Consider the following 144,179-nt stretch of genomic DNA (forward strand, 5'->3'; position numbering starts at 1 on the left):
ACAGGAATAAGGACCAGTACTGACCTGGTAGGAAAAGCTGAACAAAGATGAGAAGCGGGTGGGGTGACTGGCAGGTGACTGGCAGCAGAGGGTAGAAAGACTGGCGATCTAGTGAAGAGGTCACGAAAATGGTCCAGGCAGTGGAGAAGGAGTAAACATATGTGGCATTAAAAAGCTATTTAGGGAGTAGAATGGAAGGCAGGAGGGTTGGGAACAGACAAGGTGAGGAGAGAGGGAGTTGCCAAGGAAAAATACCTGGGTTCTTATTTTGGGAAAATGAGTGCCACAGTGTGAGAGGGGGATGTAAGAGAATGAGCAGAGTGGAATGAGAATAGAGAGAGTATTTTTGATTATTAGACTTTCTGAGTTTGAAGCACCAAGAAACATTCAAATCTTGCCTCTGTCACTCCAAACCTTGGGCAAGTTACCTATCATCTGTGTGCCGCAGTTTCTTCATCTGTAATAATTGCCCTTGCCTCAGAGATGTGATGATAACATGATGTAATAACTGTAAAGCACACGGAATAGTGTCTGGCATAGAGTAAGTGCTTAGGAAACATTCATTATAATGACTATTACCAAGGCATGTAGGCATGAGCAAGTCTGAGATGTTGAGGGGCTGGCAGGCGTCTATGATGCCTGGAATATAAAGTGCTGGGGGAAGACAGATGATGAAGAATAGTGGAAGATAAAACAAGTCAAATCATGTACATGAATGCTCTTTAGGCTAAAGAAGGAAGTTGAATGTCTCAACAGGCTTGGAGCCCTCTATTTTGGATCTAGAAAAAGATCTAGCAGTAGTGTGGCCTGTTTCCTTCAGATCTTAACTACAACCTTCAAAAAAAAACATCACCTGTGAACAGATATGTAAATGGTGGGGATGGAATTTTCCTTAGGAAGAGAATTGGCAGCGAAGCAGCTGAGACACTAAGGGTATCCCATGGTAGACTGTGTGTAGGTCTGGGACAGAGGCAGGAAATAGTTCAAGGCCCAGTCCTGACACTGTGACTGTGGACAAATACCTTAGATACTTGGGCCTCAGTTTTTTACTCTACAAAATGGGGAGAAAGGATTGGATCCAGGAATCTCTCTGGTTCCTTCCTGCTCAGGCTTTATAATTAAAGGATATAGGAAAGCAGGCAATGGAGCACTACTCCTGGATTGCAGAGAAGGCCTAACCCAGAGCTTGAAGGCCCACATAGAGTCGGAAAGCAAGTTCTAGGCCCGTATCTGCTTGACTGTTTCTGTGACCTTAGACAAGTCCCTTCCCTGAGACTCCATCTATACCAGGAAAGTGTTGGTCTACTCTAGACCCTAGAGCATCAGTTTTCCAAGTGTGGTCCCTGGAAGACCAGCAGCAGCACCCCCTGGGAACTCATTAGAAATGCAAATTCTCAGGCTCCACTTCAGGCCTAGAGAATCAGATACTATGGAGGTGGAGCCCAGTAATTTGTTTTAAGAAGATGACAAAGTGACTTTGATATACACTAAAAATTAAGAACTATTATTGTTCCAGATATTTTCAAACTTTTGCAGTGAGAGAGCCACCCTTCTTTTCTTTTTTATCCAGTTGTAATTTACATACAACTTGATAAGTTTTTTTACCTGTTTATACCTTGTAACCACTACCCAAAACAAGAATATTTCCATGACCCCAGGTTTACTTGTGTCCATTTCCAGGCAATTCCACCCATTTCAGCTCCAGACAACCATGTCTGCTCTACAACTTTATATCACTGGAATCATACAGTATATTCTTCTGTGTGTCCTTTTTTATACAACATAATCCCTTTGAGATTCATCTGTATAGTTGTTGTATGCATCAGTTTATTTCTATTGCTGAGCAATATACCATTGCATGAATATACTGTGGGTTTGTCCATTCTCTAGTTGATGGATATTTTGGTGGTTTCCAGATTGGAGCTATTGCAAATAATACTGCTATGCCTTTTGGTGGACAGAGGCACTCATTGCTCTTTGATAGACACCCAAGAATATCCTCCCCTTTTTAATTAAATTTTTTTTAAATTTTGAGATCAGTGTAGATTCACAAGTAGTTACAAGAAATAATAGAGATCTCATGTACCCTTTACTTAGCTTCCCCCAATGGTAACATCTTGCAAACTATAGTACAATATCACAACGAAGATACTGTCATTAATACAGTCAAGATAAAGAGTATCATAGCAAGGTTCCCTCATGCTACTACCTTTTAACCACACTTTCTTCTCACACCACACCCCTTCCTTAACTGCTGGCAACCTGCTCTGTTCTCTATTTCTGTAACATTGTTATTTCAAAAACTGAGAATTTTAAGAAGCAGGTAACAATGTTATATGGCTTAAAACAACACAAATTTATTACCTTGCAGTTCTAGAGATCAGACAGAAGTTCAAAATGGGTTTCTTTTGGGCTTAACAAAAGCACTGGCAGCACTGTGTTCCTTCTGGAGGTTCTAGGGGAGAATCTGTTTCCTTGCCTTTCCCATTTTGTAAAGGCCACCTGCATTCTTTGGCTTGTGGCCTCTTCTTCCATCTTCAAAGCCAGCAGCATAGCATCTTCAACTCTGACTCTGATCCTTTTCCATCTTTTAAGGACCCTCGTGAATACATTGGGCCCAGCTGGATAATCCAGCATCCTCTCCTTATCTTAAAATCCTTAATCACATCCCCAAGTCCCTTTTGCCACATAAGGTTCCATGAATTAGAACATGAACATCTTTGGGGAGCCATTATCCTGCATACCACACCCATCTTCCTGGAAGCAGAAAGTCCACCTGTTTTCCCCTTAAAAAAAAAAAATAATAATTCATTACATGTATACAGCCTAACATACAAAGCATACAAAAGAAGACATCCTTTGGCTGACGTTGGAAGGGACCTAGATCTCCTTCATTCCCTGAAGCAACAACAGTTGGGACTATCATTAGCAAAAGCTTCTAAGCCCCCTTCCTACACTGATGTTCTAGGGACCTAAAATTCTATTTGCTACCTTAGAATTGAAGCTGGACAAGTATATCCTCTTCCTAGTGCGTGCCTGCCTGCCCCATCCCCTGGGAGGAATGGTAGGGAGAAGGTATAGATAGTATAGTGGTTAAGAGCATAGGCTCATGATTGGTTGTGTTCATATCCTGGCTCTATTACAGTGGTACGTCGGTTTTCGAACATCTCCTTTGATGAACATTTTGGTTTACAAATGCCATAAATTTTATGGATCTATGGTATCAAAATTTAGTAAACTGCTAAATTTGCAGTTTCAGGGGTTGATTTTAAAGGTCTGGAACCGATTAATCCATTTTGCATTACTTTCTATGGGGAAACCGAGCCTCCGTTTTTGAACGTTTCAAAACTCAAACGGTCTCCCGGAATGGATTATGTTTGAAAACCGAGGTACCACTGTACTTCTAATCTCTGTGATCTTTAACAAATTAATTCATCTTATTGGGCCTCAGTTTCTCCATCTATCAAATGGGACAAAATAGTATGTCCTCATAGCAGTGGTTTCCAAGTTTGACTGTACATTGTAATCATCAAATACTATCCTGGACAAACGTCATAGGAATGGCAGCAACGGGGAGCACTTTTTGAGTTCTCCTCTGGATCTTATCAGAAACGGGACATTTATAACCCATCAAAGGACTCTCTGCTTATCACGCAGAACAGCTAAGAGACTCGTGCAAGGATTACTTGCAGGTGGGGAAAATTGGGCGAGCAGAGGAAGAGGGAAGGAAGCAGAGTGGAGACGTGGCCTGCATCTGCCATGGTGGAAACGTGGTCCGCATCTGTGGCTGTGGGGACGTGGCCCGCACCTTCAGCTGTGGAGACACGGCCCACATCTGTGGTGGTGGACATCCGGCTGACATCCACAGCTGCGGAGACATAGGGTATCCCAAGACGGAACAGAGAACACAAAAGCCAGGAGGTGGGCTCTTTCCCTGCATCCCACAGCTTATCTCTCCCAACGAGGGGGCAGCATATCTAGCATTTGAGGCTATAACCTCAGCTGATACCTCCATTTAAGCCCTAGGCCAGACAAAGGACACAAACTCCATACCTGGGCCCCTCCCCGCACTCTTCCAATCCTACCCCCGCCCTTCCAGAGACTTGAACTGGCCCCTGAACTGAGGAGTGGTGTCAGATTGCAGAGGAGCCTTGGTGCTCGTATTCTGGGAAGACTGGTGGGCGGCTCGGGCCCAGGGAGGAGGCTGGGAGGAGTGTGGTTTTTGCTGGGCTAGGAGAGAGGGGACTCCTCTGCCCTCAGCCACCACCTTTTCTGGCCTGCGGAAAGAGTGTGACCAGCTGGGCAGGGAAAGAGAAGACCCCTACATCCCCAGCCACCACCCTTTCTGGCCTGTCTGGGGGGGGCAATTACATCTGCGGAGGCACACCCAGGGATCAGCAGTAAAGGGCAGATGCAGCTCCCAGCTTTCAGCAGCTCAGAAATCTCCTGCCCGCCACACACACACACACACACACACACACACACACACACACACACACACACCACACACATACATGGAAAAAGTGCCCTAAGACTCAGGAGAACTGGACACAGAATTGGTGGTGCTACTCTCAGTGTGCCTATGTGCAGGCAAGGGCAGAAACTGCATTGGCTTTGTAAAAACTACCATCCAGACCCCTCAACCCCATGCATCTAAATCTGCAGTCCCAATGTCACTCTGGGGACCAGGTAAATGGCTCTGCCTGCACAATACGCAGGGGACTCTTTGGTACAGCAGAAGACAACCTGGAGATTTCTTGGTGGGCTTAAGCCAAGACTGGCGCTGCTTTTTGTTTTGTTTTGTTTTGTCTTTATATCTTTGATATCTTTGCCTGTGTTGAGGGGGGGTTGTCAGTTGTTTTTACATGGGAATGTATTTGATTTTTTCTTTGTTGTTGTTGTTGTTGTTGTTGTTGTGCTTGGTGATTTGCTTTGTTCTGAAATTTCCCTAACAGGGCCCAGCTTAAGAGGCACAAGATTCAACACACCCAGAGGCCAAATCCAGACCAAATCAGAGTACTACCGGGTTTGACCTACAAGTGACACACCCAGAGGGAATTCTTTACAGGCACAAGAGCCCATAGAGGCCAAATCACATTATAGTGGTCAATCCTCACGCAGCAGAACACCATGTGGTTGGCAGAGCCAAGTCTCACAACTAGTCAGCCTAGGAGTTAACCCCACCTACTCACAAGTGAAAAGCAATTACAGATCTTATTTAACAGGACAATATACACAACACAAGAGTCACTTTGGAGCACACGCAGAGGAGAAGAACGAAATAGTGCAAGTCAAATATAAAGGACACATACTACATAAGATAACCCAGCAAGAACTAAGAACTCTAGGGGATCTACGTAATACATCGAAGCAAACACAGAGAGTCAGCCTGAATGGGGAAACAAAGAAACATGTCCCAAATAAAAGAACAGAAGAAACCTCCAGAAATGGAACCAAATGAAACAGAGGTAACCAACCTATCAGAGACAGAGTTCAGAACACTGATGATAAGAATGTCTAAGGAGCTTAGAGACGATATAAAGAAGGATGTAGAAATCATAACGAACAACCAGTTAGAACTAAAGAACACAATTACCGAAATAAAGAACTCACCTGAAGGAATTAACAGCAGGTTAGATGAAGCAGAGGATCGAATCAGTGACTTAGAAGACAAGTTAGCAGAGATCACCCAAACAGAATAACAGAAAGAAAAAAGAATAAAAAACAATGAAGATGGTTTAAGAACCTATGGGATAACATCAAGCGCCAACAACATGCGCATCATAGGAATACCAGAAGGTGAAGAGAGGAAGCAAGGGATTGAGAACATATTTGAAGTAATACTGTCCGAAAACTTCCCTAACCTGATGAAGGAAACCAACATACAAGACCAGGAAGTGCAGAGAGGTCAACCAGGATAAACCCAAACAGGTCCACACCAAGACACATTATAGTTAAAATGGCAAAGGCTTAAAGAAAAAGAGAGAATCCTAAAAGCAGCAAGAGAAAGACAGCAGGTTACATACAAGGGAACTCCCATAAGACTATCAAATGACTTTTCTGCAGAAACATTAAAGGCCAGGAGGGAGTGGCAGGAGATACTCAAAGTGATGGAAAACAAAGGCCTACAACCTAGATTGCTTTATCCAGCAAGGCTATCATTTAAAGTTGATGGAGAGATAAAGAGCTTCCCAGAAAAGAATAAGCTAAAGGAATTTATTACCACCAAGCCAGCATTGCAAGAAATACTAAAAGGACTTCTGTAAATAGAAGAAAGATGAAAACAGTCTAACTACAAATTTTAAAATGGCAATAACTATGTACCTATCAATAATCACTTTATATGTAAACAGATTAAATGCTCCAATCAAGAGACATAGGGTGGCTGAGTGGATAAGAAAGCAAGACCCTTGTACATGCTGTATAGAAGAGACTCACCTCAGATCAAAAGACACACAGGCTGAAAGTGCAGGGTTGCAGTAAGATATTTCATGCAAATGGAAATGAGAAAAAAGCTGGAGTTGCAATACTTATTTCTGACAAAACAGATTTTAAAATGAAGAAAATATTAAAATACAAAGATGGGTAGTATATAATAATAAAGGGTTCAATCCGACAAGAGGACATAACCCTAGTAAACATCTATGCACCCAATATAGGAGCACCTAAATATATAAAACAGATATTGACTGACATAAAGACAGAGATCAACAGTAACACTATCATAGTAGGGGACTTCAACACTCCTCTGAGAACAATGGACAGGTCTTCCAGACAGAAAATCTATATGGAAACAACAGCCTTAAATGATACATTGGACCACTTGGATTTAATCGATATTTTCAGAGCATTTCACCCCAATGCTGCAGAATACACGTTTTTCTCAAGCGCACATGGAACATTTTCCAAGATAGACCATATGTTAGGCCACAAAACAAGTCTGGATAAATTTAAGAAAATTGAAATCATACCATTGTCCTCTCTGACCACAGTGCTATGAAATTAGAAATGAACTACTGGAAAAAAACTGGAAGAAACACAAATTCATGGAGGCTGAATAACATGTTACTAAATAATGAATTGGTCAAGCAGGAGATCAAGGCAGAAATCAAAAGATATCTCGAGACAAACAAAAATGAAAACACGACGACCCAAAATCTATGGGATGCCGTGAAAGCAGTCCTAAGACAGAAATTCATAGCATTGCAGGCCTACCTAAGGAAACAAGAAACATCACTAATCAACAGTTTATCTTCACACTTAAGGGATCTGGAAAAAGCACAACAAAACAAGCCCAAAGGGAGTACAATGAAGGAGATAATAAAGATCAGAGCAGAAATAAATGAAACAGAAACCAGAAAAACAATACAAAAGATCAATGAATCCAAGAGTTGGTTCTTAGAGAAGATAAACAAAATTGACAAACCTTTAGCCAGACTCATTTAAAAAAAGAGAGGACTCAAATTAATAAAATCAGAAAGAGAAGTGACAACAGATACTGCAGAAATATAAAAAAATTTAAGAAATTACTATGAGCAGCTATATGACAACAAATTTGACAATCTGGAAGAAATGGACAATTTTCTAGAGGCATACAACCCTCCAAAGCTAACTCAAGAAGAAACACAAAACCTGAATAGACTGAATACCACCAGGGAAATTGAATCAGTAATCAACAATCTCCCAACAAACAAAAGCCCTGGACCAGATGGCTTTACCAGTGAATTTTACAAAACGTTCAAAAAAGAATTAGCACCTATTCTCCTCAAGCTGTTCCAAAAAATCCAGAAGGAGGGAAGACTCCCAAACACTTTTTACGAAGCCACTATCACCCTGATCCCAAAATCAGACAAAGACACCACAGAAAAAAAAAAAGAAAACTACAGGCCCATTTCTTTAATAAACATAGATGCAAAAATCCTCAACAAAATATTAGCGAACAGAATTCGGCAATACATTAAAAAGATCATACGTGATCAAGTGGGATTCATCCCTCATATGCAAGGGTGGTTCAACATGCGCAAATCAATTAATGTGATACACCACATTAATAAAATGAAAAACAAAAATCACATGATCATATCAATAGACGCAGAAAAAGCATTTGACAAAATCCAGCAGCCATTTATGATAAAAACCCTTAAGAAAGTGGGAATACAGGGATCATATCTCAACATAATAAAGGCCATCTATAATAAACCTACAGCTAACATCACACTCAATGGGGAAAAGCTAAAACCATTCCCCTTAAGATCAGGAACAAGGCAAGGTTGCCCACTTTCTCCACTTCTATTCAACATAGTGCTGGAAGTTCTAGCCACAGCAATCAGACAAGAAAAAGAAATAAAAGGCATCCAAATCGGTAAGGAGGAAGTAAAATTGTCATTATATGCAGATGACATGATAATAGAGAACCCTAAAGACTCCACCAAGAAACTATTAGAGCTGATAGATGAACTTAGTAAAGTAGCAGGATACAAAATTAATATTCAGAAATCAGTTGCATTTGTATATACCAATAATATTGGTATATACCAATAATAAAACATCAGAAGGAGAAATTTAAGAAGCAAACCCATTTACAATTGCTCCAAAGACTATAAAATACCTGGGAATAAATTTAACCAAAGAAGTAAAAGATCTGTACTCAGAAAATTATAAGACACTGAAGAAAGAAATGAAAGAAGATACAAATAGACGGAAACACATACCATGTTCATGGATAGGAAGAATTAATATAGTTAAAATGTCCATACTGCCTAAGGCAATATACATATTCAACGCAATTTCTATCAAACTACCAACGACATTTTTCACAGCAATAGAATATATAATCCTAAAATTTATATGGGACCATAAAAGACCCCCGATAGCCTCAGCAATCTTGATAAATAAGAACAAAGTGGGAGGTATAACAACACCTGACATCAAATTATATTACAAGGCTACAGTAATCAAAACAGCATGGTACTGGCATAAAAACAGACACATAGATCAATGGAACAGAATAGAGAGTCCAGAAGTAAATCCATGCCTATATGGCCATTTAATCAACGACAATGGAAGCAAGATCGTACGGTGGGGTAAAGACAGTCTATTCAATAAATGGTGCTGGGAAACCTGGACAGACACATGCAAAAAAATGAAGCTGGACCACCTCCTTACACCATATACAAAAATAAATTCAAAATGGCTTAAAGACTTAAATGTAAGATCTGAAACCATAAAATTCCTAGAATATAGGAAGAAACTTCACAGACATTACCCGGAGTAAGATTTTTACTGATATATCCCCTCACGCGAGGGAAATAAGAGAAAAAATAAACATGTGGGATTACATCAAACTAAAAAGTTTTTTCACAGCAAAGGAAACCATCAATAAAACAAAAATGGATCCTACTGAATGGGAAAAGATATTTGCCAATGATATATCTGATAAGGGGTTAATATCACAAATTTATAAAAAACTCACTCAGCTCAACTCCAAAAAAACAAACAACCCAATAAAAAAATGGGCAGAGGACATGAAGAGACATTTTTCTAAAAAGGACATACAGATGGCAAACAGTCATATGAAGAAATGCTCAACCTCACTAACCATCGGAGAAATGCAAATAAAAAACCACAATGAGATACCACCTCACCCCAGTCAAAATGGCTATCATCAATAAATCAACAAGTGCTGGCGCAGATGTGGAGAAAAGGGAATGCTTGTGCACTGTTGGTGGGAATGCAGATTGGTGTAGCCACTTTGGAAAGCAGTTTGGGGGTATCTCAAAAATCTGAAAATGGAGCTACCTTATGATCCAGCAATCCCACTCCTAGGTATCTATCCAGAGAAATCCAAAACTCCAATTCAAAAATCTTTATGCACTCCTATGTTTATTGCAGAACTATACACAATAGCCAAGACATGGAAACAACCAAAATGCCCATCGGTAGATGACTGGATTAAGAAACTGTGGCACATTTATACAATGGAGTATTATGCAGCCATAAAGAAGAAAGAAATCTTACCATTTGCAACAACATGGATGGACCTAGAGAACATTATGTTAAGTGAAATAAGTCAGACAGAGAAAGACAAATACCATATGATCTCACTTATATGCGGAATCTAAAGAAAAGAATAAGTGAATGAACTAATCAGAAACGGTTTTGGAGACATAGAGGAAAAACTGAGGGTTGCTAGATGGGTGGGGGGGTGGGGATAAGGGGGAAGGTGAGGGGTTTAGAAAATAGTCGGTAACCACAAAATGGCCATAGGGTTTTGAAAATTAATTTGGGGAACGTAATCAATAAAGATTTTGTAGGGTATCTGATGGACACGTGTCCCATTTGGGAGACCACCTCAGGGATGATGTAGATGCCTGATCTCTGCACTGTACACCTGAAGCTGAACAATAATGAATGCCAACTAAAATGATATATATATATATATATATATACACGTATATATACGTATATATACGTATATATACGTATATATATGTATATATACGTATATGTTTACAGGAAGCGGAGTGCAGCATTAGGAATAGAGACAGTTGAAATGTAATGGCTCTGTGCGATGTCAGAGGGATAGTGGATGGGGAGAGGGGGGTTCACACAGTGTGAGGGATATAAATGATAAACGTCTAAGTATTGCTTTGTCTTGTGCACTTGAAACTAATAAAATTAAAAAAAAAATACTATCCTGATGCCTGTGTCCCAATACTAAATATTGTTAATTTGATCTTAAGATGTGATCTGGACTTTGAAATCTTAAAATTCTAATGTGAAGACATGTTTGGGAGCCTCAAATGGTTGTTGTAAGAATTTAATGCTCACGGAATACATATTGTGTTTCCCCAAAAATAAGACCTAGCTGGACCATCAGCTCTAATGAATCTTTTGGAGCAAAAATTAATATTAAGACCTGGTATATTATATTACATTATGTTAGTTATATTATATTATATTATATTATATTATATTATATTATATTATATTATATTGTTATATCATATTAAAGACCTGGACTTATATTATAGCAAAATAAGACCAAGTTTTATATTAATTTTTGGTCCAAAAGATGCATTAGAACTGATTGTCTGGCTAGGTCTTATTTTCGGGGAAACGCAGTAACTTACTTTACTTTGCAAATACTGGCTCACCAAGAAGGGAGGTAGTGAGAGGGTGTGCCAGGATCAAAATAGCCTGGAAAGCTTATCTGTTTCCTCATTTGTAAAATTGGGATAACTATATCTAGCCTACAAAATTGACATGTTTTATAACCCATAAATTCTGCCCAAAAGCTTTTGTACATACATACAATCTCCAGTCTCACTTTACAGTCCACTTTCCACTGCCTTTTTCAACGGGATTAAGATAATTTAGCTGACCTTCACTGGCACTACAGTAAATGACTGTAGTTAAGGAGGTGGGCAAGCCTGGAGGACTTCCTGACAAGGAGGCAGCACAGGGCCTGACCACCTCAGGAGAAGTCCAGAGATACAAATCACCCCTCGCAATGAGCTCCAAAGCCCCGATGTCATTCGACCCCAGGAGCATCACATGGTCAATGCAGGGCCCACCTACAGTAGAAAAGTTGGTCTGGAGCCATGGAAAGGGGATAGACTATTAAGTCAGACAGTCCCATGCCGTTGGACAGTTATTCTACTTTTGCGAGTCCATTCCCTCCTCTATAAAATGAGGATAATCATATCCACTCCCCAAAGGACTGAAGTGAGAATGAAATGAAACTAGGGATAGGAAGGTTGTCTATAGAGTGAAAATTACAGTGAAGTATCTTACAGCTACCCACTGATGCCACAAAGAAACATTGAGTCACAGTGAAGTTTTCCTAAATTTTATTGGCACTGAAATAGAACATAGAGCATGACTCCCTCCAAAAAAACAATTTTTAAACTCCAAAAAAATACACACAGAAAAAACCTGAATACAAAATCTAACATTTCTCCCCAGCCTCCCTGGGGATGGGTTACTGCTTTTAAGGCAGCTAGATTGTCCCAAAATTCCAGGTTTGAATTTAGCCAATATAGGGCATATCGCCAAGGGAGTGTCAATATAATTCACAGCAATGCACATAAAACTCCCCAAGGTCAGGTGGGGTGGGGGAGAGGATGGAGGGATCGAAGCCATGGGCTCTGGGCTAGGGGCACTGCATGCAGGGTCAGTATAGCCCCTTGGGGACTGAACTCTGGGGAGAAGGCGAAAAAGGAATAATAAAACCAAATGCCAAGTACTTTAAAAATGGATTGTATGACCTATAGTGACAAGTGACATCACTAATACTGAAAGCTTCTTACATTAATGTTTCTGGCAAAATACTCTTTTATAATATAGTATATGCTTCCCAGGTATAGGAGTAGTAAGGCAATTAGGCCGAAATGATTCTGCCCCAAGACTAATATTTTCTAAGGGTGCATTAGCAAGAACTGCAGAAATCAATATTGAGTTAGATGCCACTAGAATATATAATACTGGTAGGAAAAAAAAGAGCACACATGCAACAGAAAGGAAGAGGTTGCTCCTAGGTTGAGAGCAAGGGGTGGGGCTGTGGAAGGGACCAGGCCAGAGCCCCCAACAGTTCTCTGGTTTATAGCTCCAAGGGACCGCACAGCTAGTGGCAAGACCTGGGTTAGAGGCTTGTCAAACAGAGGCAAGGCCCAGTCACCACCTTGCAGGGGAACGATGGGAAGGGGCTATTAGGGAGTCAAGTAAACTGTGGGATTCAGGCCATGGGCTTTTCTCACTATACTCAGCTTCTTGTATTCATTCACCAATTGGCCAACTGGCATCCATCTCCAGGGTTCATCATACCAAGGCCTGGAAGGCCCTGAAGCAGGAGCTGTGGCCCAAGTATCTGTGATGGGAGAAATGACCTGTGACCCCTGACAAGGAAAATACTGAAACCAGGTGTGAACATTTCCTCCCTCTGGCAAGAGTCCTGGATGAGGCCGGGTGGAGTTTTGGGTAACCATACCTACTGTTGTAGCAGGAGGGTATTCCAGGATTGAAATGGGGAGGGGCAAATTCCAAGAAGTGAGGAGGAACCCAGAATAATCAGGGATACTTCTGCCCATAGAGTTCACTTGAAATAGCCCTAAGTTCCCATAAGGCATTGAGGGAAGGATCTACTATACACATCCTTGCCTGAATAGAAGGGAGAATGGCCTTCTAAGATGTTGGTGAAGCCTCTTGAAGGCACTGTCTCCCCATCTCCTGGGGAGAAACTGAGTCCCCGAAGTCGGGAACAAGGCTTATTGGGACTGAGTTGTTAACAGGCCCAATCTGGGAGGTAGAGAGAATGACTGAATATCTTTTTAGCCTCTAATCATTACAAAGCCTAAATAACTCTAGAAGGAATGGGCATTGGGAGGCCTAATCCTAGGTCAGTTGACATCCTAGAGCACGTAGCCAGGACCCTGCCTCTTTCCCTAAACCCTGTGATGCTCCAATTCTTCAAATCACAAGACCTTGAAGAGGAAGGCAGTGGTGGGGGCTGGTTTTCAACCTACTTCACACTTGACTCCTGCAGAACAACCGTAAATGTGGGGATGTTTCCCAAATCAAGTGAGAAGTGCCTCTGAGCTGGGAAGTGGTCTTTTCTAGCAAACTAGATTGAATGGGACAGAGAGGGAAGAGAGTCCCATTGGCACCAAAGTGAGCCATTTTTTGCCCAGGGAATTGAGTGAGGGCTGAGGGGCTAGGTTTGGTCCCACGGTTACACTGAACACTTGGCATGACTCCAGGGCTGCTCTAGTTAGTGGCTTCAGCACAGTGTGAGTTAGGCAAGAGTATAGGAGTATGGGGGCAAGGAAGAAGGGAGGAGGAGTCCCTAGAAGCTGGGTGCCCATTACATGGACTCAAACTCATCGATGCGCTGCTTGGTGTTGCCCTGCCGGATCTGGCGCAGGGTCTTGTATTTGTCTCGGCCCAGTCGCATGTTCTCAGCATGGATCATGTCATTGGCAGTCTTCTTGGACTCATCGCGGGCATTGGCTAGCTCTGAAGTAAGGGCCTGTGGGGGTGCAAGGGGATGAGGGGTTAATGGCTTCCTCTCATTTTACCTCCCCCTATTTAAACAGTTTTTCCCTTCTCTACTTCTCACTCCTTTCTCTCTCTCTCCCTCTTTGTACACACACACACACACACACACACACACACACACACACACACACATTTTGAGAGCCTTTTGCAGCCCTATTAGGACTGCAGTGGGGCAAGAATAAAACAAAACACAAACTTAGGGGACCAACTGATAACAAATACTCTCTGACAGTAGAACAATGTACCAAAGATTCAGGTAGGGATTGTGTCAGCTACATACTTCTGAATATAAGAGGTAAATGGAGTTATGGTGGAGGACGGGGCAAAAAAAAGGAAGAGGTGGCTCAGGGTCTGATTAGTAAGTAAAGGGTGTCCATTGTTAAAGTTCTCATTTGAAAGGCTCCCATACTGAGACAGGTTCCTCCAACCTATCTTCCCATGATGATCGAGGAAAGACCCTGGGCTACTAAGTCAATGCACATGGTCTCCCTGACCCTTTGGCCCTGCCTCAATACCTTCAGGTGCTTCTGCACACGCTCATTCTTCTCCGCTTCAGTGGTACGGTCCTCCTCACTGCGGTCCTTGGCCATGGCGTCAGCTCTCAGGTCAGCGCTGGCCTCTGCTCCATTCTCGTCCTGCTCATCCTGCTCATTTTCAGCAGGCTCTGCCACATGAGGAGTACTCATGGCAGTCTTCAGCTCGGCACGAGTCTTCTCCAAGTCTTCTTGTACCATCTGAGCCTATCCAGTAACAGAAGGAGACAAGGACCAGCAGTCAGAACAAACTAACTCGCAGCATCATGTGTGTGCCTAGAACAGCCCAGCAGGATGCAGGCACCAGGTAGGCCAAATCATTTTGTCTGCCTGATCCTAAGTTTCCTTAGCTATACAATAGGAACAATTCTACCAATTTCCCCGGAGTACTGGAGAATTCTTCAAAGTTATCTGACAAAGCCTTGAGCTCCTTCTCCCATGATGCTTTCTGTCAAGGGAGGATGGAAGGGGGAAGGAACCCAAGCTTAAGAAATATAAGGAACTGGAACCTATGCATGTGGTACCCTTTCCCTCAATGCTCTCCTCTGGGCACTGTGTCTTACCTTCTGCTGCCATTCTACAGCCTCACTCTCTTTCTTCTGTCGGGCCATCTCTAGCTGGGAGATCCGAGCTGTCAACTCTGCCATTTCGAAGGCCTATGGATAAATTGGAAGCTTGTGAGAGCTGGGCCTTCTGGTCTTCCGGACCCAGGTGTCTTCAACCTCAGTTCCCCTGGGGAACCAAGAGGGAACCGCTGCTCCACTTGCTTGCTGCCCTGGAGGGTGTTTTTACCACACCTCCTCCAGGAAGCCTGGAGGACCACTCCCATTCTCAGATCTACTATCATACCCTATTAACTCCAAACCATTTCCTTATAAGTCAGAGCTTGCCACCTAGACCACAGACATCCGGAAGACAAATAGCCATGTCCTCTGTCTCTTCCTCACCTCTCCCACCACCCTCCCTTTATTTCCCTTCCTTACCCACCCCCTCAGTATTACCCACTGAACAGTGTACAGTTAGGGCTTTAGAGATCACTGTGTCACTGCCTGAAGTAGCAGACACTTCCCTGTTATGCTAGAATGCTCATGGCTCCACTAAGACTCTTCCCAGGACAAGTATAGGAAAGACACTCAAGTGTCACAGGGTGATCTGAACAAGGAGAAAAAACTTGTGCACACCCTCACACCTGGGGCAAATCTCCCAGAGGAAGCTTTTCCCTGAGAATTAGGTCTTAGTTCTCTGCACTCCCACTGCAAGCAGTGTGGGGAGAGCATTATGTCAAGAATTTTGGGCCACAGATTCTTCACTTCTGAGTCACAGAACCCTTGGAAATTATGAGGAAAAGTATGGATGCTCAACCTCCTCCCCTGAAAAAGGATAGGCATGTAGTTTTATGTACGATTTTAGGGAGCAAACCCTTCAAAAAGAGGCACAATGGGTTCTCATCCTTACTCAGCCACAACTGTGTGACTTTTGGCAAGTCTTTAAACCTCTCTGAGTGCTAATTTCCTTATCTGGGTATATAACACCATATAAATTAATCCCACTGGGTTATTTGGGAGAGGAAATAAGAAAGTAAGGAAAAGGGAAAAGTTGCTAACATAGTTTGTAACACACAGTAGGCAGCCAATCAAGTGTGAATCCCTTCACTTCTTTCTTCCCTCCCTTTCCTTTGTAAGTCATCAGCTCATATCCTTAAAAGCTAAGAAAATAAAATAAAAGTAAGGGTTAGGGAAGACTGTATGCAAAGGTTTCTGGGCCAAAGCAGTGACTTCTCTGCTTGTTTCTGAATGAACTATCTGCTGGAGGCCTGTAGAGTGGTACCCTGCTGGAAAAAGCAAGCCCTGCAGGCAGAGGTAACTATGAATAGATAAGCAGAAAGGGGAGAAAACTCAGGTTCCACAACCCCAGTCCATTTTGTAGCTTTACCAGCTGTTCCTGGGTCTTTTTCTGGTCCTGAGAGGCCTGCAGCAGAGCTTCCTTGGCCTCTTCAGCTTCTTTACGCTCTTTGGCCAGTTTTTCAGCCTCACTTTGGGCACGCTTCCGCTCCTGTTCAAGTTCCAGAGCCCTACGGGTCTGTTCTTCCAGTTCTGGGAAAAGGAGGTAAGGAAAAGGAGATGAAGAGCACAGAGATGAAGAAGAGACACCTAGCTTCCTTCCTGGAAGTGTTTCACCACAGGACACAGCAGGCAGAAAGCTCTAGACTCTTCTTCTTGCCCCATCCTTCATCTATTCTGTAGCCACATCTGGATTATGCAGCCTGAGTCTGAAGCTCAGGCAGAAGGGTCTCCAGCTCAGAGTCAGGCTATGGAAAAACCTAGACTCCAAGTTGACTCCAAGCCTCACCTTGCTGAGCCTTCTTAGTCTGTTCCTCAATCTGCTTCAGCTTCTCCATTAGTTCCTCCTTCTCCCGTTCAATCTTCTCCTTCTCCTTTTCTGCCATCTCACGCTTCTTCTTCTCATTTTCCAGCAGAGCACTAGAAAAGGAGGGGGAGAAAGACAGATGAAGCAGGATAGCAAGGCCACATGGAAGGCTCCCTGGCCCTAGACCCTCAGCCCCCACCCATATAACACACCCAGGGCTTGTGAATTGGGACTATTCTACCTTATCTCAACACCGTTGTCCTCAAACCATAGCCCCACATGGGCTAGTGTGCTCAACGCCCTGCCAGTTTGTCCCAGTCAGGAGATCCAACGTGGACTTCCAGTTCTACGACTAACCAGTGGGTAACCAGTGGATGACCTTAGCTATGTCACTTCTTTGTGCTTGTTCTCAGTATTTCTTCTGTAAAATGGTCAATAAGTCCTGCTTTGGTAACCTCGTGGAGTTATAAGGAGACAAGTTTTGGCTCTGTGCTGGGATACTGTGCTTCAAATCTGGTGATCTCTATAGCTAGGGAATGGGTCCTCAGGTCTAACTCTGCTAGCCCTCTGAAGCCCAACTCTAGGCTCCTTTTCCCCAGAGTTTGTTGTTAATCTAGAATAAGTATTTTTTTCTTGCCCCAGCACCTCTTCCAGGAGACCTTTTCTCCCTCGATTAGATGTCTTTTCTCTCTCTGAGCCCTCAGAATTCTTGATCTATCCTTTTCCCCATCCTTCCTCCCTGTTATTTTTCTCCATAGCACTTCTTACTGTGAAAATTAATAAACAGAAATCTTATTTATAACAAACAAAAACTCATAGACACAGACAACAGTTTTAGTGGTTACTAGAGGGAAAGGGGGGAGGGAGGAGGTAGAAAAGGGTAAAGGAGGTCAAATATGTGGTAATGGAAGAACTGACATTGGGTGGTGAACACACACAGCAATATACAGATAATATATTATAGAATTGTACACTTGAAACCTGTAATTTTATTAACCAACGTAACCCCAATAAATTTAATTAAAAAAACTGAGTCGGGAGGCTAGAAGAGAACTCTCACTCATGTGTCATTCAACGCACACTACTGACCCCAACAGGAAGAGACATACCTTGCATCTCCAACAGGAAGTGATACTACTTTACTACCTCAGGGGAAAGAAGAAAAGATTCCTCCTTGCTCGGTAACAGCTCAGCCAATTGGAGACCACCATAACTCAGCCAATGAAAACTCATTATACTTCAAACTTTCAGTTTCCTCCAATGGACTCTTTGTTTACAACAGGCCCTCCCAAGTCCATAAAAGAGCATCACTCGTCTTTGTTTCTGGGGACTTGAGTGTGCTTCGCCACTAGACTATATTTCCCAAATTGCGATTTTTTCTTGTTCCCAAATAAACCTTTTGCTGGAGAAATATCTGGCTGTCTATTTAAGGTCAACTGTATGCTTTTCTTATTTGTTCTGTCTGTCTCTTCCCACTAAACGACAGCTTCATGAGAGTAGAGATTTTTGTCTGATTTTTCACTGCTCAATAAGCATTTATTGAGTGAATGAATGACACCACATTTTTACCTTGAACAATTAGATATATAGGGCTTTTCCTCTTTCTCCTATTAAACTGTGAGGTCCTTGAGGGCAGATTCCTACCAGATCCAGCTCTAGAAACTGACGCCAATCTCAGTATATTTTATTTTTTTTTGAATAAACGTGAATCTTGGTGTCTAACCTCTCAAACATGGTGTCATTTTCCACCCTACTAGATTAGAAGCCTCCTGAAGTTTCAAACTCTTTATGACATGCATGAAAATCACCTGGGATCTTATTTTCTAAATAACTTATTGAGGGGAAATTCACATAATATGAAATTAACCATTTTAAAGTAAACAATTCAGTGGAATTTAGCACATTCACAATGCTGTGTAACTACCACCTCTGTCTAGTTCTAAAATATTTTCATCACTTCAAAGTAAAACCCCATACCCATTAAGCAGTTTCTTCCCATCTCCTCTCCCCCAGCACCTGACAACCACCAAACTGCATTCTGTCTCTATAGATTTAACTATTCTGGATATTTCATATAAATGGAATCATACAATATGTGACCTCTTGTATCTGGTTTCTTTCACTTATCATAATGTTTTAGAGGTTCATCCACACTGTAATATGTATCAGTACTTCATGTCTTTATATGGTTGAATAATATTCCATTATATGGATACATAATTTATCCATTCATCCATTGATGGACATTTGGGCTGTTTCCACCTTTTGGCGATTGTAAATAACACTGCTATGAACACGAGTACATGTACTTGTTTGAACACCTGTTTTCAATTCTTTTGAGTATATACCAAGGAGTGAAATTGTAGGATCATATGGTAATTCTATGTTTAACTTATTGAGGAACCACCAATCTCCTTTTCACAGCAGCTGAACAATTTTACATTCCCACCAGCAATGTATGAGTTCCAATTTCTCCACATCCTGCCAACAGCTGTTATTTTGTTTTTATTTATAATGTACATATTAGTAAGTATGAAGTAATATCTCACTGTAGTTTTGATTTGTATTTCTCTAATGACTAAAGATGTTTTCATGTGCCTGCTGGCCATTTGCATATCTTCTTTGGAAAACTGATTGCCTAGGATTTTAAGATACAAATTATGAATCAATAGGTCTGGGATAGGGTCTTCGACCCTGCCTTTCTAACAAGTTCCCAAGTTGATGCTGATGCTGCTGAGTCTTGCAAGGGCCTCCAATGCATAAGGGCTTTGTAGGGAAAATTCTGGTGGTTCTGCTCAAAAAAAAACCCTCTAGTCCAGATTAAATGTGCATGGAACCTTCTGCTACTGCCACCATACTGGGCTGATAGCCTGGAGCAACCCAGAGTCTACCTAGAAGAGCAATGGCATAAGGGTCATGGACAATGGGGAACTATGAAATGCCCCTCCCTCCTATGAGCCTCTGAAATCCTAGGTTTCTGATGCCTGCTTCCTAGAGGGGGTGTAATTGCTGTACATCTCATTCATTCTCATTCTCTCTCTTTCTCTCTATCCTCCCCACCCCCAGCCAGTCCTGGGATGGCTTCATGACCTGCTTTTAGCAGGCTGGGCACATTTGAGAAGCTTCCTTGCCCTGGCCTTGGTCCTCACTCCAGCTCCACAGCACCTACCGCTCCATCTGCTTCTGGTGCTTCTCCTCCCGGGCCTGTGCCTTCATCTGCTGCACCTCGATGGTGTCGGGCTTGCGACGGCGCATGTATAGCTCATGATTCCCCATGCACAGGGCCAAGATCCGCTTGTTAATCCGCAGCCGTGGAGCATAGAAGACAAAGTCCTGGTGGGAAATCAGTAATCAGAAAAAGTTTGGAAGGACAGATGAAGGCGAGCTTTTGCCTTCTGAAAAGCTAAATCCAAAAGCACTGGAAATATTATTTAACCTAATTTTCTACCACAGATAGGAAGGCTAATTTTCAGAGTGGTGAAGTGACTTGCCCAGGGTCAAACAGCAGGCTAGTGGCAGACCCAGGACTAGAGCCCAGGTTTCTTGACTGAAACCAGTGTTCTTTATACCAAACCACAATTTCTTTCAACCTTTGCGTCCTAAAATACCCTAAATCCAGTTGAAAGACAGAAACTTATTTTATCTGCTAATTAGGGACCTTTCTGGGTCTCTTCAAGGCCCAATAATTCCTGAATAATATGCTGGTGAGTGCAGTATCAGTGGCTGGACTGTTTCTATAATCTTCTAAAAGCATATCTTAGACCCATGCTCTCAAATCCTTTTTGGAATAAATCAAGTTGTAAATACATACAAGAATATATAAATCTCCTGAACATCAATTGTCCTGGCTGTTTTTGCTTTTTAAATAAGCCCTTGATCTCAGCTGGCTTTGTTACTTATCTTTTTCTGATTAAAAGTTGAACACAACAGCAGTAAACACACATGTGTGCATGCACGCGCACATGCACACACAAAAATCCAGTGAATTTGAGTTTGTTACTACAGATACCACTGGACCAAGGTCACCAGCTGATGGGCTAACCACCAAGTCCTCTGCTACTGAACCCAGACTGCTACCATCTGATATAGTTTGGGGTAAAACGGAAGGAGCACAAGCTCTAGAGGTCCAATTACCTAGGTATAAATTGCAGCTCTACCACTTTTAGCTGTGTGATCTTAGGCAAATCACTCCATCTCTGTGAACCACAATTTCATCAGTCATAAAACAGGTATGCTACTACCTACTTGACAATGTTGCTGAGGGTTTAAGGAGACAACGTATATAAAGTACCTAGTGGGGAAAGTTCAGGCCTGGAGAAGGATGGTTGAGGCCTCATGAGAAGGGTCTGGCTCAGCATGGCCACTGGCCCTTGTTAAAGATGAGGTACATCAGAAGAGGAGACCCTTATCTCAGTTTTCTATCCTACTCCCAGTCACCAGCTTTCCAGTCCTGTCAGCCACAGGCAACTGACTAGGTGAGAAGTGTGGCAGGCATGTGAGAGGAATGACTGGATCTAAAGCACATTCTTGTTCTTGGGTTGCTCTGGAGAGAAGTCTTGAGAGGACAGCAGCAAAGTTATACCAAAAAGCAAGATTGGAGGATCTTCTTTGGATCTGGACTTCTGGCTCTGTCCTTTCTCCACAGTTAAAGATAACTCAAGCATATGAACAGTTTCCACTTTCTGGGAACTTAAAAAAGACAAGATAGGTGCACTCTCTGTTTCTACCCCAGAGCCTCAGGGGAGCAGAAGATAGTGGCTAAGGGGCAGCACTTAGACTGCCTGTGGCTCTCTCTCATCCATGCTTCTCCTGAGACGTAAGTAGCAGGGTGGCACCAGGCATGGGATGCCTCCTAGCCATTTCTTGGTATCGACATCCCCTTCCATCACCAATCTCCTTTTGTGCCTCCTGCTCCCCTCCACACACACACACACACACACAAAAGCCAGAAAAGGGAGAGGAAAATACAATGACCTGTTTGCCCCTAGCATTTTCCAGGCTGGGCAAGTACCTGTCTTAGCCAGGGGCAGGAATCACTTACCGGGGCTTTTTTGTCAATGGGCTTGATGACAAATTTCTTGTCATTGAAAGAGATGTTCCTGATTTCACTCCAAGGGAAACCTATCTTGGGAGTCAGTCTGTAGAAATGGAGACCAAGAACATCAGGACAAGGGTAAAAAAGAAAAACAAGAAGGACATAGACGGTTGGTGCCTTGCCCTACCCACCACCAACTTCTCCTTTAAGGAGGTAGATTCAGTGCCACTCAGCCAGTGTCATCACGTGCCACCAGGTTAGTGGCCAGCATTGAGGGTGCACAACGGACCTCCTGATACCACAACCAACACATTACTCCTTGCCCCAACCTCTGAGGTTCGTTTTATTATATTTTTTTGTTGTGGCATGGTCCTTATAATAATCTGTCACAGAATCCCCAGCCGTATTTAACTGGGCTCTTCCACCTACTAAGATTGTAAAAGTGGAGGAGAAGGTAAATGATAAGCCCAAGATTCAGAAGTTACATGGGACAATAATTTAATGATCTCCAGCCTCACCAAGAGCAGACCAAGGTGGGTGAAAATAAGCAAGTGAGATAAGGTAGCAAGAGGGATTGTAGGCCAAATGGCACTTAATCATCATATAGGAGAGGGATTAATTACAAATCCTGAAAAAGTAGGTTCTAGGCCAATGCTGTCCAACAGAAATATAATGAGAGCCACACATGTAATTTAAAATTTTCTAGTAGCCACATGAAAGTAAATAAAAGGAAATAGGTGGAATTAATTGTTATAACAGTTCATTTAACCCAGTATATCCAAATACTAGCATTTACACATGTAAATCAATATTTCAAAAAAATATTAACAAGATATTTTACATTGTTTTTCACACTAAGTCTTCAAAGTCTGATGTATAGTTCATACTTACAGCACATCTCAATTCAGAGTAGCCACATTTCGAGTGCTCAATAGCCACCTGTAGCCAGTGCTACCATAGTGAATAGGTGTAAGTCTAGTCAATGCAAGATTTAGAGGCCTGAGGGAGGTAGTACAATTACCTGGGCTGGTTTAAACTAGGTAGCAAAAGAACTACCCAGGTGGGACCGAGGAGGTACAGTCCTACTCTGTGGTGAGCCATAAGCGTAAGAGTGGTCCAAATAAACTAAGAGAGCTCTGAGCTATACCTGTCATTCTGCTCATAGATGTTGAGGCCCAGGGCATCCACCCCCAGCCACAGCTCTGAGCCTTTCTTGTTCTTGATGCTGAAGTAATTCACACCATACATCTCCAGGTCCTGAGCAATCTTCAGATACTCCAGGACAGCATCTTCCCTAAACAACAGAGTGGGAGTTGTGGTCGGTTATACAGGAGAGCCTGTGAATCAGACCTAGGGAGATTAAAAAGCCTATCTGCTCTGCACTTCTGAAAAGTATCTTGCCATTAGGGGTGGGAAAGGGGATGGAAGGTAAATGGATGATGGTGAACATAGTACAACATGGAGTCTGAGGTCTGAAGTTCCCAAGGGTAATAAGGGTGGTCTGACCCCTGTTGGCCTCTAGCATGTTAGCTACCATAGAAGCCTTATACAGACATGTTCTTAGCAGAGCCCAGACAGGGTGGTGATGGCAAAACAACAAGACTTGTTCCTCAACTAGACAGCCCCCAAATGGTATGCCATGTTTAGAGAGCTCATTCCCTGTTTCTTTCTTGGGGAGGAGTCCCTGGTAGCCCAGAAGCTCCCTAGGGATCCTGAGGGCCCCTCCATTTCTTTATGGTCAAAACTGCTTGGGCTATCAGTTGTCATTGTTCACAAAAATATAGCTTTTATAATGGTTCTGATTAGCCTCTATCTCGAAATTCTCCTCTACATTGCATTCCTGTCTCTCTCTCTCTCCTACATCCTCCAGTGTTCCTAGTCCTCTGTCTTTTATCTCCCTAGAACCAACTGCCCTGCAAGGGCAGTGGAGGTCCACAGTTCCTAGGACAGGCTTACCTGAGCATGCCCCGGTGCTCCTCATGCCACACCTGGATCCGCTCCTCCCACTGGTCCTTGTTGAGTTTGTGCTGCTCCAAGACCCTGAAAAGACAGTGGGTAGTAAGTAGCTTAAAGCACAAAGCCCAAATTGCAGGGGTTAAGGAATGCCCACTTAGCTCTCTAAGGGGTTGATTTAAAGACATTGTGGAATCAGCCCACTGAGGTCACACTGAAAGCAGACTGAAATTACAGCTAGAGGTATTACTTAGACATAGGGAACTGCCTGAGAGTTAGGAGAGATACAAGAATGAGTGACCAAGAAAAACAATGGAGACACCTTCCTTTGTACCTTTAACCAGAAAATTTAGTAATGTGCTGTGGTCCCCAAGCAAAACAGTAACATATCAAGAGTCTGTGCTGTCTTGTGGTACTAAAAGTAAAGATGGGCCTCACAGAGGCATGCACACTCTCCCCTAGACCCTTGTGAGACCAACAGTTTGTGTTTGTGAGAATATTGCTCAGGGATGAGATTACAGCCTGTGGCTATAAAACAGAGAACTGAGCCCAAATGGCTTTGGTAGAAACTAATAGGCTCAACTTCTCAGATCTGTTAGATCATAAATAAGACTTGTTTCACATATACCATCACAGACATCATGGCAGCAACTCAGGTGGAGTCCCAGGGCATAACCACTATCCCTAATACCTTTAGGGATGAGTTGTGTATATGCCACAGCTCCAATGGGACTGAGACTCCCAGGATGAAGGAAGCCTATGAAAATGGCCATTGGATGCAGTGAGAAAAAACCCTGGATTAAAAAATCAAGAGACAAAAGTTCCAGGTGTGGCTATGCCTCAAATGAACTGTGGGATATCGGGCCAAGTCAGAGAGAGCACCCCTGCACCTCTATTTCCTTAGCCAGGAGAAAAGGATAATGCCTGCCTTATTCATTTTGTGTGTTGTTGAGGTGCTAAAACAAAAAAAAATGAGTGTTTGAGAGTGTTCAAAGTTTACAAAAGCAGAAGTTCTGTATACTGGTGATCAATATTAAAAGACTGTTTGAGCTCCCCATGTCCCTGGCTTACATATTTCTCTCTCTCCTCTGTGAATCTCTGAAGTAAAAAGTCTAAATCAGTGAAAAGGATTGAGAAAATTGGAACCAGGGAGGAGGGGGAAAAAATCAATCCATCTGTGGTTTTCTATATAAGAACCTCTGTCTAGGGTAACGAAGTTCTACAATCAGGCAAAGGGGGGGGGGAGCTTTTTTATTTTGATAGCCCGGGAAACAACAGGGTGCCATATGCAAATGTGTCTCTCTGACTAGCATAACATCATGGTCTTTAGCTAGACCCCAGTGGGGAGGAACAGATCTGGCAGCCCCTTTGTAACAGGAATTGGACAGCCTTGGGCCACAGCCCCCTCTGGCCAGGGCAGACAGCCAGGCACCACCTCACCTCTGTGGAAGCAACTTGTCCCCCGCCAAGTAGCCAGACTTGTGGACTTCCTTATTGAAGTCGCCATACTTGGACTGGACAGCATAGGAGGCCAGCAGCACGGCAGTCTCAGGTGGGCAGTAAATATCATCATTGAGAATGCCCTCCTTCACTTGCAGGAAGAACAGGCGTTGTGTGATGTCCTGGATCAATTCCTCGGATACATCCTCAGGGTAGAACTTGGCCCGAAACTTGAAGAGCAGGGGGCTTTCCTTCCGCACATCCTGGGCAGTCACCTGGGAGCAGCAAGGGGTTATGAGCTCTCAAAACAAGACTCTGGGGTGGGGGAGTGGCTGTAGGGTGGGGAGAAGACACTGAAAAGTCATCAATTTGGATAACCCCAAAAAGCTGGGTGGCAACTCTCCTGGTAATTTAGAAAAGAGACACATTACTTTCATTGGGGACCCAATCCAAATTGCTTTCTGTTGGGGATTTCTACCTGAAATAAAGATTGTCATAAGCCCCCATGCCACCATTATCTGACAATATATACAACTGCCCGCAAATTCTAATGGGAGGCTTAAGAAATCTCTTCTTTTAAGGCTCCCCCAACTTCATAAATTAGCAAAGTAAAGACCAGGATGTGTGACTGGTGCCTGGGAATTGGTTAGGTAAGAGAACAAACTAGATTGTCTTTTAAAGCTTGAAATTGGCTCCTAATGGTTCCACATTTGTCCAGCAAAAGTCTCCACTCTTTGAGAAAACAAGACTCTGCCAGCAGGTGAGGCACCCATTCCCTGGACACAATCAGGGAAACAAGCCACAGGACAGTATGGAGACCTGCAAGGACAAATTCAGCCAGTTTGAGAATATTGAGATGAAGGACTGCCATGTACCTGCAGAGAAGCTACTTGAATGAACCTATACCCAGATCATCACATTTGGAGATCAATTGAGATAGAAAAATCAAGAAAGCACATCTGTATGGGATTCAGGCACCAGTTGACAAGTTGGGAAAGAGATCATGAGACCTTTGAGATTCCAGTTCAAGAGTCTGTAACTGTGTTTTTAACAAATTTCCTAAGGCCCTTGAGTTTGAAAAAGAAAGGTGGGGTGGGGGATAGCAATCTCCTCCTGAAGAACCACTAATGGCTGTGGTCTAAAACAAGTCAAAGTTTAAGACAAAGCTCCCAATGGGAAAGGAAAGGTCTCTTCCTCCTTGGTCCTGGGCCATTCATTCTGTGAGAAGTCAAAGTGGAGACAAACTAAGAGCTTTGCCTTAGCTGAGTCCTCTGCTCTTATTCTGATCCAGTGAGCAACAGATTGCCCAGTGAAAAACACAGCCCTGGGTGCCCTGAATTTGCCAGCTAGTACGTTACCCCTCTGAGCAAGAGCTGGCAGAGGAATAAATTCCAAACCTCAGAGTGAGGTAAGCAGTTACCTTCTTATTGAGTTTCAGCCAAGTGGAGAAACCCTTAGTGTCCTGGTATTGCAGACCAAAGAACCAAACTTCCCTCAGGCCAATAGTTTTCACCACCTGGAAGAGAAAACACAAAACAACCACTGATTGAAGGCCTACCCTGTGCCAGGCACAGAGGACACATGAGTGGAGCCAACTTGGTCGCTGACTTTAACGGACATAAGGTGCCCAGGGTCTGGCAAAAAAACACATTCGGGCAGCAGTCTACAAGTGACATTAGCATCTCTGTACAAAGTACTTCTGCTGAGGTAGGCAATGGATCTATTACTTATGAGCACTACCACACACCAATAACTTTAACCATTATCTCCTTTAATTTTCACAATAGCCCTATGATGTAAATACAATTAGGCCTGTTTTACAGATAGTAAAAATAAGGTTCAGAAAACTGAAGGTTCAGTTAGTGAGTGGTGGAGTCAAGTCTGTTTGACTTCAAACCTATTAAAATCCAGTGCTTTCTGCCACTTCCCTCCTTCTATTACTCCATGCAGTGTCCCACTCCAAGGACAGATTAAAGGTTGAAGGTAGAGATAGTTGGCTTAACTCCTGCATCTTGTTCTCCTGGGTTGCTCTTCTATCTTTACCAACTAGGAATCATGCCCACACCCTTCAGAATGAGTCCCATTTACAGTACCCCAAGAAAGAATGTTTGAGGACACAGAGCAGGGACGGTGACACCCAAAAGCTGTGTTCTGCCTGAGGGATGAGATGCTTCTTTCCAGCCCTGATTAGAGCCCAGTCATGATTTCTATCACCACTCACACAAGTTAAGAGTGGGAATGAGGGTGGAAACAGGGTGAGTACCTCCGTGTATTAACTGAGGGGCCCCCTGATGCTCTGCGCCTTTTGGCTGAGCAGTGGGAAGGAAAGGGAGGCCAGCCAGGAGAAGACAAATGGGATCTGTTTTCCATTCCCTGACATTAGCATGTTAATAGTTCTGGCTTGCAGCTCAACCCCAGCATGCCTGCCACTGGGGATGAAGGCAATGTAGCTGAGCCACATCTTAATGAGGTCATGCTGGCATCAGGCAGTCTTCTTTATCTTTTTTCTGGGGGGGGGGCAGGCAGTGGAATTGGGGAGGGTGAGGTGAAGACATTTACCTGGAGATAGAAACAGGGAACAAGAACACAGTGTTGTTGATGTCCTTCCCTGTAAATAAATCACTATCTCCCCTCAGTGCGTGTGCGCACGCGCACACACACACACACACACACACACACACACACCCCTCCATTGTATCAACAAAGTTTCTACTATGCATCCCAAGCCAAGTCCCACAGCCACTCTCAGAGTTTACAATCTAGAGCTTCAGAGACCCCAAGGAAAAAGGAGTTTATTTGTACTAAGTATCTATTATGTGCCAGGTACTGAACAACCCTGAGATACGTAGCTATTATCTCCGTTTTATAAATGAGGGAATTGAGGCTTACAGAGGCAATCTTTCTAAAACTGGAGAGCCTAGACTAGAATCCTGAGGTGTATGACTCCAAAACCTGTATCCTTTCTTCTCTAGCATGCTATCTCCTAATGCCAAGGGCTCATAAGAGCTTAGGAGCTCTAGGGTTCTCAAGTGACTAACTGCTTTTGTCTCTTTTATCCTGGATATCCCAGCCACATAATGAACCTTGACCACTTCTGCATCTAGATATGGTCTCTGGCTTTCCACTAGGTGCAGTCAACAACCACTTTGGAAAGAAGCCATATTCCCAAGTCACCAAAACTTTCACTGCTCACTGGGGCACGCTTGGTGGTCATCCTTCCCTTTCATATCTTAAGTCAGGTATCAGGAAACCTGAAAGTCTCAGTTTTCTCTCCAACTTGCTGTGTGACTTCAAGGAAGCACATTTCCTTCTCTGGACCTCAGCTTCCCCATCTATTACAAATGGTGTGGCTTAAGTGGCCTCTTTCTTCTCTCAAGTTCTATTATTCCATTAATTAGGTTATTTTTAAATGACTAAGAAATACAATCCCATTTCCCACCTACCTCTTGCTGACTTGGGTAACTAGGAACAGGTTTAGAAAAGATAAATGGGTGAGGGGATGAGGAAAGATCAAAAGACTTCCAGGATTCAATGGCAAGGTGAGTCCCTCAGTCTCAGTCAATAGGCAATAAGAATTGCCAGCAGGTTTTAGATGGAGAATACAAAATGCTCGTGCTGAAATGTGATATGGGCTTTTTTTTTGCAGAGGAGAGTGGAGGGTGTGGACAGGAAAGATTGTTTAAAGCACCTCTTATCTCATCCTAGATATAAAATGGGGCCCAATTAACAGCTCTAATGATTTTCTACAGGGTTGCAGAAGAATAGTGTGTCTAGATGCAATCAGTGGGAAGAAGGGAAGAAGTAAGTTCCAAGAAACAATTCAGCCCAGGAGAGAAAGAGACACACTAAAGATACTGGAGATGAACAATTAGGGCCAGAATGCTAGGTGGAGGGGGCTAGACTGGGAACAGAACTGGTAGAGCAGCAACTGGCTTTTGTCTGTACCAATAGCCCAACTGTAGAGGCTCAAAGACACCAGAACTAAAAGGGAGTGAGGCAGGCACAGACTACGTAACCAGTCCCAGAGGTCCCAGGAGTGAGCTCCTTAGCCTCTTTTTGCACCAAGTTGTCTGGTTCACTAGTGGGATGGGTAGAGATGTGATGAGAGATAGTTCCAGGATCAGGAGTATCTCTGAGAACAAGTTGGACAAAGTAATAGCTAATGCGCTATCAAAAAAAATATCAGGATCAGTAGGGGATTTTAATCTCTCTGAGCACTGCTCTTTCCCTTATGAACACAGAGAAATCAAATACATATAAATTTTCCACTTCCTTAGGCTCCAGCGCTTGGAGATGAGCAACGTCTCTCAGCCTCCACTTAAGCCCCAAAGTGAGGGAAGTAAGGGTGTGGGGGGGGAAGGAAATATGGTCTGAAGTCAGAATTGAGACTGAAAAAGAACAAAGGATAAAACAGATGACCCCTGGACCCTAAGCTATAAGGAAATCTCAAGACTTGGAAATGAAGCCACGCTTTGCTTGCTTCCTGCTTTGCTTCCAGGTGAGACCACTCCAGAGGAAAAAGAAACCTCATTTTCTAGTGGGAGAGAGTATCTAGATCCTGGTTCCAGGAACAACATTTGTGGCTCCAGTGACTAGGATCCTATCCTTCTACTCTGAGAAATGGTTCCATCCCTGAGGGAAGAAACGAAAAACTTTCTTGGCTTCCTTTGACCCCAGACAGCCAGCTCACCCGGCTGAACTGAGCTAGTAGTTTTCAAAGCTGCCATGAAAGAAATCCATAAGAAGCAGAAAATAATGAAGCCATATACCCAGAGAGCACAAGGAGGGAACAAGGATAGGGGGGCAGATACAAGCAGCGGGCTGCAAGCCAGAATTTCTTTGAAGCCTCAGGTTTAGTCTTAATCACTTGTGCAAATTTTACATTCTACTCTTTAAATCTCTATGTTTAATAATGAAATAGATAACATCTACAAGTAAAATTGATGCTCCAAGATACTAAATAATTCATCCCACAGCTCTGTATACCTCCTAGAACCTGCCACATATACCTAGAGGGAGTAAGACTTTGGTTTGTAAGACACTGGCTGTGGATTCTATTCAGCCACACAAGACAAACCCCTGAAACAGACTGTGGAGCACTATAGAATCCAAGTAGCATAAACTGGAAAACTGGAGTCCAGTGAGGGGAAGAGATCTGCCTCTGAGAAAATCCTCCCTAATTACCAAGAGCATCTGGATGTACGAAAGAACCCCCTTTTGCCTCTCTTTGCATGTGAAGGCTGTTTATGTCTTAAGTCTGTGGAGGGGAGGGGAAACAAGATAAATCCTGAAGCCCAGAGCACCCTCTCCCCACATACCCCATGCATCTGAGTAAACAAACTAGTGACATAATCACCCACTTCAGAAGCCCAGACCAGGATCAGGAAGCAAGGCTGGAGCCTCAAGAGGAAGACTGTGTGAGAAGTTATGTGCAAAACTGCGTCAGTGCCCAAACATCTGAGGCCCACTGAGATCCCATCAGCCACCCACCTAAAAGCAAATCAATGCACATTTGCAAAGTTCCAGGAGGGGCTGCCACCATCACTGCTTCTGCTATTCCACACTGGCTAAGCTCAACTGGCCACCTGCTCTATAGCACAGAACACACTCGGCTAGAGTTCTAAGTTTAGGGACCAAACTTTCCTCCACTCAGACTGGGAAAAGACAAAGAACGGGGAGCCCACAGAGGACAGAGCTGACAAAATGCACTGGGAAAACTGTGAAATGCTACATGGCTTGCTTCAGGACACTATACTACTTCCTAGCTATCTGATCTTAAGCAGGTTCTTTCCCCTCTCTCAGTCTCAGTTCCTCATCTACAAGATGGAGACACTTCTATTATAATAACAGATGTTAGTTATTTCATAAAATAAAAACTGGAAGGAAAAGAAGAAAGGGTTGCTGCCTTCGATATGGAGTCCACAAATCCTAAGGACTTTATTGAACCAGAAAAGCTTCCTGATTTCATGGCTCCCTTATCTGAACTTCCAGGGCAACTTCCACCTGTTTATTTAGCCCTTAAGAGAACAACAACCAACATTAGAATGCCTGCTATGTACCAGGTACTTTACTCATTTGAAGATTAAATAAGACCACAAAACCTCTGAGATTAGTGTGATTACCATTTTACTGAGGAAAGTCAAGTCCTAAGAGGTTAAATGAACCATCCAAGGTCACACAGTTAAATAGCGGAATATAATTTGAACCCAAAGCCAACACCAAATCCCGCGATCTATACACAACCTGAACCCCAAAGGTGTTTCTTTCATTCTATATGGGAGGAGAGTTGCATGTACTTTTCTATGCTTCCATAGGTAAGGAACTCCAGCTTCCTTAAGGGCAGAGATGGTGTTTGATGGGTCTGGAGATTCTCCCTAAGAAACAGGAGACCTTCAGTCAATGTTGAATCAGTCAGTGAATAGATGAATGAATGAATGCTCTGAGATTTTACCTCTTCCAGAGCTCAAAATCTTGAGAAGAGAGGGCAGGTAGAGTTAGACTAGAGATAGAGCTAGAGACCCTGGCTGGGGAAGAGCCAAGCAGAGGGTTCTCAACGTGGACGTCATGGTAGTGGCACTGACCCCTAGTGTCACCGAGGTAATCAAGAGCCCTCTGAAGGACCTTAGGCTTCAGAAGAGGAGGAAAGTAAGACAATGTTGCAATGTGTTTTCTCCTCAAATCCTTAGGATTTGTGGCCTCCTCAGGCTATAGCTTCCCATTGTTGCCTGATATTTACCGCTGGTACCAAGGAAGGTGCTTCCTCTCCAGGTGGCTTCCTTTCTGGTCACCAGCCAGACAACTGCTGGGTCCCTGGATTGCCCCAGAGCTTTTGTCAATTCCTCTCAAGGAGTCCAGCTCCTTCGTCCTAGGCCCCAGTTCCAGCAGGAGGGCCTCCTTGAATGATGGGTCTGAAAGGCCAGGCAGAATAAACTTCTTCCCTTATGCCTCATCAAGTCAGTGAAAAGAGATCATATCCCTCTATGGCCTGTGAACACATACCTCTGTAGATTCTTATTCAGACCTGCCCTTCCCCCAAGAGTGTCAGATGCTCAATTCCATGTCTGAGTTCAAATCTTTTTCCCTGTAGTTTTCACCTATGAGGTCCCAGCTCTGCCCCCTCATAGAACATGACTGCCCCTTCCTTCCTACAACCGCTCCTCAGAGATCTCAAGAAAAAGAACACATCTCCTCTTGAATCTTCTCCAAGCTAAACAGCCTCATTCACCCTAAGCTGATTAAGTAGTGCAGTTTGGGAAAGCATTGTTTTGCAGTCAAAGATGTATTTGGAATTCCATATAACAACTTACTAACTAAATAACCTAGAGTGTGTCCTTTCACCTTTCATAGGCAGGATCATTACGAGGATTAAAGCACTTAGCCAGAGTTAGTCCACAGTAGGTACTCAATATATGATATTTCTCAAAACAATGATCTTCCAGATAGGAATTTATAAACCTCCTGGTTTTCTCCCTTTCCTCCTCTCAACCAGTATGAAAGATTCAAGTCCCTCAGGGGCTTTGTTTGGGAAGCAGTAGCTTTCAGAACTAGCACATCAATCTGGCCAGGGCTCCCTACCAACTGGGCTTCCCTCATAACCATACTCATAGTACATAAACCAAACAAACACTAACAAACAATTACCAGGCCTTGTGGCTTTTCAGTTAATAAACTTCTTTGTTCCAGGATTTTTCTGCCCTGGGCTCTAAATTATGCCCTCCTCATCCTCCACAGCTATCCCCCTCCAACGCAAATGAATAAAGCCCCCAGTGTTGAGGGCAGGGGATGGCTTGAGAGAGGTGGGGTATAAAACCACGGCTCTAGGAAGGAGTCTGAGTAGAGTCCAGAAGGAGCTTCTGGTTCCTAACTGTACCATGAAATCCACACTGGCTGATACTCTCCCCTCTATAGCTGCTACCCAGAATGATATTGCTTTCTGAATCAGAGGGCCAATCAGCCTTTGTATCATATGGACACCTTCTCCTTTTTGTCCCAGAGACATTAAGAAGCCTGTCCAGGAGGAGATGTCCCCCAAGCCAGGTAGCTTCCCCCCACATATACCAACTGCTAATCATATTCAAGTGAGGCATTTCCCTCCTTTTTATATGAAAGGGTCATCTCAAATTTAGTGGGGTTAGAAATAGGAAAGAGATAATGGAATGCAGAAACAAATGCTGGAGCTAAATTTTTGAAAGATAAACAGATTGGAGAGATCAGATCATCATCGTATAGATGGGGAAACTGGGGCCCGTAGAGGGGAAAGGTTTGTGTAAGGTATCGGGAGAGTTAGCAATAGAGCCAGCCCTAGGGCCCAAGATTTCTAACTTTCCATCCAGTGTCCTTTCAACTTCACCAGGCTGTTCCTTTAAAAGCTCTCCAATCTCCAATATAAAACTTGCATGCAAAGGGAGAATGCAAAACCTTAATATAATCAAATGCATTCAGTCATTCCAGACTAACATTGTAATCACTTTTGAGTTATGTGAATGTCGGCACATTACTTTAAATGTAGTAAATGTCTGTTTAAATGTTCCTATGACAACTTCTATGTCGGCATCTTTCTTCTTAAATAAACTTATTTCCTTGCTCTCCTCAAAAAAAAAAAAAAAAAAAAAAAGTTCCTATGACTAGTTTGTGCTTTCACAAATTAAATATCAATGGTTACCCTTCATTATTCAAAACAAAAGGAACTCCAGAGAAGAAGCAAGTTCCAGCTAAATTAGAAGTTAGATATTCTGAGGATCTTCAAGCTCATCTCACAACTCTAGCTGATTAACAAGACAAGAAGTATCATGGCATTTGGGAGCTATCATTCATTGCATCTCTACTACATGCTGGATACATCACGTAACACTCAATTCCCTATTTCTATTTTCATGTTGTCTTTCTCACCTATTTCTAATTTATCCTTTTGAATTTTATGTATCCTTATAAACCACTGTAACAATTTTTGGGGGTTATAAGCAATATATAAATAATACACTCTTTCATAACCTCACAAAAAGCCTGTGAGGTAAGTATTAGACCCACTTTTGGGGGGAAGGAGGATAAAAACAGCAACCCAGAGACGTTCAATAATTTTCACAAGGCTTAACTAGGAAAATGAAGATTCTGTTTCCTCAACTACAAAATGGGGCCAGTTGTAATTCCTGAACTCAAAGGGCTTTGTGATAGTCAAGTGATATGGTACACAAAATGCCTGTCACGGTACCTGGCGTACAGTAAGCCCTGGACAAATATTAATTCTCATTGGTATTAGCCATAAACAACAATTTTCTTACTCTACCATGTGACATCAGGGACTCAAGAGGGGCATGCCCAACCAAGCTTTCCTCAGATTTCTAGCCATCCCTTCCTTTTACATGGAGATCTGAATGGAAAACAGCCTCTTACCACCCCATCTCCATTCTCTCCTTATTTTTCCCCTCACCAGTCAGGTGTATTCACAGGAATAGAATTATCTCATTTGAATACAACCTCTTTCTTCTTTCTTCCTTCCCATTCTCAACTCTGGGGAAGTTCTCAGACAGTAGAGGGACTCAGAGGGCAAATGAGAAAGGGAAGTAAGAGGGCCCAGAAAAATCTATCAAGGTGACATGTGGTCCTAACATCCTGGACAATGTCAGACCCCCATCTCACCAGAGGCTGGTGGGTAAATGAGGTAATGGCCCATCCGGAGGGATCCCAGCCACTGGAAAAGGGAAACATATTTTCACTCCTGAAAGTCTGGTTGCAGATGGCACATTCCCTTGGCCACTGGAGAGTTTTTGAATGCTGAAGGATTTCTGTGGCCCCCACCTGGCTGTTATACAGCACATCCCTTCTAATAATGGTGATTTGTAGCGAAGGGACACCCCTTAGGTTGGAGACAGGAATAAACATTTCAGTATCACCTCCCTGGCATGGCTTCAGAAGATGAAGTACCCTCCTATTGCATTCATCAGCCCCAGGGCTGTCCTAAGTCCCAATATTCTTTGGAGGGAAATGTACATAGAACACACTACCTTAGGGAGAGTAAGTCGGTTTTTATCTACTAGAAAAGAACAACAAAAATGTGACAGAAGCCATGTGATGCAGTAACAAGAATGTGGGGTTCAGCCAGATGCAATTATTTTTTTCTTGGAGTCTTGTTTACTTTTTTTATTATTAGTTTCAGGCATACAAAATAACATAGTGATTAGACATTTACACCCCTCACAAAGTGATAACCCTAACAAGTCTACTACCCATCTGACACCATACATAGCTATTATTAGGTTGGTGCAAAAGTAATTGCTGTTTTTGCAATTTTTAACCTTTAAACTGCAATTACTTTTGCACCAACCTAATACAATACCATTGACTACATTCCCTATGCTGTACTTTACATCCCGTAACCACAACCACACACACACACATACACACACACACACACACACACACACACACACACACACACATATTTAACTACAGTTGACATTCAATATTATTTTATATTAGTTTCAGGTGTACAATGGGGTATGATTCTGTGCTAGATGCTTTAAAAATGTTAGCACACAGAGCCTTCTAGCACAGAATCATACCCCATTCACTTCTCTTTTCTGTCATGTTCAGGACCAACGATAAGATTAACCAGAGCCATCCAAGATGCAGGCTTTCAAAGTTAAACTTTGCCTCCTTTGTTATTAAGGCCTTTATTTTGACCTATTTTTGGAGGAGCAAATAGGAAAAGAGATTGCCAAGAAGCAGACATCGTGGTGGGAGCTACTGGGAGAAGCGAAAGAGCTAAGGAGCAACAAGTTCCTCCCTTACCTGGTCAAAGAGCTGCTTGCCAGTGGTGTTGGGCTGGATGGCAAACTCCAGCTCTGCATCCATGGTGGTCACACGCACATTGATCTAGGATGAGATCAAAGGAAGCAAGTTAGTTGTCTGGCTCTGTGCTCAGTAGAGCCTAGGACAAGTATCTCTGTTCAACCTCAGAATAGGGAACTAGGATGCTAAGAACCTGAGTAACTTAGAAATTGGTGGCAAAGAAGGGAGAATATTGGAATAAACAAACAATAACCCAGCCCCTGTTCCCAAACAGCTCACTACTGAAGATAAAAACAAACAAACAAAAAACCCAGCAATAGAGCAGTGCTTACCAAGGGGCAAACAAGTGAATGCAAATCACCTTACTATCAAGAGGAAGCAAATCTTGACTGTAGTTCTTCCAGAAAGCCTTCTCTGCCTTCTCTACCTACACCGCCCAGCCCCAAGCCCACAGCATTCTCTCCCCACCTCTGATCTACAGCCTGGATTATCTACAGCACTGGTCTTTGCAGAGGCAAGTTAAATGCAGGATAAAGAACACTAAGTTCTAAGCCTAGCACTGTAACTAGCGCAATTTACAATCCTGATGTCTTATTCTCCTCATGAGCCTTAGTTCCCTTCATCTGTGCAAGGGCAGGAATGGGGGCTGGGGGCTGGTGTCGGTCAACTCCACTCGGTGATATCCAAGGTCCATTTTGGAACTGATGTTTATGGTTCTATATACCAACTTGCATTGTTAATGCTTCCTGTACTTATGTGTTATTGGTCTCCTTAGGCACAAGAGAGGAAAGGGGCCTCAGCAGAGGTAGGTGTGGGTGGCACAGAGTTGCTACCAAAGCCAAGTCAGCAGAGGGAAAATGGAATAGGGAGAGGCCCAGATTTAAAAGAGAAAACAAAACAAAACAAAAAACACGTAGCCACAAACAGGATTTCATAGGCACTAGCAAAAGTACTTTCCACCTTTACAAACAGATCCCCTAGCTCAAGTCAATGATAGCTGAAATTTCATCAGTAGAGATTTGTTCCTTTGGCTAAGAACTTAGTGGTGGTGATGGTAGTAATAGCAACAAAGCTTTCATGTATGGAGACTTACTACTCACTAGGCACTTCATGATACCCTGTTTCATATCAACAATCACCCTGTGAAGTACAGAGTATCATCTCCATGTTGAGGATGAAGAAGAAGATATTTGTCTAAAGTCACACCACTAGTAAGTAGGGAAGACAGGGTCTGAATTCAGATCTAAATCCAAACCTCACAATTTAAACCAATACACTAAATATCACTTATATCAAAGTGGAAAATGTCTCCCATTAAAAGAAATATATGTAACTTTACTAACAATTGTCACCCCAATAAATTTTACTTAAAAAAAAGAAATCAAGGATTTTTTTTTAATTGTTGGACATTTTGCTTAAGTATTCTATATGGTACAGCCAAAAGATGGCTTGTTATATGGTCATATAAAATATTTATAAAGACTATTTTATATGCAGGAAAAACTCCTCAGTAATATGAAGTGACGAAGAATAAGCAAAAAGATTGTATAAGCTCAATTTTGTCAAAACTATGTATAGAAAGATGATTGGAATCATGTCCAAGTATTAGGCTTGGTTTTGGGGTGGTAATCTTATGAGTGTGTTCTACATTTTCTAAGATGTTCATGTACTACTTACACTATTGAGGGGGGAGACTAAAAATAGAATTGTCAAGATGCAAATCCCCATGGAATGGGTAAAACATTAAGCCTTATCAGTCTTTGACACCTCTGGGCCTTTCCTGAGCACAGGGGTCACTTAGCGGGGAAGAGGAGGCCAGACAGCCATTTTGCTAGCTAAACAATTCTGATGAGGACCAGGCCTGGGGAACAACTTTGTAAATAAATCTCACCAGGGAGTCAGGGAGGAAATCTATTTCAGGATTGACAATGGGACAGGAAAGGCCCTGAAGGCAGGAACAAGTAAGGCAAGTACCCAAGTGGGAGGCAATGGGCAAGGTTAGCCATCTTGACTTGGTGTTACCCTAGGCTTCCTGCCAATCCAGTGACCTTCGTAGAATCAGCCCTCATAAGGTAGAGAGAATGAGGCCCAATGGGCTGCAATTTGGCCGCAACATCTAGCCTCAAACACTCGAACTGGGTCAGTGGAGACCTCAAAACACCAATGACTGAGGGATAGGAAAGAGCGGAAAAGAGATAGTGGGTCTTTTAGTACATGGGACTTCATTCCCATCTCAAGGTTTCTGTCTTACTGAGAGTTACGTCTCCAATATCCAAGACTCAGTGGATATATACAAGATGGTGACTAAATGAACAGTACTAAGCAAGGGAATTTAAGAGACAGACATATATAACATAGTATGCAGATTCAGAGGTGGGAACATTTTACATCTTGAACTTTTTTGTGCCATGGACCCTTCTGCGCAGTCTGTTTAAAATCTATGGGCCCCTTCTCAGAATATTTGTAAATGTATGACAGAGTAGATGAAAAGGAACCAATTATATTGAAATAGTTATCAAAAGTTAATCTGTGCTTCTTTATTATCATATTAAGTAATTACCTAACACAGGGTCTTATTAGTTATCACTACTGTAATTTCAACTTTGTGCTGAGCATAAATAATATTTTGAGAACTCTACAATACAATAACTAAATCGTGATATAAAAGCATCTTAAATTTCCATTGGTGACAAAGTCACAGATACTGCCATTACAACTTCCTTTTTCTGCCTACATTCATAATTGAAAGAGGGGCTAAATTTCAGTGAGAGGTTAGTGAAAACAAATACGTAATTTTCCTCCAGCCAGACGGATCCTTCACATTTCAAATTATACCAATGGACCCCATGGAGGCGAGGACTCCAGGTTAAGGAGCTTCCTATAAATTTGTTTCAGTTCACCCAATATAAATGGAACATTATGTTTAAGGAACTATGGTTAGAGGTGTAGGACCAGTCTCTGACCTCAAAGTACTTACTGAATAATAGAAAACTAATATACAAGAGAGACACCCTGAGAAGTGCCATAGCAGAACAAAAAACCTTTTGTGGAAATAAGGAACCACAGTTCAGTGGTTTGTACTGGTCTCTAAGGATAAGCTGGATTTTTTTAAAAAGGGAGACTATGGGAGTGGGGTAAGAGCACCCACATGTCCCAGGTAGAGAAATGTATGATGATCCAGGACACAGAGATGCAGATGGCCTGCTTAGAAGCAAGCATGTAGGCTTACTCCAGGGTGAATGAGGCCTGCAGAGTAAAGAGTAGACAGAGAAGCTGGGAAGGTAGGTAGGTAGAGAGACTTGAATGCTGTGCTCAAAAGCTGGGCCTTAATTCTGTCAGCAGTGCCAGCCAGCCTGGAAGTCCTAAGCAGGGTGGGGCAAAATCTGAACAGGGATTTTGGGAAGAAAGTGCCCAGGAAGGAAACTGAGAAAAGGGGTGGGACTCCAGGGCAACATTCCACAGCCTCAGAGTTCTCTTTAATTCACACTATTAGGAAGAATTTTCAAAGGAAATAAGCCAGTGTCTCTCGCTTATCATGTCAATCACAGGTTATGCGAATCTAGCATCTTCAGGGCCTGGCTCATAAGCCCAAATATTTAACTCAAATACTTGTTAATGAGAAAGGATTAAGAAGTACAAACTGGCAATTACAAAATAGACGTGGGGATGTAAAATACAGTTTACGGAATATAGTCAATATTGTAGTAACTGCATATGGTGTCAGGTGGGTGCAAGACATAGGTGGGATCACTTCGTAAGTTATATAAATGTCTAACCACTATGCTGTACACCTGACACTGATATAATATTGAGTGTCAACTATAATTGAAAAATTTTTTTAATTTAAAAAAATGCTTCTTAAATAAATCAATTGGTAGAAAAGGACCCAGCCTAGGTTAGGAATAAGCATGCCAGAGAGGCCAGTGTTGTCCAGCGCTCTCCCTCTTAGACAGAGCATCACACCAGAACAAGGACTCTCCTAAAGTTCTCAGCAGAGAAATAAATCTGAAGATGTCCAGCTGAAACCAAACTGGAACCTATTTCTCCAGAATCCCTGCTCAGGGTTTCTGCCATTTCACAGTGGCTGCTTCTCCAGGGAGAGCAGCCTGAGGTTTCCTGAATTTCACTGTAGAGACAAATAATCTTAGATTTTAAAAAATGGGGGGGGGGGAAGCAAACACAAAGGGACTTCTATTCCTGCTACCAGTTAACTCAGAAGAAAATGTGAGTCATGAGGACAGGGTCATGTGTCTGTGCTCTCTGGTTTTCTGTGTGTTGGAGGTAGGAGGGTAGTGAGGGTAGTAATATAACTGGGGCCTGAAAGTGATAGGTAGGGCAGAAGTCTTGATCAAAGAAGATCCCTTGTTCTCCCTTAGACTAATCTGGGACCCAAGTGTGTAAGATGAGCTGCAGGACCAGACCCACTGCCACACAGGGCCCACTGGATGCTCACCCTAGTGGGCACCGACTGCCCTCTCTTTTTGGGTCTGGACTCTGCAATCTCAATGAGAAAAAGAGGATGGTCCAGTTTGGGAGGCAAAAACCCAAAAGTCAAGCTTCCGAAGCCAGAAGCAAGTTCCCAGGCAGCCCCTCAGTTTGGAAAGAGTGGGGAAGCTAGCCTAGGTGGTGTAGCATTTTAAGATGTGGTCCCCAGCAGAGCTCTAAATCCCAGCCTAAGCCTATCCCTGAGGATCTAGGCACAGACTGAGGTTAAAGACTGTCTCTGGAGAACATTAAGAGTTTAAGGAAAAATAAATGTCTGGGTGTAGTAGTGGATGCTGTCACCCTCTCAAACACACTAGCCCTCCCACCCCCAGCCCAAGAACAATAAATCCACTGTTATTTATTGAACAATTAAACACAGACATTTCCCACACCAAGCCTGTCATTGGACACTAACAGGTCCATCTCAGTGAGCTGACAACCAAAGTCCTCAACAAACTGGGATCTCTCCTACATCCCCAGTTGGCTGGCCTGAGAAACAATAAACAGCCTGGGCAGATCCTAGCACTGCCTTGGCTGCAGCAGCTGGGGTACTTTGGTCGCTGGGCCTATACAGATTCAAATAATGGACCCTCTCTTTCCCTAGAGCTAGGAGCACCCAGGTTAGTAGCCATGTCAGAGTGAGGAGATCAGGGCAATGTTTCCCCTCACTTGCCCCATGTCACTGAACTATAAGAAGACTCTTTCCTGGAGAGAAGTTTGAGGGAGACAGAGGAGAAAGCAGAGAGTCAAATAATCACAAGTAATTTGCCTGAAGCACAAACCGGTAAGCCAGAGGAAATTGACATTACAGGTGCCACTTCATGGATGAGGAAAGTGAAGTACATAGAAGCAGGTGACAAAAGGATAGACACAAACACTTAACTGAATATCACCTATGTGCCAAGCCCCATCACCCACAGTTTCACTGATCATCACTGAAGCCACATTTACTCAACCAGCAAATGACGAAGACAGACAGGTCTTCTGGACATTCCTGGAGCTCCCTTCATGATTCCACCCACCTCTCTGGTCATGCTGATTTCACTGCTGTCTTCAGACACCACCTTAGCAGCTATTTTGACCAAGGTCCAAACACTCTGACATAGGAAGCCTGGGCACATCTTAAAAGCACTGCTTAGGAAGGCCCCATTGCCAGGGCAGAGCCTATGAGTCAGGCCAGTTGAGTCTGAGCTCAATGACCTCACCCCCCTCTGCCACCTCCCCCTTCTCCCTGAGGGCCCACCCACTCTGGGCTTTCAATGGAGCTGCTAGTATGGAGAAGGCAAAGGTAATGGGGGTGGGGGGGTGGGGAGCAGAGGCAGGATGAGCCCTACCAGGGAAACCCGAAACCTTCGGTCTCTTCCCTGGACAGACAGCAGTCACCACTGTTTCACCCAAACTGCCTATCCCAATTATTTAGGCTCCAGCATCCACCATTTCCTGCTACCAGTACTGGGGCGAGGACAGGGCAGGGCAAGGCCTGGTCTGTCTTGCCTCTTGGGATGACAGCACTGCCTCAAGCAGCTGTTTTCCATAAGGGGAAAAACAAGGGTTGCTTTGAATCTCTAGCCTAGGAGTTATTCTCCCCCTCCCCCTCCTCCACTGACTCACTCACTTTGCAGCAACTCAGCCTCTTCCTTTTTGACTTGGTAGTGGTACCTGGTACACCGGTTATCTGTTCTGATCTCTTCCTACCCACTTACAGGCCCTTATTGCTAGCAAGACCTGCCTAGGGTTAACCTTTCCTATACCTGTGCCTCTTTCTAGTAGTTTCTAGAAAAGAGAACCACACCCAACGCAATATACACCCATACCTTAATGGGTCAGCAGTAATTCTTCAACCACTCCAACTGCTGCAAAGGCCATGGGAGACAAGGGTCCCCTTTCATTTGCTTTAGCCCAGTTCTGCCCTCTAAAAGCTCTCTGAGAAGCATTTCAACTGGGAGACAAGGGTGTATTAGAGACTGAGTGTTACTTCTCCAGTCGCCATATATTTGGGGGAGTAACCCCAAACATAACTAACCCCTTAGCAATGAGAACATAACTACCTTGTCACTGTGGGAGGAGAGCTAAGAGCAGAGGCCAAAGCTAAATAGGTCAGAAACAGTGAGGTTACCTTAGCAAGCTGCAGCTTCCCCATTAATCCAGCCTTAATTACACAGCCTTCTGCTCAATCTCAGGCCATGAAGTTCCTCTCAACACATGAAGTTCCTCTCAACACATGAAGTTCAGGAAGGAAACTAGCTCTTCACCATTTGTATCTAACTCTAGAACTTACTTTCAAAATCAGCTCAGCCAAACCGTACCCCAAGAGCAAACAACATCCACTCCTATCCCTCAATTCCAGTTCATCTTTGCTTCCCAGGCACAGGGGCTGCCCCACCACCTCCTTGGCATGGCCATTCCTCCTCTTCACACTTCCTCAAGATTTTAACCCACTTATTCTAGAATCTCATCTGGCTCCTCTAGAATAACACCTTTCTGAACTTCTCATCCTTATTGTCCAAGAGAATAAACAGTCTAGAAACCCAAACCGTCAGACCTGAAAGGGACCTCATAGATTATTTGATTCAAACTCTGCAATATACGGCTGGGGCAACTGAGCTCCAGAGAAGGGGAGGCACTAGTCCAAGGTCACACAGTTGCTAGGCAATGTGACAGCAGGGATTAAAAACCTGGCTCTTTGTGCTCTGTATCTATGAGTCTGCTTTGGTTTTGTTTGTTCATTTATTTTGTTCTTTAGATTGTATATGTAAGTGAGATATGGTATTTATCTTTCTCACTCTGACTTATTTCACTTAGAATACCCTCTGAGTCTATCCATATTGTCTGTCTCAAATGGTAAGATTTCATTCTTTTTTATGGCACAGTAATAATAGATGGGAGAAGGGTTGGGGGGCTGACTGAGAAAGGTGAAGGGATTAATTAGGAAGTACAAATCAGTAGTTTCAAAAGAGTCATGGGGATGTAAAGTACAGTATAGGGAATATAGTTAATAATGTAAAAACTATGTATGTGTAGTGTCAGATGGGTATTAGACTTATTGGGGGGATCATTTCATAAATTACATAAATGTCTAACCATAACAATGTATACCTGAAACTAATATAAAATAATATTGAATGTCAACTATAATTTTTAAAAATAGTCACATGGATATAAAGTACAGCATAGGGAATATAGTCAATAATATTGTAATAACTATGTAAAGTGTCAGATGGGTAATAGACTTATTTAGGGTTATCACTTTGTGAGGTATATAAATGTCTAATCACTATGTTTTATACATCTGAAACTAATAAAAAATATTGAAAAAAAAAGCCTGGCTCTTGATAGACTAGCCTATTAATAAGTCATAGAATCATCTTGGCACTTAGAAAACAGTAGACACTTCAGGCTAACTACTATTAATCTTAAAGACTATGTGGAGGAGGCTGGATCAGCTTGCTTCCTTCCATGAAAAACTCCAAGGCAGACACTGCTTGGAAGTCTAGCTTTCTACAAAGAGCAGGCCTAACTTTCAGTCTCTGAGACATTCACCACCACCCATTCTCTAGAAACTAAACCTTTTGTAACAACATGGAAGGAACCTCCCTTGTTTCTAGGACAGCTTCTTTTGCCAAAACTTGGATAGCATCTGATTGGGAAGGTCTCCGGGAGCAGGGACAGCTCAGACCCAAGCCGGAGGTTGGGGAAGGGCAGGCAGAGGGCTGCATCAGGGAAAGGCAGGGAATTTGAGGACAGATTTACATCCAGGTAGTCAAATACAGATTCTTCAATTCCTATAAAAATTTGAAGCAGCTGAAATAAAAGGGAAGAGGACCCATCACTAATAATGTAAGTCTCCCAAATGAGCAAAACCTCTCGAGGGGCCACACCCAGTTGGGCTTCAGTCTCGCGCATATTTCCTGCTTGACCTAGCTTCCTGCCTGCAAGTTACACAGGAAGTATTTGTAGACTGGAAACAGACCATTTATAGATGCCTGAAGATGCCAGTTCTGCCCAGAGCACCAGAAGAGGGCTCTACTCTCTCTGCTCAGAAACACACCCCAGCAACCTCCAGCATCACAGCTCTGAAGAACACTGGAGCTGATTCAAGCCTCAGCTTCGGTTCCACCCACTGCTCATGGGATTTTTGCCCTGTACTGTGCTTCTGGGTGTTAAAATCTCTTGAAGTCATGATCAGTCAACTATGCAGGGGCAGGGGGAGGCTTCCAGACCAAGTCAAAAAGCTCTGTTTTCAACCCCAGAACTAGGGTAAGGTCAGCTTCTTGTCAACCTTGCTGGTAAGCCAACAGCCAAAGCTGGTATCTGAGGAATCCACAAAATTGGAGCCCTCGTCCTAGAAATAATGGTCTCATCTCTTTGAGGAGCAAAGTGCGATATAGTTGAAAGAGGCTTTGGAGCCTCTTTGACCTTCCTTTTTCTGAAACTCAGTTTCCTAATCTATAAAATGGGTCTAATAATATCAACCTCACAACAGGGTAATTGAGAGATTTAAATTAAAATAATAGACACGAAAGTACCTGGCACATCACAAGTAGAAGATTATGATGACTAACCCCTCCTTTTTTTGCTATATTATTACAAATATCCTACCTCTCGGGAATGATTTAAAACAAAATCTATTCAGCTGCAGAGGGCTAAGGGCTGCCCAAGAAAACCTCCAGAGCCCTTCTAGCATAAAGAACTCTCACTTGGAGGGCAAACTCTAAAATGTGATTAGAATTCTAGTTCGTTAGGCAATGTGAAGCCATGCACATCAGGTAGACACACATATCCTTGCATTATTTTAAATGTTTTCTCTCTTGGGCGGGATGGGGATTTCCCCCAAGAAGCAGAGCCCTGAGGGGAGGCGGAACACAACAGAGCACCTATGCTACCTTGTCCTTTTAAAGGGCTGCCTGATCTTTCCTTATTCTGGGCTCTGCCTTGCCACTTTCTCCAATCATGTCTCAACAATATACACATGACCCCACCCGCTCAACACAACCCACCAGGACCTCCAAACTCTTTCATCTAGTATCCAGAAAAATCACAAACTGGGTCTACAAATTGGCTCATCAGAATCACCTGGGGAGATTTTTAAGGTACAGCTTCCCTAGACTCACCCACAGAGATTCTCATTTATTATATAAGAAGCAGGGTTCAAGCCTCAGAAGTTAAGAGCTTCACATAATTCTAACACGCAGCCAGACTCGGGAACCACTGGCAAGAAATACAGCTCCCTGCACCAACCAGCCTCTCATGGGCTAGTGTTCATATGGCTAAAGGGATGCTTGATGGAAGGGAAACACGGAAAGAGCAACTGCAGAGACATCTGGGCCACTGGGCCTGGAAAATGGCTATCCAGAGTTGAACACAGTCTACCTCCACAAAAGATCAGAGATGCAATCAGTTCAGCTACTTCCCCCAAACCCCCCTGCAACCTGGTCTCCCCATTTGTACAGTAGGGCAGGGGTTATCCTTGCCCCTCCCCACCTCGTATCATCACCACGCCCACCACCACAGGCAGCTCTGTGCACTAAAGCAATGTCTCCATTGTAGGAGAAACATAGCTTTGCATACTGAAAACCCGAAGGCAAGATCCAGCTTCACCAACAATAAGCCATGAGTTCATGATTTTCCTGCCTGTAAAATGGGCATAATGATGCCAAACTGGCAGAGTACTGTGCAGTGCTAATGCAGTATTTCCCAAACTTAACTGATCATAAGAATCATTTGGGGCACTAGTTTAAAAGCCCAGGTTCCTGAACACAACTCCAAATTTACTGAAACAGGCTCTCCAGAGGACTCAGGAACTAATAGTTTTTCCTCAGGCAATTATTATCTTCCGGGAAGTTTAAAGAAACATCACCTGGCACAGATGCTCTTGATATGAGATGAGAGGTAGGACCAAAATGCTTCCTCATTACAGGGACTTTGAGATTAGGACCCAGCAGTGCTGGCTCTGCCAGCAGGAGAGGGAGAAGACTTTGGAATTCCAATCAGAAAGCTAAGTTCTTTCAGGAATGATCAAACCCTCCAGCCATTGTCCAAAGCTTTCCACCATCCTGCCATCTAGTTAAGAATCAGACAGTGGGAGGAAACAGTCATTGCAGATATAAATACCTCAGCAGCCAAAACATACTGATCAAAATGTTCTAATTAGGGCTCCAATCAAAGGCTTCTTGAGTTCTCTGCCCCTTAAACATTCCACATTCACTATTTCCCGGTAGAATTTTCAGGCAAGGAGCAGACTTTAAATGACACTACCTTTCCTGGATGCTCTGGGAATTTGGGAAAGAGAACAGACATGGTGAAAGGGTCCTGCATTTGCATACAGATGTGATCAGGTTGGGGGTGGGGTGAGTGTGGGAATCTAAGATAGGTATGATTAATAATGGTGCAGTGGAACCAGCTCACGCTAGAGCTGATCACGCACATCTCTTCACAACTCCTTCACGGATATGTTGGTAGCTTGAAATCGGCCATGGTGAGAGTATTTACACCATGGGCAATGATAAACAGTTCAAACTGAGGCTTCACAAGACAGTCTGTTGTTAAACATTTACCAGCATATGAAGACACATGTAGGGTAAGCATTCTTAGACCTATTTTATAAATTAGAAAACTGAGTCTCAATAAAGGGAAGCAATTGCCATCTTCTAGCTACATTACTTTGGCCAAGAGCCAGGTCTGTCTGACTAGAAACAAATCCCTGGCTCTCCCTACCAGCTCTCCAGGGGAATAGGAAGCCCCTCTTGTCAAGGAAAGGGTGGCTGACCCAAAGGGCTCCTCCATCAGCTAAAGGCCAAACAAGGGCACTTACATGCACCTGGTGTACCACCAAGGAAATCTAAGGGCAAAAAGCCCTGAACTGAGACATGAAGGTAAAGACATGAAGGCAACATCCCTACCACGGAAAGAGGCTGGAGTGGGGCAGGGGACAGTTTGGAAAGTCCCAGTAGAAACCACAGCATATTCTTAAGGTCTCTTCACAAATATCTGACAGAGCGTGCAGGCTCTGGAGGGAGGCCCTGGGGCACTCCATGTCTTAGATCTCTTGAACTCTCAGTTTCCCTAAAAGTAAAATGGAAGTAGTAATGCCTACCTCACAGGATTGTTGTGAAAACAACATTAGCTCCTTTACTTATAGGAAAGGACCTGGCTTAGCACCTAGCATGTGTTAGATGTTTGATAAATTTTCGTTCCTTTCTCCTGCAACCTCATTATCCAACCCAGATGCTTTCAGGGCCTCTGCCTCACCCTTACACAATAATAATCCTAGCCTCATGTGCACTATTCTTTACAGTTTAAAAGACACTTGTCCTCATGCATGCTCTCACTCAATTCAACTCTGTATGAAAGGCAAGGCAGGGACAAGCATTGTTATATAGAAGGGAGAAATGGAGGCTCAGTGAGGTAAACAGCTAATTGCTCAAGTGTGAAGGAGACAGGACTAGAACCCAGGTCTCCCCAACTACCAGTATACTGTTCTTTGCCCTTCCAAGTTTCTCTTACTAAATTTACAAGAGGGTCCTGCCAAAGGCCTATTATTTATTTCATCCAAGAAACCTAGTGGCCTCTGGCCTCTAGCTCTGTCTCAGGGTGCTACAAGAGAGGCTCTCCTTGGGATGGGAGATCAATGGGATGGCAGCACAGGGTGTGAATAGTCTTTCTTGTGGTAGAGGGAGTTACACCAATAGCTGGGAGCAACCAGCCAAGAAACAGTGGGCCAGAAATTTGTTCTGGGACTGGTCTGAAATTTGTTCTGGTAACCTAGGACTGAGTGTCCCCAACTATGCTAAATCTTGTTCAGTGGTTTTAAATTTTATTACATTTTCAGTAGCTACCTGCCTCTTCACTCTCCCAAACAGAAAATCACATGAAACTTCAAAATATGAAGTACATAAGAGTAGAATTGTTCTGGTTGAAGAGGGGGCTGCAGCTCCCCGGGTAGCTCGGCCAAATACAGTTTGCAAACCTCTGGACTAGCAGCTTACGGGAAGGGAGAAAGCTCCAGGTCTAACTTTCCAGAATTCTACTCATCTTAACTCTGCCACTGATTCCTTTTAGGACTTAAAGGACTCTCTGGGCTTCAGTTTCCCCATCTGTAATCTGAGGTGGTTGAACCAGTCAGCTTCTAAAGGCCTTTTCAGCATTGGGATTCCAGGAAAAGACCTCCTGGCAATCCCCATGGTGGAGAAATGTGAAGAGAGACCAACAGAAGCAAAGCCCCATCGCTACGCGCCAGAGAGCCCCTCAACCTCTGGTGACCGAACTCAACTCTTCAGGCACTTCCTCAAGCACTGGGTAAATGGCGTCTAGGAGGGTGGGTAGACAGGCAGGAAGGCGGGCGCCCCACCCTCCTTTGCACAGGAAGCTAGCTACATCCTCTTTTCCCCACCCCAGGCAGCACATCTCCAAAGTTCCCCAGCAGAAGTAGTGGGGGCAGGGAGAAGAAGATGGGCCTAAAAGGAAACTAAACATGCAAATCACTTCAGTGTGCTAGGAAGCCATCTCTGGGGCGGCCCTGGGAAAGAGCAACAAAGTAGCCCTATTCTCTACTGGGGCCCAGCTCTCTTGACAACACCTAGTCAAAATGGCCTATAGCTGCAGGAGTCACAAGGCATAGGTTGGTACAGAAGGCAACATGGGCCCACACACTCCTTGCACGGAGTTTCTCCAGCCTGAAGAGCTGGGCCTCATGCACAGGTCTTTACCATTCTTTCTTAGGGTAAGAACACAGACATTCTGTGGGTAGCTGTACACGAGTGAACACTAAAAAATACAGGGGCTCTTCATGCCTCTCAAAGCCAAGGAGGCAGGCACCAACTGGATTGGCCATACCGCCAACCCACTTTCCCGCACCCGCCCCCATACCCTGTGACTGGGGCCCAGCCCTCCCCACATCCTGTTCTCAGAGAACACGTGACTGCCTGGGGAAAGATATTGTCATTTACCACACTTGCCCTTCCTGGAGGAGGCTTTGGTTGACTGAGGAGGGAGCTGGTGTTCTCTGCCTGGTCAGGCTAAATAGTCTGCAGTAAATCTCCCAGTTTCACAGACAGGGACAGGAAAGGTAACCATTTAACTCTGGGAGTACTTTCCATAGGTGGAGGATCCATGCCTAGAGACAGATGGTGATGGTCCAAAGTACTTTCAGAAAAATGAATTTTCTGGAAAAACACAAATTGGCAACTTCTCCTACATTTGGAAAGTGGAAAACCACATGCCAATGCTCTTCCTTGATTAATGAACCAGGAGATGCAAAAATACAATACACTTATTTTTTTTTAAAAGGCTCCCAAACATCACTCAAGTCACACTACACATGGGTTTTAGATGCCAGTATCAGCATTTCTGCTAAAGCAGCATGATTTGCAGAGTCTTAATGGGCCTAGAGTGGCTTTGGCCATTCAGAAAAAGAGAATGACTTCAGACCCACAGGAACAGCTCCCCCAACAAACTCAGAGGAAGGGATGGTACCACAGCCTGAGCCCACTCATTATTCAATTTCCCTTCACTCCTCTCTGACCAGCTGACTCCATGGCTCCCCTTGTCTTCCCTTCCCAAACTATAAGCAGCAAAGAATGTGGCTGAACATACCATCTGAATATTCAAGGAAGGCCTCCTCAGTCATCCAGGGAAAGAAGTCAGAAGGCAGATGTCATTCCACAGCGCTGCCTCGCTAAGAGCAGACCTTCAGTGTGGCAACATCCTTGGCTAAGCTTACATGGAGGACCTTGCCTGACCATCCTGAAACAGGATGTCCCCAGTCCCACTCAGCCTGCTGCTCTCCTACACCTAATCTTGCAGCCCAATCTAACTCTTGCCCCCATCAAGGAACAAGGTTTATCACATAAGCCTTAAAATAATACTGACTCTTAGCACCTGCCTCCAGTGGATGGATGTGCTGAAGGCTGAAGAGTGGCCTTATACCTAGGTATCTCTGTTTGTAGCCACTAGCTCACAGTCTTCATATTTATCGTGGTCACTTTCCTGGAAACAGAGGTATAGAGAGCCCAAATAATGCTCTTGAACTCTGCAGATCTATGATTGTTTTGGAAAAGTCCTGGGATGGGGCAATAAAAGAAGGACATGACACCCAGGTTATTAGTTTTAATCCCTACATAGATTGCTATAACTTCTTTAAAAGATGGCTTTGTATTTTTTTGAGTTGATAAAGCCACATCTTGCCCTACAAGCCACAAGCTCAGCTTCCAATTTACTGAGACCAGTAAAAGTTGTTTCACCTATCCAGCCAATAATACTAGGGATTTTAGCACCCCTACCACCACAGACATATAATCTTCGCACCCCCTAATACTGAAGTGAGCATGCACGAAACCACTAACTCTCACACACACATACACATACATATCAGAGTTCTCTGAGTTGAGAAGCATCTCCACACACTCTGCCCTAACTGGGTCTAGTTTCTTCAGATATCAGAAGAAAAGAGGCCCACCAGAATCTGTACAGAAATTATGTAGCAGCCTCCCTAATGGCCCAGGCAATAGACATTGTTCCATAATGCAAAGCAAGCCCTAAAATTTTACCGACAATTCTAGTAAGACCTAGAAAAACAAATAAGGCCACCTCTCCCCATCTCAAGTGTTTTAGAAAGGACCTGCATACCTGACACAGTTACATATAAATATACACACATGCTGGTTCATATACTACTAAGTTATCAGACACCCAGTATGGAGCAGGCCTTGAGATGATTCTAATTATTACATATCTGCATGTGTAAAAACAAGTGAGCATGCGTGTGAGAGAACTTTTTGTTGGGAGGGGTGACAAGCAAACAAGTGAATGGGTAATTACCATTCTGTACAGCAAGAGCCGTGATAGAGGTAATCAGAGGGAACTGTGGAAACATCAAGGGGTACCCAGGCCATAATAGAGAAGGTGGAATGCAGAAGGTTTCTAGAGGAAGAGCTGACCTGTCCTAAAGGATAAATACCGTGTTTCCCCGAAAATAAGACCTAGCCGGACAATCAGCTCTAATGAGTCTTTTGGAGCAAAAATTAATATGAAACCCTGCCTTATTTTACTGTAAGACTCGGTCTTACAATATGGCATATGATATGATATATGATATATGATATGATATTGTATGATATAATATATGATACGATACCGGGTCTTATATTAGTTTTTGCTTCAAAAGACGCATTAGAGCTGATTGTCTGGCTAGGTCTTATTTTCAGGGAAACATGGTTAAGACTGTCACCAGAAAAAGGTGTTAAAGGGAAAGGGAGGCTTGTGTTGTTTGGGGGAGAAAAACAGCATATGCAAAGACACAGAGACAAGAAACACAATGTATGCCTTCCAAATGCCACAGGGAAATACACACTATGTGAAAAACCCTCCCAAAGGCCCAGAGTTAAGAATCAAGGCCTCCTTTCCCACCTCCCTGTCCCTCTTCCCAGAATCAATCAGAAGAGAATAAATTAGATACCTTTCTGTCACCACAGTGTTAGGCACTAGCTCATCAGATTTGGGGGAGAGGTGTGTCATAGACAGAGACAGAAATCCCTGAAGGCAAGGCCAGACAAGGTGGCCTAATATGCGAGATATAGGTAGGAAGTTGGCTCTGTTTCACAGAGCCCCATCAAGCCACCAGCTTAGTTTAATGAGCACTCCCTACCCTAGCTCCCACAAACCTTGGGGGAACCACTCTCTAGACCTCAAGGAAGTATACCACAACCTACTTTCAGTCCATACGGAAAAGCTGTCTACCTACAGATAGACCTAAAAGGGCAACCAAACTTAAGAGCCCTCCCCCCCCACACCCACACACCACCACCACACACAAAGAGGAAGTGAAAGCTACCAGCACAGCAAGGGCTTGGGGTGGGTCTCAGCCAAGGCTGCCTGGCTTCTGCAAAGGGGCAGGGACCCAATGATTTCACAAACTGTTTTGCTCTGTTGAGTAAAGGTTCCTCTAATTATGTTCTCCTCTGCACATCCTCTATTCTTCGCACCCCAGAACCATCCTGTGTAACCTGGATCTCATACAAATATACCTTTTCTCCTTTTCCCCATACCCTCATCCTGGGACTTTCAAGCTTCCCAGGGCTGGGGTTTCTCCCCACAAAGCAACAGACACACCCACACAGATTCTCAGACTGTTTCTCCCAGACTACAGCAGAAGGCACAGTGGGTTAGCCACAAACTAGGCCAGTCATTGGCACCATTGTTTCAAATATCAGTTTCCTCATCTATTAAAAAAATCATACAGAAATCAATGCAGTACAGGGAGTACACTTACAAATTAGAAGCAAAGCCTAACTAGGGTTCTAAAGTTCTTTGATCTCAAATACTTAAAGAGGGAAAAATATGATGAACGAAATTAAGAGAAATGGGACATTTATCAAGCACCTTCAATATGACAAGCACCCTTCTTGGTACACTTTCACAATCATGAGCTCTTTTCTCTCATAAATCCCAAGGAAGTATCATTGTTATCCCATTTTAAAGATGGAAAACTAAGATTCAGAAAGGTTAAATACCTTATCCAACATCATGCAGCTATAAATACTGGTCAACAATGACTCTACATAACTGCCCTACTTCATTTATCTTATGGCTACTACCCTCCTTTCTGTCAAGTCATCTTGAACAATGCTGACCAGACCCCCACCCAAAAATGTCACAGGAAAACCTAAGGCAACTCTATTTGGAATGCTCACCATTAATTGTCATCTTAAAACCATTAAGCTAACTTCACTCACTGACTATCCACAAATATGCTTCGGTCCTTAAGGGTCAGAAATATTTGTGCATATTCCACAAGTCTTCTACATTGTTGTAGGTACAGGTACAGGGGTTTGAGGACACTAGGAGAGAGGAGAAGAGCCCTAGAATGTACTGTTCACCCCCTTGTGCCTTGGTACCCCTGTCAGGAAGCTCAGTGCTTGAGTCTCTCAGGCCCAGTAGCCTGGAGTTGGGTGGCCATCTACAATCCTAGGTTTGTTTCGGGAATGGTAGGTGTAGCAGAAGGGAGAAGAGAAGGCATTCTAGAGTAGATCTAGTGCAAGTCCTCTTAGAACCCTGACCTTTCCAGGAGAATGACTCAGCCTTGGCACCACACTCTCTCCATTCCAGAATTCCCAATGACTTGGCATGAATGTGTATGGGTGCTCAAAAAGGCACATACCCACATAAACACACAACAGCTAAAATAGTACAATCGCCCTACCCTCGCCAGAATACTGGCTATAAGGGTTACAGATGTAGCTGAGAATGCCTCGTGGTCTGGGTAAGTCTATCACTAGAGCTAGGCTGTAGTATCACCCCCTCAACTCCAAACAATCTCAGTGTCTTGCTTCAAAAGCACCCAGAATTCCTTCTACTCAGGCATGGTCTCACAAAAACACAAAGGAGGCTCCTTCTCAAAAAGTCAAGTTTTAGTTTTGGAGGCTCAGCAAAGCCAGGAATGAAGTGTTGCGGGAGGAACAGGAAGAGCTAGCCTGATCTCCGGAATCCCCTGTTGAGTACAGCTTTGGACTATTGTGTTTGTTTTCAAATCTCCCTAATTACTATCAACAGCAGCTGTGTGCTTATCAGATTTTGGGCCATCTGGGATGAAAAGCTAAATCTTACATAGGAAGAATGAGCTGGAGGAAAGCATCATCTATCAAGTTCTTTCCACTCCAAGAAGGATAGTTTTAATTCTGACCCCAGTGACTATGACTCCAAGCATACGTGGAAGAGACAGAGTGGTTTGGTTAGTTAGTAACCAACATGGAAGGGGCTAGCTACAAGCAGCCTACTCATAAATCAGGATGTTCAAAGGCTTAACATGTGCCTGGCTTAGGACAGAGGTGACTATATAGGAGTTATAAGTTTATAAGAAATTGGGATAAAATAAATTGGGAATGTAAAGCATAGACTACCATGGGTTGAACGGTTTCTGTGGGCTACATATGACCCTTGCTGCATATTCTTCTTTAAAAAAAAAAATAGAGCAATGCTTTTTAAAATATGGCTTCTCTGAGAAATCACCAAATGAAGGATGACACTGATGCTGCAGGAGGGCCTGGAGGCCCTGGGTGCCCTGGGATGGGAGGCCTCAACGGCTTCCATGAGGATTCAGCAGCAGCGTCCCAGGCCGAGTTCATGGCCCAGGTTGGGGCCTGGCCAAGGCCACGGAGCTCGCAGAGGCAAGGCCAAGGACAAGGAGTGGCTCCCTGTCACCAAGCTGTGCCGTCTGGTCAAGGGCAAGAGAATCAAGTCCCTGGAAGAGATCTAGCTCTTCTTCCTGCCCATCTAGGAATCTGAGATCACTGTTTTTGTTTTTGTTTTATTCCCTGGGGGTGTCCCTTAAGCACGAGGTTTTGAAGATTATGCCAGTGTAAAAACAGACCTATGCTGGCCAGAGGATCCAGTTCAAGGCATTTTTTGCCATTGGGGACTACAATGGACATGTGGGTTTGGGTGTTGAGTCCTCTAAGGAGGTAGCCACTGCCATCCGCAGGGCCATCATCCTGGCCAAGTTCTCCATCGTCCCTGTGTGCCAAGGCTACTGGGGGAACAAGATCAGCAAGCCCCACACCATCCCTTGCAAGGTGACCAGCTGCTGTGGCTCTATGCTGGTGCATCTTATCCCTGCCCCCAGGGGCACTGACATTGTCTCAGCTCCTGTTCCCAAGAAACTGATGATGATGGCCAGTACAATGACTGCTACACCTCAGCCAGGAGCTGCACTGCCACCCTGGGCAACTTCGCCAAGGCCAACTTTGACGCAATCTCTAGGACCTACCCCGTTTCCCCGAAAATAAGACCTAGCCGGACCATCAGCTCTAATGTGTCTTTTGGAGCAAAAATTAATATAAGACCCGGTATTAGTATAGTATAGTATAGTATAGTATAGTATAGTATAGTATAGTATAGTATAGTATAGTATGGTATGTTATACGCGGTCTTACAGTAAAATAAGACCGGTCTTATATAAATTTTTGCTCCAAAAGATGCATTAGAGCTGATAGTCTGGCTAGGTCTTATTTCTGGGGAAACACGGTATACCTATCTCACACCTGACCTCTGGAAAGAGACCATATTTGCCAAGTCTTCCTATCAGGAACTCACTAACCATCTTGTAAAGACCCACACCAGAGTTTCTGTGCAGAGGACCCAAGCTCCAGCTGTGGCCACCACATAATTTTATGCAAGAAAAATAAAGTGAAGTAAGCCCGTTTAAAAAAAGTGAAACCTATTCTTACAATAGGTACAAAAGCAGGCCCAGCAGGCAAGTTTGCCAATTGCTAGGCTAGATCAAATACTGGCAAGCAAATAACTCCATACACTACCTGCAAGGCCTGAAACCTGGACTAATCGCTCTCTTCATACTCTACTTTCCATAGAGGATGGACAGCAAGGGTCCTATCTGAAAGTTAGCCAAAGATAACTGGCCCAGACAATCATACACAGTAGCCTACTCTCTTCCTAAGTAAAGGCATTGGGGAGGAATAGGTAATAAGCTTAGACCACTAGCCAACAAAGGCTCCTTCACATGCCAGAAAGGCCCTGGTCCAAGCTGATTCCCCTCAATAGCAGGCCCCAGGCCAGGGGCTGAGCCATGGAGTGCAGGGCCCTGAGCCCTCTGGCTCCAACCTCTGGCCTTGAAAAACAAGAGGCATGCATGAAGAAGAAAAAAGTAAAAAGGGGACCATCCCAGCTGGTCTATTAAGGGTTCAAAAAAATAAAGGGATATATGTGGCTTGTTTGCTTCCCTATCCCTTTAGAAAAGGTTTGGAGAATAAAAGGAAATCAATTTGGAAATGCCAAACTCAGTGGGAGGGAGAGCTAAGAATGAAACTAATGCCAATCACAAAGATCCCAGGTTAAAGCTCTCCATCAATAGCCAATACTGCAGTATTCTCTCCTCTGGACTAGGTCTATGATCCTAGTGTCCAGTTAGCACTTCTCCTCTGGACTAGGTCTATGATCCTAGTGTCCAGTTAGCACTTCTCTCACAGGAAGTGGTAAGGAGAAAAACACTCAGAAGTGCCCACCTTCTAACATCCCACACCATGCCCCTGCTCCTGCTCCTCACACTCGCCCCTCTTGGAGAGAGAGAAAAGGGGAGCGGAGGGGAGAAAAGGAATGAAGGAAGAAAAGAAAAACATGTACATGTGAAAGCATGTGTACCCTAAAAGTCAACTACTAAGAACAGTGGGCTGGATACAGGGGTGCCACAGATGGCCAATGCAGCTCAGATGCAGCTCTATCCTCCCCATTAGCTTCCAGATTCTTATCCCAGAAGATAGAGGGATTCTATGGAATCTAGTCTGACCCAAGGGAGGGAACAGAAGAAATGCTTTCAAACTAATTCAGCCAACTGACTACTTGCAAACTGTGGGGCAGGATACTGGTCTCTGAGAATACAGAGATATGACAAGTGCTTACTTCAAGGAGTTCCTCATCTAGTAGTAAAAATATGTAATCATTGGATCCCACAGAATACAGTGTGTGCTATATATCCACCCTAAAATTCCCAGTCACCTTTCTCCCCATAAAAAGTTCCTTTGGAGGCTGATGAGAGAAAAGAAACCAAGATGTCTTCCTGGTGCTGCCTGGTTCTCCACATTAAGCACTTTCTTGTGCCTCTGGGAGTACTTGGAACAAAGTCCCCTTTCCTACCATAGGAGTTTATTCTCTAATTTGGGTGCCACGTGTAGAACAGTGGAAACATAATTAAAGACAACACTGTGATATGGTGCCAGGGCTTATGGGAGAGTTTAGTGCACGCTGAAAGTATAGGAAGAGCAGGGCCTGGGGCCCAGTCTGGTGTATACGCCATTCAAGCTGAAGTAGGCAGCAGAGAACAAGCAGTCTTCAGTTTCCAAGCACCTTGTCTTGGACAGAAGGCAGGGTCCCAGCCCAGCACTTCATATGGAGCTGAGGAATGAAGTCACCAGGTCCATGGGCTCTTACTCACCAACTCCCTGTAATGTTCTCACTAACTGAATGCCTTGATGCCCAGAACATTACTCACTTCCCATCCTGTCCTATCCCCCACACCACCACCACCAGTCTACACATGCCCAGACAGTGAATTTATACTCTAAAGAGAGCTGTTTACCTCCCTTAGGTCCAGTTAGTTACTGTGAACCCCACCACTTCCTGTAGCACCTTTGGGGGATGGGGGGCACACATATCTCATCCAGGGCCAAAGGCCAAGTTTAAAGGCTGCTCAGTAGAGCTGTCAGGGCCACCTTTACCTCCAGCTATGAGAGTAGAATACGAAGACTCAGCTCAGCTCAGCTGTAACCATTCTATGTTGCCATGGGCATAGGCCTTCCCTTTCTCAGACTCAGTTTTCTCAGATGTAACATGGAGCAGCTTCAATTACCAATGTACTTATCAACCTTGGCCCAACATTAGACTATCCTAGGGGAGCTCTTAAAAACTACTGATGCCCAAAGCCCTAAAGCCATAATGATTAATCAGAGTCTACATATGCTTCCACAAGCTGGCCAAGACCAAGTGCATAGGCAAGCTGGACTTCCCCAGTGGATGAGAAGGCAAGGAGCCTATCTGGCCCCATGCAAAACTCATCCCCCTACTCTAACAGTTAAACTCGACCTTCATTCTGGCCCCTAGGGCCACTAGAGTCATAAGTTCAAATTTCCCCCTTTTTCCAACCTTGCTTCAAATCAACAAGAAAAAATAATAATAAAGTGTATCAGCACTAGTAAATTGCACTACACATGCTTTGACATCAAGCAAGCACTATGATTTTCCTTCTTCTAAAGGACCGGGCTTATCTGCCATTATGCCCTATGTTTATTCATTTGCCACATCTAGTTTCTATGGCCCAAATTTAAGGACCTCATATCCTACACAGAGAGGATGGTGACAAGGGAAAACTGTTCTTCCTGATTTCACAGCCTTTGGCTGCTCCAGTGACACATACCCATGTGACTGTCTCACATTCCTGAGGGCTTACCAACTACTTATGACCAGGGACTATCTGGCCAGGGACTACACTAAACTGTCTATCTCATGATGTCATTCTATCGCCTGTTTCTGGTGGGTTCCCTAAGAACTACCTTTCCAGAGCACCTCTTCCCTCCTTACCTACATCAGGCCTGGACTAACCCCTGCCACCCTCCTGCCTACCCCTCTACTCAGTTATGTTCCTGAACATTCCCAAGGCCCTTCTATGAAGGTCTCTTCTCCAAAAGCCAGACATAGCTGACAACTCCCAACCTCTCAGCGCTCGTAGAGTTGCCATTTGGCCCAGTTCCCCAGAGAATGAAAACATTTGTGAGATGTGTACCACCATCCCCTACCCAAGGTAGGGCAGACCAGCCTCCACTGTTGGGGAATGTGACATTTCTGAATAAACCACAAACGTTCAGAGAAGGAATGGCTCTCAGAGATTAGCCAAACCAATTCCTTGTAGAATAGACCATGGCCATAAAAGGGGAAAGGGCTTGGCCAAGATTGTCCTGGGAAATGAGCAGCAAAGTTCAGACTAAAAACCAGCTCTTCAACTGAAGAATAGAGCTCTTTCCACAATTCCCCAGTACCTCCTCCATTCAACAAGTTAGACGAATGCTCATGCTCCCACCAAGGTACAAACAAGACCCTACATTAGCTAGGCCTAATTAGTCCCCAAACAATTCTCACTTTCTAATGCGCAACATTTACATATCCAGGAACAAGGCAAAGCCAAGAAAGTTATTGGCTCAACCAGGTGGAAAGCTCCACTAGCCTTGAAGGCAGTGGTCTGACTCTAGCAAAAGGGGTGACACAAGAAGCCAGCTTCAAAACAAGAATTAGGCCAGGCCCCAAACAGACAGAACATAAACAACATGACAGGCGGGCATCCCCACACAGACTTTACTAGAATTCCCTCTAAACTTTATTCTTAACTCATTATATTTTAGAAGAAGAAACTAAAGGGAGGTTGGGCAACTATTGAACAGTTGAATGGCCTAATATTTAAAGCTCAAACTTCCTTTCTAGCCTCAGAACCCTGGCCTAACCATGACTAGAGCTTAAGTCCAGGCCTTTATGAAACAACACTTGTCTCCCCTTTCCACACTCTACCCTATGCAGAGTCTAAAACCAAAGTCATCTGTTTCTCACTCATGTCCTATCTCCCTTATTCACTAGCTGAGTAATTTTTGCAGTCACTTAACCTCTTTGAACCTCAGTTTCCCCATATGAAAAAGTGGGGATAATAATTCCTAACCTGCCAACTAGAGTTAATGAATATCAAATGACATAATAATAGTGGTAAAAAGGGTTGATAACTATGATGCATATCACAAATTGTAGAGAATTACCCGTATCTGTATATCTGTATTTGTGTTGGGATTTTTTTTTTTTTTTTTTTTTGGTCCAGACATAGGATGAGAAAAGCTAAGAACACTGGAAAAAAATTGCAAGGCAATGCCAGCCAACCTGTAAATGGATTCCTTCAATTCACATCTGGCAGGGATGTTTTAAACAGCGAACTACTTGGAAAGCAGGAAGTCACCCCCTAAATTTCTTTGCTATAGATAGTTGAAAGCTGATTATTGCAATACATCATTGATCCCAGACGGTCTATAAATGAGCTGTTCCGCAGAAGTGAACTTTTCCTGATAACTAAGTCTTACCCTTTTAAGAATCATAACCATTCTTAATGGTGAGGTATAAGTCTTTCATCCACTGATACAATCTACTGCCTTTGTCAACAGAGGCTGTTAAAACATGATTTAAGCTTCTCTGAGCATCTGAATCTTGTATGCTTGATTTTCTATTGAACTAACATTTGCGGGCTTTCCAATGTTCTCTTATATAAGTTTCCCATCAACTCTGAGGCTAGTATTATCCCCACTTTACCAAAGAAGAATGGGAGGCTCAGGGAGGTTAAGGGATTTGCCCAAGGTCACACCGCCTATCAGCACTGAAACACAGATCTTCCTACAAGCCTGGCCTATAATAAATGCCTTAGAGGTACTTTGGATCCAAGCCTTCTGAGGTAGCCCAAAAAATAATTTAAAATGTAATTCCCTTTTCTTTTTTGGAGTCTGATCTCAGAGCCTTGCTCTCCCTGCCCCACAAGGATTCAGAAAGCTCCAATAACTCGGAATTTGTTTGTATAAAGCTTCCTGTTTGTCTAAGGGTAAGGCAATAATGCCTGCAGTAGCCCATAGGCCTGGCCCAGTCAAGGTCAACCTCTGGTGTCAGAGGCTCCAGGATTACAGGCTGGGCAAGCAGAAGCTCTGCTCCACCCACTGTGAAAGTCTGGGGACTAAGAAGAGAAAGGCGGGGCATGCCAGTGAGCAGAAGAGAGCCTGCATTTCTGGTAATTCTGCTTCTCCATGCCTGGCCTGGCTTCTTCAACATGATCAATACCCTTAAGCCAGCAAGCTTCTAAGACCAGGAGCAGACACTGGGCTAATTTTTCTTCAAAAGATACTGTATGTGTATTTGTATTTCACAAGTCTCTACTCTCCTACTCTTCAACTGGATGGCTTAGCTACAGTTGAGTATTTACAATATTCTACTTTCTTGCCACCTGGACAAGATCCTTGGTAAGTATGGGGGTGAGGGTGGAACTTAATCCAGCTTCACTGCTCTTCTTTGGGGAAGACTGAAAAGGCATGTGCCCATCTCCAACACACACACACACACACAGCTTATTTCTCTAACCTCAGACAGCTATAACAGCCAGAGATATTCTGGGAAACAGGGTTCTCAGGTACTGTTTGGAATCAAACTACCCCAAACTGGCAAAAGCACAGAAAAATGGTATACCCTACTGCCAATCACTCTACTAAGATCATTTAGGCACAGGTGAAATCAGGACAATCTCTATATGTGGGGTCTACTGAGCTTAGAAGCAGCTTTCATCATCCTAGCCTTCATCCCAACAGAAGGGCCACAACTCCCACCATGTCCAGAAAGCCTTCTGTCTTAGGTAGGCAAGCCCCTACAATGTCCTCTTCCCTTTCCACTCCACTAAGATTATAGGCCCTTTTTCACTTGTATGGATTTTAAGTGTTTCACCCATTGGATAATTTGTTTATTGATGAGCCCATACAAACATTAAAATCTGATTTGACATGAAAAGATGGCCACCACATAGTAAGAAAAAAAAGTTGCAGAAGAGTGTGGTTTTGTGTTATATGTGTGTTTAAAGTTATATATGTATAAATGAATTTCAAAGGAGTCTCAGTTCACAAAACAATCTGGTTAATAATGGTGGTTCTCTCTGGAGAATAATAGAGTCAGGGCAAAAGACAGAGGATTTTATATTTTTCAGTGCTGTTTCATTTCTTACAGTAAATATGTATTAGTTCCATAATGAAAAAAAATCACAAATCAAAAATTACAAAATAAACAGTCTGTGTGTATTTAAGTCTGCCCTACAAAATACCACAGACTATTAACATTCATTGTACGGTGTCTAGCTCAGCACTGTAAGAACCAAAAAAAAATTCCTTTAATGACAAGATGACCATCACAGGGATATAAAGTACAGTATAGGGAATATATTGAATATATAATAATTATGTATGATGCCAGGTGGGCACTAAACTAATCAGGGGATCACTTTGTAAGGTATGTAAATGTCTAATCACTATGCTGTACACCTGAAATAATGTAATATTGAATGTCAACTATAATTGAAATTTTTTTAAATTTAAAAAATAAATTAAAAAAAACAAGATAAGATGACCTTCAGAGGTTCTTGTTATTTTAGGGCACCCAACCCTATCTAGTAGGCCTAAACCTATACCTCCCAAATGCTGGCCACCTCCTTCTCTTAGAAATGGGTGGGGGGAAGAGTACCTCCTATTGCTCTCCAAATTAGCCTACCTTGACTAAAACACGCCCAAATCTGCAGATACACAGCTGTGCCCTAAGGTGATAGTGGTAGCAACAGCAGCAACAGCAGAACACAGCTGCTGAGTGCATCAACCTGGTGATCTACAGGACTTCCCTGCTGTCCTCCCCCAATCTGTGCCTGGCTCTGCCCATCCCTGAATACAGTGGCTAACTCTGTCCCTAAACATCAGGAGCACAAACCTCTCAGGATTATGTATCATAGTGCTGCCCTGCCTGCTGGCCATGTCACAATGAGCAGCACACATACAAACAATTTTAAAACTGGGTAATGCTTCAAATATGTACTCTAGGGCCAAATTCTAGGTTGCTTCACAAAGGCAGACAGAAATGCTTGCACGGCTGCCTGTTAGAATCCACTAAAATGTTTCATTTGAATATTCCCCCTTGGCATGAATACTACTGTATTGTGTGAAGACATGGGAAAAGGGAGTGGAAATTGGCTGTGAACAAGCTGGCCACTCACAGGTAAACAGGCTCTCCAAGGTGCACAAGAAGGACAACTCCTCCCCATTCCTTGGCACTACTCAGCTCCATTCTGCCAGGGCTCAGCTCAACCCTCATTACATAATTTCTAGTGGACCACTAGGATTTTTGTTTGGCTTTCCAGTAGACCTAGCCAAAGGAGTCTGTGAAAGACTATTCCAACTTGACAATAGTAGCTATTAATTATCTATTCAACAAATATTTGTTGAGTACCTCTTCTATGCCAGGCTAGATACTGGGGATACAACGGGTAGTGGGAAACCATCCCCCTTCTCAAGAAGCTTATATTCTTAGTGAGTTAGCCTGCTAGAATGGAAAGATACACACCTGACAGTCTTGGCTTCAAGACTTGCTTCTGCCCCTGACTCACTAAGTGACCTTGAGCAAGACCCTCCCCCTTGTTGTATATTGTAGTTGACTAACAGATCTTCCATAGATTCAGGTAATTTGCTTCCTTTATAAAACATAAAATCCTGGGGTGGATTGTGGGTTTTCAAATTGCCAGGACAGCAGCAAGAAGCCATGGGTAGAATGTGGAGAAAACTAAAAGCACCTTAGATGGAGGAGAATTTCCATCCAAAGACTTTAAATCTGGCTTGGACGGTTCCCCATGAGTTGTTTGCCCAAGACTGGTGGGATGGGCAGGTCTTTGACGAGCATACGCGTATACGAGGAGTGATCAACAAATACGGTGAATGTTTAAATTTAAGCAGTAAGAAAAGATGGAATAGGACCATTTGTGACAACATGGATGGATCTTGAGATTAGAATGCTGAGCGAAACAAGTCAGACAGAAAAAGCAGAGAACCATATGATTTCATTTATATGTGGTATATGAACCAAAAACAACAAAAGAACGAGACAAACAAATGAGAAACAAAAACTCATAGACACAGACAACAGTTTAGTGGTTACCAGAGGGTAAGGGGGCTGGGGGGTGGGAAATGAGGGTAAGGGGGATCAGATATATGGTGATGGAAGGAGAACTGACTCTGGGTGGTGAACACACAATGGCATTTATAGATGATGTAATACAGAATTGTACACCTGAAATCTATGTAACTTTGCTAACAATTGTCACCCCAATAAACTTTAATTTAAAAAATTATTACAGTAAAAGACACATTGCCATCAATCCCCCTCAAAATACTCCCCCTCACTTCCAACAGACTCATCCCTTCATTCTTGCCACTTTCTGAAGCAGTTCTGGAAGTCCTCTTTCGTTGAGTGTCTTTAGTTGCACTCTCGTGCCTGCCTTGATGTTCTGAATCAATTCAAAACATTTACCATTCATGGTCATTTTGACTTTGGGGAAGAGCCAGAAGTTGCACGGTGCCAGATCCGGAGAGTAAGGTGGAAGAGGACACACCATAATGTTTTTATTTGACAGAAATTGCCGTACCAGAAGCGATGGGTGACATATAGCCTTTCTGTTGTGATCATGAAATATGGTGAATGCTGCTACCAAGTGCCATCCAATGGAAAGGCAGAGATCTTCAATATGGAAAGCGGCGTGTTGAACCTTATTAACAGTGTGTGACAAGTTTAAACTTGTTTGGTGAAGTCAGTCAGATGTGAGCTATGGTTGAAAGAAGGTGTTTTAAAGTATGTCGTAAATCATCCTCCATGATAACAATGCTCTGTGTCACACATCGCTTCTGGAATATAGCAATTTCTGTAAAATAAAAACATTACACTGTGTCCTCATCCACCTTATTCACTGGATCTGGCACTGTGCAACTTCTGGCTCTTCCCCAAAGTCAAAATGATCCAGGACATCGAGGCAGCTTCGACATTGCAACTAAAGACACTCACAAAAGAGGACTTCCAGAACTGCTTCAGAAAGTGGCAAGAACAATGGGATAAGTGTGTTTGACATGAGAGGGAATATTTTGAGGGGGAATAATGGCAATGTGTCTTTTACTGTAATACAGTTTTTTAAATTTAAACATTCACCATATTTTTTGATCACACCTTACAGTAAGTGACAGACACAGAGACATGTCCTTCTAACAGTGCATGGCAGGCTTGGGGACAGAAGGTCTGAAAAGGTGCCCAGTTTCACTGCAGTTTCTATAAATACTTCCACCTCCAGCTGAAGGGATGTTGGGAAACCCTCTACTCTAGTACCACTCATTTGATGCTAAAGAGCTGAGGAGAAGGTGGCACCTCCCTCCCCAGCCACTTGTGGCCATTCTTGAGTAGGGCTGTGATGGGGCCACTTGGAGCCATTCTGCGCAGGTGAGTGGGGAGATGGGACTCCCCTGCATACCTCCCACTAAAACCACCAGGCTGTGGGGCACCTGCAGGAATGTTTGCTCGAGGGAACCATAGCATCTGGCATTCTGGGCTCAGAGCCTTAATAAGAAACACACATAAAACAGAATTTTAAGAGGCCAACTGGAAGAAAAATTCTAGGGTATCCTGGGCCACCCTCCCGCCCCTGTTCCCCACACCTCACAGAGCACTTTCAGATGCATTAGCGCCTAAATCTTGACCAAAACCCTAAGAAGTAGGATGCTCTTTCTTTTTTCACAGATGGAAAACGGATATCCAAAATGGTTTGAAAAATTTGCACTGGTAGGTCAAGGCCAGCAAGACTCTTTCAGGCCTCTCCCCCCGCCCCACCCCCAGGTGCTAATGCACCCTTCCCTTCTCCAAGGTATATTTTCTTTTCTTTTTTTAAATTAAGTTTATTGGGGTGACAATGGTTAGTAAAATTACATAGGTTTCAAGTGTATAATTCTGTAATATATCATCTATATATCTCATTGTGTGCTCACCACCCAGAGTCAGTTCTCTTTCCATCACCTTATATTTGAACTCCTTTACCCTCTTCTACCACCCTCTTCCCCCACCCCTTACCCTCTGGTAACCACTAAATTGTTGTCTGTGTCTATGAGTTTTTGTTTATTTGTTTGTCTTGTTCCTTTGTTGCTTTCAGTTTTATATTTCACATATGAGTGAAATCACATGGTTCTCGACTTTTTCTGTCTGACTTATTTCGCTTAGCATAATAATCTCAAGATCCACCAATGTTGTTGCAAATGGCAGTATTTTATATGGATAGATCATCCAAACAAATAGGTATGTTTTCTCTGAGACTAGTGCCTAGTATGTTCTACCAGGGGTTCACCCAACACTGTTGGATCCCTTGCATATATTACTGCTGCTTCTCCCTCTCAATGTCTGTAACTGATTATATACTCTTCAAAGGCCTGACCATCCCTAACCACCTCCACCTGGACAACAACCCCTTCTTGAGGTAGAGGAGTTAGAAATTTTCAAATCCAAAAGTTTACTGAAGAAGAAATCCTGGGAGCCCAGATGGCTGCAATACCACATGTTAAGTATAATAACAGAAATTCCTACAAAGCACAGTGGGCACACAGAAGATGGTGTAACTAATACTACCTGGGAGTATTAAAGAAAGCTTCTAGTGGAGGTGACATGGAGTGGGGGGAAGTGAAGAAGAGACACTTGACACTTTAAGCTGAAAGAAAAAGCACGTGCTAAACCTAAAAGATATAAGAGGTGTGACTTACTTGGGGAAACTTGACCCCATAAAGCTACAGCATAGCGTACATGTGGGGAGAAGTGGGAGCCGAGTCTGGAGAGGCGCTAGGCTTGAGCCAGGGATCAAAATGTTCTCCCTGTATACCATACTAAGGGGTTTATATTTTGTCTTGTTCACATTCACTGCAGTGTTATAAAAACTGGCAAATGCTGGGGGCAATACAAATGCCCCCCTCCCCTTACAGGGGAATGATTAAGTAAATTACGACATAGCCATTGGATGGAATTTTGTAAAGCCATTGCAACAGTCATTTTTAAAAACTAAATAGCATTTACCTAAGTTTTTAGTGGTAAGTAAGGATAAAGAAGTAGGATGTTTTATGTACACCATGACTGCATCATGGAAAATTAAGGTACATATATGAGATGTGACAAGAAATACACATAAATAAAAATTGCTATGTTAAAATGGTGGGCTTATAGAACAGTTTGCCTCTATTTGCTAAACTTTGTCATATGCCATGTCGGGTTTTATAAACATGGGAAATATAAAAATAAAGAATCACTCTTTTCCCATTTGACTCTTCTTTCCTTCTACTTCTCCCCCCTCTACCTGCTTGCCTACTCTCCCTCAGCAACAGCCATTCTAATCTACCACCTGCAACTGGATTCCTTAACAACCCATGTGAGGCCCCTAAGAAGGAAAGGCTGCCAGCAAGGTGGCTGCTCCCAATAGCAAGCTCCTGCATGACCCAGAAGCCATTCCAGCTCAATGCTGGGGAAGAATCTTCCATGCAAAAGCATTACCCAGCTCTACCCACTAAGCTTTCTCTGAAAACTGCCCTAGGCACTTTTCCCTAAGGAAGGAAGACAGGTGCCAAGAAGATTTCTATCTTATTCTCCCTCCAGGGGGCTCAGGGGAAGTGAAGATCATGCTCATGGCCAACTCCTAGGTGGCTGAGATACAGCCTGGATCCTTGATTCACCTGCAAGCTCTATATAAAATGTCACTAAGGAAGAAGAATGAAAACAGATCTAGCCAAGGGTACACCATCTCCAGGAATTTGCTTATGCCCCATCAGCCCATCAGTCCCTCATGGGAAATTCAGAAATCCCTCTCCTTTGATCTACAGGTCTAACACCAAAGGAAGTCATATTCACAAAATGCAGGATCAGTTGAAGGCTGAAAGCCAGGCGTGGGGCAATCTCCCTCACTAGAAATCCCTCCGCTTCACTCCACCCAAACCCACATCACCTAGCGCTCCCCATCCAAGGGCAACATAGACATCAGTGACTCAGACAGGGGAAGGGGAAGGGGAGTTTGGCAAATTTAAGACTCAGCCAAAAGCAATGTCATAGACTTAAAGAGAGGGATGTTGTGGGGGGAGGTGGTAGAGGAAGTCAAATCACATTTGCATTCAGTTTTGGTTTGTTTCTTGGTCTTCCCCTTCTCTGCTAGAACAATGACCAATTCAAGGGTCTTCTATTTTTCCTGGAGTCACCAATGACCCAAAATAGCTAGCAACTGTGGTTTGCAGGCTGGATTCCAAGGCCCCACCCAAAACACTCAGTCAACAGTGTGTCTCTCTGAGCCAGGATGCCCACAGCGAGCTCTGTGTTTGGTGGATCCAATACCTCTACGCAGAGCTCACTGAAATAGAAAGGACTACTTTACACATTGATAGCTGGTTGGGGTGGGAGAGGAGGAGAACAATACTCCCAATGTCATTCTAAAGAGAAGAGTGCAACTTCTCCAGTCACTGCTCTCTGTTCTATTATGGTCTTTCCAAGAACTCCTTAGTATCTTCTTAAAGACTGGGCACAGGTAATCAGAAAGTCAGAAAAAGTCAATGTTTCATTTTCCAGATAAGAAAACTAAGGCCCATAAAAGTGACTTGCCCAAGGTCACACTGAGAGAGAATAAAAACCAGATATCCTGATTTGGTACACTATTCTATTCATTTCTATTCATTTCTTCTATTCATTTCTACCATTTCTACTAAAAAGCATTTGGAAAGAGAGAGAGAAGTTACCCAAGCTAAGTGTCAAAAGCTCAGCTCTTCTGACCTAGGGCTAGACAGCTCAGAACTGGGAATGAGAGGCAGAGGGACATTGGACCCAGCCCACTCAGGAAAGCCAAGTAAAAACCATAGGTATACAAAAGGCACACAAAGTACTTAGCAACTGGAAGGCTTTATCTACTCCAGAGGAATAGTTTCAGATGCTGAGAGCCCCTGCCCTACCCTGCCCCACCCCATCCCCATACTCTGAGCCTTTTCAGGCCAAGCAAGACTACTCCTAGGCTATCAGAGTTCTAGGTAAGAAGCTAGAAGGGGCTACCGGGCTGGGTCGAGAGAGCAAGGAGAAATAAGAAAGCAGGGTGGAGAAATCAGTCATTCCAGAGCTCTCCTATCTTCCTCTCTCCTCTCCCATTCCTCCTATCAGAGTCTCGACTCCTGCTTTAAACAGGCCCTAAACAAAGGGAAAAGTTTGCAAGTGAAACTATATAAACTTGAAGAAGGCGTTCCCTGTACCAGAGAACAGAGTACTAGTTGAGGTGGCGAAGGGCATTTGAGGGGGGAGAAAACAGCCAAATAAGGCATACTTGACTGGTAGAGAATCATCAGGAAAGGTTCCAGAAGGTGATGTCGCAGAGAGGAAGCCTTTAGTCATTGGTTTCCTCTGGCAACTGGCCTAAGGCCAGGAGGCAAACTCCCAACCTTAGGAAAATGCCCAGGCTATGGCAGAGAGAAAGGTAACTAGGCTTGATTTTCCCCAGGCCCACCTCAGGCCCTGCTGGAACAGCTCTCCAAGTACCAGCAGAGAGGTGTGATGTAACCCTGAAGCAAAATGGCAGACATTCTCACCAAGCATGTTAGATCCACCATGGCCCAGGTGCCCAGAGGAGTAAGGAATCTGGGGAAGGGGGATTTGCTGTACTATGGATACAGATTTCTGATCCTGCTGATATTTTCATGTTAGAGAAAAGAAAAAAATCAAAGGCAAAGAGGTAAGTGACCTTTGTTCTCAGCAAGAAAACTGCTATGGGTTAGTCAGTCTCCCAGGAGTATCTGCAAGGAGGTTTGGAGAGGAATTTAGCTCACTTAAAGCCCTTGAAGATAGCAAAGATTTGTACAACTTAACTACTGACAGCCAAATTGGCTGTTACCTTGACCCCCACCCTCCAACTCCATTCCACAGATTAGTCAACTCCAATTAAAGATTACAACAGGTAAGAGTCTCTGGTTGTACTTAATCTAACCTTCAGGCTGAGCTTTCTGAAAAAGGCGACGGGCAGATTAGACCAAGACAGTAAGGTCAGGAACCTTATCTAAACACACTTCACTGGAGAAAAACAAGCCTTGATCCTTCCCAGGTATTTGGGGGAGGCCGGGACTAAAGAGAGGAAAGGAAAAGCTGACCAAGCCTGATAGGCATGCCTTGTTACTCCTCCCAGGCTGTCCCCTGTGACCTCCCACATATATACCAAGGAGAGGATTTCTCAGGATTATACTTTGTTTTGTATGACCAAATGCCCACATCTCAACTTTTCTCTCATTAGGCCCTGATTGATACCCTGGCCACACAAAGTATCTATCAAATTCCCCCAAAGTAGAAGGGTTACTACGGATGGAAAGAAACTTAAACTTTCAGTCACCAATCATAGGAGCTATCCGGCAAAACATTACTGCAAAACAAGCACAGTGGTAGGTCACCATACCAGTGGCCTAGGAGCTATGTCAACACTTACCTTATGCCACAAGATGCCCATTGAAAGGAGCATCAAATCTGGTTCTGTCATCAGGCACAGCCAAAAAAATGTGCTTTGAAAATCACCCAAAGGACCATTTCTACAAGTTTAAGGTCCAGATGCTAGAGCTGTGCCCTGGCCAGAAAATGCCACACTTTTTACCCTCTCACAATCACACACTAATAAGTCCTCACACATTTCAATTCCATCCCAAATACCTATCTAACAGTAAAGCCATTGGGAGAACTGAAAGTTGTTTTTAGGTTGCTGACCTAGAGAGTAATCACTAAGCTCTATTCCTTGGTTTAACCAATATGGAAACATGAAGAGCCTCTCACATACCTACTTGGGCAACAAAAACAACAAAATTTGTTTTAGTTAATTCACCCAATTCTGGAAATCCCAAGGTACAGTCTCCCAACAAACCCCTTCAGAAGTTTTGCCAATTGAGATAGGACTGTTGGCTCCAACAGACCCCAGCACGAGGAACTAGGTCTATGATCACATGTACTCTGTGGCTCCCCTTGAAACAATCAGCATCTCAAGCCTTCCTTCATTTCAGGCCCACATATCAAAACCACATCACTCTCCCACCCAGAATGGCCAATGCCCCCAAGTATACACATCCTTCAAATCCCTGTTCATGTCCCAGTAAACTACCTTCTTAAAATCTCTAGAAAATGACATGTATGTATTTTTTCAAACTTTTTAACTGAGTTAGCCCTAAATCTCCAATTAAATAGTAGACCTGCAAAAGCAGCAGTTGTATCCTCTATTCATTTATTTGTATCCATTATATAGTAAATAGTACCTAGCAACCCCTCGAATGGTGAGAATGCAGCTGCCTGCCTTCTTTCTTACCCATTCTACCTAGCAAAGGGTTGGGCAGATAGTAGTTCTGTAAATAATCATAATAGCTAACATATGCATAGCCCCTATTAGATGCTAGACACACTTCTAAGCATTTTACATGAATTGCCTCATTTAATTTTCACAACACCCCTACGAGATAGGCACTATTATTATCTTCACTTTACAGTTGAGGAAAATGAAGCACAGAAGTTAAGTAACTTGCCCAAGGCTACACACCTAATTGGTCACAGAGCGGGGATTTGAGCCCAAGCAATCTGGTTCTAGAGCGTGTATTTTTACCATTACTTTATGCTCCCTTTCGACCATGTTTCCCCAAAAATAAGACCTAGCCAGACAATCAGCTTTAATGTGTCTTTTGGAGCAAAAATTAATATAAGACCCGGTCTTATTTTACTATAAGACCAGGTGTAATGTAATATAATATAATATAATATAATATAATATAATATAATATAATACCGGGTCTTATATTAATTTTTGCTCCAAAAGATGCATTACAGCTGATTGTCCAGCTAGGTCTTATTTTCGGGGAAACACAGTATGAAAGCTTGAAAAGAACTTTCTAGCTAGCTACCTGCCCCAGGTTTAGCCTACAACACCTAGAGATACATAGTGAAGGTTGAGTCCAGGGGACTGAAGTCTGTATTCAATGGTTGCCACAGCAGCAAAATTGTCATCAAAGTGGAAAGGAAAGTACCATAATATTCTCCTAACTCAAGGAACCACACGTCAAGCTGGAGCACTGAGTGAAAATACAAAGTCAGAGCTCAAAATTTTAAATGGCAAGGAGAAAGCGGGGAATTTAGGTGAGGGGCAGGAAGGAAGAGAGAAAAGTCATTCTGAGGCCTCAGAAATGAATCACCCACTGACTGAAACCTGCTACAGCAGAAGCTATTTAGGGGAACTCCATTGCAGCCATCTTGTTAACATAATCACCACAGGGCCGATTCTCTGGAAGTCTGTGTCCCCTGGGTGAAAAGAGTCATCCTTCCAAGACAGGCAAGTCCAATGAGAGACCACTAACATGGAATCAGGAAAGCCAAGTTCTCCTACCAAAACTATTATCAACTTTATATGATCCCAAACAAGTGGGCTGGCCCCTTTGGCTATGAATATAGAAAAGAAGTAACTCTACTCCATAAAAATTCTTAGGACAGTGAAGTCTAGTCTCAAGCAGGAAAATGTGGCTAGTCTCCTCTCCTTACAGCCTTTCAGTGCATACGTCCACCTTCTACCACCCTTCAGAGTCAAAGCAGAGCACTTACCTTCCCGGGAAGTGCTACAAAGAATCCCAAAGGCACAGTCAGAGCCCGAACTATCTCCATATAAAGTAACCTCTAAGGTCAGCTCTACACACTCAGAAGGACTTGCTCTTCCCATGACCACAATAACACTATGGTCAAGTCGCCCTCAGCACAGAGAGAGAAAACACTGAGCACCCTGCAGAGACTGCCATTTATAAGGCAGACATACAAAATTCCTCTGGTATACTAGGGGCCAGGCAAGTTGGATTTTAGTCCCAGCCCTATTACCAGTTCACTCAAATCACTTCCCTTTTCTGGGGTTTGGTGTCCCCATCTAAAGCATAAAGGTTGAACTAAAAAGTTTAAGGCCAGTTCAGTTGCTCTGTGGTTCAAATCACTCCTGTAAGAAACCTAGACCATTCAGAACAATTGGCTAAAGGGAAGCTTAAGGCTGAGGAAGTTCTGGGTCATCCTAAGTAGAGATGCATTTGAAATGCTGCACCCCACAACAGCTAGCCCTCAGCTCACTGGTGGTAGACACATTAGGAGGTTGGTTTATGCCCACCACCTCCTCAGTGTCTACCAATATATCTAACTACCACACTCACAAGTTTAAAAGGAAATATGAAATATAACCTAGTAACTTCCTGGCCTTTCAGAAGAGCTACAAGCAGTATATGCTATCAACAGTCAGTGAGAAGAAAGGGAGGGGAACTCATGAAGTTTTCAGTGTTTATCTGAGGCTCTCATTTGGTTTCTTTCTTGTTCCTCAGTAAGGAAAGACATAATCCTTTCCCCTCCATAGACTCAAGAAGAAATGGCCAAGAACACTCATGCCAGTGTTCTTCTCAGAGCTACTAATGAAATAAACCAACTTCCAAGCAATAAACTCTCCATCCTGAACTAAGTACCCAGGAAGAAACAGCACTCCAGAGGTGTAAGGGGACAAGTAGATACACTTTAGCAAGTGCTGTTCAACTTTGTATTCCCAGCATAGCCTAGTATACTGCCTAGTACATGGAAAGCACTCAAATTTTGAGGAAAGAATGTTTCAAGAATATTAGTACTGGAAGGGTCCCTAGAGTACACCTATTACTATTACAGTACAGTTCCCTCATGACAAGCTAGAGAGACTGAGGGCCTAAAGAAGAGATTTGCCTTAAAGGCCTATTTCATTTGGATCAGTTTACTGAGAACAGGGAAGATAATCTTTTTACATGGAAAGAGAAGAAAAATTCTCAGTTCAGGGTTACTTGCCATTTCCAAACACCCATGTTCCAAATCAATGTATTCCTGAGCTAACCCTCTAAGTAATCGCTTCTGTACCACAAATCAGAACCTGGAATTGAAAAGTTTTTCAGCTCTATCAAGCATGAAATGGGAGGAGGGATGAACAGCAAAGCCAGCCAATCATGACAAGAGCACCTCCTTCACTTGACCAACAGACTGCCCCAAAGGAGACCACCTTTGTACTCTGTTTTTAAATATGGGGGCAGAAGAGTGGGATGGGGTAGCAGGGAAAAAAGATTTTGAGTTGGGAAAGATGTACATGATAAACTCAGTTCTATCTTTGAAAGATCAGAAACAGACTGTTCCCAGCCAGTAATGATGCCAATCAGTAACTCTAGCCGTGAAAGGCCCAACCTTAGCAGTGTTGGTAGCCTGATCTTGTCCCCTCTGGGGAACTTGAGGCTAGAAATTCCAGTGGGGGGGGACTCCCAGGAAGATACAAAAGGGACCTAGACACACTGTTGCCAAGCAACACTATTTGAACAGGGTTCGGAATATATGTAGCTATTATCTCATCTCATCCAGAGAGAACTGGATTTGGAGTCAGGGAGATAGACCAGATGACCTCTAAATGTCCCTTCTAGCTCCACCATTAAGTAAAGCAGTCTCCTGAGAGGAGGAAGAGAAAAGTAAGAACACCCTTAAAACAAGCTATTGTTACAGGCAGCTAGAGAATAATTGTGAGTTAGCTGACTAGTGGTCAATACCATCTCTGTCATCCACTCACAGAGCAACCTTCCCATCTCCAAGCCTAACACGAGAGCGTATAGATTAGTTGGTGCCTTCAAAGGTCCCATGAATGCCCTCCTGCCCTACCAGCAGCCCCTCTCTGCCCAGAGGGCTATTCAAGGAGAAGCCTAAAGGAAATCTCCAAGATGGTTCCTGCTCTGTCTCTATCATCTACATTTTCACAAAGGGACGAGTGAACTGGATTACCAAAGAAGTGGAGAGATGCAAGATCCAAAGAGTCACCCTTCTCTCACATAACCTCCATTCCTGATCCATTGCCCCACCCTGAAGTCTGTAGGCAGGGCTAGTTCAAAGGTTAAAAAAAGACTGAGATTCTGCCTCCTATTCACCAAGTACCACTTTAGTGCCACTCAAGTGTCTCAAGCAATGCTAGGAATGGCAGGAGAATAAACAGTCCACACTGCCCCTGTTAAAGTTTAGCCGAATGCAGACCTAGAAGTTTTCAAGTACTTCAAGGAGCTGGGCTCTATGTCTGCTGACATGAATGGTCCCATCAGTGGCCACTTAACCACCTTTCCCTTGACCTGCGGAGCTCAGGCTAAAAACCCAGGAAATTGAAAAGGTTTTACCAAGACTGACCCCCTAACTAAGACCCAGATTTAAGTCCTGCTTTGCTACTGGCATGCTGCACCATTCTAGGTCAGTCCTTCCCTGGGTGGGCCTCAGTTCCCACATCTATATCATGAGAAGGGTTGGACTTGACAGTCAAAGAAACTTTTCAACTCTAACAAACCAAATCTCAAGAACACCTTGAAAATTCAAAATAATCTCTTTTTAGGGAATCCAAGAGTGTCCCAAAGACTTTGTGATCTAAAAACAGTTATAGAGGGTAGAAAGGAAGAAAGGCCTTTTTTTTAATTTTTAACATCACCAGAAAGTGGAGATGGCAGTTGATAAGTTCTCCATTCTGGCTACTAAAACAGACCCAGGAAACTGGCAACTAGAAGCAGAATATTAGAATTGGCGTCAGACAGAAAAAGCAGAGAACCATATGATTTCACTGATATGTGGTATATAAACCAAAAACAACAAAAGAACAAGACAAACAAATGAGAAACAAAAACTCATAGACACAGACAATAGTTTAGTGGTTACCAGAGGGTAAGGGGGGCGGGGGGTGGGAGATGAGGGTAAGGGGGATCAAATATATGGCGATGGAAGGAGAACTGACTCTGGGTGATGAACACACAATGGGATTTATAGATGATGTAATAGAGAATTGTACACCTGAAATCTATGTAATTTTACTAACAATTGTCACCTCAATAAATTGAAAAAAAAAGAATTGGAAGGGAGGGCGTGCAGAGGGGCATGTCGTAACAGATTCAGATTGACTGAGGGAGACAATTGGTTGTAAAAGTGAAACCAATCCTGGACAGACTATAGACATGGTTCATGTGAATGAGCGGATTTGATTTTTCCACTACCCTTCCCTATGTGTCATACTCCAGAAATAGCCTGAAGTACACTAGTGAAGGAGTGGAGAACAAGGAATTTTCTCCCTTCATTAAAGCTACTAGCTGATATGCAGTGAACTAGGGTGTGCCCCTGGACACCTCAGCATTGAGATGAGAAATGAGAAAACAGGAGGCACCTTGTGATGCCCCCAACTCTCACCAAGAGACCACACAAATGCCAACATTGGTTACTTTGCCCAAATTATCCACTCCCTTTTATCTGAGGACCAGGAAGGCTTGAGAACAGGAGACAACTTGTGTTGGGCAGAAAAGGGGACTCCACTTCAAGAACCCAATCATTGAGTCAGAATACAGGGTCAATATGATGAGCATCAAAAAGCCTAAACCCCAATCTTGGTTGTCACCATGTGATCTTAGGTAGGTCCTCCCTATAGGCCTAACTACCTTCATTAGTTGAAAGAGAGCGAGGTATTAGATCAATAGTCTCAGAGGTCCCTTTCAAGTTAAGATTGTATGGTCTTTTCAGGCATGATATAGTTGTTTCTCCTAGAAGTTTATCATTCCTTGAGCCAAACAGCATGGGAAATTCTCCAAATCTTCCAGTGTATCAAAATTCAGCCCTCTCCTTCCAACTTGATTCAAGTTTCAGTCAATCTACATAAAAATGCCTTCAGTATCCAGGTACATTCAGTACCCTAGGCTTAGCATCAAACAGCCCATACTCCAGTCTCTCTCCATACCCATGATAAAGATCACCATGCCACCTTCTTTGCCATTTTGACTTAGATGGAATGGTTAAGGCCCCTTTGAGACAATTTCCAGACCCATCAAGTTGTGTTTAAATGTGAGAGAGCTCAGAATTGAAAATGAGAGATTCCACTAGAGAACAGAAGTCATGGGCAGTCTATTCCCAGAGAGCCACCTACCTATTTAGGCCCATCTGTACCTCAAGAGGAGTGAAAGAGTCAACCACAGGGATAAACCCAAGGAGAGGCTCCTGGGGGTGGGAGGGTAAGTGTGGAAAAGCCCCATGGCGTAAAACCAACAATTTAAAGGAGAGATAGAAGCACATACTTGTTGAAAACTTAGTGCTTCTGAAGGACAAGGTTTGAAAAGGCAAGAATGACTTGGCAATAAGGCTGGAATACAGCAACCTGGCAACCAAAGCTCAGCACACACCCAAAGAACTGGATCCTGACTCCTCTTATCCAGAGACCCCCCAGCCCTTCTCAAGGCTGCTAGTCACTATCTCAGCTCTACAAGGCTCAGGCAGTCCTAGAGAGGGTTCCGGGAGAACTGCACAGCCTAGTCCAGTCCAACAAGCTGCTTGGCCTAAAGGACTCAAACCAAGGTGGTCACCAGGCCTTCCTGGGCAAGGGAAGGGCCCCAGCAGCCATTTGGCATGACTTGCACAAAAGCAAGCAGGGCTCATTATTCAGGCACACTCCTCCCCCACCCCACCCTCCTGGGCATCCGGCCCCCCTAGGCCCCACTCCCAGGAGGCTTCTGCTCTTCTCATAACAGCCAGTGGGTTAGAGACCAGATCCTAGAAGCTACCACCACTCTAGAAAGGTGTGGCCCTACAGGAAAGAATCCACACCTCACAGAACAGTCCGGAGGGGATAGGAGGAGATAGCGAGTCATTAAGTAATGGGAAGGGCAGGGATTTGGCGAGTGGAGAGGACGAAGAACCCAGTCTTCTCCCCTAGGAGGTAGGGCAGACCTCCCTTCAGATTGGTGCCTAGTGAAGTGTTAGTGCACTTGGGTAAAAGCAAGCAGCCTCAATGAGTCCTTCCACAACTCTCTCCTACCCCCTCCCCCCCCCACCAGTGGGAAACAGCTGGAGGCGCCTGGGGAGGCTGTGGGGAAGGTGAGTGGGGGTGCGGGATCCGCCCTTAGGATCTCCCTCCTTCCACCTTGCTTCTTGGTTCCCATGGCCCCTCCTGGACAGTGACAGCCTTGCTTCAGAACGGCGCCAATTTCAGGACTGGGGGACGTGTTCTCCTTCGGACCAGAGTCTTCTCCCCCACTCCCATGGCCTGTCAGGGACAAGAGAACTTGGGCCCCCAAGGAAGCCTTCTCAACGGTCGCATCCCAGATGTAGGGAACTGGAATGTGAGAACCATAACAGCCCCTCCCAGTCCACACTTCTTGCCCGGGACCACCTCAAGCCCCCCACCCCCCGAGGGCGCGCCATACCAGGACTCCACTCCTGCCCCTCCCGACCACAGGCCCTGGCGTAGGGCGCGGCGTCCCGAGCCGGCGGGTAGCTGGCCAAGTCCCCAGCCATCATCAAGGGGCTACAAGGGTCAGCTAGAGACCCTGGGGCCGGCAGCGCCCACCCCGGACACTCACCGTCTTAGGCATGGTGGCGGCAAAAGCGGCGGAGTTGGCGAAGTTTGGCTCGGAGCTGTGGGGCAGCGCTGAGCACAAAGTACACACCGCTCGGATTCCGGGGGCTGGGGGCTCGGATTGGGTCCCTCACTAGAGTCGGGGCGACTGCTGGGCTTCCTGCTAACGGGCCACGACTTCACAAACCCCACCCAGGAAAGAGCCGCCCCCGTCGCGCCGCCAGCTCCTTTATGTGGCCGGGCTTCCGCGCCGCTCCCCGCCCTCGCGCCCGCCTCCTTGCTGTCCGCCTGCCTCGCTCCGCCCAGTCCAGCCCTGCCCAGGCCGGCCACATAAACCACGTGGGTGCTGGACTGGGCCTGGGCGCCCCAAGTGGGGCTCCCCCCCAATCCATACCCACCCTGCTCCTCTCCCACCCACTTCACAGCCCCTAGACCTCTGCATCTGGGCCATCCGGGCCCTGCGGCCCCACCCCCAAACAGGGCCGGACCCAAGGCCGCACCCTGGGCTGCACCCTGGCAGAGACTTAGGCAGCCCCTGACTGCAACTTTCCACTGATGAGGAGCTCGCTACCTATCAAAACTGCCTGTTACCTCTCAAGACACCTCTGACTCTTAGAATGTTCTTCCTGTGTGTATCTGAACTCCTTTTCTCTGTGGCTTCCATCTGTGGATCTTACAGCTGATCCCTGGGGCCACTCAAATCCCCTGCTACCCCTCATAACTCCCCAGAGGTTTGAAGATCTCCTGTCCCCCTGAAAATTTTCTTCTCTTGGCTAAACCGCCTCAACTCCTCCAACACTTCATCAGTTCTCTTCTGTAGGCCTCTATATCCCTTTCCCCATTGTATTTCCTCCCTATCCTTGCTTACTCCTCATTTTCATCAGAATTGGGCTCCTTTTCCCCATATCTGTCCTCTACTACTCTCCTTTCTTTAAATCCCAATCTCCACCTTCTTCAAATCAATGTCTTGATCCTTTAGCCCTCCCCCAACACATTCACTGATTGATGGCATTCACTTTCTGATAAGGTTATAATTCCCCCAGATTAGAGGTACTCCCAGCCCACTCCCTTTGGATGTGTCTGCCAGCACCCTTTCTACTTCTTGTCAAGGTCACAAAATCCCAGGACAGCAATGTTCTAGACCATAGCAGTTACCTGCTTAAGTCTGAGTTTTAGTTTGAAAGTGGCTGGCCATAGTTCTTTTTACTCCTGTCGACTGGCAACTGTTCTAAATATTCTTTCTGAGGTAGAGCACCACATATATCAGGGATGATAAGCCAACTTGGGGTAGTGAAAAGGATATTTGAGGGGAGTAGTCAGGGCACCTGGCTTCTACTCCTGGCTTTGCTATTAACTCATTCTGTGACCACTGTGTGGCCTTGGGTAAGTCCCTTCCCCTCTCTGGGCTTGAGTTTCCCCTTCTGTAACAAGAAAGGGTCAGACTCCTGGGTTTCCAAGGTCCTTTCCCACTCTGACATTATAAAAGGATGAGAAAGGAAGTAGACTCCCTAGCACAATAGATGAGTCTAGCAGGGTTGCATAAAGAGTGGCCTTGCATTTACATTCAGGAATCAGTAGTCCTATTTCCCGCTCCTCTGCCTTCCCAGTTCAACAGTGTCCGTGAGTCAATGCGCCTCAGTTTCTCTCATGGCTGCCAAGAACCATTAATGTTTGCTAGGGTAAACAAGGTTCCCTGGCCAAACCATTTCCTTGAGTTAAGCAGTTGACCTGAGGAACAGCAGCACTCCCCAGAAAGCCTCAGCAGCAGGGGTAGCAATGGCAGCCAATCACATTACTTAACATCGCCATGGCCCTTTTCTCTTAGAAGTTCCAAGAACTCACTGATTCCCTCATTCATATTCTCCTACAGCCCACAGGGGCCTGGAACTAGGCTAAATACCTATAGGGGGAGGGGAAGATGATTGGAGACTCCAACTTTCATTATCCATTGTGGAAAATGGAAACCCCCTGTGTGTCATTCCCCATGTCCCATGCCAATACCCCACCCCAGCAGACATGCACACACACAAGAGAAAGGGAGGGAGGGAGGGAAGAAGGGAGAGGGAGAGAGAGAGAACATGCTGGTTAGTGAGTGTCGAGCAAGCAGCTGAACACTATTAAAAGGGAAAAGGGGCACAGGAGTCCAAATGGGGGAAGGGAGATCAGAGGATGGGGAAGCTAAGAAAGTTGATGGAAAGAAGACTGAGAGAAGGATGGGGTTGGCTCCCTGTGGAGGAGAAGGATGGGAAATGAAAGGAAAGTATAGACTATCAGAGACTGTTTAGTCCAGTTTCCATTAAGGTCAAGGGAACTGAGGATCAGAAAGAGGAAAGGACTTACCCAAGATTCGGCTACCAGTGTAGAGAATGGATTTAGGGGGTGATAGAGAAGATAAAGAGCTCAGTTAAGCTGTTGCACTAATATAAGCAAGAAATTTTGAAGGCTAGAACAAGGGAAGTAATGTCTCTCCTCCCACTTCACCAAACAGAAGCTGGTCATGGTGATTATTGTCAAGCAGCTGGATATTGCTTGAAGGTTAGACTTCAAATTCTCTGGCTAGAAAGGACCCATCTCAGTTAGCCCCCTGTTTCCAGAGCAGAGCAGAGCAGAGGCAGCTGATGTGTTTGCTCTCTTGTTCTTCAAGGTGGCCAGGGAAACACACCTTTGTTTCCTACCTCTTTGTAAAACACTTCATGCCTATAAAGCCAGAACTTCAGGTCTCTCCCCGCTTCACTCTTTACCATGATCCTATGTGAATTGAGAGTTGGCACAATCTTCCTAGGACCAGAGTAATTCCCACAATTAGGATTAGATATGATGAGTTTTATGCCAGTGTTTGTAGAAAGAAGACATGGGAATAAGGGCAAAACCTCCCCACATATGTCGGCTACCCTTGGTAAGGGAAGTAAGAGGTATGGAGACACCTGGGTTTTTACAAGAGCTTAATTTAGAAATTTCAAGGAGCAACAGCAAACGTTTTTCAAGCAGTAAAACTAGATGAGGGCCAGTATGATAAGAGGGTGGTACGGGGACTTTCTGGAGCTGGTTTCCAAGGAAGCTGGGGGCATCTGAATCAGGGGGTAGGCAATGCAAAAGGAGAAAAATTGACCTGGGCTTTAGGGCTAGGTATGGGGTCCGGGTGAAAAGACCCAGGACTCCTAGGGAGCTGGGACTGTTCTGGAGCTGCAGCAAGTTTGAGTGTCAAAGTCAAGGGAATGGCAAGCATGACCTACATAAGGCTGATTTATGTGAAATCTTATGCCAAGCTCAAGAAGACATGAGATTGGACTTGTAATCACCTCCCACCCAAGATCTAAGCTCACTGCAATAAAGAAGCTTCTGCATTCTAATGGCATTCCTCTTTTAGAGGACACAACAGTTCAGGAGAGGCAATACCTGAAAGGTAGGGAGCAGTCCTGAATCATAGGAATACTTTGGATAAGGAAACACCTGCCCCCAATCCATTGGATAGTAGCAACTGAAAGTTCTTCATCACTCAGAATTTTCTGAGGGCTGCTTTTCATTTTCATCACTGTTAGAAAGACCTTCTTTACATCTAAATTAGATCTCTTCTGCTCAGTACAATTGCTCTTGTCTGATGCTCTGGAAAGGAATTAACTAACCCTGGAGGTTACACTCTTCTCCATGCTTAGAAATATGGCAGAGAGATGAGAACAAACATTAGCTTGAGGCCACACACTCCAACGTTTTCTCTCTCTTCCTTTCCCTGGGTCAGTAGCCCAAGTACTAGGCTAGCTGTGCCCTTTACACAAACAAGAGAATAGGCAGAAGAATATACTGCTGTCTCCCCCAGGGTAGAAGGCCTTGGCACAATATGGCTAAGCGTACAAACTGCAACATTAGGGAAATCTTGCTTTTAACCATTCTCAAGCTCCCACCCGCTACTTGGAAACAAAAGCTAGGGTTTGTGTGAAAGGGCAGAAAATAACATTAATGAGGCACCTATCATGTGCTGATCAGTGGGGAGACTATTTCAATACTTTAGCAGTAAAAACGACAAGATTGAGGCTCAGAGGAGCAAAGTGACTTATCCAAAAGTCATGTGGTTTGTTGATGGTGGGGGCAGGGATTTGGGCCCAGGTCTTGCGAGTCCAAAGTCCACCTCTTTTCCACCAACCTGACCTGTGACCCAGCAAACCTGAGCAAGGAGATGCATTTTAAGATTCGTATCACCCCCGCACCTCAGTGGTCAGACTAGACAGCTCGAGTTAGTAGGTAGATAATAATAAACAGCGGTGATATGGCATCTTGCCAATGTCAAGTGCCTGGGAATATTTATTATTAATCATATTAATGGGCCACAATGAGAGAGAAGAGAGTTTCTCTCTGGCTTTTCCTCTAGTAAGGCTGGAAGCTTTTCAAGAGCTTCCCCCAGCCAGCCAATATCAATTCAGTTTGAGCCAGTGTCCTCTTGGAATATGAAATTAGCCCTACAGAGAGGGTCTCCCAGTTGAGTCACTAGCCCCCAGCAACCAGTGACCACGCATATGTGGCCAGTCTACCTGTGGGGCCCAGAGAGAAAACAGCCCCCTGAGAATATGTGGCCCCTCTATGAACGGCCCACAGTTCACCTTACACCATACACCTAGAAGAAACCGTCCCATCTGTCCGCTCCACCCATGCCTCCATCAGTGGCCAGGTGCCTTCTAGGTACCTGGTTCTATGTGAGGCTCTGCGAGGGGTTCTCACCCTCTTCCTCCCCAGAAGCTCTCCTCCCCAGCGGCTGTGTATCTGTTGGTGGGTTTGCTGTTAGCGCCGTCCTATGTGTGCACCATGTCACCATCTTTAACTCTCCTGCCTGACTCCTGCCATCTGGTCATCAAGCTGTGCTCTCCGTCCGTCCGTCTGTCTGTCCGTCTGTCCTTCACAGCTTCTCCCTCTCATCTCCACTGCCAGTGCCCTAGGTCAGCCCTCACCAACTCTCCCTGGTCTCCCTGCGTCCAGCCTGCCATATCCAGGCCCTCCTCCACATGGGCACCATGGAGATCTCCAGAAACGCAGCCTTCCCTTGTGCTCAATCATCAGGTGACCCCTCCGCCCAACACACACACTTCACCTTTGTAGCCTGCTCTTCCTCCCACAGCTCCTCAGCACAGCCCTTCCCCTGGAGCCAGGCTTCTCTCACCACATGCACACAGCACAGTGTGCTAGCTCTTGTCTCTGCATAAAGCCTTCCCTCAGTCTCTCCTGTTGTCCTATGCTCTCTGCCTCCCCCAAGCTCCCGTAGTGTCCGGGCTCTGCAGTGCTCATCTGGCCTCCCTCCCACATCCTGCTTTGTCTTGTCGACTGCTGCTTTTTTTTTTTTTCTTTTCCTCCATTCCAGGCTGGGCTGTAGTTGTTCCCAGAAAGGTATCCCACTTTCGTTCGAGGCAGAAGGAGCCCAGCACACTTCCAGGCATATCTTCGGAGCTCAGGACAGATTGCTCAGCTAGGCCCGGGGAAGAGAGGGATCTGCCATTCTCAGGTCCAGCCCTGCAGGCCTATCAACTTGTATTATGTCCAGATTCTCTAAGGGCCCGAGTTCCCCGTTATACTACCTCAGGTTCTCCTGTTAGGAAACAAAACCAATGGAACAGAGCCTCCTATTCCTAGCTCATTACTCCTTCTGTCCCCAGGGTCTTCCTGGGTCCAGATGTGGCCTCTCTTTGGCCATATGTGTGTTTTCTATATGCTCCCGTGCTTGCCTGTTTATGTGACTATTTGCATGTGTGTGTGTTCATGGGCCTGATGTATACTTCTAAGTTGCTGATATGTAGATTAATCTTTCTGAAACACTTTTTCTCATTCCTTAACCTCTAGTCTCAGACCAGAAGATATTCACATATTCCTTTTACCTAAGAAATGGTCTCAAATATACCTACTTATATTTTGAGACCCCCTCCCCTCCTTCCAGCCCCCCAAAGTTGCTTTGCTTGTGTTCAACCCAGCCATGTGTGAACTTATGATGACAGACCATATGCAGATGTGTCTCAGTGAGAAAAATGTGGGGGCCTGAGTACCAGTCACATCATATGTTCCTGGACCTCCCTAGCAGCTCCAAGATGATGTGTTGCTGGTGCTGCTGGCAGGTGTAATGTCTCAGGGGAAGAAGATGAGCTAATCTCCACCTCCCCTTACATACATATTATTCCCAAACCCCTCAGCCTCTGTTTCTCCAAGGTTTTGGGATTGGGGACCGAGAGGGATGGCTCTACTTTCCTCAGACCAACAAAGCCTCAAATGTGCTGCTAGATGACTGGGTCCAAAGACACCCAGCTAATTATTCTGAGTGTCAGAGTGTTTGGGAGAAGAGAGAGAGCCCTGTGTTTAACTCATGGAAACACTGAATCTTAAAGCTAGCCTGGGCCTTCATCATTACCTAACCCCACCTCTCCCATATCTTGTGAAAGGATGAAAACAGAAATCAGAATCCTAGGATATCACACTTTCAATATCATCCAGTCTGCATGTCCCCATTTTATATATAAAGAAAGGCCAAGAGAAGTGAATGGACTTGATCAAGGAAAATCCTAGCTCTCCTGACTCCCAGGTCAGTGTTCTTTCTGCTGGGTTTCCAGACTCAAGAGCAATAAGGATCAAGCAAGTTAGTAAAAAATAAAAAGAGGAATCATCTTATAATTCTGTTGCTTTGGGGATGTCTCCTGAAAATAGAAGCTGAGTGGTTCTTAGGAAGGGGGATAAAGGTACAGAGGCTGGCTCGTGGGTCTCTCTGCTGAGAGCAAACCTGGAGAGAGTACTTACCATTTCTCAGGGCCGGATCTGAGACCCAGGAAAAATGCTGGTTTCTCTTATCTTATGATTGATCTGGAAACTGGGGAGGTCTTTTTCCTCCTGTCATATGAGTTCCAAATCTCCAACAAAAGTTCCTGAAGTTAAAGATTGTGGCTTGCATTCTTTCCTCATCTCCCAGAAACTTGCCTAGTTCCAGGCCTCCTGATTGATGATGCTTGCCATAGAGATGAGATCACCCTGGCTTTCTGGGCAAAGGCCTCTGTCTGGATCTACCCACTGGCTGGCTATGTCCCTGAATTACAAGTACATCAGCGCTTTGGTGCACCACACTCTGGTTGTTCCCATCTTCTAGGGAGCTGGATCATCACAGTACACCTCAGGGGTCATGGCGTTGCCTCTTGTTCCAGGGCACAGGGGAGGAGGGGATGCTTCTCATCCCTAACACTATGACTTCATAGACTATATGGTGAATGGAGGTGGAGATAATGAAAACCTTTCACCTCATTCCATTTACTCATTTATCATCTCATCTACTTCTTCAAGGTATTCTGCTCCTACCTGAGCTCCTCCGCTCCCTAGGCAATGCTGGACTTGAGCTACTTATGTTTCCTGTTTATTCCATACTTTTCTCACTTTAGAGTCTTTGCAGATGCTCTTCCTTCTACCTGGTACAGTCTTCCCAGAACACTCTTCATCTGGCTATTTGCATAGCTGGCTCCTTCCCTTCCTTTAGGTCTCAGCTTAAATATATCTCCTTTCCTCGACCCTTCTTTCTAAAATATAATTCCCTCTCCTTTTAAAAAAAAAGTATTTATTCTCAATCATGGAGATTTGTTTCCTACACAGCACTTACTATAGCTTGCAATAATGTATTTAATAATATATTTTATCTATGTACTTACTGGTTTAATGTCTACCTCCACGTGGTAGGCCGAAGAACAGAATAATTCCCCCCCAAAGATGTCTACCTCATAATCCCCAGAAACCATGAATATGCTATGTTACATCACAAAGAGGAACTAAGATTGAGAATGGAATTAAGTTTGCTAATCAGCTGACCTTGAAATGGGAAGGTTATCCCAGATTATCCGGGTGAGCCAATGTCATCACAGGGGTCCTTATAAGTGGAATAGGGAGGCATGAAAGGAGGTCAGAGTGATGTGATGAGGACTCAACCTGCCATTGCTGGCTTTGAATATGGAGGAAAGGACCACAAGCCAAGGAATGCAGATAGTCTCAAGAAACTGGAAAAGGCAAGGAAATGGATTCTCCCCTAGAGCTTCCAGAAGAAATGCAGCCCGGTTGACCCATTTTAGACTTCTGATCTCCAGAACTGTAAGAGAAAAAAATCAGTGTTGCTTTAAGCCACTAAATTTGTAGTAATTTGTTACAGCAGCCATAGCAAACTATAACACTCCCCATTAGGTCATCATTTTGATGAGGGCAGGAATTATGTTCTGCTCACCATCTCAGCCCCAGCATGCAGTTTAGTGCCTGGCACAGAATAGAATCTCAATAAATACTGGTTGATTTAGATAAATAAATGAAGTGTGGGCATTGCCTTACACATCATCCCTCCATAATGCCCCTCATTTTGGAGTGGCCTTCTACCCAGGGGCTGAGCCCAAAAGAGACAGTACTTTCCCAGACAGTGCTTGATAGTAGAGAGAAGCTGGAAGCTTAGGGACACCTACATCTTTTATTTATCAGAAAAGGAGCCTTGTAGACTCTATCTCAGCCACCTGTCTGTCATCCTCACAGGAGTGTACAGATATTCTTTTTATACTTCCATATATACAGATGCTTATGTTTATCCAAGAACCTATTCCGGAGCAGCTGCTATGTGCCATGTGCAATGTTACAAGCTTGCTCTTACGTTATTCATGGATGGTGGTTGTGATGGTCTGTTTTCCCACATGTTATGTCTTCTTATTTACTCCTTGCTTTGGCAAGGTAGAGAGTCCTAACCCTACTATGAAAAGGCTCAGAGAAGGTATGAGCCCTGCCCAAGGCTATACAACCAGTGATTATAAGAGCTGGAATTGGAATCCAGCTCTCCAGACAACAAACCCAGTAACAATCTTATTTTTTCCTTAACTACCACCTACTTCCACTGCTTATGCACAATCTCCTATACACCAGACATTTTTTTTCAATTACTATTGACATACAATATTATATTAGTTTCTGATTTACAGCATAGTGACAGTGGATCTATCTTATCTCTTCCCATACACCACATCCTGAGCATTCCACCTTTTCCCTACTAAAGTGATACACCCTGCCTTTTAGCAACCATTTTTTCTCCATTTTCCTCCTAGTGAAAGAAGCGGTGTGTTGAGTAGAAAGGTCACAGAATTTGGCATGCCAGCCTAAGTTTGAGTGCTCACTTGGCAACTTATGGACAGTGTGATCTTTGGCCCTCTCTCCCGATCCATAGCTAGGTGTTATCATTTCTCTCCAGCCTCAACTCTCCCCTTAAATGCAGCTAGATTTCTCTTGTCACGCTGGTGTCTTCAATGCCCATGTTTAACCACACACACACACACACATGCACACACACACGCACGCACGCACGCACCACCACCACCACCACACACACAAGCAGTCAACATTAACTACAGTCAATATTTATTGAGTGTGTATTATGTGTCAGGCACCTTGCTAAGTACTTAATGTACATTAATACTCACCTAATCCTTACAACAACCTCAAATCATAGGTATTATTATCTCCACATTATAGATGAGGAAGCGGAAGCTGAGAGAGATTAAGTAACTTGCTTCAGTTCATTGGCACCTGAAGATGACAGGATATGACCCAGATGCTCTGATGCAGGACCCACGCTTTTAACTACTACACTCACTCAGTTATTCTAGATTATCTTTCTCTCTCTCTCTCTCTCTCTCTCTCTCTCTCTCTCTCTCTCTCTCTCTCACACTGCACATTCATATCTTAGAGACTTTCCCCTTGCTACTCCTTCCTGAAAAGTGAAGATGGTGGGGGGAGAAATAAAAGAGGTACATCAGACAGAAGGAGTGGGATCTACAAAGTCACGGAAACAAGAGAGATCACAGAAATTTAGAGATCTGTGATGAGGCTAGAGCACTGCGTCATGTGGCAAAGATGCTCCACTTCACATATGCCTCCAACTCAACATTTTTAAAACCGTTTCTGATCTCTCTCAAACTTGTCCTCACCTTTCCTTCTTTCTCAACACCCTCCCCTCATTTCAGTCTATTGCCATGTCCTATCAATGGGCCTCTTAAATAGTTCTCAAATTTGCCCACTTCTCTCCATCTCCACTGTCACTACCCTGGTCCCAGCCAAGTCAAAAGGACAACTGCAGTAAGTTTCTAACTGATCTCCCCACATCATTTCTGGCTTTCTAATCTATTCTCCACAAAGCAGCCAGAGGAATCTTTTCAGTATGTAAATCTGATCTTGTCACTCCCCAGCTTAAAAGCCTTCAATGGCTTCTTCCCTTTGCTCTTATGACGAAGAATAAAATCTTTGTCAGGGCCTTTAAAAGCCCTTTATGGTCTGGCTCCTGCCTACCTCTCCCACTTCTCAAGAAACTCTCCCTGTTTCTTTTCTTCCCAGCCACACTGACCTTATTGCTGTTGCTAAAATGTATCATGCTTTCTCTAATCCATCCCCTACAAATATCTTTACATATTATTTATTCTGCACATTATTTATTATGCAGGGGACACATGCTTCTCCAACCCCACAACTTACCTAGTTAACATCAACTCAATCCTTCCTTTAGATAAAATGTCAATTGTTGTGGAATTTTCTAAAATGTAGCCAGGCCCCCTGACATATGTCCTCAGAGAACTAGCCACCCTTCCTCCACAGAACTTACCACTGTTTATAAGTATACATGTATTTGAGTCTTGAATTGATTAATGTCTATCTCCTCGAGTACACCACAAGTTCTATGAGGGCAGGAACAATGTCTGTTTCTGATCACTATTGAACAACAGTGCCTAGAACAGTGTTTGGTATATAGTATAGTTGGTAGTCAACAAGTATAAATAAGTGAGAGGTAGTAAGTTCACAAATGGCTTTCCACCTCACACTAGACTTTAATCTTATCGTCAGGACAATGAGGAACTGCTGATGATTTTAAAGCAGGGGAGTGACTTGATCTGGTTTTGATTTTAAAAAGGATAATGCTGCAGGCCAGAGGAATATAGATTGGAAGGAATAAGATAGGGTGTGGGGTACAGAACTCAGTTTGGAGGGCATTGTAATAGTTCAGACAAAAATAATGAAGATCTGAACAATTTTATCTCTTGTGGGCCAACCACCTCTCAATCCACCCATCTCTCAACTCATTCCACAAATTATCTGAGGTAACTCACCACATAAATGCAATAAAATTATAAAAATAAATAAATAAAATTTTAAAGTCAGGATGACAGCTGTCAAAATCAAGAAGTCAAAACTGAGGAACCCTGTTGATGATGAGAGAAGAAAAGAGATCAGTAGGAATAGAGCACAGATGTGGAAGCCACTAGGGCTCACTCAGTTAAGCTGTGAATTTGGCTCTGATCATCCTGTTGTCCATGTGAAAAGAGAGACGTGATCAGTCACATAGTTTTCATTACAGAAAAGGAAAAGGCATGTTCGTTCTTCAGTTCTGGACTTAGGATGGTAGTATTAAGAATGGAGAGAAGAAGATAAATTAGACAGAGATTAAAGAGGTATAATTGTTAGGACTCAGTGATTAGAAGCCCTTGAAGAGGACCAGTTTATAGGACAAGAAGATGATAAAGTTTTTGGACATGGTGAGTCTGAGTTATCCATGAACCATCCAGGTGGAGAGGCCCAGGAGGCAGTTGAGCAGTTTCATCTCAACATTCCCTCCCACATTCCCTGCCCTCCATCACCCCACCATTCATTTCCTCTATGTTGGAACCACACCTAATCATCTCCAGATAGGTCCAAAGCTCTGTTCCTTTCAGCCTACTGTCCCTTCAGTTTTGTAATCCTTTTCCACCTGACCAACTCCTATTCACCCTTCACAACCCAAGCCAAATGTCATTTTCTCTGGGAAACTTCCCCACCCCACCTTCCACAGAAACTCCTTTCCTTCTTTGTTCTTCCACTGTGATTTGGACACTCAACTCTCCCACTGTCCTGTAATTACTTTTGTCTGCCTTCCCCATTAGACTGTCAACTAATGAACCTGCTTCAGAAAAACTCCATGGGAGAGAAAGAAAGCAAACCCTGTGCTATGGGGACCTGAGAATAGGAGGTCAGAAACCCAGAAGACAGTTGGGGAAGACTCCCCCTATGCAGATGGGAACAAGAACCAAAGAAGAGACCTTGAGGGATGTAATGCCAGGAAAGAGTACCTGCTAGGATTGGAGGGGCCCCTGGCCCTCTGGCCCCAGAGCAACCTGGGAGGCACACTATGGAAAGGATAGCATGAAGAACTGCCAACTTGGGCCCAGAATCTACCTGTCTCAGCCTAAACTCAGCCCAGACAGGGAAGGGTGGGGCTGAACCTCCACACAGGAGTTGGGCATCCCAGTAATGAGTCAGGGCTAGGCATCAGCTCTGTTACTGGGCAGCTTGGGCCAGGAAAATGAGTGTTAGTTTTTGTTCTGAGATTGAGGATAACTCTAACTTTTGCATTGTTTTTGTTAATCGCTTTCTATTTGCCCTGGAGTTACAAGTGGTTAAATAAAATTAAATATCTGACCCAACTGTAAAACCCTTCATCACTGGTATTCTGACACCAACAGGCTAAATTCCAAGCTTCTTAGCAGGGCATATATGACCAGCCTCATCTGTCCAGCTATTCATCACCCTGCTTTCCAGTCATACCAACTGTCACGCGGGGTGTCATGCGGGGTCTCAGCTCCAGCTCCCCACACAAGAACACAGGATATGGTGAGGCCAAAAAGTAACACCCACGGAGCCATAGGTAGGGGAGTCATACCACTATCGTCTCACTGGAAGCTGGATTCACACGATGTGTGACCTGCTGTCCACACCAACCATTGGACTGAAATGAAAAATCATGTTTTCTGACTCCTCTGAGCCATTGAGCATGCTATTCCCACAGCTTAAAATGCACTTCCCCTGTTGGCTTCCTCCTCTGTTTACCTGAAGCACTACTACTTTTCTTCTAATATCAGCTTACTTTATCTGAGGCATCCTCCCTGAGCATCGCCATTTTTCCAGACTGAATTTGGTTCCCCTGCCCTGAGCTCTCAGTCCCTTGAGCTTCCTTTTTAATTTGTACTCAGTGTTCTGTGGGAGAAATTAAATACAATGCCTTCCACTGGGTGAAAAAGGGGAAGAAATTAAGATGTACACATTGCCAGTTATAAAAACAGTCATGGAGATGTGAAGGGAATATAATCAATAATATTGTAATAATAAAATATGGTATCAGAGAAGTACTAGACTTATTGGGGTGATCACTTTGTAGGTTGTATAAATGTCTAATCCATATGTTGTATACCCAAAGCTAATATAATATTGTATGCCAACTGTAATTGAACACCATGGGATTTATAGATGATGTAATACAGAATTGTACACCTGAAATCTATGTAATTTTACTAACAATTGTCACCCCAATAAATTTAATTTAAAAAAAAAAGAAAAGAAAGAAATTTTAATACAGTGCTCCCCAAAAGGACATATGGGCTTATTGGGAGTCAAGGAGGTAGTTGTGCAATGTTATGTAACTCTGGAATGAAGGAGCTGAACATCAAAGTGTGCTGAGTTTTAGTCACAGCTCTGCCACTAATGAGCCCTATGACCTTGGATTGATTATTTTACCTCTCTAGGCCTCCATCTCCCCATCTGTTTGATGGTCCCTTCCATCTCTGATATCTGAGGATTTTTTAAATGTTGGAGAAAGAGGTAAAGGTACCCATGGGAGAGAAGAAAAGGATTAATGAAACCCAGCCTACCACCACAATAAACATAGATTTAACCAGCAAGCATCCTGTGACCTTTTCAGCCTGGCAGGTACTGCTTATCATTTATAACATTCCATCCAGTAGTGTGTGCAGTGCTTTACAGATCACTGAGCCCTTTCACTAACGTTATTCCATTTTACACCAGCCAGTGAGAGAAGCAGAACAAGCATTTAAAAGGTATCCCTGTTTTATAGAAGAAAACAGAGAGAGAAAGAAGTGGTTGTCCCAATGAGTGCTCAAATGACTTATAGTTAAAATACTTGCAGTCACCCTGTGTAGGGGGACCAACCTTTCTAGTTTGCTAGGGATGTGGGACTTTCAGTTTTAAAACCAGAAAAGTTCCAGGCACACCAGAAAATTTGACAATCTACACAAGTATCTAACCGTCCTGCCCTGAGGCAAGGGGCTATAGCTGCGGAGAAGTGGGGTAGTATCATCCCGGTTCCCATGGTCCTGCCCTATTGGAGACCAGTAGGTTAATCTAGCTAATCCTCTCCCAAACAAATGGGACTCAAATATGACTGAGTCTCTCTTGGCTTAGTGGTTCAGAGCCCTAGCTGCACATTAGAATCACTTGGGAAGATTTGAAAAAATAACTATGTCTGGACCCCACCCTAGACCAATTAAATCAGAATTCTCTGGCTTGAGTGAAGTCTAGGCATCAGTACTTTTTAAAGTTCTCTGGGTGATACTAATGTGCATCCAGTCCTAGGAACTACTGAGTATAGCTGTTCAAAGCTTTAACCACAGAGTAGTTTGGGCCCCTGAATAGAAAAATTCCTCTCCAAAAGCCTCCTCCCTTCTTCTGCCTTGTTCAGCCTACCAGCATATAAAACTTCCTTAAGACACTCCGAGGGAGGCCCTCTGCAGAATGCAAAAGCCCTTCCCCACCAGTCCCCTTTTCCTGGCAGCTTAAGGTGATCCCCTTCCCGGAATTATTGGCATTTTTGCAAAGGAATTTTGGAAAGCATTCAAGATTCAAAGGACAAAGCACTAATGGTGAAAATCAGACAGTGGGGTGGTCTCTTAACACAGGGAGATGGGTTGGTCTAGTGCCTTTGTAATCACACCACCCAGGTAACCCTCTACCTATTCAGACTAATAATAGAGCCAAATTACACTCCCTGACCCAGAAGGAGGGAAGAGTTGTGGGAGTTCCAATCTCCTTGCTGGAAGCTCTACAGTTCCCACAGGTCAGATGCTGTGGGAGGAGGGAGGGTCCATTGGGGTGGGGAGGCCAAACAAGGGAAGGGAAAATCTCTGAGGGCCTGGAGGTGGAAAGCCAGACTGAGTGTGGTCTTTAATTCACTGCAGGCCCCTGCCCTTGCCTTTCCCATTAGCCCCAGGCAGGCATTGCAGATCCACAGCATTTGTCCAGCCTGAGACACTCAAAAACTAGAAGGGAACTGACTTGGAGGGCATTTAACTGACGCTTTCCTTACACATTTCCAGTGGTGAGAAGCTCACTCCCCATGCCTAGCTAGACAGCCTACTCAATCACAAAAGAGCTAGGGCATTTGAAGAGCTTCTTCTGTTTAAACCCAAATCAGTTTCCCTGTAATTTTTATCCTCTCTGGCTCCAGCTCCTTCAACTATTTCCCTGAGTTGGGTCCACTCCCTCATAGCCTACTTACTTCCCTCTGGATAGACTCCAATTTGTCATTTGCTTGTGCGCCTGTTAACATGCTGTGCTGGGGTGGACGGGTGGCTCAGTTGGTTAGAGTGCGAGCTCTGGGCAACAGGGCTGTTGGTTCGATTCCCACATGGGCCAGCAAGGCTGTCAACCACAGGCTGCTGGTTCGACTCCCGCAAGGGATGGTGGGCTGTGCCCCCTGCAACTAAATGGGCTGCGGCACCCTGCAACTAACAACGGCAACTGGACCTGGGGCTGAGCTGCACCCTCCACAACTATGATTGAAAGAACAACAACTTGACTTGGATGGAGCTGATGCGTTCTGGGAAGAGCACACTACTCTTCCCCAATAAAAATTCCTGGAAATACACACTGTTCCCCAATAAAGTCCTGTTCCCTTTCCCCAATAAAATTTTTTAAAAACAAACAAACAAACAAACAAACAAACAAACAAAAAAACATGCTGTGCTGCAGCTGGACCCTGAAGAACTCTGCCCAATATAGAGATGAACTTGTTCTAGAAATGATTTTTAAATTAATATAGGCCAGAATCAATCTCTCTCTCTCTCTCTCTTTCTCTCTCTCTCTCTCTCTCTCTCTCTCTCTCTCTCTCTCTCTCTCTGACACACACACACACACACACACACACACCCCACACCAACCGTAATATACACTCTCTACATGCTGATTTATAATCTGCTTTTTTCACCCAACAATATTTCATGGGCATTTTTGTGTGTCAACTAATATACGTCTATTTCACCATTTTAAGTGGCTGTATAGTGTTTCATTGGATGGATGCACCGTAGTTTAATTAACCATTCTGCTATCGAAGCATACTTGGGTTGTTTCAATTTTGTACCATCAAACATCATAGTAATGAATAACCTTATGTATATATCTCTACACACTGGTCCACATTTATTCCTCAGTGGGTCAAAGGGTAAGCAATTTTTAAATTTCGATACATGTTGCCAAACAATCTTCAGAGATACTGTTCTAACTTCTATTTCCAGGAGTAGTGCGTGCTGGTACTTTTATCCCACTGATACTAGGTATCAGTCATTTTAATCTTTGCCAATTTGCTAGACCAAAAAGAATCTCTTTCATCTTTATTTTCATTTATTTAATTACTAGTGAGGTTGAGCACCTTTTCATGTTAATTTAGCCATTTATATTTCTTCTTTTAAAATTATTGATTCATATCCTTTGTTCAATTTTCCTGAGGTGTTATCTCTTTACTATTGATTTATAAAATGTCTTTATATTTTAAGGATATCAACCCATTTTATGTCAAGTATCTTGCAAATGTGTCCCCAGTTGGTCCTTTGTTTTTTTACTTTAATGTTTACAACACAAAATAATTTTTATTTTTATTTTTCATCAACCTTACCAACATTCATTTTGATTTTTCTGTCTTGTCCTGCGAAGGTTATAAAAACATTAATCTAAATTTACTTCTATACATTTAGGCCCTCATTCCAGCTACTGTACCTTTCCTCCTCTTTCCTCTGCCCTCCATGAGAACTCACCATCTGGTACCCACTCTCCTCTGCTGCCTGCTAGGTGACTACTAGATTAAAGCTCATAAACTGAGATATGCTAACACTTGCCTGTGTGTTCTCAGGCTCCCAGGTATGCTGTCAACAAGTTGATAGGGAATTCTTGGAAGCAAGCATTACTCCACAGGAATACCTCTCATGGTATCATTTTGAGCACTAAGATAGATAGGTGAAGGAAATGATTTGGAGGCAGCAGGTTCAGGGAGATAAATGGTATCATGGGAAGAGTACCAGGTTTAAGGTGAGACAAACCTGCATTTTGGATCCTAGCAGTAGTTGTGTGTTGTGATCAATTTATATCCCCTCTCTGAGACCCAGTTTCCTCATCCATAAAATGAGAAGACCACCATGTGTTCTTTATACTTATTACCTGTTTGCCATCTATGTCCTCCCCCTCTACTTTCATTCACCTCTGCACTCCCAGCATTTAGCACAGAACCTGACAAACAGTAGGTGTTCAGTAAATGTCTATTACCTGAATGAATGGACAGAGAAAGTGGCTGGCAAATAGTAGGCATTATATAAAGTGGTTCCTGTGTTCTCCTCTTTCTCAGAATCCCCCCTCCCACCCCAGAGCAGGTCCAGCCTTCAGCTGCCCCTTATGGAAGAAGGCTGTTACATTTCTACTCCCTCCAAGCTCAGAGAGTAGGGGACTGCCTCCTGCTCCCTGATTAAGAATATGAGGTAGCTAAGAGCCCCTGGGCTAAGGAGGAGCTGGGGGCAAAGGAGGCCTGCTCTCCATTTCCCTCAGTGGGGCAGGGCAGGCTGCCAAAGAGGTACCAATCTTTTCTGAGGGCAGTACACCTATACCCACATGCTAACTTAGAAGCCAGGAGCCTTGGAGTCCATAACCTTCTTATTTCCCAGAGAAAGAGTGATCTAGTCTGGGAGATTGAGACTTGGAACCCGCTGTTTATTTATTCTGTAACCTTGCAAAATTTACTTTTGCTTCTCTGGATCTCTGAAAATTGGAGCTCATAATACTTGCCCTAATTCCTTCATGAATAGCAAGTAAGAAAGTCCCACATATTTGTTATAGCACTTTATGCATGCACAGTTATTTCATTTCATCCTTACCGCAACTCCTTGTGGTGAGTATCATGAGGCCTGTGTTATATGATGTGAAACTAAGATACAGAAGGGCAAAGTAACTTGCCCAAGATCACACAACTAGGAAATGGTAGATTTGGATTCAAATTTAGATCTGTCTGATTACAGCTACTCTTACTGAATGTTAGACATTACAGATCATCAATAAGTCCTGGTTCCTCAGGGTACTTACAGTTTGGTAGGGGAGACAGATGTTTAAATAGATGATCAAGGCACAGGGTGATAGAATACAATGGCAGAGAGACTATTGGAGAATGTAGGAGGGGTATCTAATCCAGCCTTGCAGAAGCAGAAAAGATTTCACAGAAAGATGGAGCTTAAGCTGAGACTTGAAGAGTGAACAGGAGTTCTCCACATTGACCAGGGAGCGGGGAACTCATTTCAGGCAGTGGGAAGAACATGTACAGAAGCCAGAAGTGTGAGAACTTCTATTTTTCTACATCAAATAGAAAAAACAAAAACAAACAAAAAACTTTAGTAATTAAAGCAGTTTGGTACCAAAGAAAGCACGAACAAATCAGTTGGTCAGAATAGAGTCTAGACACAGTCTCAAACACATAATTTGAATTTATGGTTATTTCACCTGTTAAATTACATTCAATGAATATTTTATTAAAAACTTATGATGTGGCAGGTGCTTTACTTGGTACTAGGGGTAAGCTGTGGTGAAAGAAATCACTGTCGTTAAGGAACTTACATTCTAGTGAGAGACATAGACAATAAACAAGTAAATATGTCTAATATATAGTAAATTAGATGGTGTTAAGTACTAAATGATAAAGCAGGGAAGTAAATAGGAGATATAGGGGCAGCTGCAAATTTAGGTAATGGAGGTCAGGGAAGGCTCTAGTGAGAAGGCAACAATTCAGTAGCAATATGAAGAAACTGAGGAAACAAGCAAGATATCTGGGGAAAGAGCATTCCAGGCAGAGGGATTAGCAAGAGCAAAGGTCCTGAAATGGGAGCTCATAGGTTCTAAGAAAAACAAGAAAGCAGTTATGGCTGGATCAGAGTGAGAGAGGGAAAATAACAGGGGATTAGGTCAGAGAGGTAGGAGTTGGTTACCTTTGGATGGGAGTAGGGTATGGAAAGCTTGAGGGGTTCTACCTTTCATTTTTCTAGGCTGTTTGAATTCCTACCCATAGACATGCATTAACGAGAGAGAGAGAGAGAGAGAGAGAGAGAGAGAGAGAGAGAGAGAGAGAGAGAGAGAGAGAGAGAATGTCAGATTAGGAGAATATGGAGAATAGCAAAAAGTTTTGAAGATCCCAAAAAGGAAACACTGCAAACGAAGAATTTGCAAAAGTAAGCAGGGGATAAATCACAAACAGGCTTAGGCTTAGTGTCAGTTTTGAATTTTATCCAATAAGTACTGGAGAGCTAGTGAAAGCTTTAATCAGGAGTGACACAGTCAGAGCTGGCTCTCCACTCCCACCCCCACCTCAAAATATGATAGGTTTCTCTGGAACCTATCATAAGCCAGTATGGAGGCTAGATTGCCCAGGGTCTGGAAGCAGAATAACCAAGCTATTACAGCAATCCATGTCAGAGATAGTAAACTAAGGCAGAGGTGAAGGGAATAGATGTAAGAAATTATTTTTCTCCCTCCCTTTTTGAGAAATATTAATTGTACCCTCTCCAGTCTTCCCCACATATCCATATTGAGGAAGAAAAACCAGCTAACCTCTAGGATCCCTCCCAGCTGGGACATTTTGGGGTCTTGGAATTTGAGGTGCTTTATTCACCTCCTTCTTGCTCTCTGGCTGGCTCATCATCTGCCAGTACTACTACCCTCTCCCTCCTTGATGCCCCACTCTGGGGAAGTGTTACTATTGTTTTCTTGGGGCTGGTGAAAGCTGAGGAAGAATTGAGGGCAGTTCTCAGTTCTTCCATCTTCAATGACTCCTCTGGTATCCCAGGCTGAATGGAGGGGGTAGGAGCCTTTTGGGATATTTTGAAAGCTTCCAAAAATAGCCTCAAGCCTCAGTCAGAGAACGCAGGGCCAGGACACTGACTGAATGTTGGAACTCACAGTTTTTGCCAAGTTCCCACCCCAGGCTCCATCCTCTTACTGAATAAGCCAGTTTTCCCTCCTTCCTCAGCTGTCTCCTTGGAGGGCCCCACCCAACCTTGAAAAGTTTAAATTTAGCCCTAAGTCTTCATCTCTAACTCTTCTGGAGAAAGAGCCCTGGATATAGTAGCTTATCCTCTCTAAAAGTCTTTGTGGGTTCTGAAGTGGGAAAGAAAATAAGACAAAGACAGGGAGAGAGTAAGACCAAGACACACGGCCATAGAGGTCAAGAAGCAAAGTAAGGGACACTGGGATATGAGGAAAATAGAGAAGGAAAGACCGAATGATGAAGAGAAACAGAAAGCATGAGATTAAAGGAGAAACACTCTGAGAGACTGGAGCAAAGGAGAAACTCAGAAATGAATGGAGAGGACAAGAAAAATGCAAAGTGAAAGTGAGAAAGATATGTAGATTCAGAGACAGCTAGAGAAAAAGGAAGAGTGGGAGCCAGAGAAAAGAGAAGGAACCTCACTTCCTTTTCCTGCCATAAACAGCCTGTGGCTAGAGGCCTGAACTGAGCCCTGGAGGTAGTCCTTATGGAACCCAATTCTTCAAGGTGGTAGCTGACAGGGTCCCCCAGAGGCCATGACAGACAGAGAGACCAAGATAAACTTGGCAGTGAGATCAAGCAGCCCTCATATTTGCATGGTGCTGTCATCAGGAATCACATTCACCATGTACTGCAGATAGGCCAATGAATAGTCACCCTTAAATCAAGTGCACAAAAAAATGGGAACATTTTCTCATTTGATATTTAAAAACACTTCAAAATAGTCACTATAAGACATACCAGAATATTGATGAACTTCTTTATACTGATTTCAACAGCTTACTTATTATTATTTTGTTTTGAATTATACACTATGGGCAGGGGAACCACAATCTACTCATCGTTTAAGGCCTTTAAAGGTCTTTACCTGACCTACCACCATGGTTCTGGGCGTTAGTGTAGGGTAATGAGAAGGACACGCTCCCCTTCTGGGCCTGTTTGGATGGCTCTCTGACTGCCCCATCTCAGTCATCTTACCCAGGGTTTCTGGACAAGAAGTAGAAACTTTTTAGCAAAAACCTCTCCTTTGGGGGTTTTTTAAGGACCAGTGGGAAAGAAAGTCAAAAGGTTTGGCCAAGAAGGTGAAGAAGGGGTGCCTGGTCTGGTGGTAAGGCATTGGACCACATAGGTTTAAGGCCCAACACTGCCCCTGCAATGTTTTGTGACCTTGGGTATGTGACTTCACCCTTCTGAAACTCATCCTCCTTCTTCATAAAATGGAACCAGTACTCATCGAGCTGGAGTTCTCATGACATTAACAAGAGAATGAGCTATTAGCAACTACAAGTGTGAGAAGAGTTCCTATTATTACAAATAACTTTAGGGAACATCAGACCATTAAGGATCACTTACCTCCTGGTACAGATAAGGCAACAAAGTCTCTCTAAATTTTACTAGGGCAGGAACAGGAGAGAGCAAGAAATTCTGAGAGAAGCCTTGGAGGGAAACGGGAAACTGGAGCAGAGAGTTAAAGAATGGAAATCTGAGTTTTTTGTCTTAATAAAAACTGAGATGTGATTAATTGTTTACGGCCATGTTTGAGCTTTGTTTGGTGGTGGCTTAGAGAGTAATTGTAAATATGTCTAATACATAAAAAGTTTTTCATGACAGAAACCTTTGAAAAGGGAACAGGGCCAGCCCACCAGGGACCCAGGAAGTAGCCACCTCCTTGCCAGCAGGAGTCTGAGCAGGAAGTCCTAGGAGATGAAAGGCACCATGAAAGTCTCCAACCTGGCCAAATGTCACTCATGGGGATTCCATGGCTTCCCAGTGCCTGAGATTATAATTCTAAATGATTGTAATATGTAAGGCCTGGCTTGATCTCTCACCACCTTATTCCCAGCCTCATCTCAGGTTTTTCTCCATCCTTATCTCCCTGACCTATAGCCATATTAAACTTCTGGCCACCACACCCTACATGTACTCTCTGCTTGAAATGTATCCATGCATCCTTCCCTTTGCTTAGTTAAGGTAACTTATTCCTTATCATCTTTCCAGGGAAATCTTCCCTGGCCATCCTCTATCCCTAGCCTGGGATTCCATAATTTCTGTTTCATGCCTCCACCATTTAGCAATCTGGGGTAACATGCTTTGTTTCCATGTCTTTGTCTTCCATAGATAATGACTAATTTGAGGATGAAGACCATAACACCTCCATCTTTGTAATAATAATCATACCTGTACCTAATGTTTATCTAGCTGTGCCAGACACTTTACACACATGAACTCTTACATGAACTCCACGGAGGTGGATACTATAAAATAGCTCAGGTCATACAATGAGCTATCACTATAAACCCATCAGAATGTCTGAAATAAAAAACATCAACAACACCAAATGCTGATAATGATATGAAGAAACTGAATCACTCATTCATTGTTGGTGGGAATGCGAAATAGCATAGATCTTAGAAAGTTTGGCAGTTTCTTGTAAAACTAAAAATACAACTACCATATGAGTGATCCAGCAATTGCACTCTTGGACATTTATCCCAGACAAATGAAAATTTCTGCCCCACAAAACCCGTATATGAATATTCAGAACAGCTTAATTCGTAAAAGCCAAAATCTGGAAACTACTCAAATGTCCTACAATGGGTGAAAAGTTAAACTGTGGGGAATCATAGCATGGACAACTCAGTAATAAAAAGGTAACAAACTATTAATACACACAACAATTTCAATGGACCTCAAAAGGATTATGCTGAATGAAAAAAATCAATCTCAAAAGTCATTTATTGTAAAATTACATTCATATAACATTCTTGAAATCACAAAATTATGTATATGGAAAAGAGATTAGAGGCTACCAGGGGTTAAGAAGAGGGTGAGCATGGGAGAAAGGTGATTGGGGCTATAACGGGACAATATGAGGGATCCTTGTAGTGATGGAAATGTTCTGAATTTTCACTGTATCAATGTCAATATCCAATTGCAATATTGTACCATAGTTGTGCAAGATGTTATAATTGGGAAAAATTACACAGGATCTCCATATATTATTTCCTACAACTGCATGTGAACTTACGGTTAAAATTTTTTTAAAAAAAGAAATGAAGCCCTGATACATATTATGACAAGGATGAGCCATACAAAACTATACAGTAACAAAAGACCACATAATGTATATTCCCATTTAAATGAACTATTCAGAAAAGACAAACCCACAGAAACAGAATGTAGACTAGTGATTGCCTAGGGCTGGGGGAGGAGAAGTCATGTGGGGATGGGCAGTAACTGATAAACTATACAAGGTTTCTTTTTATGGTAATGAAAATGTTCTAAATTCACATGATGGTGATGGTTGCACAACTCTGTGCAATATATTAAAACACATTGAATTGTCTATTCAGGTCCTCTGTCTATATATTTTTTTTCATTTTAAGACAACAAAAATTTCTCCCTTTCTTCCACCTCCCCCGCACTCCAGTTCAAGCTGTTGTTACTCAGTCTAGTTGTGTAGGACACAGTTCCCTGGCCCAGGCTGGTATTATGAGACTTGCACTCCCCCCGGCTGAGGCAGTAGGTCGCCAGTCATTGGTCGGCCGCTCACAGCAGCTCACAGCAGCACTCTCTGGGTGCTGGCTGCTCACGCTGGCCACCGGCCACTCATGGTAGCACACGGTAGCCATGGCAGCACACAGCAGTCCACTGCAGCACTCACCAACCTCCAGCTGCTCACAGCAGCCCAACTACAGGGAGAGCTGTTGTTCACAATCTTAGCTGTAGAGGGCGTATCTCATGGGCCCATGTGGGAATCAAACCTGTGACCATGGCGTTAGGAGGACAGAGGTCCAACCACCTGAGCCACCGGACCAGCCCAATAATTTTTTTTAAAGTTTATTTTAGTGACAATTGTTACTAAATTTACATAGATTTCAGGTGTACAATTCTATAATATATTATCTATACCTCACATTGTGTGTTCACAACACAGAGTCAGTTCTCTTTACATCACCATATATTGGACCCTGTTTACCCTATTCTAGAGACCGCTCTCCACTTACCCCTGGTAACCCCTAAACTATTGTCTATGTCTATGAATTTTTGACCTTCATTTGCTTGTTTGTCTTCTTCTTTTGTTGTTTTCAATTATATATACCACATATCAGTGAAATCATATGGTTCTTTAAATTCTCTGTGTGATTTATTTCATGTAGCATTACAACCTCAAGATCCATCCATGTTTTCACAAATGGTAGTATTTTTATCTTTTATTACTGCAGAATACTATTCCATTGTGTATATAAACCACAACTTCTTTATCCATTCATCTACCAAAGGACATTTTGGTTATTTCCATATTTTGGCCACCATAAATAAAGATCCAATGAACATTGGAGCACACATATCTTTATGGATAAATGTTTTCAGATTTTGGGGGCAGATACACAGGAGAGGGATTGCTGGGTCATACGGTAATTCTATTTGTAATTTTTTGAGGAACCTCCACACTGCCTTCCATAGCAGCTGCACCAGTCTGCATTCCCACCAACAGTGTATGAGGGTTCCTTTTTCTCCACAGCCTCTCCAACACTTGTTACTATTTGTCTTGTTGATGATAGCCATTCTGACTGGGGTGAGGTGATATCTCATTGTGGTTTTGATTTGCATTTCTCTGATGATTAGTGATGTTGAGCATTTTTTCATAAGTCTATTTGCCATTTGTATGTCCTCTTTGGAGAAATGTCTCTTCAAGTCCTCTGCCCATGTTTCACTTGGGTTGTTTGTTTTTTTGTTGTTGAGTTGCATGAGTTCCTTGTATATTCTGGATATTAGCCCCTTATTGGAGGTGCTCTTTGCAAAACTCTTCTCCCATTCAGTTGGTTGCCTCTTTATTTTGTCGATTGTTTCTTTTGCTGTGCAGAAGATTTTAAGTTTCATATAGTCCCATTCGTTTATTTTAGCTTTTACTTCCCTTCCCTTTAGAGTCAAATTCATAAAATGCTCTATGAACCCAAGGTCCATAAGTTCAGTATCTATGTTTCCTTCTATACAGTTTACTGTGTCAGGTCTTATATTTAGGTCTTTGATCCATTTTGAATTAATTTTGGTACATGGTGACAGATAGCAGTCCAGTTTCATTCTTTTGCACGTGGCTTTCCAATTCACCCAGCACCATTTCTTGAAGAGGCTGTCTTGACATAGAAGCCAAAAACAATCAGTCCATATTTATGTGGGTTTATTTATGGGTTCTCAATTCTATTCCATTGGTCTAAGTGTCTGTTTGTCGTCTAATACCATGCTGTTTTGATTATTGTTGCCTTGTAGTACAAGCTAAAGTCTGGCAGTGTGATACCTCCAGCATTGTTCTTTTTTCTTAGGATTATTTTTGGCTATTCGGAGTCTTTTGTGGTTCCATACAAATCTGATAATTTTTTGGTTCCATTTCTTTAAAAAATGCCATTGGGAATTTGATGGGGATTACACTAAATCTGTATCTTGCTTTGTGTAATACGGCCATTTTAACTATGTTGATTCTTCTAATCCATGAGCACGGAATGTCTTTCATTTTCCTTGTGTCTTCTTCAATTTCTTTTAAAAATGTCTTATAGTTTTCAGCATATAGGTCTTTCACATCCTTAGTTAAGTTTATTCCTAGGGATTTCATTCTTTTTGTTGCAATTACAAAAGGAATTGTTTCTTTTTTATTCCTTTCCTGAGATTTCATTGGTAGTGTATAGGAATGCAATGAACTTTTGTACTTTGATTTTGTAGCCAACAACTTCACTGTATTAATTTATTGTTTCTAGCAGCATTTTGGTGGAGTCTTTAGGGTTTTCTAAATATAGCATCAAGTCATCTGCAAAGGGTGACAGTTTAACTTCTTCATTCCCAATTTGGATGCCTTCTATTTGTTTCTCTTGCCTGATTGCTCTGGTGAGGATGGCCAACACTATGTTGAAAAGCAGAGGTGATAGGGGACAGACCTGTCGTGTTCCTGAATGTAGGAAAAAGGACTTCAGGTTTTCACAGTTAATATGATATTAGCTGAGAGTTTGTCATATATTGCCTTTATTATTTTCTATACGTATTTTATTAAGAGTTTTAATCATAAATGGAGGTTGTTCTTTTGTTGTTTTTGGTCTGGGTGATGAACACACAATGGGATTTATAGATGATGTAATACAGAATTGTACACCTGAAATCTGTGTAATTTTACTAACAATTGTCACCCCAATAAATTTAATAAAATAAAAAAAATAAAAAATAAAAAAATAAATGGAGGTTGTACCTTGTCAAATGCTTTTTCTGCATCAATTGATATAATCATATGATTTTAGTCCTTTATTTTGTTTATGTGATGTATCACATTGATGGATTTGCGGATATTGAACCATCCTTGTGGCCCTGGGATGAACCCCACTTGGTCGTGATGCATAATCTTTTTAATGCATTATTGCATTCGATTTGCTAGAATTTTGTATAGGATTTTTGCATCTGTATTCATCAGAGATATTGGTCTGTAGTTTTCTTTTTTCATGCTATCCTTACCAGGTTTTGATATCAGGGTAATGTTGGCCTGATAAAATGAGTTGGGGATTATTCTCTCTTCTTCAATTTTTTGGAAGAATTTGAGTAGGATTGGTATTAGATCCTCTTTGAAGGTTTGGTAGAATTTACTAGTGAAGCCATCTGGTCCGAGACTTTTGCTTTTGGTAAGGTTTCGGTTGACTGATTCAATTTCCTTACTGGAGATCTGTCTATTGAGATTTTCCAATTCTTCGTGATTCAGCCCAGGAAGGCTGTGTGTTTCTAAGAACTTGTACATTTCATCTAGGTTATTGAATTTGGTGGCATATAGTCCTACATAGAATTATTCAATCATCCTTTGTATTTCTGTAGTATCCGTGGTAACTTCCCCTCTTTCTTTTGTGATTTTTTTTTTATTTTGTCAGTTTTACTACATCAACTAAAATTTATAGCCATAAGCAACATATGATCGTGGAAATAAAATAGTTCAAATCATCATATCATAAGAGAAAGAGTACAATAAGCAAGGGGAGCAGAGAAGAGAAAAAATATCAAATAGGTCTTTTGTGATTTTAATAGTGTCTTGTCTCTTTTTATCTTAGAGAGTCCAGCCAACGGTTTGCAATTTTGTTAATCTTCTCAAAGGACAAACTCTTTGTCACGTTAATTTTTTTCTATTGACTTTTTGGTATCGATTTCATTTAGTTCTGCTCTGATTTTTATTATTTCCTTTTTTTAGCTGACCATGGGTTTCACTTGTTCTTTTTCTAGTTTTTTAAGGTTTAATGTGAGGTAATTTATTTGGGAATTTTCTTGTTTCTTCAGATAGGCCTGTAATGACATAAATTTCCCTATTAAAACTGCTTTAACTGCATCCCAAAAAATTTAGTAGGATGTATTTTCATTCTCATTTGTCTCTATGTATCTTTTGATCTCTCCTCTAAGTTCTTCTTTGACCCAGTCATTCTTTAAAAGTATGTTGTTTAATCTCCACGTATTTGTGGTTTTTCCTCAATTCTTTTTGCAGTTGATATCCCAATTCAAAGCCTTCTGATCAGAGAATATGCTTGGTATAATTTCAATCTTCTTAAATTTGCTGAGGCTAGTTTTATGTCCCAATATGGTCTATCCCTGAGAATGTTCCATGTAAACTAAAAAAAAATGTATTGTCTGATGTTTTAGGATGAAGTGCTCTATAAATGTCAATTATGTCCATTTCATCTAATGTGTCATTTAAGGCAGCTATTTCATTATTTATTTTCTGTTTAGATGATCTATCCATAGCTGTCAATGATGGATTCATGTCCCCTAGTATAATTGTGTCTTGGTCAGTTTCTCTCTTTAGTTCTGTTAGTAGTTGCTTGGTATATTTTGGTGCTCCCTGATCGGGGATAAACATCGATGACTGTTATCTCTTCTTGTTGTATAGTCCCCTTTACCATTATGAAATCTCCATCTTTGTCTCTTGTTACTTTTTTCACGCTGAAGTGTGTTTCATCTGATATCATATGGCTACACCTGATTTTATCTGTACACCTTTCGCTTAGAGTGTCAATTTCCACCCTTTCACTTTGAGTCTATGCTTGTCCTAGTAGCTGAGATGTGTCTCTTGGAGACAGCATATGCTTGGGTTTAGTTTTTTTTATCCAATCTGCTACTCTGTGCCTTTTTATGGGTGAGTTCAGTCTATTTACATTTAGGGTGATTGTTGATATGTGAGGATTTCCTGGCATTCTATCTTTAGTTTTCTGGTAAGACTGTGTCTCCATTGTTTCTTTGCCTTTTTGTTGTTTTCTACTATTTCTGTGTGGTGCTATTCTATGATTTTCCCCTCTGTTTCTTCTTTTATTACAGTATATATTTCAGTTCTGGATTTTTTTGATTGGTTACCCTTAAATTTATGTAAAAGAAAGTTTGATATTTAGAGTATTCCATTTTCTTCAGCATGCTTACTTTCTCCAATCCATATTCTGGCTCAGGCCATTACACTCCCCCTTTTCATGTTTTTATTGCCACAAGTTGTCCCTGTTGATGGTGGTCGAATAGCCTCCTTTAGTATTTCTTGTAGTGCAGGTTGTGTGTTAGAAAATTCCCTCAGCTTTGGTATTCTGGAAAGGTGTTTATTCCTCCTTCATATCTAAAGGATATCTTTGCTGGATAAATCATTCTTGGCTCATAATTTCTCTCTTTCAATAGTTTGAATATTTGGTTCCACTCCCTCCTGGCTTGTAGAGTTTCTGCTGAAAAATCTGATGATAATCTAATGGGCTTTCCTTTGTAGGTTACCGTCTTCTTTTCCCTGGATGCCTTGAGGATTCTTTCTTTGTCATTGATTTTTGACAGCTTCAATACAATGTGCCTTGGAGAAGGCCTGCTGGGGTTGAGGTAATTAGCTGTTCTATTCACTTCTTGGATTCGAGGATCCAGTTCTTTGCAGAAGTTTGGGAAGCTCTCATCGACTATTTGTTTGAATATGCTCTCTGTTCCCTTCTCCCATTCTTCCCCTTCTGGTATGCCCATTATTCTTATATTGCTCTTTCTGGTGGAGTCAGAATGTTCTTGTGGTGTTCTTTCATTTCTTTTAAGTCTCAAGTCTCTTTCTTCTTCCATCCATGTCATTTCCAGATTTCTATCTTCGGTGTCACTGATTCTTTCCTTCATCTGGTCAACTCTACTACCTAACCTGGCTATTTTATTCTTCATTTCTTCTATTGAGTTCTTAATCTCCAGAAATTCTATTTGGTTCTTTTTTAAAATTTCAATCTCTTTGGTAAAATGTTCATGTTGTTCTTTGATTGTGTTTCTGAGTTCATTAAACTGCCTGTCTGTGTTGTCTTGCATCTCGCTGAGTATTTTTAGAACTGCAATCTTGAATACATTTAAGTCACATATTTCCATATCTTTAAGTTCATTTTCTGGAGTCTTTTGGTTTTCTTTCTGAGCTGTCTTTTTGCCATGGTTATTCATGGCCATTAATGATTTCTTATTTCTCTTCCTAGACATCTACAGGAGTGGGTTCTGCAACAGGTTGATAGGAAGTGGTCTTTCTTTTGTTTTCCAGTACTTGTTGGTAGAATGTTTTATTTTCTCTCCAAATGCAGTTTTTTACTCTCTCTCTCATACTGTAGTGTTATGTTTTATCAGCACTATTCCAGCTTCTCACACAATGGGGGTATTCCCTTGAAGGCGGGCTTCTCCTCTGTTAACAGTTCACCTGGGTTATAGGACGCTGCCTCCGTATTGGGATGAGGAGAGCTTTTGAAGCTCCAAAGCTTTTCTTGCACCAGACTCAGAGCCTGTATGTTTCAGCAACTCTGTTTACTTCTGCAGGGATCCGCCCAGATATGTGGAGACAGGGGCAGGGTGGGTTGTGAGAGGTGGCCCTGAGCAATGGCACTGACCACCGACACAGTGAATCCTGCTTCCACTGCTCCCTCCTTTTTGCTGGAACTAGTTGGGCTGTGAGTCCGAGTCTGTGGACTACAGTTCTCAGAACTGCAAACATTCTGTTCTTTTGATCTGACAGTGGTACTCTTCCACTTCTAGCACTGTGCAGGTGGTGGCAGGGTGAACAATGGGGAATAAGGAGGGGCAGTAGTCTCAGTGCCTAAGGCTTCCATTCTCTGCTTGGCAGTGAGGGCTTAAACCACCATTTTCAGCCCTCTTCCCTCAGTCTTTGCTCCGAGGTCTCTGCCATGAACGTGGAGTTCAGCTATGTTATATGCTGTCCCCTCAGCCCTGTGGGCCATAAGTGAATCCCTAGCAGTCCGAGTTCTTCCCTCTCCCACAGCTGCGGTAGTTTTGGAAAGCAGTCAGCTCGGAGCACCGAGTTAGGTCTGCATCCTGCGCCCACGCTACCGCGTCTCCGCATTTCTCCCTTCTCTCCTCCTCGGCTCATGCAATTTGCCCACCTTTAGATGATTTCAGTAGTGAGCCTCTTCGTCTTGCCTGTCTGCTGCGTAGGGAGTTGTTTGTGGAGTTGTAGTTGTTCAATTTGTTGTAAATTCTAGGGGAGATTTCCAGAGGCTCACCTCACGCTGCCATTTTTATTATGTCACTACGCCTCCATTTTTATTATGTCATTCCTTCTGCCTGTTTTTTAACTGCATTGTTTGTTTTATTGGGTTTTCTTTGTTTTTGTTTGTTCGTTTGTATGTTTGGTGTTGAGTTGAATGTGTTTTCTATAAATTTTGGATATTAACCCCTTATTGGATGTATCATTGGTAAATATCTTCTCTCATTCAGTAGGTTATCTTTTCGTTTTGTTGATGGTTTCCTTAGCTATGCAAAAAGTTTTTAGTTAAATGTAGTCATATTTATTTTTTTTTTCTTTATTTCCCTACCAGAGGAGAGATAGCAGAAAAAAAATGCTAAGAGGAATATCAGAAAGTTTACTGCCTATGTTTTCTTCTAGGAGTTTTATGGTTTCTGGTATTACTTTTAAGTCTTGAACCCATTTTGATTTTATTCGTCTATATAGTGTAAGACCGTAGTCTAGTTTCATTTTTTTTGCATGTATCTATCCAGTTTTTCCAACACCATTTATTGAATAGACTGTATTTACCCCATTGTATATTCTTGCATCCTTTGTCATAGATTAAATGACCTTATATGTATGGCTTATTTCTGGACTTTCTATTCTGTTCCACTGATTTGTGTGTCTGTGTTTATGCCAGTACCATTTCTCCAAAAAGAACATGCAGATGGCCAATAGACATATGAAGAGATGTTCAATGTCACTAATCATCAGAGAAATGCAAATTAAAACCACAAGATGTCACCTCACACCTGGCAGAAAGGCTATAAGTAAATCAACAAGTGCTGGTGTGGATGTGGAGAAAAGGGAACTGTCATGCACTGTTGGTGGGATTACAAACTGGTGCAGCCACTAAGAAAAACGGTATGGATGTTCCTCAAAAAAATTAAAAATAGAACTACTTTATGACCCAGCAATTCCACTTCTGGGTATTAATCTGAAGAAATCTAAAACATTAGTTCGAAAAGATATATGCACCCTTATGTTCACTGCAGCCATATTAACAATATCCAAGATATGGAAGCAATGTAATTGCCCATCTGTAGATGATTGGATAAAAAAGAAGTGGTACATATATACAATTGAATATTACTCAGCCATTAAAAAAATGACATTTTACCATTCGCAACAACATGGATGGTCCTAGAGGGTATTATGCTAAGTGAAATGAGTCAGACTGAGAAACACAAATACCACATAAGCTCCCATACATGTGGAATCTAAAGAAATAAATAATTGAACAAACAAAGCAGAAACATACTCATAGATACAGAGAACAAACTGATGTTTGCCTGATGGGAGGAGGGTTGGGGGGCTAAGTGAAAAAGGCAAAGGGATTAAGAAGTACATACTCATAGTTATAAAATAGTGATGGGGATGTAAAGTGCAGTATAGGGAATATAATCAATGATACTGCAATAACTATGTATAGTGTCAGATAGGTACTAGACTGATAGGGAGGATCACTCCATAAATTATATAAATGTCTAAACACTATGCTCTACACCTGAAACTGATATAAAATAACATTGAATGTATACTACAATTTCAAAAAATAGTAACAGAGATATAAAATACAGCTTAGGGATTATAGTCAATACTATTGTAATAACTTTGAACAGTGTCAGATGGGAAACAGATTTACTGGGGGAATCACTTCATAAATTATATAAATGTGTACCCGCAATTCTTCACACCTGAAACTAATATAAAAATACTGAAGTAATTGTTGGTGACGTCATCAAAATGGCAGCGTGAGGTGAGCCTCTGGAAATCTCCCCTGCAATTTACAACAAATCGAACAACTAAAACTCCACAAAGGACTCCCTGCAAAACAGACGAGCAAGACGAAGAGGCTCACTACTGAATTCACTTAAGGTGGGCAAACTGTGCTAGCAGGGGAGGAGGGAAGGGAGAAGTGCGGAGACGGAGCCACGTGGGTGCAGGACGCAGACCTACCTCAGTACTCCGAGCTTGCTGCATCCCGGAACTACCACAGCTGCGGGAAAGGGAAGAACTCGGACTGCTAGGGCTCCAACTATGGCCCACAGGGTTGAGGGGACAGTATATAAAACGGCTGAACCAAACACTCACGGCAGAGACCTTGGAGCAAAGACTGAGGTAAGAAGGCTGAAAACAGTGATTTAAGCCCTCACTGCTGAGCAGAGAATGGAAGACTTAGGCACTGAGCCTAGACGCCCTGTCCCTACCCTCGCAGAGCTCGCCCCACCCCCACCTGCCCAATGCTGGAAGCAGAACAGTGCCAGGCTCAGATCAAAAGAACAGAATATTTGCAGCTCTGAGAATTGTGCTCCGCAGACACTGATACACAGCCCGACTAATTCCAGCAAACGGGAGGGAGCTGTGGAAGTAGAACCAGCTGTGGTGGTGGTCACCGCCATTGCTCTGGGCCAATTCTCACAACTCATCCCGCCCCTGTCCCCACCTATCTGGGCGGATCCATGCAGGAGTAAACAGAACTCCTGAAACACACAGGCTCTGAATCTGGTGCAAGAAGAGCTTTGGAATTTCAAAAGCTCTCTGCATCCCCACACAGACGTAGTGCCCTATGATCCAGCAGACTGTTAACAGAGGAGAATCCTGCCTTCCAGGGAATGCCACGATTGTGTGAGAAGCTGGAATAGTGCAGAGAAAAGATAACACTACAGTGTGAGAGAGAGAGAGTAAAAGACTGCGTTTCGAGAGAAAATAAAACATTCTACCAACACGTACTGGAAAACAAAAGAAAGATCTCTTCCTATCAACCTGTTGCAGAACCCACTCCTGTAGATGTCTAGGAAGAGAAATAAGAAATCATTAATGGCCATGAATAACCAAGGCAACAAGACAGCTAAGAAAGAAAATGAAAAGACTCCAGAAAATGAACTTAAAGCTATGGATATATGTGACTTAAATGACAGAGAATTCAAGATTGCAGTTCTGAAAAAACTCAACGAGATGCAAGAAAACACAGAAAGGCAGTTTAATGAACTCAGAAACACAATCAAAGAACAACATGAACATTTTACCAAAGAGATAAAATTTTTTAAGAAGAACCACACAGAATATCTGGAGATTAGGAACTCAATAAAAGAAATGAAGAATGAAATAGCCAGCTTAGGTAGTAGAGTTGACCATATGCAGGAAAGAATCAGTGACATCGAAGATAGAAATCTGGAAATGACACGGATGGAAGAAGAAAGAGACTTCAGGCATAAAATAAATGAAAGAACTCCACAAGAACTTTCTGACTCCATCAGAAAGAGAAAGAAAAAAAAAAGAATAATGGGAGTACCAGAAGGGGAAGAAAGGTAGAAGGGAACAGAGAGCATATTCAAACAAATAGTCGATGACAACTTCTCAAACTTCTGCAAAGAACTGATACTCAAATCCAAGAAACGAAAAGAACACCTAATTATTTCAACCCCAAAAGGCATGCTCCAAGGCATGTTGTATTGAAGCTGTCAAAAATCAATGACAAAGAAAGCGACCTCAAGGCAGCCAGGGAAAAGAAGACAGTAACGTACAAAGGAAAGCCTATTAGATTATCATCAGATTTCTCAGCAGAAACTCTACAAACGAGGAGATAGTGGAAACAAATGCACAAACTATTGCAAGAGAGAAATTATGAGCCAAGAATGATTTATCGAGCAAATATATCCTTTAGATATGAAGGAGGAATAAAGACCTTTCCAGACATATAGAAGCTGAGGGAATTTTCTAACTAATGCATGACCTGAACTATAAGAAATGCTAAGGAGCCTGTTCGACCACCATCAACAGGGACAATTTGTGGCAACGAAAACATAAAAACGGGGAGAGTAAAGGCCTGAACCAGAACATGGGAATGGAGAAAGCAAGCGTGCTGAAGAAAATGGATTACACTAAATATCAAACTTTCTTTTTCATAAACTTAAGGGTAACCACTCAAAAACATCCAGAACTAAAGTATATACTGTAACAAAAGAAGAAACAGAGGGAAACATCATAGAATACCACCACACAGAAATAATACACAACAACAAAAAGGCAAAGAAACAATGGAGACACAGCCTTGCCAGAAAACTAAAGATAGAATGACAGGAAATTCTCATATATCAATAATCACCCTAAATGTAAATGGACTGAACTCACCAATAAAAAGGCACAGAGTAGCAGATTGGATCAAAAAACTAAACTCAGCCATAGGCTGTCTCCAAGAGACACATCTCAGCTACAAGGACAAGCATAGACTCAAAGCAAAAGGGTGGAAATTGACACACCAAGCAGATGGTATCCAGAGAAAATCAGGTGTAGCCATAATGATATCAAATGAAACACACCTCAGGGTGAAAAAAGTAATGAGACAAAGATGGAGATTTCATAATGGTAAAGGGGACTATGCAACAAGAAGTCATAACAGTCATCAATATTTATGCCCCCAATCAGGGAGCACCGAAATACACCAAGAAACTACAAACTGAACTAAAGGGAGAAATTGACCAAAACACAATCCTACTAGGGGACCTAAATAGATCATTTACAGCGATGGATAAATCATGCAAACAGAAAATAAATAATGAAATAGCAGCCCCATACAATGCATTAGATGAAATGGACATGATTGACATTTATAGAGCACTTCATCCTAAAACATAAAATTATACATTATTTTTCTAATTTGCATGGAACATTCTCAAGGATAGACCACATGTTGGGACATAAAACAAGCCTCAGCAAATTACAGAAGTTTGAAATCATACCAAGCATATGCTCCAATCACAAGGGTTTGAAATTGGCTATCAACTGCAAAAAGAAAGCAGGAAAAAACATAAATACTTGGAGAATAAACAACATACTCTTAAAGAACGACTGGGTCTAAAAGAAGTTAGAAGAGAGATTAAAAGTTACATAGAGACAAATAAGAATGAAAATACATCCTAGCAAAATTTTTTGGATGCAGCGAAAGCAGTTTTAAGAGGGAAATTTGAATCATTACAGGTCTATCTCAAGAAACAAGAAAAGTCCCAAGTAAATAACCGCACGGTACAATTTAAAGAACTAGAAAAAGAAGAACAGATGAAACCCAAGGTCAGCAGAAGAAAGGAAGTAATAAAAATCAGAGCAGAACTAAATGAAATAGAGAACAAAAAGACAATAGAGAAAATTAATGTGACAAAGAGATGGTTCTTTGAAAAGATTAACAAAATTGACAAACCCTTGGCTAGACTCACCAAGATAAAAAGAGAGAAAACACTAATAAACAAAATCTGAAATGAAAAACGGAATTCATAACGGAGGCCACAGAAATACAAATGATCATCCAAGAATACTATGAAGGACTATATGCCACCAAATTCAATTACCTAGAAGAAATTGACAAGTTCTTAGAAACATATAGCCTTCCAAGGCTGAACCATGAAGAACTAGAAAATCGAAACAGACTGATTACCAGTAACGAAATTGAATCAGTCATCCACAACCTTCACAAAAGCAAAAGTCCAGGACCAGATGGCTTCACTAGTGAATTCTACCAAACCTTCAAAGAGGATCTAATACCAATCCTGCTCAAACTCTTCCAAAAAATTGAAGAAGAGACAGTACTCCCTAACTCATTTTATGAGGCCAACATTACCCTGATACCAAAACCTGGTAAGGACAGCACAAAAAAAGAAAACTACAGACCAATATCTCTGATGAATACCGATGCAAAAATCCTAAATAAAATTCTAGCAAATCGAATACAACAATGCATTAAAAAGATTATTCATCACGACCCAGTGGGGTTCATCCCCGGGGCACAAGGATGGTTCAACATCCGCAAATCCATCAATGTGATACATCACATAAACAAAATAAAGGACAAAAATCATACGATTATATCAATTGATGCAGAAAAAGCATTTGACAAGATACAACATCCATTTATGATTAAAACACTTAATAAAATAGGTATAGAAGGAAAATACCTGAACATAATAAAGGCCTTATATGACAAGCCCTCTGCTAATCTCATAATTAATGGAGAAAAATTGAAGCCCTTTGCTCTACGTTCAGGAACATGACAGGGATGTCCCCTATCACCTCTGCTTTTCAACATCGTGTTGGAAGTCCTTGCCAGAGCAATCAGGCAACAGAAAGAAATAAAAGGCATCCAAATTGGGAATGAAGAAGTTAAATTATCACTCTTTGCAGATGACATGATGCTATATATAGAAAACCCTAAAGTCTCCACCAAAAAGCTATTAGAAACAATCAACGAATACAGTAAAGTTGCTGGCTACAAAATCAACGCACAAAAGTCCATTGCCTTCCTATATACTAACAATGAAATCTCGGAAAAAGAAATTCAAAAAACAATTCCTTTTGCAATTGCAGCAAAAAGAATAAAATACCTAGGAATAAACTTTACAAAGGACGTGAAATACCTATATGTTGAAAACTATAAGACATTTTTGAAAGAAATTGAAGAAGACACAAAGAAATGGAAAGACATTCCGTGCTCATGGATTGGAAGAATCAACATAGTTAAAATGGCCATATTACCCAAAGCAATATACAGATTCAATGCAATCCCCATCAAAATCCCAATGGTATATTTTAAAGAAGTAGAACAAAAAATCATCAGATTTGTTTGGAACCACAAAAGACCCCGAATAGCCAAAGCAATCTGAAAAAAAAAAGAACAATACTGGAGATATCACACTCCCTTACTTTAGCTTGTACTACAGGGCAACAATAAGCAAAACAGCATGGTATTGGCAGAAAAACAGACAAATAGACCAATGGAATAGAATTGAGAACCCAGAAATAAAACCACATAAATATGGACAGATAATTTTTGACAAAGAAGTAAAAAACATACAATGGAGAAAAGACAGCCTCTTTAATAAATGGTGCTGGCAGAATTGGAAATCCACATGCAAAAGAATGAAACTGTACTGCTATTTGTCACCATGCACCAAAATTAATTCAAAATGGATCAGACTTAAGCATAAAACCTGAAACAATAAACTGTGTAGAAGAAAACGTAGGTACTAAACTTATGGACCTTGGGGTCAAAGAGCATTTCATGAATTTGACTTCAAAGGCAAGGGAAGTAAAAGCTAAAATAAACGAGTCGGACTATATGAAACTTAAAAGCTTCTGCACAGGAAAAGAAACCACCGACAAAATATTGAGGCAACGAAGTGAATGGGAGAAGATTTTGCAAACAGTGCCTCCTATAAAGGGCTAATATCCAAAATATACAAGGAACTCATGAAACTCAACAACAAAAACCAAACAACCCAATTGAAAAATGGACAGAGGACCTGAAGAGACATTTTTCAAAGAGGACATACAAATGGCAAATAGACATATGAAAGAATGCTCAACATCACAAACATCAGAGAAATGAAATCAAAACCACAATGAGATATCACCTCACCCCAGTCAGAATGGCTACCGTCAACAAGACAAATAGTAACAAGTGTTGGAGAGGCTGTCAAAAAAGTCTGCTATGATACAGCTCAGTTCCTTTATATTATTGTTTTCACAAATTAGAACTTTTTGTGTTGTGTGCCCAATGACATAGGTTTATAATCATTTTTATGCATGTCTTTTAAGTAATGTAGGAAATAAAAATTGGAGTTAAAAAACAGAAATGCAATATTATTTGGTTTTATGTTTACCCATCTGTGGATGTTTATCAGAGATCTTTATTTCTTCACATGGTTTCTAGTTACGATCTAGTGTCTCTTCATTTCAACCTAAAAGATTTTCTTTATCATTTCAGGTAGGGCAGGTCTAGTGCTAACAACTTCCCTCAGCTATTTTTTATCTTGGAATTCTTTATTCTCCCTTATTTTTGAAGATTTTTCCAGATACAGAATTCTTGGTTGACAGTTGTTGCTTTTTTTCAGAACTTTCAATATAATATTCCATGCCTTTTGGCATCAATGGTTTTTATGACAAATTGGCTGCTAATCTTATTCAGGATCCCTTGAACATGATAAATCACTTCTTTCTTACTGCTTTCAAGATTCTCTCTTTGACTTTGGACAGTTTGATCATGTGTCTTGGTATCAATCTCTTTGAATTCACTCTAGTTGGAATTTGGTGAAACTCTTGAAATTATACATTCATGACTTTCATTAGATTTGGGAAGTTTTGGGACATTATTTCTTCAAAAATTCTTTCTTCCTCTTCATCTCTTTCTCCCTCGGAGATGTTCATAACCTGCATGTTGGTCCACTAGATGATGTATCACAGGTCCCTTAAGTTCTATTCACTTTTTGTTGTTCTTTTTTTCTTTCTGCTTCTCACACTTGATAATTTCAATTGGCCTATCTTCAAGTTCACTGGTTCTTGTTTCTCCTTGTTTAAATATGTTGTTGAGTCCCTGTGTTGAATTTTTCTTTTCAGTTATTATGCTTTTTAGCTCTAGAATTTCCATTTGGTTCTTTTTAATAATTTTTATCTCTTTATTCGTATTAAAATGTCCTTCGATAGATGAATGCATAAAGAAGTTGTGGTATATATACACAATGGAATACTATTCGGCAGTAAGAAAAGATGATATAGGAACATTTGTGACAACATGGATGGATCTTGAGAGAGTAATGCTGAGCGAAACAAGTCAGACAGAAAAAGCAGAGAACCATGTGATTTCACTGATAGGTGGTATATAAACCAAAAACAACAAAAGAACAAGACAAACAAATGAGAAACAGAAATTTATAGACACAGATAATAGTTTAGTGGTTGACAGAGGGTAAGGGGGGTGGGGGGTGGGGGGTGGGAGATGAGGGTAAGGGGGATCGAATATATGGTGATGGAAGGAGAACTGACTCTGGGTGATGAACACACAATGGGATTTATTGATGATGTAATACAGAATTGTACACCTGAAATCTATGTAATTTTACTAACAATTGTCACCCCAATAAATTTAATAAAATTAAATTAAAAAAAAAAAACTAAGAAAGTAAAAAAAAAAAAAGAAAAGAACGCTGCTATAAAATATTCTAAAAAAAATTTTTTTTCACACATCTTATTCCTCGTTTTCTTTAGTTATTTTTCCATATTTTCCTTTAGCACTTTGAACATATTTAACACAGTTGTTTTTAGGTCTTTGTCTAGTAATTCTCATGTCAGGACTTCATGAGGCGTGGTTTCTGTTCATTTATTTTATTCCTTTGAATGGGATATAGTTTCCCATTTCTTTGTTTATCTTGTGATTTGTGTGTTGTTGTTAACAACAGGACATTTGAATATTATAATGTAGTGACTGTGGAAATCAGATTCTCCTTTCCCAGGGTTTACTGTTTTGATGAATATTGAAAGTTGTAGTGATCTGTATGTTGAGTGAGCATTCCAAAATACCATTTCAAAGACTGTATTTCTGGCCATGTATGGTCTCTGAAGTCTCTATTCTTTTTTTCTCGTTTTTCAATTTTTATTGGGGAATATTAGGGAACAGCATGTTTTTCCAGGACCTCTAAGCTACAAGTCAAGTCGATGTTTTCAATCTAGTTGTGGAGGGTGCAGCTCACTGGCTCATGTGGAAATCGAACCAGTAACCTTGGGTTTATGAGTACTGAGCTCCAACCACTGAGCCAACCTGCTGCCCTGAAGTCTCCATTCTTTTAGCACGTTTGGCTAATATTTTTACAGAGATTTCCTTAAATGCCAGGAGGTAAAAACAAAAACAAACAACAACAAAAGAAAAACACCTTCCCTTAAAAGAAAACAAAAAACCAAATAACTCTCCCAGTCTTTGCAGATTGGCTCTGTGCTGGGGCAGCCCAACACTTAGCCAGGCTTGCACGGACACTGAGGTGAAAGTTTCAAGTGGCCTGAGTTCTGAGTTACACAAAACACAGAAAAATTATTTGCATTAGTTCTTCAGGCAACCTCAAGAGAACTTAAAACAGACATACACAGTATTTTGCAAATGAGGTTTTCTCTATGCCCTCTGGAACCAAGGAACAGTGTCCCACACTGGGAGCATGGGCTGCCATCACTTTAAGACAGCTATTGTATTCAGGAAGGGGTAGGGCAAGGGTAGGCAAATGCACCACAAAGCTCCCCTACCATTTTTCAGTTGCCTTTTCTTTTCCTTCATTTAGAGTTCACTTGATTGCTGTAAATATTTTAGTGTTCTTCAGAGTTCTGACAATGTTGGTTTCTGACAGCCTCTGCTTGTTTCTTGATGTTTCTGTGAAGGGACGACAGCTTGAAATGGTCTATTCTGCCATTTTGCTAAATGCTTTATCATATTTTTTAAAAATTAGCTTTGTGGAAATAACTGTAAAATTCACCCTTTAATAAGGTACAATGTGATATATAGAAGATGTATTATGGAATGGTAAAACTGAAATCTACGTAACTTTATTAACAATTGTCACCCCAATAAAATTTAATTAAAAAATGTACAATTCATTTTAAATTTTTTTCAACTACTGTTGACATTCAGTATTTTTTTTTAAATTAAAGTTTATTGGGGTGTCAATTGTTAGTAAGGTTACATAGATTTCAGGTGTACAATTCTGTATTACATCATCTATAAATCACATTGTGTGTTCACCACCCAGAGATAGTTCTCCTTCCGTCACCATATATTTGATCCCTTTTACCCACATCTACCATCCTGCTTCCCCCTTACCTTCTGGTAACCACTAAACTGTTGCCTGTGTCTATGAGTTTTTGTTTCTTATTTGTTTGTGTCGCTTTTTTGTTGTTTTTGGTTCATACAACACATATCAGTGAAATCATGTGGTTCTCTGCTTTTTCTCTCTGACTTATTTTGCTTAGCGGTATAATCTCAAGATAGATCCATGTTGTCAGAAATAGTCCTATTTCATCTTTTCTTACCACCGAATAGTATTCCATGTTGTATATATACCATAGCTTCTTTATTCATTCATCTATCGAAGGACATTTTGGTTGTTTCCATGTCTTGGCCACCTTAAACAAAGCTGCATTGAACATTGGAGCACACCTCTATTTATGTATAAGTGTTTTCAGATATTTTTTTTTTTTTTTGGCAGTCAACTGCTTTTACCGGTAAGTCAATATATAAAATGCATATAAATAAACATGTAATTTACATAAAACATATACTTATTATTATTTTTTTAATTTACTGGGGTGACAATTGTTAGTGAAATTACATAGATTTCAGGTGTACAATTCTGCATTACATCATCTATAAATCCCATTGTGTGTTCACCACCCAGAGACAGTTCTCCTTCCATCACCATATATTTGATCCTCCTTACCCTCATCTCCCACCCCCCACCTCCCTTACCCTCTGGTAACCACTAAACTATTGTCTCTATCTATAAGTTTCTGTTTCTCATTTTTTTGTCTTGTTCTTTTGTTGTTTTTGGTTTACATGCCACATATCAGTGAAATCACATGGCTCTCTGCTTTTTCTGTCTGACTTATTTCACTCAGCATTACACTCTCAAGATCACAAATGTTCCTATATCATCTTTTCTTACCGCTGAATAGTATTCCATTGTGTATATATACCACACTTTTTTATCCATTCATCTATAGAAGGACATTTTGGTTGTTTCCATGTCTTGGCCACCGTAAACAAAGCTGCAATGAACATTGGAACACACGTGTCTTTATGTATAAATGTTTTCAGAATTTTTGGGTAGATACCCAGGAGAGGGATTGCTGGGTTATACGGTAATTCTATTCGTAATTTTTTTTTTAATTTTATTTTATTAAATTTATTGAGGTGACAATTGTTAGTAAAATTACACAGATTTCAGGTGTACAATTCTGTATTACATCATCTATAAATCCCATTGTGTGTTCATCACCCAGAGTCAGTTCTCCTTCCATCACCATATATTCGATCCCCCTTACCCTCATCTCCCACCCCCCACCCCCCGCCCCCGTTACCCTCTGGCAACCACTAAACTATTGTCTGTGTCTTTGAGTTTCTGTTTCTCATTTGTTTGTCTTGTTCTTTTGTTGTTTTTGGTTTATATACCACATATCAGTGCAATCACATGGTTCTCTGCTTTTTCTGTCTGACTTATTTTGCTCAGCATTACTCTCTCAAGATCCATCCATGTTGTCACAAATGTTCCTATATCATCTTTTCTTACTGCCGAATAGTATTCCATTGTGTATGTATACCACACCTTCTTTATCCATTCATCTATCGAAGGACATTTTGGTTGTTTCCATGTCTTGGCCACCGTAAACAAAGCTGCAATGAACATTGGAGCACACGTGTCTTTATCTCTAAATGTTTTCAGATTTTTGGGGTAGATACCCAGAAGAGGGATTGCTGGGTCATATGGCAATTCTATTCGTAATTTTTTGAGGAACCTCCACACTGCCTTCCATAGCAGCTGCACCAGTCTGCATTCCTGCCAACAGTTTATGAGGGTTCCTTTTTCTCCAAGCCTCTCCAACACTTGTTACTATTTGTCTTGTTGATGATAGCCATTCTGACTGGGGTGAGGTGATATCTCATTGTGGTTTTGATTTGCATTTCTCTGATGATTAGTGATGTTGAGCATTTTTTCATATGTCTATTTGCCATTTGTATGTCCTCTTTGGAGAAATATCTCTTCAAGTCCTCTGCCCATTTTTCAATTGGGTTGTTTGCTTTTTGGTTGTTGAGTTGCATGAGTTCCTTGTATATTCTGGATATTAGTCCCTTATTGGAGGCATTATTTGCAAAAATCTTCTCCCATTCAGTTGGTGGCCTCTTTATTTTGTCGATGGATTCTTTTGCTGTGCAGAAGCTTTTAAGTTTCATAGAGTCCCATTTGTTTATTTCAGCTTTTACTTCCATTGCCTTTGGAGTCAAATTCATAAAATGCTCTGTGAACCCAAGGTCCATAAGTTTAGTACCTATGTTTTCTTCTATGCAGTTTATTGTGTCAGGTCTTATGCTTAAGTCTTTGATCCATTTTGAATGAACTTTGGTACATGGTGACAAATAGCAGTCCAGTTTCATTCTTCTGCACGTGGCTATCCAATTCTCCCAGCACCACTTATTGAAGAGGCTGTCTTTCCTCCATTGTATGTTTTTTGCTTCTTTGTCAAAAATTATCTGTCCATATTTACGTGGTTTTATTTCTGGGTTCTCAATTCTATTCCATTGGTCTATTTGTCTGTTTTTCTGCCAATACCATGCTGTTTTGATTATTGTAGCCCTGTAGTACAAGCCAAAGTCAGGAAGTGTGATACCTCCATTATTGTTCTTTTTTCTTAAGATTTCTTTGGCTATTCGGGGTCTTTTGTGGTTCCAAACAAATCTGATGACTTTTTGTTCTATTTCTTTAAAATATGCCATTGGGATTTTGATGGGGATTGCACTGAATCTGTATATTGCTTTGGGTAATATGGCCATTTTAACTATGTTGATTCTTCCAATCCATGAGCACGGAATGTATTTCCATTTCTTTGTGTCTTCTTCTATTTCTTTCAAAAATGTCTTATAGTTTTCAGCATATAGGTCTTTCACGTTCTTGGTTAAGTTTATTCCTAGGTATTTTACTCTTTTTGTTGCAATTGCAAAAGGAATTGTCTTTTTTTTTCTTTTTCCGAGATTTCATTGTTAGTATATAGGAAGGCAATGGACTTTTGTGCGTTGATTTTGTAGCCGGCAACTTTACTGTATTCGTTGATTGTTTCTAATAGCATTTTGGTGGAGACTTTAGGGTTTTCTGTATATAGCATCATGTCATCTGCAAAGAGTGATAATTTAACTTCTTCATTCCCAATTTGGATGCCTTTTATTTCTTTCTCTTGCCTGATTGCTCTGGCAAGGACTTCCAATACTGTGTTGAAAAGCAGAGGTGATAGGGGACAGCCCTGTCGTGTTGTTGAACGTAGAGCAAAGGGCTTCAGTTTTCCACCATTAATTATGAGATTAGCAGAGGGCTTGTCATATAAGGCCTTTATTATGTTCAGGTATTTTCCTTCTATACCTATTTTATTAAGTGTTTTAATCACAAATGGATGTTGTATCTTGTCAAATGCTTTTTCTGCATCAATTGATATAATCGTATGATTTTTGTCCTTTATTTTGTTTATGTGATGTATCACATTGATGGATTTGCGGATGTTGAACCATCCTTGTGCCCCGGGGATGAACCCCACTTGGTCGTGATGAATAATCTTTTTAATGCATTGTTGTATTCGATTTGCTAGAATTTTATTTAGGATTTTTGCATCGGTATTCATCAGAGATATTGGTCTGTAGTTTTCTTTTTTTGTGCTGTCCTTACCAGGTTTTGGTATCAGGGTAATGTTGGCCTCATAAAATGAGTTAGGGAGTACTGTCTCTTCTTCAATTTTTTGGAAGAGTTTGAGCAGGATTGGTATTAGATCCTCTTTGAAGGTTTGGTAGAATTCACTAGTGAAGCCATCTGGTCCTGGACTTTTGCTTTTGTGAAGGTTGTGGATGACTGATTCAATTTCGTTACTGGTAATCAGTCTGTTTCGATTTTCTAGTTCTTCATGGTTCAGCCTTGGAAGGCTATATGTTTCTAAGAACTTGTCAATTTCTTCTAGGTAATTGAATTTGGTGGCATATAGTCCTTCATAGTATTCTTGGATGATCATTTGTATTTCTGTGGCCTCCGTTATGAATTCCGTTTTTCATTTCAGATTTTGTTTATTAGTGTTTTCTCTCTTTTTATCTTGGTGAGTCTAGCCAAGGGTTTGTCAATTTTGTTAATCTTTTCAAAGAACCATCTCTTTGTCACATTAATTTTCTCTATTGTCTTTTTGTTCTCTATTTCATTTAGTTCTGCTCTGATTTTTATTACTTCCTTTCTTCTGCTGACCTTGGGTTTCATCTGTTCTTCTTTTTCTAGTTCTTTAAATTGTACCGTGCGGTTATTTACTTGGGACTTTTCTTGTTTCTTGAGATAGGCCTGTAATGAGATAAATTTCCCTCTTCAAACTGCTTTCACTGCATCCCAAAAATTTTGGTAGGATGTATTTTCATTGTCATTTGTTTCTATATATCTTTTGATCGCTCCTCTAACTTCTTCTTTCACCTAGTCGTTGTTTAAAAGTATGTCATTTAATCTCCATATATTTGTGTTTTTTCCTGCTTTCTTTTTGCAGTTGATATCCAATTTCAAAGCCTTGTTATCAGAGACTATACTTGGTATGATTTCAGTCTTCTTAAATTTGCTGAGGCTGATTTTATATCCCAATGTATGGTCTATCTTTAGAATGTTCCATGTACACTAGAAAAGAATGTATAGTCTGATGTTTTAGGATGAAGTGCTCTATAAAAGTCAATTATGTCCATTTCATCTATTATGTCATTAGGGCTGCTATTTCGTTATTTATTTTCTGTATGGATGATCTATCTTTAGCTGTCAATGATGTATTTAAGTCCCCTAGTGTAATTGTGTTTTGGTCAATTTCTCCCTTTAGTTCTGTTAGTAGTTGCTTGGTATATTTCGGTGCTCCCTGATTGGGGGCATAAATATTGATGACTGTTATGTCTTCTTGTTGTACAGTCCCCTTCACCATTATGAAATGTCCATCTTTGTCTCTTGTTATCTTTTTTACCTTGAAGTCTGTTTCATCTGACATCATTATGGGTACATCTGATTTTCTCTGGGTATCATTTGTTTGGAGTATCAATTTCCACCCTTTCACTTTCAGTCTATGCTTGTCCTTGTAGCTGAGATGTGTCTCTTGGAGACAGCCTATGGCTGAATTTAGTTTTTTGATCCAATCTGCTACTCTGTGCCTTTTTATTGGTGATTTCAGTCCATTTACATTTAGGGTGATTATTGATATGTGAGGATTTCCTGTCATTCTATCTTTAGTTTTCTCGTAAGGCTGTATCTCCATTGTTTCTTTGCCTTTTTGTTGTTGTCTATTATTTCTGTGTGGTGGTATCCTATGATGTTTCCCTCTGTTTCTTCTTTTGTTACAGTATATATTTCAGTTCTGGATTTTTTTTGAGTGGTTACCCTTAAGTTTATGTAAAAGAAAGTTTGATATTTAGAGTATTCCATTTTCTTCAGCACACTTACTTTCTCCATTCCCGTATTCCGGTTCAGGCCTTTACTCTCCCCCTTTTTGAGTTGTGGTTGCCACAAATTGTCACTGTTGATGGTGGTCGAATAGCCTCCTTTAGTATTTCTTGTAGTGCAGGTCGTGTATTAGAAAATTCCCTCAGCTTCTGTATGTCTGAAAAGGTCTCTATTCCTCCTTCATATCTAAAGGATATCTTTGCTGGATATATTATTTTTGGCTCATGATTTCTCTCTTTCAATAGTTTGAATATTTGTTCCCACTCCCTCCTGGCTTGTAGAATTTCTGCTGAAAAATCTGATGATAATCTAATGGGCTTTCCTTTGTAAATTACTGTCTCCTTTTCTCTGGCTGCCTTGAGGATTCTTTCTTTGTCATTGATTTTAAACAGCTTCAATACAATGTGCCTTGGAGAAGGCCTGTTGTAATTGAGGTAATTAGGTGTTCTATTTGCTTCTTGGATTCGAGGGTCCAGTTCTGTCCACAAGTTTGGGAAGTCTCATCGATAATTTGTTTGAATATATTCTCTGTTCCCTTGTCTCTTTCTTCTCCTTCTGGTATGCCCATTATTCTTATATTGCTCTTTCTGATGGAGTCAGAAAGTTTTTGTAGAGTTCTTTCATTTCTTTTAAGTCTCAAGTCTCTTTCTTCTACCATCTTTGTAATTTCCAGGTTTCTATCTTCGATGTCACTGATTCTTTCCTCCATCTGGTCAACTCTACTACCTAAGCTGGTTATTTCATTCTTAATTTCTTCTATTGAGTTCTTAATCTCCAGAAATTCTATTTGGTTCTTTTTTAAAATTTCAATCTCTTTCGTAAAATGCTCATGCTGTTCTTTGGTTGTGTTTCTGAGTTCATTTAACTGCCTATCTGTTTTTTCTTGCATCTCGTTGAGTTTTTTCAGAACTGCAATCTTGAATTCTCTGTCATTTAAGTCACATATTTCTGTATCTATAAGTGCCTTTTCTGGAGATTTTTCACTTTCTTTCTGAGCTATCTTGTTGCCTTGGTTATTCATGGCAATTTCTGATTTACTATTTCTCTTCCTAGACATCTAGAGGAATGGCTTCTGCAACAGGTTGATAGGAAGCGGTCTTTCTTTTGTTTTCCAGTACTTATTGGTAGAATGTTTTATTTTTTCTCCGACTGCAGCTTATTTTTCTTCTCCACACAGTAGTGCTATGTTTTCTCTGCAGTATTCCAGCTTCTCACACAATGGGGGGATTCCCTTGGAGACGGGCTTCTCCTCTGTTAATAGTTCGTCTAGGTCACATGGTGCAGAGTCTAGTTGGTATGCGACAGCTTTTGATGTTCCAAAGCTCTTCCTGCACCAGATTCAGAGCCCGTATGTTTCAGCAGTTCTGTTTACTCCTGCAGGGATCCGCCCAGATAGGTGGGGTCAGGGGCGGGGTGAGTTGTGAGACGTGGCCCAGAACAATGGCAGCGACCACCATCACAGCCGGTCGTGCTTCCACAGCTCCCTCCCCTTTGCCGGAACTAGTCGGGCTGCGAATCTGTGTCTGCGGTCCACAGTTCTCAGAACAGCAACTATTCTGTTATTTTGATCTGACACTGCTACTGTTCTGTTTCTAGCCCCGGGCAGGTGGGGCCAGGGCGAGCTCTGGGAGGGTAGGGAAAGGGCGGTTGTCTCAGTGCCTAAGGCTTCCGTTCTCTGCTCGGCATGAGGGCTTAAACCACTGTTTTCAGCCTTCTTCCCTCAGTCTTTTCTTCGAGGCCTTTGCCGTGAGCATTGGGTTCAGCCGTGTTATATGCTGCCCCCTTAGCCCTGTGGGCCATAAGCAGAGCCCTAGCAGTCCGAGTTCTTCCCTGTCCCGCAGCTGCGGTAGTTCCGGGAAGCAGCGAGCTTGGAGCACTGAGGTAGGTCTGCGTCCTGTGCCCGCGTGGCTCTGTCTCCGCACTTCTCCCTTTCCTCCTTAACCCGCTAGCGCGAATCTCCCACCTGTAGGTGATTTCGGTAGTGGGCCTCTTCGTCTTGCCTGTCTGCTGTGCAGAGAGTCCTTTGTGGAGTTTTCTATTCATTGTAAATTCTAGGAGAGCTTTACCCCTAGCTTCACCTCACGCCGCCATTTTCCTCGTTATGATTATATCTATTGTTGCAGAGAAAGCTTTTGACAAGATACAACATCCATTTATGATTAAAACACATAATGAAATAGGTATAGAAACAAAATACCTTAAAACTACAACGGCCACATATGACAAGCCCTCTGCTAATCTCATAATTAATGGTGAAAAATTGAAGCCCTTTGCTCTATGTTCAGGAACACGACAGGGCTGTCACTGATCACCTGTACTTTTCAACATAGTGTTGGAAGTCCTCACCAGAGCAATCAGGCAAGAGAAAGAAATAAAAGGCATCCAAATTGGGATTTAAGAAGCTAAATTGTCACTCTTTGCAGATGACATGATGCTATATATAGAAAACCCTAAAGACTCCACCAAAAAAGCTATTAGAAACAATCAACGAACACAATAAAGTTGTGACTACAAAATCAGCATACAAAAGTCCATTGCTCTATATACTAAGAATGAAAAATCTGAAAAAGAAATAAAAAAGACAATTCCTTTTGTAATTGCAGCAAAAAGAGTAAAATACCTTGGAATGAACTTTACCAAGGATGTGAAAGACCTATATGCTGAAAAGCACAAGACATCTTTAAAAGAAATTGAAGAAGACACAAGGAATTGGAAAGACATTCCCTGCTCATGGATTGGAAGAATCAACATAGTAAAAATGGCCATATTACCCAAAGGAATATACAGATTTAACGCAATCCCCATCAAAATCCAATGGCATTTTTTAAAGAAATACAAAAAAAAAAAATCATCAGATTTGTTTGGAACCACAAAAGACATCGAATAGCCAAAGCAATCTTAAGAAAAAAGAACAGTGCTGGACGTATCATACTCCCTGACTTTACCTTTTATTACAGGCCTGCAATAATCAAAACAGCATTGTATTGGGAGATAAACAGTCACGTAGACCAATGGAATAGAACTGAGCACTCAAAAATAAAACCACATATGTATGGACAGATAGTTTTTGACAAAGAAGCAAAAAACATACAGTGGAGAAAAGACAGCCTCTTCAATAAATGGTGCTGGGAAAATTGGAACGCCATGTGGAAAAGAATGAAACTGGACTGCTATCTGTTACCATGTAACAAAATTAATTCAAAATGGATCAAAGACTTAAGCATAAGACCTGAAACAATAAACTGCATAGAAGAAAGCATAGGGCCTAACTTATGGACCTTGGGTTCAAAGAGTGTTTTATGAATTTTACTCCAAAGGCAAGGGAAGTAAAAGCTGAAATAAATGAATGGGACTATATCAAACTTAAAAGCTTCTGCACAGCAAAAAAACCATCGACAAAATAAAGAGGCAACCAACTGTATGGGAGAAGATTTTTGCAAACAGTGCCTCCAATATAGGCTAATGTCCAAAATATACAAGGAACTCATGCAACTCAACAACAAAAAAACAAACAACCCAATTGAAAAATGGGCAGACGTCCTGAAGAGACAATTCTCCATGGAGATGATACAAATGGCAAATACACATATGAAAAAATGCTCAACATCACTAATCATCTGAGAAATGCAGATAAAAACCACAATGAGATATCACCTCACCCCAGTTAGAATGGCTATCATCAACAAGACAAACAGTAACAAGTGTTGGAGAGGCTGTGGAAAAAAAGGAACCCTCATACACTGTTGGTGGGAATGCAGACTGGTGCAGCCATTACGGAAGGCAGTGTGGAGTTTCCTCAAAAAATTACGAATAGAATTACCATATGACCCAGCAATGCCTGTCCTGAGTATCTACCCTAAAAATCTGAAAACATTTATCCATAAAGACACATGTGCTCCAATGTTCATTGCAACTTTATTTACGGTGGCCAAGACATGGAAATAACCAAAATGTTTTTCGATAGATGAATGGATAAAGAAGTTGTGCTATATATATACAATGGAATGCTATTAAGTGGTAAGAAAATATGAAATAGGACCATTTGTGACTACTTGGATGGATCTTGAGATTATAATGCTAACTGAAATAAGTCAGACAGAAAAAGCAGAGAATCATATGATTTCACTGATATGTGGTATATAAACCAAAAACATCAAAAGAACAAGACAAATAAATGATAAACAAAACTCATAGACACAGACAATAGTTTAGTGGTTACCAGAGGGTAAGGGGGTGGTAGATGAGGTTAAGGGGGTCAAATATATGGTGATGGAAGGAGAATGACTCTGGGTGGTGAACACACGATGGGAATTATAGATGATGTAATACAGAATTGTACCCCTGAAATCTGTGTAACTTTACTAACAATTGTCACCCCGATAAACTTTAATTTTAAAAAAGGAATGAAATTGGACTCTGACCACACACTATATACATAAATCAAATCAAAATATATCAACGACCTTAATATAAGAACTAAAAGTATAAAACCCTTAAAAGAAAATATAAGGGTGAATTTCCTTGATTTTGTACTTGACATTCTTAAATAGGACACCAAGAGCAATAAAATGAAAAAATATAGGGCGGCCGGATGGTTCAGTTGGTTAGAGTGTGAGCTCTGAACAACAGGGTTGCCAGTTAGTTCGATTCCCACATGGACCAGTGAGCTGCACCCTCCACAATTAGATTGAAGACAATGAGCTGTCACTGAGCTTCTGGAGGGGTGGCGGATGGCTCAGTTGGTTAGAACGTGAGTTCTCAACAACAAAGTTGCCAATTCAATTCCCGCTTGGTATGCTGGGCTGTGCCCCCTGCAACTAAAGATTGAAAACAGCAACTGGCATACAGAAAAAGCAGAGAACCATATGATTTCACTGATATGTGGTATATAAACCAAAAACAACAAAAGAACAAGACAAACAAATGAGAAACAAAAACTCATAGACTCAGACAATAAGTTAGTGGTTACCAGAGGGTAAGGGGGGAGGGGGGTGGGAGATGAGGGTAAGGGGGATCAAATATATGGTGATGGAAGGAGAACTGTCTCTGGGTGGTGAATATACAATGGGATTTATAGATGATGTAATACAGAATTGTATACCTGAAATAAATATAATTTTACTAACAATTGTCACCCCAAGAAATTAAAAAAAAGAGAGAGAGAAGAAAACAGTGACTGGACTTGGAGCTGAGCTGCGCCCTCCAGAACTAGACTGAAGGACGACTTGGAGCTAATGGGCTCTGGAGAAACACTGTTCCCCAATATTTCCCGATAAAAATTTAAAATAAGATAGATAAATTGAACTTTGTCAAAATTAAAAAGTTTTGTGCATCAAAATACATTGTCAAGAAACAAAAAAAGAACCTACATAATGAGAGCAAGCTATTGCAAATCATATGCGTGATAAGGGTTTAATGTCCAAAATACATAAAGAACTCTTACAACTCAACAACAAAAAGACCAACAAAATAAAAAATAAAAAATGGGTGAAATATTTGAATAGACATCACCAAAGAAGATATAAAGTGTTAAATAAACACATGGAAATGTGCTCAACATCATTAGTAATTAGGAAATAATTACTTAACACCCGTTAGGATGTCTAAAATATTAAAAATAATGGAATGTTGGTGAGGATGTGGTTGGAACCCTTGTGCCCTGTGGGTGGGAATGTAAAATGGAATAGCTGCCATGGAAAACAGTACGACAGTTCCTTAAAAAAATTAAAAATAGAATTACCATATGACCCAGCAATTCCACTTCTGAATATATATCCAAAAGAATTGAAAGCAGGGTATCAAAGACATATTTGTACAGTCATGATCATGTCAGGGTTGTTCCCAATAGCCAAAAGGTAGAAGGAAGCAACTCAAATGTTCACCATCGATAAATGCACAAAAATGTGGTATATGCACACAATGGAATATTATTTAGCTTTTAAAAAGAAGAAAATTCTGATACATGCTACAACATGGATGAACCTTGAGAACATTATGCTAAGTGAACTAAACCAGTCAGAAAAAGACAAATACTGTATGATTACATGTATATCAGGTATCAAGAATAGTCAAATTCAGAGATAGAAAGTAGAAAGGTGGTGCCAGGGCCTGGGAGGAGGGGGAAATAGGAAATTATTATTGAATGGGTATAGAGTTTCAGTTTTGTAAAATGAAAAGAGTTTTGAAGATCATTTGCACAGCAATGTGCAATGTAAGTAGTACTTAACACTACTAAAGTATACGTTTAAAAAATAAGATGGTAAATTTCATGTTACGTGTATTTTACCATAATTAAAAATAAAATGAACATCAAAAGGTTTAAAAATGGAAAGTAAATATTAACAAAGTTTTGTGGAGAAATTTGAGCCCTCATTCATTGCTGGTGGGAATGTTAAACGGTGCAGCCACTGTGGAAAACAATTTGGCAGTTCTTCAAAAAACTAAACATAGGGGAAGACGGGTGGCTCAGTTGGTTAGAGCATGAGCTCTGGGCAACGGGGCTGCCGGTTCGATTCCCACATGGACCAGTGAGCTGCACCATCCGCAACTAGAATGAAGTCAATGAGCTGCCGCTCAGCTCCTGGGTGGCCAGATGGCTCAGTTGGTTGGAGCGCGGGCTCTCAACCACAAGGTTGCCCGTTGGACTCCTGCAAGTGATGGTGGGTTCCGCCCCCCACAACTAAGACTGAACAGGGCACCTTGAGCTGAGCAGCTGCTGAGTTCCCAGATGGCTCAATTGGTTGGAGTGTGTCTTCTCAACCACAAGGTTGCTGGTTGGACTCCCGCAAGGGAAGGTGGGCTGCACCCCACCCCCCAGCAACTAACAACGGCAACTGGACCTGGAGCTGACCTGCGCCCTCCACAACTAAGATTGAAAGGACAACAACCTGACTTGGAAAAAGTCCCGGAAGTATACAGTGTTCCCCAATAAAATCCTGTTCCCCTTCCCCAATAAAATCTTTAAAAAAAGAAAACCAAAAAACTAAACATAGAATTACATATGACCCAGCAATTCTACTCTTATGTATATACTCCCAGAAATTGAAACATATACCCTCAAAGAGATACTTGTATGCCAAGATTCAATACAGTATTATCTGCAATAGCCAAAATGTGGAAACAACCCAAGTGTCTATGAACAAATGAATGAATAAACAAAATGGGCATATACATACAATGGGATATTATTCAGCCACTACAAAGAATGAAATTCTAATACATGGCACAACATGGATGAACCTTGAAAACATTATGGTAAGTACAATAAGCCAGAAACTAAAACAAAGATTGTGTGATTTCAGTTATATGAAATATCCAGAATAGGCAAATTCATAGAGACAGAAAGTAGATTAGGAGTTACCAGGGGCTAGAAGGAGGGGGTGAGTGAGGAATTATTGTTTAATGGTTAGAGTTTCTGTTGAATAATGGAAAAATTTCATAAATAGATAAGTGGTGAGTGCAATTACTGAGTGTAATTAAAGCCACTGAATTATACACTTAAAATGGTTAAATTGGCAATTTTTATGTTATATACATTTTATCTCAATAAAAAATACAAAAAAGAGATAAAAGTAATAACGGCTTTACCCTCCGGCTTGTCACCCCAATAAATTTAATAAAATAAAATTTTTTAAAAAAAGTAATAATGGCTATATGTACTACTCTTACTGCTGTGATCTAGTGTAACCATTTATGAAGTACCTACTCCATGCCAGATACTATTTTAGGTACTGGGGAAACAGTCATGAAGAACATTCTAGTGAGAGAAGACAGACAATATACAAACAATCATGAATCCTAATTTATAGCCTCAACATTATAGTGGCTTCTGTTCTCCATGACCACATGATGAGTCCCTGCGTTGGGCCAGGCCCTGGAAACCTAGGCTGTAGAACTGTGCTTTACATATGAACAAGTCCATGGCAATGGGGTGCTCCTCTGCAAGCAGTTTTTGCCTCTTCCTCCCTTCTTATTCTAGGTGCCTAATTTTGCCTTGTCCTGGATGGACTTGAGCCTCCAACTCTAAACCTGCCTTGGAATAACAGCCCAGGCTAAGCACGGAGAATTTAGATGTTTCTTATCCTTCACAATAATTTCTTGGATCCTGGCACCTTACTGCCTTTACTTTCCTTGACTCAGTTCCTTTGGAGCCTAGAGAGCTCCTGGCACTGTCCTTCCCCTGCTTTTTGCCCAGGCCTGGCTGATTGGCTTTCCAACTAACTCCTCCCTACCCTACCTCACCATCATAAACTTTGAAAGTTCCAAGACTCTAGCTCCAGATCTCTCAACATAGACAAAATAATGGGGCGATTCAAGCCCTGGTTTAATTAGCAACTGACTATTTGACATTAAACAGTCAAAACCAAACCAAACAAGCATTTTATTCTTTAATTTGGCAAAGATTTAATGAGCCCCTGCTCTGACCCAGGTGTCAGCAACTTTACTTTGCAGCCAGAATAATGGTAATAACCATTTTTAAGCACCTATTGTGTGCAGGACACTTCCCATGGGTTAACTCACTGAATTTTTGTTCAATGCTATGCAGGTAGAGGCTTTATCCCCACTTTCAGTAGAAAAGTTGAGGTTCATAGAGACATGGCTAAGGTCACTGAGTGGCACTATGTACCTAGACCATTCCATAGCTCATGTATACTCAACACAGCCAGTGCACCATGCATTCTGCCAACACTTCAGTGTACCTCCCACAATCCAAAGCACACACTGCACACTTCACCCCATGTTTCTCTTGCACACCTTACATATAACATCTCCCTCAGACATACTGTCTATATCTAGTGTTCCTTAAATACCACACGGAAACTGACATGCACATCCAGACAGACAGACTTTACAAAGACACTGACAGAATGCCTCTCCCGCCCCGACACTTCACATACATACACATATGCCTGCACAGGCCGCGTATATGACAAGCTATTCCTCCCACCAACACACCCAAGTATGAACATGCCTCTCAGAAATACATAGTCACACTGTGTTTTGGCAACAAAACTAGGCACAGAGATTCTTCACTCATTCTGTCACATCCCCTTCTGTATCTCCTTCGCTCCCAAACCTGCCCTGTCTCCATGCCACACTATCTTCATTTCACCCACATACACACCCCACACACAGTTTCGTACTCACAGGCCGAGTCCAGGCCATACCCAGGAACTGCCAACTCCCCCCGCCCTTCCCTTGTCTGTCACCCCCATCCTGTGTCATTTCTAGTCACTTAGCAGAAGGTGGCTGTCCAAAAAGAGCTCTGCCCAGGACTTCAGGGAAGGCCAGTCTGGTAGAGCTATGCCCACTTCTACCTGTCCTTGCACCTTGTCCCCATTTTAGTATTGGAGTCCTTTCCCTATATCTGCCCTTATGGTGGGAAAGAGTGAACCACAGAACCATCTTCACTACCTCCTATGTTCCAGATAGGGTAGAGAGGAATGGGAGGTGAGTGTTCATATAAAAACATGAAGGCAGGTCTTCTCCAGGAGTACAGGCTTTAGAGCAACAATCGAATATTTGTTCTATAGCAACCACTGCCCTCCGTCTTCCTGGAGTTAACCCCCAGTGCCCTACCCAATGGTCCCTTGAGCACCAGGGTACCAGGGTCTTTCCTCATTGCCAGTGTATCTTCAGGTGACTCCTTCCCTGACCCTATGTCTATGTTTCCCCCATCTGTCAAACAGATACCAATTATGAGGTCTACACTATTACTATGAGAGATGGAAAGTGCAAGGGGGGCCATACCAGGCCTGGTCTAGGCTGGGAGCATTCTGCGTGTCTGTATTTTCTCAAGGTCTCCCTCAGGGTCAGGGTCCTCAGATGTTTCTGTGTATCATTTTAAGTCCAGAGATGATGTGTTATAGTGTGATGAGTAAACTGGCAGGCTTTGTGGTCAAACTGCCTGCACTTGACTCTTTACTAGTTGTATGGCCTAAAGCAAGTTGCTAAATCTCTCTGACCTCAGTTACTCTGTCCTAGAAATGGGGTTAATGATGGTATCTCTTTCACAGGGTTGTTTCGAGGATTAAATGAGAGGATGCAAAGGTGCCTGTTTCATTGAAAATACTCAATAGACATTTTTTTAATAAATGAATAAGCCTAGTTATGCAGTTCTACTCAGACTCAAGATCACAAATCCAATAAAAATCAAATATAATACCTGCCACTCACTGTGTGTCCCACTGGAATGTAAGCTCCATGAAAGCAGGAGTTTTATGTCTGTTTTGAATGAATGAGCAAATGAATGAACACTATATTTCAGGCACTACTACTGTGTTACCTTGAAAATAAGACCTAGCCAGACAATCAGCTCTAATGCGTCTTTTGGAGCAAAAATTAATTTTACTATAATATAAGACCCGGTCTTTAATATAATATAATATAATATAATACAATATAATATAATATAATATAATATAATATAATATAATATAATATAATATAATTCCAGGTCTTCTATTAATTTTTGCTCCAAAATACGCATTAGAGCTGATTGTCTGGCTAGGTTTTATTTTCAAGGAAACATGGTATATTAGACATGTGGGATAGAGTTCTATAACAGACAATATCTGTCCTCATGGAGCTTACAATATAGTCATTAAATTGATAGTCATTCCAATAATTGAACCTGGGGAGAATGCTGTGAAAAAAGAGGAGATGGTGCTGTATGAGTGACACACAAAAGCAATTTCTTAGTCTGGGAAGTAGAAGGGAGTCTCCTAGAACCAGTGACTATCTGAGCCTGAAAAGGGAGGGAATAGGATGACAAGCAAGAAGAAAAGGTGGTGATAAACTTAGAGTGTTCAAATATGAAAAAAAACAACACACGGTCAGCATGGCTGGATTGTGGTGAGAAAAAGAATGAACAGTAGGAAGTGGGATAGGAGAGATTGGTAGGGGCCAGATCATACCTTGTGGGCTACGGTAGAAAAAATTTGGCCTGTGGTCCTCATGTGATGGGAAGACACTGGAGGGTTTTAAACAGAGGAATGATATTATCTATGTTTTACAAAGATTCTTCTGGCTTCCTTGTGGAAAATGAGTTGTAGGGGTCAAGGGTGGAATCAGGGAGACCTGTTAAGAGGTTAGGGGAGTTGTCCAGGTGAGAGACGATGAGGATTCAGACCTGATTGGTGGGAAGTAAATGAGGAGAGAGGTGGATGTATTGAGGATATATTCTAAGTGTAGCAAGACTTGTTGATAGACTGAATGATGAAGGGGTGATAGAGAAAAAGGAGACAAAGACAACTCTTAGGTTTCTGACTTACCACCTGGGTATATAGTGATATCATCTTTCTTTGATAGGGTAGATTATGGAGAAACAGGCTTTGGGGTTGAGGGAAACAGAAATTCTGTTTTAGTTGTCGTTGGTTTACCAATGAGATATCAAAATGGAGATGTCAAAGAGTATGGAGTCCAGGAGAGAGGCTGGAACATCTTTAATAGAATTATAAGTCCTGAGTGTGCTGGGGGAGCCATGGGCCAGTTGTGAGCAGAAGAGCAACATGAACTTTTGTTTTAAAATGATCATTCTGGATGCTGAGTTGAAAACTGTAAGCAAGCAAGGATGAAAGCAAGGAGACCAGGAAGGAGGCTACTTCAGTCATGCAGGCAAAAAGTATGGTAGCTTGGACCAGGGCAGTAGTGGTGGGGACAGGGAAAAGAGGTCAGGTTTGGGATATATTTTGGAAAAAGAGTCAACAGACCTTGATAATAGATTGGACATGAGAGGTGAAGGAGATGGAAAGGTCAGAGAAGATCCCCAGATTTGGGGTTTGTCTAGTTGTGTTGATAGTGGAACCATAGTTTGAGCTAGAGACCACTGGGGAAGAGCAGGTTTGGGGGAAAGATGTTTCCCTGTGGGAAACCAGGAAAAGTGCCCCCAGAGGGAAAAGTTTCATTCCTTGCTCCTTTTACTTCTTGCTGCTCTGCAGCAATCTTCAAAAGGAGCCCATACATTCTACATTAAATTCAACCATCAGAGAATCTCTCCTTCATATTGATTCATAGTGTTTTCTGACTTCTGCTAACAACACACATGTTCCCTAAGAGATCATATCTACTTCTGTAACTTCAATTACCATAATTATTCTGATGACTTCCAACATTCTATCTCTAACCCTGCACTCTTTTCTGAGATCCAAACCCACCATCTACTGGGTATCTTCCCCTGGAAGTCCCAAATGCACGACAACCCTACCATGAACCAAAACAAAGTCTTCATTTTGCTTTCTGCACATCTGTTTCTCTGCTCCAGTGTTCCCTAGCTGCATGAATCTCCTACTGTACAGCCAGAGTTCTCTGAGCAAGGAACAGATAACTCATCTTTGACTGCTATTAGTCCTCACATCTGACCCAACACTGAGTCCCACAGATGCTCCCTTCTGTACAGTATACAGTAGCAGCTAAGAGACTGGGTTCTAAAGCCAGCTCTCCTTGGCTTGCATCCTGGCTTTGCAACTTACTAGTCACTTAAACTTTGTGTGCCTCAGTGCCCTCACCCACAAAATGGGAATGATGATACTCGTACCTATACCTACTTCATAAGGTTGTTGTGAGGATCAAATGAATTAATTCAGGTAGAGCACTTAGAATAGTTGCCTAGCACATAGTAAGCACTTATTACATCTTAACTATCTATGATAATGGTGATGATGATAATAATGATCTCTCAAATAGTCATACGTATGTCCCCTTCTGTCCCTCCTGACTGTGACTGCCATAGTGTAGACTCCTATCTTGCATAAATCACAAGAGCATTCTAAGTTAGCTGAATTTGAACATGATAGATGCTCCATGCATTGTGTGGGGGCACTGTCATGACACAAAAGTCTTTTAGATATGATTCCTATCCTCCCAGAGCATGGAAAAGCAGTATAGTCTACAGCTTCTCTGTCCAACACTAGTTTCAAGTGGTATTAAACTTGAACTTTAAATTCATTTTTAACAATAATATTAAAAATTAAGTTCCTTCAGTTTTTCCTCTATCTCTGAGGCTATTTCTGTTCACTTTGCTCATTTATTCAGTTCTTTAAATTCCACATATAAGGGAGATCATATGGTTTTTGTTTTTTTCCAACTGACTTATTTCACTTAGCATAATGTTCTCTAGGTCCATCCATGTTGTTGCAAATGGTAAGATTTCATTCTTCTTTATAACTGAGTAATACTCCATTGTATAAATGTACCAGAATTTCTTAATCCAGTCATCTATCTATGGGCATTTCAGTTGTTTCCAAGTCTTGGCACATGTTTTATTAGGGAGACCACTTCATGGACAGTGTAGATGCCTGAGGAGGAGGAGGGTTGGGGGAGGAGGGTTATCACTTTGTGAGTGGTGAAATGTCTAACTATCACATTGTTTTATACACCTGAAACTAATAAAAAAAAATTTTTAAATTAGGTTCCTTAGTCACAGTAATTACATTTCAAGTGTTCATCAGCTTGGAGTCAGACTACTTAGATTCATATCCTGGACCTGTCATTTCCAGCTATGTGACCTTGGGCAAGTTACATAACCTATCTTTTCATCTATTAAATGAGCCTAATAATAGTACTTACCTTAAAGAGCTGTTGTAAGAATGAAATGAATTAATATTTGTGTTCAGACCACTCACTGTTTGGCACATAATAATACTCAATAAATTTCAGTATTGTAGTTTGACAGTAGTAATTCTAGGAGTATCTCACAAAGCGGAAAAGCTCTCTCTCTCTCTCTCTCTCTCTCTCTTAGAAAAATAACATTACCAGTTGATGAATCTTAAGGGTTTGGTCCAATAGTTGGTGCTCTGTGAGTTCAGCATGGTGCAATGGAACCATCACTGGGCTAGGATTCTGGAGACTTCTCATTCTAATTCTGGAAGTGGTTCTAGCGATGGCTCTGGAATTCATTTTTTTGTGTAACCTTGGGCACATTGTTTGCCCTCACTGGCTTCAGTGGGGTGATTGTACTGCTCTAGATTGTGTCTCTGCCCTACCAGTTGCTGTACTCTTTAAGGGAAGGCTCCTGTTTCATATGGCATAAAGGAGCAAAGATAGAAAAAAGCATGGCACATCTGAGGGATAGTAATTAGAGATGCTATTTATCAAGTGTCGACTCTGCACTATGCACCATACATACATTATTTCATTTAATTTTCACAAAAGCCCTGTGAGGTAGTCATTATCCTCATTTTGCCAATGGGGGGGAAACTGACGCTACAGAAGTAGGGATTTGGAAAGGTAAAGCCACTGCCCACTTTCAGACAGCCAATGGTGAGTGGTAAGGTAGACATTCAAACCCAGTTTTTCCTGACACCAAGACCGCATTCTGAGCTACCCTGTCATACTGCCTAGGAGTCTAGAAGGGAGAGAGTGGAGGTGAAGAGGTAGGTCAGAGTCACTCCAGTACAATTATGGGGAAGGCATGGGAGGGAGAAAGACTGGAAACAGGGAGACCCATTAAGAAACTGTTGCATATAGGTGGGAAGTGAAGGGGTTCCTAAATTGGGGCAACAACCTTGGAAATGAAGAGAATGGAATGGATTGAAGACATCCTGCTGCCACTCTATCACTCTATCGTCCATCCTTTGAGGGCAAAAACTGTCTTTTTCATTTTTGTATCTCACCACTGCCTGTATTGTCTACCCACACACACACACAGCACAACACAGCACTTTGCACACAAAAACACTGTTGATTAAATGGATTCAATTAAATTGAATTCATAAGATTTGGTGACTGATTTGATCTAAGGAGAAGACCAAGATGGCTTCCAGGTTTAGAACTTTGGTCTTAGTGAGAACTCTGAAGTTGCTTTCCATGGAGTTGTAGTGCTCAAAGTAATGTCCTAAATACCTTGCTATCCCTACCCTAAGCTCTGTCATTGGCAAGGCCCCAGCTAGAGTAAAGCCTACCTTCCCTCCCAATAATTTAGCCTCCTGGGCTGGGAAGGAGGCTGTTTCTCCTGGGGGCCTCCCTTCCGCTTTCCCTGGCCTGGGCAGTGAGTCCCTCTTCGTAGTATTTGAATCAGAGGAAACAGATAGACTGAGGAAGTGAAGAAAAAACAGGCCGCCTGGGCTCTACTAGCCAATGTAAACACTCAGTGGTTTCCTGTTGTTACAGCCCAAAGCGTCCCATGACATCATTCCTGGCCTTTCCAGAACACACTAGCTTAGCCCAGCCTGCCAACCTGCCCAGGGCTGAGTGGCAGTTACCCCCCTTCTTCTCCAGGGTTAGATACTCCGGAACTGGAGAATTTCTCCCAGCCAACAATTTCCCACCTGCCAGCCAGCCACTTAAGCCTTTCTATCCCTATAAGGCATTGGAGGCTGCAGGCCGGACATGCTGTCCCACTTCCCAGAGGCCCAATGGCTTATGGGTCAGAGCAAGATTTCCCAAACCGGAAAAGTTATTTTACTTCTTTTAACAGAGATTTGGAGTCAGAAGAGTGGGAGGAGTGTATAACACACAGTCTCGAGACAGAGGCCTAACTGCTTCCTCCCCTTTCTACCCTACCCAAGGGCACACAGGTTTGTGTTCTCAGTGTTGCTCACAAATTCCTAGAAACAGAACTGTAAGGGCACTTTCAAGAACTTGTAGTCTAATATTTCCATGGTGCAGATGAGAGCACTGAGGCTCCGAGAGGGAAAAGGGACTGGTCCCAGTCACCCAGTTGGTCAGTGGAGCATAAGCCATACACTGCTAGAGGTCAGCCTGAGCTGTCTCGACGCAGAATGATATAGTTGCAAGAGCTCTTGCCAGGAAATTCAGAAACCAGGGTTCAAGTTATTATTCCTCTTTGAGTGCTTGGATAAATTCCTCCTTTTCTTTGGAACTTGGCTTAGACAGCCATGATTCAATTTAGGGCGAGAAATATTTATTGGGAGCCTACTGTGTTTAGTAGAGCTGGTGGTTCATGGGGATGGAAGATAGCATGATTAAAACACACCCCATTTCACAGGTTGGAATGGAAAGAAAATGAAACAGATGGTCTGAATTCTGTAGGATACCTAAAGCCATGCCTCTGTTTCTATGCAGAATCAAACCATAATCAGGAGACTGGGGTCCTTCGGGGCCATAGCCTCACCCTACTTTCTTCATAAGGCAGCAGAGAGCTTTCATTAGGCCAGATTTTTGTTTGCAAAAATGTTCCCAAGTTCTAGTCTAATTTAGCTGGGTAGATTTGCATAGAGAGGTGGTAAGGTCCTAAATTACTGTCTGGAAAATCAAGCCAAACACATTATGGTAATTCCTGCAGCCAGCAGTAATTGGATTTCAAGCTATAGCTGTGCCATGGAGCACAGACAATTTGAAATAGCTCTTTTAACCAATCAAGTTCATCACAGCCTAGATTAGCAAGTAAAATTCAGAGGCGTATTTAGGGAAAAGGATGCCTATTCCTGCACCCAAAGACGCACAAGGCAATGTGAAGTCATTGCATTAGCCAATGAATTAACCACAGCATGGATTCGAAAAAACACAAATAATATAGCTGCATTTAGACGCCTGGAGATGCACATCTACACGCAGATGCAGGAGGCTGCCCACACACGCACACACGTTGGGAAACAAAGTAACACACATACACACACTCAGACCAGCAGACACACAGCAAACACACACACACACACACACACACACACACACTACAGACACACACACCAACCAGAACCTAGGAAAAGTCAGTCTGGGAGTTCTGGGAGGGCTATTTTCTGAACCTCTGTTCATCGTTCTCCTTCTCTCCCTCCTCCCCAATTGTCCTGATTCAAATCCTATGGAGCATTTTTTCTATAGTAGCCTTAGAAAGCCACCCTGCACCCCACCACATCCATACCCACTCCCACTTCACCACATCAGACTCTTGCTGCCTGTTTGTTGTCTGGACTACAGCAAAGATCTTTTATCAGGTCTCTCTGATGTCAGTATCTTTCCACTAACCCATCTTCCATAAGGCTGCCTGCCAGAGGGAGTCTTTCTAGAGCTCAGCTCTGTTCTTGCTTCATTCCTGCTCAAAATCCTTCTATTCCTTCCCACTGTCAGCACAAGGCAATCCAGACACCCAACATTCATGGGGTAAAAAATACCTGGGGCTCCTTACCCCTGTGTTCATGCCTTTTGCCCTCCAGAAGGCAGAAGGCACCAAGTTCATCTCCCTACCCATGCCTACCCCAAGCTCTCCTGCCCCCTGTGCTATTCCCTGTAGCTACAATCACTCCATTCCAAACCTACCAAAACCCCACCCACTTTAGAGTTTCCTGAGTTGTTTGAATTTTTTTAAAAGGATGACTACATCTTTACCATTAATTTTTTTTTATCTTCTCATCCTTCAAGGCCCAAGCAGCAAGTTACCTCCTCCATGAAGTCTGCCTCTAATCTACCAAAAGCACTGTATTAGAGAACTGAACTTACCCCATTCAGCCTTCATAGGTATGTGTGTCTCGGTTCTCAGAGTAGAGCTGATGGGGGAAAAGGACAGAAGTCCTTGATGCTAGTGCCTCTACTGGGGAAGACAATGTGCTGGCACTCTTCTTGTGTTACTACATTGCCTACTGTCTTGCAAAGACAGGCTGACAAAACCCAGGCCTCCTGACTCTCAGGCCAGCGTCTTTTGAGCTACACTATTCTAGTCATGGATTTGAGTCCTGGCACTGCCACTAGCTTTCTGTGTGACTCTAAGCAAATCTCAACCCCTCTCTCACCTTGGTTTTTTTTTCAAGGATCCTTTCAGTTCTCAATTCTATCATTATAAGATGCAGGGTTTTATGCAGCTCCTCCCATGACGACTTCTGGTATTAGGTATGCCCACTATCATTATCATTCTTTTCTCTCCTCTCTGCTGTTTCTCTCTCATCTCTCTTTCCCTCTTTCTTCTGTCTCTCCCTCTCTCTGTCTCTGTTTTCTGTCTCTTCCTGTCTCTATCTATCTGTTCCCTCCTTCTCTCACCCTGTGTCACTCTTTCCCTCTCCCTTCCTTCCTTCCTCTCCCTCTCTAATTCTACCTCTCCTCCCTCTTTGTCTCTCTGTCTTTTCCTTCCAGCCTCTCTCTCTTCTATGTCTCTGTCTCTGATTCTATCTCACTGTCTCTACCTCAGCCCCCAACCCTAGGGTGTGAATCTAGCTGAATAGCTTCCAACCTAAAATAACTCTGATGCTTCCTGAGTGTTACTGGTGAGTAGAGGTAGAAATGAGGTCCCTCTAGGGCCTCAGGAAGCTCAAATCCCCCACCCCTCTCCTCAGGAAGGGCTCAGAGAGCTAAGAGGGTAGGAGCCAGACAGCAGGGCCATCTAGCTCCTACTCTCCAGCTTTTCACCCAAAGAGAGAGCGTTGCTCTTAGATCACAAAGGCTCTCCACCTCCTAGATGATCTGAGCCAGAGATTCTTAACAACAAATTCTCACTCTTCCCATTCTTCCACTCCATCGTTTTACAGATGTGAAAACTGAGGCTTATTTATAGGAATGGGAAGGCCCACCACTCCACAGCGAAGTAATAGAAGAACTGGTACTAGAATGCTGGTCTCCTGACTCATAATCAAGTGCTCTGAAAATACTACAAATTTGATTCAACACCATCAGTTAAAAGGCACCTTTCAAGAACATTTTGCTAGAAGAGAAGACTGAGGATAGTGATGGGTGGGGTGGAGACTCCATAGATATACAGATTGTGAGCACTGGAGGACAGGATATAGGTCTGCTTGTCTCCAGTGAAAGCCCAATACAGTGTCTGGCCCCAGCTCAATGATCAATAAATGAGGTAGGGAGCTGCCATCTGTGCACTTGGGGGACACTGATGCTTCCTCTGGGACTCTGGGTATTTATGAGAAATACGCCAGAAGCTTGGAAATCAAAAGAGCAAGGGATTTAGTCTGAGTGTGTTCTAAACTTGCTCTGTCAAGAGTTTCCGCCTCACCAATCCCCATAAATCTATTTCTTCTTTTTAAAAGGAGTAATGATATCTGCCTTATCTGGCTCCCTGGGGCTTAGAGCAGTTGCAATGAAAAAAAAAAAGGATAGGAAAGAGCTTTGACAAAAACAAGACTGCGCTCTGCAAATGTGATGGCTGGGTGCTATGGTGATGTCCCAGCTAGCAATTATGTTCTCGGTAACTGTGGGCGCCGAGTGAGTCATCCTCTCAGTCTCAACACCAGAAAGAGGCCTTGAAAGGGGAGAAATGAGGTGAGCCTTTCGTTAAGAGTTTTGTTTGTTTTTTCATGAAGGGAGGCCAGAACAGGAATACACAGAGACCCCCCATCTCACATACATACACACTGTGCCCCAAATTCCAACCTTTTAGGGGCTGAACAGCCAACTTAAGCAAGGAATGCATCCCCTCCTCTGCTGTTTAATCTGAGCTACCAAGTCCCGAAGTCA

General features: G+C 42.4%; 1 protein-coding gene and 1 pseudogene across 1 annotated transcript; one reads left to right on the forward strand and one right to left on the reverse strand.

Annotated features, from left to right (window-relative positions):
* Positions 1-11,835: 11,835 nt before the first annotated feature.
* On the reverse strand, positions 11,836-78,386 carry MSN (moesin). Its single transcript, XM_019717510.3, has 13 exons — positions 78,186-78,386; positions 36,172-36,255; positions 26,804-26,899; positions 25,384-25,658; positions 23,947-24,030; positions 23,138-23,284; positions 21,997-22,093; positions 20,125-20,288; positions 16,938-17,068; positions 16,521-16,681; positions 15,152-15,244; positions 14,571-14,795; positions 11,836-14,026 (listed from the first exon to the last, which is right to left on the reverse strand). The coding sequence occupies exons 1-13, from the start codon at positions 78,195-78,197 to the stop codon at positions 13,862-13,864; spliced, it is 1,734 nt and encodes a 577-aa protein (XP_019573069.1). The 5' UTR covers positions 78,198-78,386; the 3' UTR covers positions 11,836-13,861.
* On the forward strand, positions 54,661-55,813 carry LOC109437971 (small ribosomal subunit protein uS5-like; annotated as a pseudogene).
* Positions 78,387-144,179: the final 65,793 nt, after the last annotated feature.

This window comes from Rhinolophus sinicus, chromosome 18, assembly GCF_057876585.1.
Source record: "Rhinolophus sinicus isolate RSI-liver-muscle chromosome 18, RSI-T2T, whole genome shotgun sequence".
NCBI classification, from domain to species: domain Eukaryota; kingdom Metazoa; phylum Chordata; class Mammalia; order Chiroptera; family Rhinolophidae; genus Rhinolophus; species Rhinolophus sinicus.

What these genes read in the sequence shown, in the direction of transcription:
- MSN (XM_019717510.3), bottom strand. An exon ending in ATCTATGAGCAGAATGACAG is followed by an intron (nt 22,094 to 23,137) that starts GTATAGCTCAGA and finishes CCATTTCTACAG; the next exon opens with ACTGACTCCCAAGATAGGTT. An exon ending in AAAAGACCCAGGAACAGCTG is followed by an intron (nt 15,245 to 16,520) that starts GTAAAGCTACAA and finishes ATTTATCCATAG; the next exon opens with GCCTTCGAAATGGCAGAGTT.